Source organism: Gymnodraco acuticeps, unplaced genomic scaffold (genome assembly GCF_902827175.1).
Source record: "Gymnodraco acuticeps unplaced genomic scaffold, fGymAcu1.1, whole genome shotgun sequence".
In the NCBI taxonomy this organism is placed as follows: domain Eukaryota; kingdom Metazoa; phylum Chordata; class Actinopteri; order Perciformes; family Bathydraconidae; genus Gymnodraco; species Gymnodraco acuticeps.
Window position 1 is genome coordinate 449865 of NW_022992187.1, and position 124965 is coordinate 574829.

General features: G+C 41.8%; 3 protein-coding genes and 4 non-coding genes across 12 annotated transcripts in view; 3 read left to right on the top strand and 4 right to left on the bottom strand.

Moving 5' to 3' along the window:
• LOC117539131 (phosphatidylinositide phosphatase SAC1-A-like) overlaps positions 1–17545 on the top strand; it is a 36617-nt gene extending 19072 nt beyond the window's left edge. Inside the window, 6 exon segments of the mRNA XM_034205161.1 lie at positions 7031–7100; positions 7186–7258; positions 7356–7449; positions 12529–12621; positions 12699–12756; positions 14357–17545. Coding sequence (XP_034061052.1) covers positions 7031–7100; positions 7186–7258; positions 7356–7449; positions 12529–12621; positions 12699–12756; positions 14357–14493 — 525 coding nt within the window. The 3' untranslated portion in view covers positions 14494–17545.
• A 7636-nt stretch (positions 17546–25181) lies between these two features.
• On the top strand, positions 25182–32167 carry LOC117539126 (tRNA selenocysteine 1-associated protein 1-like). Of its 6 annotated transcripts, none has more exons than XM_034205152.1 (9): positions 25182–25465; positions 26339–26436; positions 26498–26612; positions 26704–26753; positions 26851–26982; positions 30433–30549; positions 30630–30834; positions 30915–30948; positions 31546–32167. In XM_034205152.1, exons 1-9 carry the CDS (start codon positions 25442–25444, stop codon positions 31704–31706), a joined length of 936 nt encoding a protein of 311 aa, XP_034061043.1. In that variant the 5' UTR covers positions 25182–25441; the 3' UTR covers positions 31707–32167. The 6 variants fall into 6 exon arrangements, with proteins under 6 accessions (XP_034061043.1, XP_034061044.1, XP_034061045.1 ...); XM_034205153.1 differs by having other exon boundaries at positions 30636–30834; XM_034205154.1 differs by having other exon boundaries at positions 26513–26612.
• An 11342-nt stretch (positions 32168–43509) lies between these two features.
• Positions 43510–43582, bottom strand: trnak-uuu. Its single transcript has one exon. It is a non-coding gene; the product is annotated as a tRNA-Lys (tRNA).
• A 425-nt stretch (positions 43583–44007) lies between these two features.
• On the bottom strand, positions 44008–44080 carry trnak-uuu. Its single transcript has one exon. It is a non-coding gene; the product is annotated as a tRNA-Lys (tRNA).
• A 676-nt stretch (positions 44081–44756) lies between these two features.
• Positions 44757–44828, bottom strand: trnak-uuu. The gene has a single exon. It is a non-coding gene; the product is annotated as a tRNA-Lys (tRNA).
• Positions 44829–45253: 425 nt separating this feature from the next.
• Positions 45254–45326, bottom strand: trnak-uuu. Its single transcript has one exon. It is a non-coding gene; the product is annotated as a tRNA-Lys (tRNA).
• Positions 45327–48649: 3323 nt separating this feature from the next.
• LOC117539119 (semaphorin-6C-like) lies at positions 48650–121677 on the top strand. Its single transcript, XM_034205147.1, has 7 exons — positions 48650–48854; positions 84970–85094; positions 114462–114655; positions 117209–117323; positions 118284–118341; positions 120566–120622; positions 121512–121677. Exons 3-7 carry the CDS (start codon positions 114520–114522, stop codon positions 121620–121622), a joined length of 477 nt encoding a protein of 158 aa, XP_034061038.1. The 5' UTR covers positions 48650–48854; positions 84970–85094; positions 114462–114519; the 3' UTR covers positions 121623–121677.
• The last annotated feature ends 3288 nt before the right edge of the window (positions 121678–124965 follow it).

Consider the following 124965-nt stretch of genomic DNA (forward strand, 5'->3'; position numbering starts at 1 on the left):
TATGGATACATCTCTCAACACCCAGATGAAACAGAACTGTAAACAGATTTTTCTTTATGGATATTTTACAAATCACTTAAACTGTATTCTTGTTTTGTCATATAGTATTTCATAACTGTTTTTCATTTATTCTCTCTGGCTGTCCATCTCATAATGTTCACATAGAAACTAGCTGTCAATAGGAATATCATTCAGAAGAATTATAATTTCTTGCAAAAATCTGTCACAAAAAGAGTTTGCACATTTAAATTCAGGTGTTGTTATGGCAACGTCAGTGACCAAACAGCCACATTTACTGCTGCAAATACATTCAAACATGATGTTGACACGTAAAGCAGTGGCAACTATGCCACCATTTCAGCTGACTTTTTCTCAGAAATACTGTCACATAACATCCATATATATATTTCAGTGCTAGGTTGATGCTTAGCTAAGCTAACTATGAAACACTTTAACTGACAGGACTCAGGATCAACTGTGTACTGTAAGGTAGCTTCTAGCTTCATGTCGAACAGTAAGTCAACATTTCCCAGAGAGCTGTCTTTGAAATCACCAGGTAACGCTAAAAAACATTACATTTAGATTGTATGACAAAGTGTTTATTTAATATATCTGGCTATAGCTACTTGCTAACGGTTTAGCTTACCCCCGCGATTCAAAGTAACGTCAACGTAGCTGTAATTTATGCTTTGCATACATGTTCGCATAACTTGGAAGTTTACTGACATTTACATACCTTGTTTACCTGGCTCAGGTGGTGGCTCTGGGGTTGTTGTGTGAGCCACCATTTGAGAATTGTCGTCTTTTTTAAGAAAATGTTTTCTTATGTCCATCTTCAAAAACTCTGAGTCCGACTGACAGTTTATTTTAAACATTGTCACAGCTCACAGGATAGGTACCTGTCAGCCAATAAGACAGATGTTTATTTCCATTCAACTCTCTGGTTGGTCTGGTGTCTTGCCTCTGTTGCATTCACTGAACACGGGAAATTACAATCATGCCGTCCTCTCTTGTGTCATGATGAGGTTCAGTTAAAGCACGGTTAATGTATTATTTGACTCAATAATATAATACATGACTTTGAGAGTAGGCAATCTAGGCATATTAACACAATTAATTAAACATACTTTACACGGCGACGGTGTACTGAGATCTTTTTTTATTATTATTTAAACAATTAATTAATTAATAATTTTTTTGCTAGGGGGCCCTTTAGTGGCTGCTGGGCCCTAAGCGGCCGCTTATGTCGCTTAATGGGTCGGGCCAGCTCTGCCTGGAACCATATTTAATTTAATCCTGGTGGACTGATCATATTGGGCTCTGACTCTGAGACTGCTTATTTTTTGTGACCTCAGTTCCATAGGCGGAGTTTGACATTTGCGCTTGGGGGGGCAAACCTTTTTTACTGACGTCAGTACACAGTCCCAACTATTGCGTGGGGTGCTACGGATACAGTAGCAATAAAGCCAGCGTTCACCGCACTGAGTATGACTTTTCCACATACGAACGCAACTCGTCCCGTCATGCACGCCTCATGCCCGCCGTACACACACACTCATATGGAAGGGGCGGTCTCTCCCCCCAACAACAGTGCATTACATAACTGTAAAACGTATCATAACTGTGCACAGCTTATACTTATTTGATAACTACTATATCCCTTTGTTACTTGAACACGCTACAATATTATTAACCAGTGTCCTACCTTAGTGCAGAAGTAGACGCATTTTTTTACGTTCCGCATATATATCCACTATCCCCTCAGGTGACAGCTGTGCAGTTATGTCGTCCTCAATGTGAAGAACAGCAAGTGAGGAAAATCTTGTTCCTCCCATCGTTGCCCGCAGCCAGTTCCGAATTCTCCTCATTGCAGAAAAACTTCTCTCTGAGGTGGCAGATCCGATAGGCAGAGTCAGTGCCAACTGGAGCATCTTGTATACATTTGGATGAATCAATAAAACACAAAAAACGCTCCTTGATTTCAAGCTGCTCTGCGTATCTTAAACACACTGATAATTGTTCCGTTTTGCAAGACCTGGCCTCATCTGCAATTATAGAAACAAATCCAGTATCCTGCACTTTCTCTACAATTTCTGCACAAACTAAGTTAGCGCATATGTCAATGACTTCGTTCTGGAAATCTGGGCTAGTCGCATTGAAATAGTTGGACTGCATGTTTTTAAAAGCAGAATCATACTTGGAGAAGAAGCCACAAACCTCAAGAAAATTCCCACGCTTCCCTCCCGATGCCCACGAAAAGGCAATCCGAGTTTGGACAACAGCCTCTCAATATCAAAAATGTTGCACAAATAAGATCTGTTCTTCTCAACAGAATCTTCGTGGCTTCGGGAAAGTTTAGCTGCAATAGATCCAGAAGACGCAGTCACTTTATAGTTATCCCATTTAACCATGCAGTTCAGATGGGCCTGGGAGTGTGCATGTTTCTCCAGTTTGCTGCTTAGTTTTTTTCCAGTCACTCAGGCCCTTTCTAAAGGAATCCTCCACACCGCTGTCAGTCTGGAAGTTGCAGCATGAAAAACAGAAGACGGCATCCATTCGTACTGAATATTCCAGCCAGGGATAGTTCTTGTAATAGTACGTGGAAAATTATCGTTTTGTTTTCCCAATCATTTTTGAGGGGAATTCGGATAAAGTAGGCTGCTTGGGACAGCTGTGTTTTTCCCCAAGATCATCATGACCCACTGACGGCCCCGGCACCGGTGGTCTCCCTGCTGTGGGGTTAATGACGTTAGCTGGTCCTGCTAATCCAGAGCTCTCCGCTGTGGGGCTAACGTTATCTGGTTTAGCTAATCCAGAGCTGCTTGTTTGTGTGTCTGCCACTTCACATTCTGACGGCTGCTGGTTGGTAAGGTTAGGCTCAGTCGGTGGCTCTTCTGTTGTTGAAGCTTTTACAAGACGAAATTGGACGTTTTAAAAATCGCTGAATATCCATTACTGCTAATTCTTGTAATACAATAGCTGAATCACTTGTATACAAAAAAAAGCGAGGGAACTTGTGTCCTTAACCTCACACGTCACACACACACAAACGTCACAACATGCGACTGCTCAAAAATGAAATTATTTCAAACAAAACATGATATTATTCAGATTTGTATTGTAACAATCATTTTATTACATCTATTAAAATATTGATATACGAAATATTTGTATTGGAACAGTTTTAGACTTAGTAATGCAGTAACATATTTCAGCCACCAGGGGGGGCAATGCCCCCCCCCGCAAAATACGCCTATGCTCAGTTCTGACTTGAGGGAATGTTTGGTCAAACACTTTGTGTTTTGTCTCATAGTGGCGTTTTGGCACTTTTAATGAGCGCCACAGTCTCTGAACAAATGAGACACACTGGCTCTGTGCTCCCAGAGGGCAGGATGAACATGAATGAGTCCACTCAGGGTTCAAAGCTCTGTTCTCACTGTCCACTTTCCTCTTCTTGGAGAGCGCCATGTGAAATTATTTGTCTCTCCCTGTCTGCCGCTAACACGCCTGTTCACTCTCCGCTCCGCTTCTCTCGCTATCGCTAATTATTCTCTTCACTCACTTTCCTCTCTGCCACGCTCTCCTCTCTTCTTCTGTGTTTCTCTCCCTGTATCGCTCACTCGTCTCTTCTTCTGTGTTTCTCTCCCTGTATCGCTCACTCGTCTCTTCTTCTGTGTTTCTCTCCCTGTATCGCTCACTCGTCTCTTCTTCTGTGTTTCTCTCCCTGTATCGCTCACTCGTCTCTTCTTCTGTGTTTCTCTCCCTGTATCGCTCACTCGTCTCTTCTTCTGTGTTTCTCTCCCTGTATCGCTCACTCGTCTCTTCTTCTGTGTTTCTCTCCCTGTATCGCTCACTCGTCTCTTCTTCTGTGTTTCTCTCCCTGTATCGCTCACTCGTCTCTTCTTCTGTGTTTCTCTCCCTGTATCGCTCACTCGTCTCTTCTTCTGTGTTTCTCTCCCTGTATCGCTCACTCATCTCTTCTTCTGTGTTTCTCTCCCTGTATCGCTCTCTCGTCTCTTCTTCTGTGTTTCTCTCCCTGTATCGCTCTCTCCTCTCTTCTTCTGTGTTTCTCTCCCTGTATCGCTCACTCGTCTCTTCTTCTGTGTTTCTCTCCCTGTATCGCTCACTCATCTCTTCTTCTGTGTTTCTCTCCCTGTATCGCTCTCTCGTCTCTTCTTCTGTGTTTCTCTCCCTGTATCGCTCTCTCCTCTCTTCTTCTGTGTTTCTCTCCCTGTATCGCTCACTCGTCTCTTTCGCCCCCTGTCGGCGGCGGTTAAAATAGAATCGCCCCGTCAAAATTGAATTGAAATCCCCTATTAATGTATAGGTCGGCGTCTGGGTCCGGAGCCGGACCGTGCTCCGCCTGTTGCCGACCTCTGCTATACACCAACACTGAAACACTTGAGCACATACTACAGGTTAAAAAAGCTGAAATAAAACCTGAGCTGACAGAAAATGCTCTGTTTTACTTTAACACACACAGTTAAGCTCACACACATTATTTTATGAACATTCAGGTTCACCTGCTGAATTAAAAACAGAGCAAATGAACAAAGAAAGTGAAAACCATGAAGCAGATTCAGGCAGTAGAAGTATAGACTCACACTGAAAGTATTATCCTACAGAACAGTACAGCTCTAAGAGAAGAGAGAACATCTGATCCTTTACATCAAACACTAGATGCTCTTTTTAGGACACTGTAATCCTAGTTATTAACTATATTTAGATATGTAACAGTAATCTGATTACATATTTTTTATGTAACTGTGACCCCCTGATCCCACCGGAAGCGTCTGCGCTGCGGCTGCGCCGCGCTGCGACCTCCTCCTGCATCATAACCCACCAGGCGCGTTTCAAAACGTTGCGGAAGCGGAGCGTCGTGTGTGCAGCCTCGCAGTTGTTGGATGAACGTTCCACTTCCTGCCTGCGCCGCGCTGCGCCGCGTCAAAAATAGGATTCATCCTATATTTTAGAAATTCCTTGCGGCGAGGAGCTTCTGGGACGCTTTGAGCGGCGGCGCTCAAAGCTATATATAATATAGCTATATAATATATAAGACCCGCTGGTGCTATTCCACCAGCGGGTCTGGTGGAATAGCACCCATTGACTAGAGTGGCCGCGATCGCTAAAAACGCCGCAGCCGCAATGCAGCGCAACGCAGCGCAGACGCTCCTGGTGGGATTAGGGGGTAAGGGAACACGGTTACCGTTTTTGTATCCTGATTACGATACATGTAATCCGTTACTCCCCATTTCATTTTCATTTCATGGTTTATTTGGCAGGGACAATGCACATGAACACTTAAAACATTAAAATGTGTCAAGCATAACAGTGCAAGATGTAGCTTTGTGCTCATTTCCACCCGCAGTCCCTCACATAAAACATTTAAGAAAATTACATTTGACAAACATAGCAAAAACAAAATACATGATATGCAAAAAGTGCAAAAGAGCAAGAGCAGCACACAAGTATTTATAACATGGAGGTACAATATAGCAGCTACAACATATAAAGTGCAAGAGAAGACAAAAGAGCTACCTAAAGTGCAGGAGGAGATACCCCTGTGTTAAAGTGCATTTAGCGGTGATTGCACATCTGTTTGTTTCTCATCCATTCTTTGAGTTGACCTTTAAAGCTATTGAGAGTGGGACAATCCCGTATCTCAGTTGGGAGGCTGTTCCACAAAGAGCTGCCTTTAATTAGAGGACATGGCGTCCAAAAGTGGTCCGTCTGCGGTGGACTTCAGTCTCCTCTGGTTTATGACCTAGTGCAGCGTCCAGTGTGTTTTCTGTGGATGAATTCCCCTAAGGGGGGGGGGGGCTGTCCATGTAAACATTTATTAAAAAAACACATACTTTTAAAAGACTTAAAATGGTCAAAACTCAAGACATTGTGTGCAGACAAGACGGCAGGCGAAAAACTTTTAAAATGCGTGTTCCATTCGATCAGATCAGAAACTAACCTGTATCTGCTCCGTCCAAACTCACAACAACGTCCTAAAGACAACATTAAAGCAGCGACTGTATTCGCCATTACACAGACAGTCTGTGGTTTGTACATGTTTAACTTTTGTCTAGTTTCTGAACAGATATGAAGAGCTGTGAGGAGTTGATGCACTGCTGAATGATGTATGTGCAGAGTTTGACCCTTGAAGCCTGTTTATTCTGCTCTGAAATTGAATATATTTGTTACATATTAATATAATTTTAGATTTTTTGATTTGATTTCAGATTTGTGAATGGGAGAAGTAGTAGATGGAAAAAATACCAACCACTAATCATTCAAAGTATTTCATTTTATAAACGGTAATACTAAGGAGGCATAGGCCTATATGATGATATAATGTTTGACATTATTGATATTAAAAAAGTGATTTGTTTTCCATGTCATTCGTGTGTTTTTCGTATCAGAAAGTGGGTTATTTTTAACTTATGTTATTATATAAGTTATTTATTGGTAAGCTCCAAATGTTTCCCTCAATGGCCTTTGTGCCCTGGCATGTGGCCTCTGCGCCCTGAAGAAACGTGTGACACCAAAGGCCAAATGGCCTTGCCCCTAAAATGACGAAAATCCAAGACTGGTTGTGGCACAAGCAAACGACCAGTTTGTCAAACAGTATTCAATGTGGGATAGAATCACACAGTGGAGGTATGACTTTGCAGCACTGACAGTTAAGAAGGGTCTGATTTGTTTAAAATGTTGCAAGCCTGCAGACGGTAGTCAAAATATGGTGCATTATGTCAATCAAAGATATTGAGCAAAGGTATAGATGCTATTCTTAAGGGTTATAAGAGTGAGTGATCGTTCTTTTTTTCTTCTCTTCTGCAGGGTGCCTTAATTTTTATTTAGGAATTTAGCATTGGCATATATAAGCCTATTCCGGTGTCTTTTTTTAGTCATATTCTACAGATTTCATATAAGTTTAAATTTGGGAGTACATGTAATATATTCCATATATACACTCATGTCATTTTGGTGACAACCTCCTGCTCACATCATATTGACCCGTGTGTGTTTTGTGTGTGTGCAGAGGATGGGCGTCCTGAATGTGGGTCAGCGGATTGAGGAGCAGGCTGAGTTTGAGAAGATCTACAAGAACGGTAATGTCTTGTGAGTGTGTGTGTTGTTTGATGATCTGAAGCCTGTGAGTGTGCTCACTGTTCTCTGTGTGTGCTCTCTAACCAGCATGGGCTGACAATGCCAATGCATGCGCTGTCCAGTACGCAGGGACCGGAGCTCTGAAAACAGACTTCACCAGGTACAGTAACCCTGCAGCACACGGCTCACTAACATGTGCTGGCTCTCTGGAGGCTGGTGTCATGACTGGGCCCAATCAAACTTCATGTTTCCATCAGGACGGGGAAGAGGACCAGGCTGGGGCTGCTGATGGACGGCTGGAACTCCATGATCCGCTACTACAAGAACAACTTCTCCGATGGATTCAGACAGGTGTGATGAAAGCTCCGTTGTTTAAATCATATTGTCCAAACATTTGTAGTAGACTGAACTAATACAAACGTCCTTGAATTTGCCATTGAATGAGATTAAATTAGACTCAATCCAATCCAATCCATTTGATTTCTATAGCACATTTAAAAACAACAGAGTTGAACAAAGTGCTGTACATCAACAAGTGTATAAAAACATAGCATAAATACATGAAAAACAGACAGGACATGAAACAAATGTAAAACACGAGACACTGAAACCAGATCAGAAGCCACAGACTGAGAAACTCTCCTCCATGACGTAAACACAATACATAACACTAGTAAGATAAAAACCCAAATGTAAAAGCACAAGTGTCACCTGGTCTGTAAAAGCCAGGGAAAAGAAGTGGGTTTTAAAAACAGGCAGAGTTGGAGCAAGTCTAACCTGGAGGGGCAATTTGTTCCATAACTTTGGAGCTGCAACGGCTCTGTCTCCTCGCTGCTTGAACCTCGATTTAGGGACGACCAGAAGGAGTCTGTCAGCAGACCTCAGTGACCGTGTGGGTGTGTATGGTTTTAAAAGATCTGCCAGGTACGGTGGGGCTAAACCGTTTAGGGCCTTGTATGCGTACAGTAACATTTTAAATTGTATTCTAAAACTGACTGGTAACCAGAGGCGAGTACAAGCGTAATATGTTCACGCCTGCCTGTCCTTGTAAGGAGGCGTGCAGCACCATTCTGGACCAGCTGTAGGCATGACAGGGAAGCCTTGGTTACTCCAATGTACAGAGCATTGCAGTAATCCAGTTTAGTGGATATAAAACAATGTATTACTTTCTCAAAGTCATTAAAAGAAAGGAAAGGCTTGACCTTTTCTAAAAGTCTTAGCTGAAAGAAGCTGGATTTGACCACAGAGTTAATCTGTTTGTCTAGTTTAAAATCACGATCAATCCGTACACCCATGTTTGTGACAATGGGTTTCACACATGGGACAAGAGAATCCAGCCCAGGCGGCATTGGGGCCACCACTGGGTCCAAATATTATCACCTCTGTCTGTTTTTCATTGAATTTTAAAAAGTGCAAGGCCATCCAGGCTCTGATGTCCTGCAGACAGTCAGACGGGCTTGCTGAGGGTTTGGGTCATTTATTTTCAGGGGCATGTAGATTTGAGAGTCATCTGCATACAAATGAAATGAGACACTATATTTTTTAATGATAGCGCCCAGGGGGAGCAGGTACAGGGAAAATAAAATCGGCCCAAGAATGGAGCCTTGGGGTACCCCGTATGGGAGAGGAGCAGAGGAGGAAGTACATTCATTAAGATTTACATTAAAACTTCTTTCAGACAGATACGACTTAAACCAGTCTAGAGCAGTACCACTGATTCCCACAAAATGTTGCAGGCGAGAAATGAGAATACTGTGATCTACAGTGTCAAAGGCAGCTGTCGGGTCTAAAAGTATAAGAACTGTTCCCAGAGTCAGTAGCTAAAAACAGGTCATTAAACACGTTTAAAAGAGCAGATTCAGTGCTGTGGAGGGGTTTAAACCCAGACTGGAATACCTCAAGAATGCCATGCACATTTAAGAAAGACTGCAACTGCTTCAGGACCACTTGATCTAAAATGTTGGACATAAAAGGAAGTTTAGAGATATGTCGAAAATTGTCAAAAACAGAGGTGTCTAGGTTTGGTTTTTTAATCAAAGGCTGGACCACAGCATGTTTTAGGCACTTTGGTACTATTCCTGGAGTCAGGCTGCAATTCCAACAATGTCCCAGATTTCTTTAAAAAATCGCGCAGGGACAACATCGCTTGGAGAACCCGAGGGTTTCAATTGAGCAACAATTTCTATTAGAGCAGGAAGTGACACAAGCTCAAACTGATCCATAACAGCTGAGCAAGTATCCATGACAGATGGATCATGGGAAGGAAGTGAGATGTTTGCTCTGATGGCGGCGACCTTGTCAATAAAAAAACTGTAGAAACACCTCACAGGTTTCAGTGGAGGTTACTAAGTTGATGGATTGTGGGACATTATACAGTTTATAGTGCAAAAAAGAACACAGGGTTTATGACAGTTATTACGTATAACATCTGAAAAATACTGTGTTTTTTCCGCTTTGACAACTTTCTGATATCTACACCAGGAGCCCTTTAAGATATCATAAGCCTGTCTTTTTTCCATTTGCGATCAGCCCTTCTGCACTCCTGTCTGGCAGTACGAGTGGACTCATTTAACCATGGTTCAGACTTAACTTTAGGGCGAACAGCTTTTAGTGGAGCAATAGTATCTAGGATGTCTGGACAAGAGGAGTTAAAGAAAGAAAGTAACTCCTCTGTATCACCAGTAATAGGATATGCTCTGTCATCCACAACATTTTTGAAGGCAGCAGAAAACTGAACAGCGGTGGAGGGTTTAAGCATGCGACGAAAATGAGCAGACTGTGGACACTGTTTACCAACAACACAAGGGATAGTGACGTCAAATAGAACAGGCATGTGATCGGAGAAGATTGGGTCGCATATCTCAACGTTACATATTGATAGACCATAAGACAGGACAAGATCAAGAGTATGCCCGTGTTCGTCCGTGGGGCCAGAAACCGATTGAACAAGATTAAACTCATCAATAAGATTTAAAAATTCTCGAGCCAACGGTTTGTTAGGACAGCAAACATGTATGTTTAAATCCCCCAAGATAAGAACCCGGTCGTATGCATAATGCAGGTCAGGAAATCGGACAAATCGTTGATAAAGTCCTTGTTGTTCTTTGGGGGACGGTACATCACTGCACACAGGACCGGATCAGAGCGGCCCAACTCAAATGAGTTCAGTTCAAAACTAGGGAACGAGGCCGGCAACTGTTTACAATAAAAGTTTGACTCATAAACAATCGCTATTCCTCCTCCTCGACCAGTTGTCCTCGGGGAATTCAGGTAGCTACAGCCAGACGGTAACATGTTAAATGTATTGTTTTTATAAAGCACTTTATCCAGTCTTTAGGACTCTTTTGCACAAAACAAGTCAGCATTCACCTTATCACACACATTCATCTAGAGCAGGGCTCTCTAACACAGCTTTTCAGTAGCTCGCCGCTCGATTATCGATTATAGCGTAGTAAGGTTGCTTCTTGATTTTTCGGCCGCGGCTGGACAATAACGTTTTTTTATTTTAGAATTGTTTCTGTCACACGAATATAAAATTGGTCGGTGACGCAGAGATCAAGGAACAGACGTGACAGCGGCACAGCGACTCCACACACGGAGCAGTCTGCTTTCTCCACCAACACCAGTCCAGAACCAACAGCAGAATGGCCCGCTCTGAATCAGTCCGTGTCGCTGCGGCTCAGAGACACACAGGGAGGGATTTGTGTTTTTGAAAAACACTCGTTATCATCATGTCAGGTTTTTGGTGGATTTAATTAAGTATTGGATTCCAAAGTATGAATGTCCTCTTGCTATTTTCAGTTGATAAATACTTGTGTAAAGTTTGTGAAGGCAGGAAGAAAGCTTCCGCGATCACCGTCTCCTCCGTTCCTCCAAACCCCGCCCCCTCCCTGAAAATAATGAGTGACAGGCTGATAGTGACCCGATAGAAACTTTATTATTCACTTAATCACTGATTGAGATATGATGAAGCTTAGTCTCATACATTCATGTGATTTATGTAACAGTAAGACAGAGAATGTAAGTGTGCACCCACATGCAGTATTTTTGTTTGTATATGCTATTGTAAATACTCCTGTTGTCTGCTGTGTTCAGACTCAAGTCCTGTGTGTGATGCCACATTCAGGACATTCAGTGTCCTTTCTTTAACAGAAGGCCGTTGCTAGAAGCTGAAGCTAGACTGCAGAAGCATTAGTTTTTTGTTTTTGAGGATGGAACAACTTCACACACAGATATAGGCAGGCTAGACCTATACAATTGATTTATTATGGTTTCTCATTTCATGCCAAGAAGAAGATGAAAAAGATGGCTGAACTGTTCAGTGTCAATCTTGTGGAGATGGAGATGGAGGTTATAAATCTCCAAAATCATGTTCAGCTTAAGTCTCAGCAAAACTCACAACATTTCTGGAGCCTTGTAGACCCAGAAAACTATAAGAACATCACCAAGCAGCACTGAACAAGTCTGCTTTATTTGGCTCTACAGACCTTTGTGAAGCAGCTTTTTCTGACATGAATGACATCTAAATACAGAACAAGACTGACTGATGAACATTTAAATGACTTTATTAGAGTGAACCTAAGTGGGTCCACTCCAGCATACACCTGTATGGTGGACTCCATGCAGCGCCATTCATCTCACTAACTGTAAAAAAGAGTGTATGCACTTATTTGACCATAAGTGCATACAATGCTCGTAAGGTGGTGATTAGGGACATTTATGTGAATTCTCAGTGAAGTACTCACTATGTGGGCCATAATAATATGTGAGAAATTGTCGTTTTCTTGGACCTTGATGTGAAGTTAAGATGTTTGATAAGCTTTAGGTATTGCAATTTCACACGTATACAAAAGTAGCTTAATTCAACTGATGAGGGCTATGTGAATACATGTAAGCGATGTGATGCAAGTAGCTCTTGGCCACTTTCATTTTTTCAAAGTAGCTCTCAGATGAAGAAAGGTTGGAGACCCCTGATCTAGAGGCTGTCATACAAGGTGCACCTGCTCAAGAAAACTTTTACACACACACACACACACACACACACACACACACACACACACACACACACACACACACACACACACAGTCAGATTAGATACAATTAAAGATCCCAAATTGAGAAATTAAAAATATATGTCATATAAAATCGTGTTATATAATACAAGTTAAAGATATAATAAAATATATTGTAAAACAATAAACCGCTAATATATACACAATTACACATTCACAGTATATATACAGTGTATATACCAACCTACTACTAAAACTAAATATACTGTATAAACATAGGATACTAAATGCATACGTATCCAAGCTACAATTAATGAGTTGAACTTGATTGAAATGCAATGAGGTAGACCTTTCATATTCACCATTTCAAAGAAGCCATTGTGTTGATCAGTTCCCTCGTGATGTTTTTGCTTCCAGGACTCCATTGACCTCTTTCTGGGTAACTTTGCTGTGGATGAGTCTGATGGACCCACTCCTCTCCGTGTGCAGAAGGACTGGAAGTTCCTCACGGTCAGTATATCAGCTTTTCACTCTCTTCAGCAGTGAACATGACTGGTTCTTATCCTCTAATCCCTGCTCTCTTACAGCTGCCCATCGTCATGCTGGTGGCCTTCTCCATGTGCATCGTCTGTCTGCTCATGGCGGGTAAGTTCCTCTCACTCATAGCATCTGAATCAATTCAACTATAGCTGCAGGCAGTTTGTGATTTATTGACCTAAACACTATTGACTAGTTGATGTGTACATTGATATGAACTTTATCTTTATTTAGCTATTGGATTATAAAAACTTTTAAATCGCAATAGAATATTATAATTGTTCACTTAAAGCCTTGTAAACATTTCATCACCATGACCTAAATAAAATGAAATCTGAAAAGTGAAGAAAAAACCAGCAGAACTACAGGCCTGCTTTGGACATGAATCTTACTGATTTTAGTCAGTCACAGTAACAAATCCAACAAAGTGAAGTGCAAACTGTAAACATCAATTATGTTTGCCTCACCTCTACATAAAACGACCTAGATCCATCGAGCATGGACACTCGTGTTTTCTTGAAGCTCTGGTCCAATTGGCTCCGTCACATCTGGTCTCAGCTTGTGAACTGAATGGAGAGGGATATACAGGCTTGCTTACAGGCTCACTTTCTTGGGGCTTGGGTAGTACAGCAAGAATCAGTCTGTTCCTGGAGGTGGTGAACTTTTGACAGATGCACCTGATTGGCTGCTAGAGGTTTACGTTTTTTTTACTATAACCTTGAGTTTTGTCTAAGATCTCCCCAAAGCCGCTTTCACACCAAGTACTTTGCCGTACTTAGTGCCAGCACTTAGTACCTCCATGGAACTAAGTACAGATCGCGTTCAAGTTCCCTGAGGTAAGATTGAAATGAAGCCGCTGACGTCACTTCTTCTTCTGCTTTGGGTTTACTGGCAGGCCGCAAACCACTTCACGGCGTATACTGCCACCCGAAGTCCCCGGAGTTGGGGACTGGCTTCAGTCGAAGCTGCTGGGAGTCCCAGCAGCTTCTACTGAAGCCTTCCGAGTAAATCGCCAGAACGCCGACACCTCCTCATCTCCACCGCTCCCATGTTTTATTTTGTGTTGCCATAAGTTAGTCTCTCTGCGTTGGTGCGCGGGGCTAATGCTAATGCTAATAATGCTAATGCCAGCAAATACAATGACGGCTTCACAAAACGTTTCAGAGTTTTACGGGGCGTGGTTTGCAATCCGCCCAGCCAATCGAAATTGGTACTTTTTCTCCCCAGGATAGTCCCACCTCTCTAGCAGGCACTAAAAATGGGGGTAAAAGTTCTCGGAACTAAGTACTCATTTTGGTGTGAACGCAAAATTCCAGGCACTATCGGAACTAAACGGGAAAAGTACGGGTAAAAGTACTCCGGTGTGAACGCGCCTAAAGATTAAAGCTAGAATCTGATGTTTCCTGATCAGAAAGATGACTTACAACTTAATGCCCTTGTGATTTTAAATAAGCGTTATTCAAGTGTTCAGACTGTGAAGTCAATTTACCTCATTTACAGAAGTGCCTTTCTCAATGGCAAAGTCTACAGGAAAATATATGTTTGGGCCCCATGACATCACGTGACAGACACGGAAGTTGCAATACCACAATTGGGTCTCTCAGAAAATGTGCTTTAACACCCGGCACACTTCCTGGGGTTTTCAGCTAAAGATTTTTCCCTGATTGTGTTTTTGGTAAGCAGACTAACTGAGTTATTTGTCTCCCAGGCGACACATGGACAGAGACCCTGGCCTACGTGATGTTCTGGGGGGCTGCCAGCGCCATCACAGCCACCATCATCCTGTTTAACGGCCAAGACTTTGTGGACTCCCCTAAACTGGTTCACAAGGAGAAGCTGGACTGACTGAGTGTGAGGAGTATGAGGAGTATCTGGGCTCAGCAGGTTCACATAGCTCTCAATGTCCACCGTCTCCTGATCTCCTGCCTCCTTACTGCCCTCCAGACTTTCTCCTTCAGAACCTTTCTCTGCCATTTGTCTACAACATGTTTCCCTCCTGCAGTGGGACTGACACTCTCCTTCACTCAGCCCACATCTCTTACATTCCTCATACTGGATCGTTACGTTGGTTTTGTCTGCGCTAGGTTTACAGTTTTGTCTTTCGGTCCGCTCCAAAACTAATTATTTTAACACTACTCACAATTTTCTTATTTGTTTACGTTTCTTCGGTTTAAATCTGTACAAATGTCATAAGCGTTTTCAATTCTGCATAAGGACACCCATTTGAGGTTAAAGGTGTTTTCAGTGATTCTAAATTCATGTACACTAAGGTGTTTGGAGCTTTGCTGGAACTACATGACGTCCGCAAACTCTACATACTAATGAATATGAGGTTGTCAGATGATCCCGTTTTAATATTGATTAGTGCATCTTTAAAGATACTAAAAATATCCCTCAATAATGATTTATGAATGTCAATGAACCCCAATCAGTCCCTCTCTGAGCACTTAAACATTATTGAAAAGTATATGTTTGTAACTGATGAGTCTATACAGAATGCCTGTTAGAGTTTTGAATGTAACAAGCCTTACCAACTTGCATATGAAGTATAAATGTGCGATTAATACATGTGTTACTGGGGTGAACCAATGTCTTCCTGTCACGCTAACATGGGACAGTATTTATTGTGATGTTGCACTTTGACATGTACTCCATGTGTGTTGTTGTTCCAGACCCCTGCATCTCAGCGCACATTTTCTATTTGTTCTGGGATGGAAATAGGTCTGGTTGGTCCTTGTTCAGGTTTTTTTGTTACTGTGGAAGAAACATTTGTATACCTCTCTCTGCAAGATTAACAGAGAACACCATGTGTTTATGGAAGCTACGTCAAAAGATTCACCAACCACCACCAGACATTCAGAAACGTTTAAATACAGTAGTTCTGCTGTCGATACAGTGGTGCAGTGACGACCTATTTTTGTAGACCGGACTGGAAGATAGCATCGCAAGAGCTACCTTGCATTTGATTTTGGATAATCTCCACATATTAACACCACTTTGGTTTTTAAGTGTTAATGCAATAACTGGCCATAAGAAAACTAGAGCTAGGCAATACACTAAATGACAGTCACATGACTGCACTACATCACCTCTACGCTAAAGGTTGCTAATGTCCACTGGGATAGTGTTAAGTAGAGAAATGTAGACAGGGGTATTTACTGATGTATTTTATGTCATAGAACAAAACATGAAAATCTGTTCAGCTTGCGTTAACCACAGACCTTTTTTGAGATAACAATTTGAGGTAACCAAAAAAACGTACTTTGAGACAATTGAAGTGGAAGTGCTAAAAATATTGACACATTTCCGAGTTTTAGGATTCATCCTGTACCACACCAGACCTGTTTGAGTCTCGTAACAAATGGCCGATGCTAGCAGTCAGTCACAGTTCTGGAACCAGGTTCAGTTGTTTCTAGAAACAAATGAGACTGCAGCAGTTTTTAGTGGAATATGTTTAGCTGTTTATCTCCTTGGGTATGGCTCCATGCATCGCTGTGTAACATCACATTCTTCACATTGTGGCTTTAATCTACTGTTATCTCCAGATATCAGATGTAGTGTTGTTATCGAGACTTAAATGTTTAATTATGTAGAGCTCAAATAAATTAAATTGGTATCTCAGACTTTAGGCATATACGCATCAACATGGCTCTCCAATTGTTTGTTAATGTTTACATGATTCAGTTTCCCAAATCCAGCCTTACATACCTGCCCATCAGTGGAAAGACATTTGAATTGACATTTAAAATACAATTTGGCTTCTGGTGTTACTATAAATCCCTTTACCAACCAAATGTTGGTCACATATGCAAGTGGCTAGCAGATTAGCATCACTCACCAGGCAAAAGACAATTTGAAAATAAAAATGTCTCAAGGCAGTGGACAAAAAGTACATTTTGCTTTTGGGTTGACTGTGTAGTTAGAGAATTGATCACCATGCCTTTGTAGTCTCTGTATGATTTCACATGGAAGCTGTGTGGTGTTAGTTTTTGATGATGTGTTTAGGGTCCCTCCAAACATTATGTATCAGATCATACCAATGCTTAGTACACGCCACACAGTGATATTCAGTCTATAGTCAAATGTTTAATTTACTCGTCATGCTAGCTTTTAGAGAGGTCATCTAATCTTGATCAGAAATCTGTGTAACGTGTGCAGTGTGGGTGAAACTGTCCTGGACATATCTTTGTAATTCCTGTACATTTAAAATGTATTTACAGATGTGATACGGCATCATTTGTGAGTGGTTTTATCTGGACATATAAAGTGTGTTTGGACATTGTATCATTATATTAATTAAAAGATGAATTAGTGTCCATCACAATGTTCAAGGTTTGAAGGTTCAACACGTTATTGATTTGGTTTTTTGGCTGTGAGTTTTGTTTATTTTGTAAACAATATAATGGGGCCAATGACATAAAACCTGCTTCATGCAGGTGTTTTATGTGATGACTGGCAAACATTAACAACGCGTTGTATTCATTTGGAACCAGGGGACACTAATGTCACTTTCAGTTGTTTTCTGGGATTCTTTTTTTAGCAGCTAGTTCTTCATGTAAGGAAATAATGAAATAAAATATTCAGTCTAAACTGAGCAATTTAAATATCTGTTGGGTTTAAGGTATATGTCACACAGATATATTTGTACAGTTTGCAAACCGTGTTGCAGTACAGCTGGTGTTGGTGTTTATGTCTGAAGGATGCCCATTGCTGTCATATATTAGGAACATTGGGATGGTATCATTTTAAAGCCCTCAGTCACTGATTGACTTTCTGTCAGAACAGGTCAATGATTTAGTGTTTGTGCTCTTCAGTGATCTGCTTCCAAAGCACGCTTCATCCCGTGGTTTCTGTCAATAAACTCCAGTGAAAAGACATTACCTTAATGTCACCTTTACTTTATTTGATGCTCAATTGTATTGTGTAATACTGAAAAGTGTATACATATTTGTGCATGAGTGTTTTCCATTTGACTTCTGATATAACATGAAGGATTCAGTATTTCCAAATCAGTATATATATATTTTTTGTGAACATTTACAAAAAATGTAGTTGCATGCTAAATGAAAAGAGACAGGCGCACACACAAGGCAACAATTCATTAGTCTTTAGACAGGTTTCAAATATTTGCATAATGCTGTACAAAATATATTGTCAAGGTACCATAATATCTCAGGAGTACAAGAGTGTATAATTAAAGAGGGGAGAGTTTATAGTTCTATGCTACTTCATAAATGAGTAGATGAACAGGAGCTGCATCTGCATGTTGAAAGAAGAAGCAGGAAATATCCATATGGTTATATTCTGCAACATTCTGCACCACTGGTGCTTTCTTTCTTTCTTTTTAGCATCTTTTTAGCATTTTTAGCAAAAATAAAGAATAATCACAAATAAAATACAGACAAATGTAACCTTGTAATCATTTTGGGAATAAAAATGAATATTGTGTTACAGACAAACCAAGTGAAGATGAAAAGGCATTTTCCATCAAAGATATCAGTTTTAAGTGTTTCAGTTTCCATTATTTGAATAGCATTTTAAGACATTTTGTTAAAGGTTTATATTAAGTGGATCGTTCACATTGTAAAAACAATGTGCAGTGTTGAAAGTAATTAAGAACATTTACTCCAGTAGGCCTACTGTACTTTTACTTGTGTCAAGTACATTTGACAGCTAATATCTGATTACTTTTACTCAAGTAGGATTTGAAATGCTTACTTGTAACAAAGTGTTCCTACATTCATTGTTGTATTATAGTGCAGCGGATAAGCTCTCATATTATAACAATTGTGCATTTTATGAGAAAAGTATAACATTTCTAGCATAGTTAGTGCATACCATAAGGTTTATTTTCAGATGTGGAGGGAAGTCAGATTTGACCTGTGAGGACCGTGAGAGGTCAAATCCAAGATGGCCGCCAGTCTCTTGGGTCAAATGTTCAAACACGCTTAATTTTGGAACCAAACATTGTAGACAAACATTTAAGGTGTCATATCCAACTAAATGAGGGATGCCCAATGTATTTAGGTGAAGATAAAGGTAGAAATTGACCAAAGATAAGCTGTCAATCAGTTGAAATTTGCAAAATTGCAAATTATTTAGTGTGTGTGTGTGTGTGTGTGTGTGTGTGTCAACTTATCAGCTAGATACATGACATCAAAGTAACAGTCAAATCCAAGATGGCCGCCAGTCCTCTGTGTTTAATGTCCACGTTTTTTTAAATGTTGCAACCAAACAATGTAGAAAATAATGTGTCATTTAATGTGTCATTTCCACCTAAATTGGGGATGCCCATTCATCTGATGATACTTTTGAGATCGCCAGAATTAAAGACAATTAATTTAGATCAAGGACAAGGTCAAATTACATTAAAAACTTTTGGATTCGACCTATGCAATATAGTGAAATGTGCTTCAATTTTGAAACTATAGGGATAATAATACAAAATAATAGACCCATGGTGCTAGTCTATTTTAATGATGATAATAATACAGATCTAAATCTAACAGTCTCCAGAACAGAAACATAGTGCAGTGCACTTCAGTGCAGCTTTGGCACACTTGCATCGTCCAGCGCACCCTTTCTGGCAGCGACAGTGGATCAATTCATGGCACGATTTTGATGCTTCAGGTAGAGTGGTCCAAAGTGGCTGCCACCTAGTTGTTTCCTCTGTCCAGCCCCAGTCAGACGGCTCTGGCATCTCTGGATCCAGGACCAATACCTGGTTCCAACAGTTGGCCTGGTAGCAAGTGTGCTTGATGTGCTGCTTCAGTGCTGCCTGGGTTGGAGGAATGTTCTCTAGAGATCTAGACTTCTGTGTGAAGAGCTGTTTCCTGGCATCATTCACCTCCATGCTCTCACTGGTTCGGTCGTACATCAGCACCACAAATCACTCCAGCAGTAACATTGATCCTTCACTGACCTCACTTTGCATGCATAGGAGTTCATTGAAAGCACCAGTCACCTCTGGGAAAGACTTCCACGTTTCCCAGGCAGTCTTCTTCCCTCTGCCAGCGAAGGCAGAGACGGTGTCACACCCGGTGAAAGCGTGAAGGACTGGGAGAGTCAGACACTTTGTTGGATTCATTGTGGCAACAATTTCATGAACAGCTATGTAGTGAAAGCTTGATCCAACACCAAAGGCAACCCACAGCTCATCAGGAGCTATTTTGCTGAATGAAGCCACAGCCAGTACCACCACATCGGTATCAACTGTACGTATGGTCACCTTCTTACACCCCTTTTGCACATCATCTGCCACATGCAGAAGTAGACGAGTGTCGGCCTCCTCTTGAGAACACGCGGCAAGGCAGGCTAAGTAAGACTCAGCAGGAGAGCAGAGGACTCCACTTCCATCTGTTGCATACAGTTCCTTGCCCTCTGCGAGAGGAAGATGAACAACTCTGCGAGACAGGAAAGCAAACAAATCGGTTTTGTTCTCATCGCATCGAAGAAAGTCCTTCCAGTTCTTTGGCATCACAGTAGAAGGAGCCACCCTTTTCCTGATGCCCTTTCCCCTCTTTTGTCTGGTTGAGGCTTTCAGGCTGGCAGGTACATACATATACATCCCAGACAAGGTCAATGCGGCTGCTTTTCTCAAGTTGAGCAGAGATGTATGGTGCAAACACTCTATCTCCATACTCTTGAAATGTTCTTGATGTTCCAGGATTTAACATTTGAACCACAGCTGCACTATCGAAAATGGTTGCATCAGCCACTACACTACTACTGTTACACTACTGTTTTCAAGCAGATCTGATTCTAGGCAGCGAAGTAGATCTGCTTTAACCCCAATCCGAATTTTGCCTCCAGTTGACAGAGCTGGTGGGGATCCCTGGTTTTCATGGGAGAAGAAATTGTCGATGTCTCCATCTCATGTTTGACAGGAGATGTACAGCCTCGAAAAGAGACCACAGTCACTCTTCAGTGCTGAAAGCTGTGCCTTTTGTTTCGACTTACTCTTGACCGGTGGCCTACTGAACAGTGGCAACTTGTTCTTTGGAAGTGTTTGTGTGACAGGTGTTGTACACTGTTCTAGCCTCTCTTTCACAAACGTGGTGTACTGCTCCTCACCAAGGGTCTCGATCCTTCTCACAGTTTCAGCCACTTTGATGTCCATGATGTCCCTTGTGTCCATGATTAGTAAATCTTGGCTGTGTTCTAGGAATGGATTTCCCATCTCTTCCAGCACTGTCACAAGTGCTTTAACTTCCTTCAGAAATGCTGCTTGTACGCCAGGTTGCTGGTCGTGATGACGGTGCCCAGTGTCACTAGCACTATGCTGTTGCTCAAACTCTGTAGTGATCCTGGACATTTCTGGCCCTGCTACCATCCAGCGTCTAAGTGCTCCTGGATTGCCAGTCAGTCCAATAGCCCCACCAGAACCTTTCACCATTGCATTGTTCTGCTCATGGCACTGGTCGAGTGCCATGGCAGAGAACTTGTTGCTGGTTTTGTGCACCACAAAATGTCCAGACTTGAATTCTGCTAGGACATGTGGAGGTTTTTCAGCGAGAGTCATCATGTCACGGATGTGTACAGAAAGCCATCTGGAGTAGTGTGTGTGATCTAGGGCAAACATCCAGGGCATGATCTGTGTCAGGGATTCCACGTACAGCTGGAAGTTACCTTCACGAAGTGACCTGATGTACCGCAGCAAGAGAAGCTCCAATGACAGGGTCTTTAGCCAGTAGTCAAAGTGGACACTGGCCTTTGCTCGCTGTATGCACCACTCCTCAAAAGGCGGACTATCAGGTTGCATGGCATTAGAGTCATCAGGTGTGCAGTCTTCACTGTAAGCTTGTTGGAGGAGTGTATAAAGGCTTGCAGCTGTGAGCTGGTGTGCATGGCGGGTCTTGTTGACATGGCTGGCATGTATGAAGGAATTTGCTTTTCCGGAACTTGCAATGTCAGCCTGTACCAGGGTGTTCGTCCAGCCACTGTCTTCCAGCCAGTCTCCCAGCAACTTCAACATGGCCATCTCAATGTGTAGACCATCGAACATGATCACAAAGTGGTCCTCTCCATAAGTGGCTGGCCAGGTCCACTGGACTTCCTTAGCAAGAGCATACAGTGGTTGGTCAGCTGCAAGGACAGGAATCTGACCAGGGTTCACGTGCTGAACTGCTGCCTTGACGATGTCCATGGAGTGACGTATCATTGCCACTGAGTGTGCATTGTCAAGAAACAGTGGTAATAGTGCGGTTATTGCTGCAGGTGGGATGACAGCTTGGTGCGCATCAGCGTGGTAGGCAGACCACGATATCCAGCCATCCATGGTGGACTTTTCAACAGCTGTCTTGACTTTGCTGAGCCATGCATACATATCTTCTTTGGCAGCTGCAGCAGTCAGGAGGTTGGGAGGTCTCACAGGACCTTGTACAGCCGGTGCACTGAAGACCTTTGTCTTTAGGGCTGCTGGTGGCACAATTGTGTAGGCTGATGGCAGAGGTGTTACTGACTTGGTGGAAGAGCCACCCTGACCTGAGCTTATTTTTTGTTAAATGTCTACCTTGTCCAATTCAGTTGGAAATGACACCTTAAATTATTTTCTACATTGTTTGGTTCCAAAATTAAAAAAGACGTGGACATTAAACACAGCGGACTGGCGGCCATCTTGGATTTGACTGTTACTTTGATGTCATTTATCTAGCTGATGATAAGTTGATATCATTGGTAAGGCAGGACCATAACTACATATAATTATCCAGGATTTATTTACCTGTATGGCTCAAGAAAACATAGAACTCTACAGAGAATGCATCTATACCCAGTTAGTTGAAGCTTGGATATACACAATAACTGCGCCACATCTGCCACCAGCACACACACACACACACACACACACACACACACACACACACACACACACACACACACACACACACACACACACACACACACACACACACACACACACACACACACACACACACACACACACACACACACACACACACACACACACACACACACACACACACACACACACACACACACACACACGATAAATAATTTGCAATTTTGCAAATTTCAACTGATTGACAGCTTATTTTTGGTCAATTTCTACCTTTATCTTCACGTAAAATGCATTTTCTTGAAATCTCAAAAGTATCACCAAATGATTGGGCATCCCTAATTTAGTTGGATATGACACCTTAAATGTTTTTCTACAATGTTTGGTTCCAAAATTAAGCGTGTTTGAACATTTGACCCGAGAGACTTGGATTTGACTTCTCACGGTCCTCACAGGTCAAATCTGACATCTGAAAATAAACCTTATGGTATGCACTAACTATGCTAGAAATGTCATGCTTTTCTCATAAAATGCACAATTGTTGTGCTTATCCGCTGTACTATTAGTACTTTTAGAAATTGTGTACCTTTGTACGGTGGCCCTGAAGTGCAAGACACCACAGCATTTTACAAAACACAACAGCATTTCACAAAACACAACAGCATTTCACAAAACACTACAGCATTTCAGAAAACACAACAGCATTTCACAAAACGCCGCAGCTTTTCACAAAACACAACAGCATTTCACAAAACTCTACAGCATTTCACAAAACACAACAGCATTTCAGAAAACGCCACAGCATTTCCCAAAACACCACAGCATTTCACAAAACACAACAGCATTTCACAAAACACATCACCATTTCACAAAACACAACAGCATTTCACAAAACGCCGCAGCATTTCACAAAACACTACAGCATTTCACAAAACACATCACCATTTCCCAAAACACCACAGCATTTCACAAAACACTACAGCATTTCACAAAACACATCACCATTTCCCAAAACACCACAGCATTTCACAAACACATCACCATTTCACAAAACACAACAGCATTTCACAAAACGCCGCAGCATTTCACAAAACACAACAGCATTTCACAAAACACATCACCATTTCACAAAACACAACAGCATTTCACAAAACACCACAGCATTTCACAAAACACAACAGCATTTCACAAAACACATCACCATTTCACAAAACACAACAGCATTTCACAAAACGCCGCAGCATTTCACAAAACACTACAGCATTTCACAAAACACATCACCATTTCCCAAAACACCACAGCATTTCACAAAACACTACAGCATTTCACAAAACACATCACCATTTCCCAAAACACCACAGCATTTCACAAACACATCACCATTTCACAAAACACAACAGCATTTCACAAAACGCCGCAGCATTTCACAAAACACAACAGCATTTCAGAAAACACCACAGCATTTCACATTGGACGGAAAGGGTATTCCTTTAGGGAGAACACTTCTTGTTTATGATTGGACAGAGCCAGAGAAGCACTGCTGTGATTGGTTGTTTTTGCTGCCAGTCAAGAAATGACGCTTCGTGATTGGTCAACGCCCGACAGCGCAATATGTCCCAACACATCAGCCGTTAGCACACACTCAGAGCTCACAGCTCCTCATATCTGTTCAGAAACTGGACAAAAGTTAAACATGTACAAACCACAGACTGTCTGTGTCATGGCGAATACAGTCGCTGCTTTATTTATGTCTGTATGCCGTTGTTGTGAGTGTGGACGGAGCAGCTACAGGTTAGTTTAGCCTGATGGATCCGATTCCATTCAGAAAACACGCATTTTAAAAGCTTTTCGCCTGCCGTCTTGTCTGCAGACTTGACAAAGCGTTAATTCATGGTTTTTACTAACCGTTATCAGTATGTAGTTGCTTCGGCATCACTTTGAAACATGTATCACCATTAAATCACGGTCAAATATGTTCATTTTGTTGTAGTTGGTATCTCCCATAGATTTACATGGAGATACGCCACGCCCCCTCTCCAGCGCGTCTTGTTTGAATGACAGGAGCCAACACAGCTGACAGCCGCGTGAAACTCGAGTGATTAGAGCGATGGGAATATTGAGTAGTCTACCATAGTATTTACATGGAGATAAGCCCCTTAAAAACCATGAATTAATAAAGCATTAATTCTGTGTTTACTCCTGTCATTAAAACAAGACGCTGGAGAGGGGGCGGGGCGTATCTCCATGTAAATCCTATCGGAATCGGATCGATCAGGCTAAACTAACCTGTAGCTGCTCCGTCCACACTCACAACAACGTCATACAGACATAAATAAAGCAGCGACTGTATTCACCATGACATAGATAGACAGTCTGTGTTTTGTATATGTTTAACTTTTGTCCAGTTTCTGAACAGATATGAGGAGCTGTGAGCTCTGAGTGTGTGCTAACAGCTAACAGCTGATGTGTTGGGCCAATCACGAAGCGTCATTTCTTGACTGGCAGCAAAAACAACCAATCACAGCAGTGCTTCTCTGGCTGGCTCTGTCCAATCACAAACAAGAAGTGTTCTCCCTAAGGAATACCCTTTCCGTCCAATGTGAAATGCTGCGGTGTTTTGTGAAATGCTGTGGTATTTTCTGAAATGCTGCGGTGTTTTGTGAAATGCTGCGGTGTTTTCTGAAATGCTGCGGCGTTTTGTGAAATGCTGTGGTGTTTTGTGAAATGCTGTTGTGTTTTGTGAAATGCTGTGGTGTCTTGCACTTCAGGGCCACCGTACCTTTGTTTTTTTCTCAGACCAGTAAACAGTACACACAGCGCTAACTGTTGACGCAAAAACGTAACCAGGACGTTGGAGTGACGTCAGCACGTACTGTTGTTGTACTTCCTGCTTCACTTCTCTGCTGCGTAACTTAGCATGTGCAGCCCTGACTTCTGCTGCTTTATTTAAAACTCTCAGTAATTTCACATTATAATATTAACATCTTCGGCGGCAGGATGAGCACGTTATGGATGGGGAACGTGAGTACTTTACAACTTTATACTACGGTTAATAATTTAATGTGACCACCGTGTTAGCTAAGTTACGTACGCTGTGGATGTGATACAACAAAACTCCTTCAAGAAAACCAGCAGATAATATCGCTTGTTTGTGGATTAACCCCTTGTATGAGGAGCTGGGCTAACGTTAGGGTTTAGTGTTGGTTAACCGCTCACACTAACTTAATGCAACACGTAGCTCTCAGCAGAAAGGCCCACCGGGACTAATGTCATGTTAATGGAAACTGCTATCAGCTACATGAGGGGGGGTTTGTTATTATGTTTCAAAAATAGGTTACCAGAGACACTGTTTTAAACCCTCAATCTGATATTGTGTGGATGTAGAAAAATCTATGAAAATGTATTTCTTTTTTAAACACTAATTTATGAAGCAAATATTTCAGAATAAAAGCTTTGTATTATCAAATGAAGGGAATTTCTCTGCGGACAATTTAAGAACGACTTTTATTTTTAACAGGAAGTTATTGGTACTTTTTTAATGTCTGACATATTCTACAGATATAGACAGTTAAACTGTAACAATGTTGCCGCTTTGATGTCAGTATTACAATTGCAATTATTATGACCAATTTTACAGTCACGATAATGGAGCAAATTATAGCAATTCTCATTATCAGGAAAACTAAAGTAAATAATTATGGTTTGTTTAAAAAAATAATGCATAGAATCTGTGCCTGCTTTCAAGTCCGTAGAATACATGTATATTATTTAATATCCCTGCAGCTCCACAACACATTTATTTCAACAAATAACCATGGCCACGACATGTTTCACCAGTTTAAGTGACCTTAATGGATCTCCTAACTTCTTTAATGTTTCCCTGCGGCTGTGTAGCTGGAGACCTACATGGATGAGAAGTTCATCACCAGATCTTTCTCCACCATGGGGGAGCAGGTGGTGAACGTGCGCATCATACGCAACAAGATGACTGGGTAAGAACTACATCTGTAGCAGTTGTCAGTTTTGGACGCGTTCTACTCTGACGTTAAACAGTGTGTCTTCCCCCAGGGGGGCTCTGGGGTACTGCTTTGTGGAGATGACGGATGAGGCCACGGCTGAGAGGTGTCTCCGCAAAATCAACGGGAAAGCCTTACCGGGAGCCAATCCGGTATGTAGAGTGATCACACAGTAGCGATGCTTAGACTCATGAGAAATGGCATTGTAGTCTTTAATATTTAATTCATATTTCTCTCTCACAGCCCACAAGATTCAAGCTAAACCGAGCCACCTTTGGGAAACAGGAGAGTGGGTGAGTTATAAAGCAGGAAATCAAAGATGACCTATTTTTCAAAATGATTCCTTCTCTCGTTGACAAAAACCTGACTCGGTTTTCCCTCGTGTTGCAGTCAGATGTATTCTCTGTTTGTTGGAGATCTGACTCCCGAAGTGGATGATGGGATGCTCTATGAGTACTTTTACAACCGCTACCCTTCCTGTCGGGGAGGAAAAGTGGTGCTGGATAGCATGGGCAACTCCAAGTGAGTATTAACATGTCCTCACGCTATATGGACAAGATGTGTGTTTGTCCCAGGCTTGAAACTTCTTCCAATGGAGTAAACTAGTTCTATAAAAAAGTCTAACATTTCATACACTCAAGATTCCTTCTACAAGCTAATGATAACTTGATCCGTCCTTCCAATTAAGGTAACGTGCATCTTGGGCTGTCATTATTTAAAGTGGACCTATCATGCTATATTTGAATAATATATTGTAGGGCCATACCTATATAAAACATGTCTGTGAAGTTTTTTTTCAAAATACCAAACAGATCATACATTTTAGCCATGCCTCATTTCGCTCTATTTGCTCTATTCCAGCCCTGTTTTTGCAAAGGCTGATTCTGTGAGAAGTCTTCTTTGCTGCTTTTGTGGCAGACTATATCGCCACCCACAGGCCTGGCATATGTACTACAGCGTCTCCAGTGCTTTCGAGCAGTCTCTCATTCCCCTGATAGGTGGAGAGTTGCCCATATAGGCGGAGCACCCCTTTTCTGACGTCAGAAAAATTCAAATCTGTATCAGCTCCGTTGCAGCCCCGTTTTTAGAGATTTGGGTATGGAGGAAAAGAGAGAGGATTGTGTTTTCTGACACTTGGTGAGTTCCCTGACACACCGGGGACACATATTCATGTATAAAAGACGTACAAAAGTGCATTTTGCATGATAGGTCCCCTTTTTAAGGCTAGGACTAATAGTTTCCTCTTGAGTTATTTGTGGAGCTGCTGAGAGCAACCGAGGAATAGAGAAAACGTATAAAGGCCCAACACACCAATCTGACAAAAGAACACGGCCCGACGGACCCGACTGTTGTGTCGCCTCACGTCTCCTGCGTCTTGGCCAACAGTCGCACTGGAACACACCGCAAAGACTTCAGCCGACGGCCAAGTAGCACGTATGAACTGCGCATGCGTGAGTGGCAATAACTCTCCTTACCAGCAGGCGGTGGTAGTGTGTATTCGTCATTCAAAAGAGGCAACAACCGGAAGACAGGGTGTTTCTCAATGTCGAGGACGCTTCCTTGGTAGGACATGTCTTCCGAGTCACTTCCTTCAGAAGCGAGGCAAGAATCCTTCCTAGCCTCAGAAAACGAAGAATGGTGGAACAGGCTAACAGGTGTGCAGGTGTGCGTCATATGCGAGGCCCTGCCTTAAATGGAGCGCGATTTCCGCAAAAGATTTGGAAAATTGGTCCGTGCGCAAAGTAGGGATGGGAATTTGAAAGCAAATGTATATTCGAATATTCGACCCCCCAAAAAACGGTTAACCGGTTAAAAATTGGGAAAACAATTTTTTGCGCAACTTTTTTCAGAATTTTTTTTTTTACCCAATTTTTCTTTCAATAATTTTTTAGAAATACATGTTCAAATAAGTATAGAAACCAAGTCGAATTAGTCAAATGTATTGAACTGGTGATCACAGTTTGACAGCTATAGACCTACAGCTTTCATGTGCAGAGGCGATTCACAATCAGGCCAGCTGTAGAGAAGACCCTCTCAGCTGGAACGGAGGTTGCGGGTATAGCAAGGTATAGCATGTATACGTTTAATTTGGCATAGTTTGACCTCTACACCGCACTCACTAACCTGGTCGAAATATTTCCACACATTACTCCTTTTTGACGCCATGTCTGTTGTGTAGGACTCTTCTTAGAGTGTAAATAATTACCGGACTATGACTGGTAAAATATGTTGAATACCGGCAAAACTAAATCTCTCCTGTCAAAATGTCTTTGCACTTTGCCGCCACACACAGTTGCCAAGCAGCGCTTATTGTTGTTTAGGCTGGCCACTCATGTGTCGCGAGTGTTGACAGGGGGCGGGGGAGCACGCTCATGAACTGTTAGCGCCGGAACCTCGCAACGGCTGCGGAGCGCATTTGCGCCACATTTGGGCCTAAGATGAGGTTTGAGTCTGCGTGATCTGCGTGTAGGGAGCGGCAGCAGCCATATCATTGGCTAGAACTAGCTAGATCTGATGGATTTGGACATAAACGCGAGTGATGTATAACCGGACGTGAGAGAGAGAGATCAGCACCTGCAGCTCTGCCCGCTGTGAGGGACCGGTGAGCGGAGCAAAACACACCTTTAGACGTCACCTAACACATTTAGCTATGGCACAGTCGTATATATATACATTGAATTATTCAATTTGATAATATGTAATCAACTTAGGCATCACTCCCAAAAAAAAAAAATTAATAAAAATATTCATAACTCATATTCGAATACATGAATAATTATTCGAATACCTGAATAATTTCGAATATTCGATTAATCGTTCCCATCCCTAGCGCAAAGCATTGTGGGGATTTTAAGACCGCGGAGGATACACATGTGCAGCCTCGAAAATTCCCGCAATGAAGGACGCCGGGCTCGGTTGAATTCCAAGGAGTCTGGACATTGGAACAGGCCTTCGGCGGGACTCGATGACGTAGCATCCTTGAAATAGTGGCTCTGGAGCAGCCTTCCTTGACATTGAGAAACACCCACAGAATGCGTGATAACCGAGAGAAGAAGAACAGACTGCGTGATATAAACAAACAACAAATAGCGTGTGCGTTCCATTTTCACTCTACAGCGAGAAGCTCATGGGGCTTTCCCGAACCTGAGTCGAGAGCTGGAGTTAAATGAAATCTCAGATTTGCCTTCTTAATTGTTTGTTTGGGTCCCTCACTTCCGTTTCGCTTCTAATTCACTGATTCACTAAGCTGAACAGCCAATCAGAGTGATTTCTTTAGCCGACAGCCTTTTGAATCGACGGCGGAAGGTGTCGGCACGACCGAAAAGACACGACGGGGCGGGTAGTAGGACGACAGGACGCTCATCGACGGCCAGACATCTTCCGACGGCTGAAATCGGCTTGGTGTGTCAGGACCTTAAGAGGGGATCTTAACAATTGTAAGGTTAACTATTGGTGATTTCACAAAATATTGATACATGAAATATGCGAATAATGGAAAAGTCTAATAAAGTCAGAAAAATACATGAATTTACTCTAATGCAGCCTTTAAAACCATTGAACGACACGACTACTGCTGCCAGCCCTTACTTCTACATTGGGTTTGAATTCATTATAAATGTTGTTAATATTACATTTGGACAGAAAAGGGTAAAGAAGCATACCTCATTTGTATATACTAATGATAATAATAGTGCACATTTAAAAGCCTTTAACTCTAATTCATGAAGTCAAGCAACTCGGGTCATCTGCACTGTCCTCGAAATATTTCCAAAATAAAAGCCTGGTGTAAACAAATGATTGGAATCTGTCAACAGAAAACAGCAGGAGGACTTTTGTCTTCAAACAGAAAGTTTGTACTTTTTCATGTCAGACCTTTTTTAAAGATATTTAAACTGGAGCAATGTTGCTTCTTCGATGTCAATATACTGTCAAAAGATAATTTCCCCTGTCTAACTGTGCCTGTGTGCGCAGGGGCTGTGGCTTCGTGCAGTTCCCAGACGAGCGGCTGCAGAAGCGGGCGCTGGACGAGTGTCAGGGCGCGGTGGGCCTGGGCTCCAAGCCTCTGAGACTCAGCCTGGCTGCTAACAAGTGAGTCCTCGCAGCTTTAGATCTAATCATGCCATGTCACATAACAGGTGAAGTATAACAGTGTGTCCCTCCCTCTTGAGTTTAAGGAACCGGCAGCAGCAGCAGCAGTCAGAGCCACGCTCAGGCTACAGCACAGCGTACAGGAACGGCTACGACCAGTACAGCCAGTACCAGCAGCAGGCCTACCCCGGGTACTACCCCTCCTGGGGGTACGACCCCAACGCAGCAGCAGGATATGGCTACAACTACCAGCAGTATGACTACTCACAGTACACCCCCACCCAGGTGAGCTCTCTCTCTGTTAAACAGCCGTCACATCTCACTGATCACAGACTGACTCGATCTAACATGTGTTCTCTTTTCAGGAGACCGAACCTGTTCCGGACGATGGTATTGAAGGTTGGTGTTAGGGTTTTATTATTGTGACAGTTTGATTTTTGATTTATTTATTATATTTGTTTTCATATTTATTTATCTTTGATTTATTAGTTTATTTAACAGGGACAGTGCACATTAAAAGACATTTCTGTAAATGCCCCAGAATTGGCCATTAGGCTATTTTTCATCGGTAGTCCCTGGACATATTCCAAAGTCACCCATAAAACGAATTGTCTTTTTAACATAACATAATAAAAAACATGCAACATAGAGGATCACTGTAAATGGTGATAAAAACAATATTACAGAGCATGACGATGGCTAGATGGCAGGTTAAAGCAGCACAGAACTACAAAGGACTGTTCAGTGCTTCAGTGTTCAGTAGATTGATCATTGTAAATCTAAAAATCTTTATTGCTTGAATTAGAATATTTCAAGCAGTATTTTTGACGACAGCAAATAAAAATAACACTCACAATACAAGGTCCATAAGTGATTTGGGGGCAGTCATAATAAACAAATCTTTAATTTAATTTTTTTAATGTTTTTGATATGCTTGTGTGAGCCTGTATTGTTTAGTCACTAAATCTGATGTATCCCCCCCCCTCTGTGCTGCAGACCCCAGCCCGGAGCTGGACGTGGTGGAGGCCAACAGGAAGTTCATGGAGCTGAGTGAGGAGCTGTACGATGCCCTGATCGAGTGTCACTGGCAGCCTGCTGACGTCTCCACAGACGAGGACTACACCCCCCCCACCCTGCCGGAGCCCATCTACTGCTGAACACCCCCTCCTCTCTGGACTGTACACCTGCACAGTTTTCTTTCCAGTGACTGCTGAAATGTGGATGGATCTTTGTTTCAAGGACATTCAACAACATTTGTGTGTGTATCCACAGATCACAGTGAATCCAAACTATGTTTAAGTCTTATTTCCAACATTCTCCCACGATGTTAGCACAGGAACAAGTCTGGTGACGTAACAGGCAACATCTTGGAAACTAAAAGGACATCACTATAAACCAAATGTAAATATCAGACATGAATGGCCTCCTTGATGTTGCTACACAACAGGTTGACCTCATACAGGTTTGTGTTGAAGCTGTTCTTTTGGGCCATAGGTATAATACATGTTCTCTCTAATGTACCCTTATTAAAGCTCACATTTGTAGAACTCGGTGTTCTTTTAAATTATTCTGAAGTACGCTTTTGTTTGTAGAAAAAATGAAATTATAAATTCTGAAACATGCTGTCTGTTCATTACATCCCCACTGGATCCATGTGTCTTTGCATGCTGAGTCATCAGAGGCAGAAATGTCCCACTTTAATAATAAAAACATCTCATATCAGTGAACTGCACGAGTTCAGAAGAGTTCTAATAGAACATCTATTTGCAGCTTAAGAAGAGTAAACTGGATCAGAGACTTCCCACGGCTTTATTACTCACTTTTAGATTAAAGCTCGTCCATCATGTACATAAGGAAATCTGTTATGTTCACAAAATAAGTTAATACTGTCCCAATCATTGTTAGTGCAGCCAATCAGAGGCCTCCCTGCCTGTTTCACAGCAACCCAAATGATAGGATGGCTATAGCTGTGTATGCTTCCATTTCCACTCAGCGTAGGTTTTCAAACAACTGTCCATCCAAATGGAACAAAGATGTCTCCTGTACATGCAGTCAATTATGAGCTACCAGATCAATATAAGAGGATGTTTCTGAGATGGCTAGTTATACATATGAGTGGTCACAATGCTTCTCATTTTTCAAGGATGACCATTTCTAACTTTTTCTCCATCGGCTGAGCTATACTTTGTGTCAGGGATGCAGTGGCCTATGACAGAAGGATAGGTTGTGCACACTGAGCCCTTAAGACGTCAGTACTATGCCTTAAACAAAATACATGTGGAACTGTCTAAAGCTGCGTTCAGCCTGACTCCAGCCCTCTTATCCACTTGAGAGCGGTCTGAAAGAGTTGTTACTTCAATTGGGTTTAACAGTGGATTAAAGTACATGGCAACTGGTCCCTGCTATCTGCATCACTGATGTGAAGGGTTGGGAGGGTCACTTTTATCCACAAATCAAATTGTGTTGGATGTATGTAACTAATGGTAAATGCCTGACACTGTAATAACACCTGCCTCTCACTAGGTGGAGACAAACAGCCATGACTGTCCCTTTGGACTTACTGTAGTTGTATCCATGGACAACAAGATACTATAGCTGACCTATGAGATTACACACAGTTAGTGAACATGTTGAAATGCTCAAAAGTTTAAGTTATTCACACTGAGAGTATAGCTGTTTATTAGGTTTAGTTGAATACAATTAACCCAATATAGTTATATGAAATCATGAATAAAAGGTTTACTCTCTGTGTGGACAGGACTAGAGTCAGGTGCATGAGTCACCAATATGCTGAAGGCACTTCATATGTTTTAGTTGTGTGAATGTGCAACTTGGAGAGATCTTACGAAATATGAATTTTTGAAATGCTTATTCCAGAGTATTGTATTAGCAATAAAGAAGAGAGAAACTTGACAAACATTCAAAATATGGAGAAGAAAACCGTCATACATTTTCTTTTGATCAGGCCTGTTCCTATCTAGAATCCCTGGGAACATTCACATTACTTAAAAAAGTTCTTTAGGCCCCCTCAACTGGGACACCTTCGTTTAACCTTAGCCACAGATGTCTCTGACACAAGCAGGTCTAATAATGAACTGAGTCTTCAGGATTCCACTCAGTTTGGTCAGGTAGTGATGCAGCCCTTCCCTGCTCCACCCTCTGGCCCTCAGGTGGTGATGCAGCTCTTCCCTGCTCCACCCTCTGGCCCTCAGGTGGTGATGCAGCTCTTCCCTGCTCCACCCTCTGGCCCTCAGGTAGTGTTGCAGCTCTTCCCTGCTCCACCCTCTGGCCCTCAGGTGGTGATGCAGCTCTTCCCTGCTCCACCCTCTGGCCCTCAGGTAGTGCTGCAGCTCTTCCCTGCTCCACCCTCTGGCCCTCAGGTGGTGATGCAGCTCTTCCCTGCTCCACCCTCTGGCCCTCAGGTGGTGATGTAGCTCTTCCCTGCTCCACCCTCTGGCCCTCAGGTGGTGATGCAGCTCTTCCCTGCTCCACCCTCTGGCCCTCAGGTGGTGATGCTCCACCCTCTGGACCACAGGTGGTGATGCAGGTGGTGATGCACCCTAGCTTGACTACGGTGATACCATTTATAGACTTGCCTGTCCCACTGTTTTGGCCAAACTTGACCCACTCTACCATGCTGCACTGCGTTATATATTCAGGGCGATGGTGGAGAAGTCGATAGGGACTTGGCTTGGCAACTGGACGGTCACCAGTTCAAGTCCCGGCAAGACCAAGTGCTACCGAGGTGTCCCTGAGCAAGTCCCCGTTCCCCACACTGCTCCCCGGCCGCCGTTAAAAAATGGCAGCACACTGCTCCTAACACTAGGATGGGTCAAATGCAGAGAAACAATTTCCCCACGAGGGATTAATAAAAGTCCATCTTAATATCAAATGCACCCTATAGGACTCATCATTGCAAACTGTATAGCCTAACTGAATGGTCCTCACTTACAATTGAGGGAAAATTGAAATAACTTTGAAGTGAAAGTTTGATACAGCGTATTTTTGGTATATTCATCTTAATGTCCCCTGATATATAAGAAGTGTGTTTTTATATATTCATGTGTGTACTTAATTACTTTGTATTTAATAGTGGCAGTTTATATGAACAAAAAGCTGGAGATATGAGGAGTGAAAACTTCCCTGTCATTGAGAAGTGTAGGGGACAGAGAGGAAATACCCTTATATAGACATATGCTATAGACAGAAGTCTGAAGAATGTGTGTGTGTGGAAGCTTCAGGAATACGAGCCAGATGTGTTTGTTTTGCTTCAAACTAAAAGACTGTTTCCGGATCATCTCGGCTGGCGCGCGCTGATACGCTACGAAAGCCCATCGTTTATATATGGGCCAATAGATGACCTGTATGGGGGTAGCATCCACACAGCTCCTCCCTTTGTTTTTACAATATCTCCTGTTGAGTCCTGGTGTCCGGCCTCTTTCCTCCTGCTGCCAAGACGAAGTAAGTAAGATTTCCCAGCGGGAGGAACCAGGGCCGGGGTAATCCGGATTACTTCGTGATGTTGTGTTATTGTGTCTTTTGCCATTAAATCAGCATATTTGTTATAACTAGGGCCGGGACTTTAACGCGTTAATTAAGATGAATTAATTACACAAAAATTAACGCGTTAAAAAAATTAACGCATTTTAATCGCACTTATTTTTGCACTGTGGAACGTTTCTCACTGGATGAGTTTCAGGCTTACCGATTATACTGGAGCACCAACTAACGTTCATGACTTCAGACAACAACAAACCACAGTGAACAACAGTGGGAAATGTTGTTTTAAAAAACGGACGGATGGAAGCGTCGATAAGAGCACGGTTGTGTGCAAATTATGCAAAAAGGAATTCGCATATCACCGCAGCACATCAAGCCTCAAGTATCACCTCAATGCAAAACATATAGCAGCTAGCGTGGAAGCTAGCGTGGACGTTAGCCTCTTTTATCGCGTTCACACCAAAAAGAGCCGGTACTAAAATTAGTTAATGAGAACCTTTTTACCCCCACGAAAGTCCCTGCTAGAGAGCAGAGAGCTGCTAGAGAGCAGGGACTTTCGTACGGCTCTCTTGTGAGAAAAGAGCTATATTTCTGATTGGCTGGGCGGATTGCAAACCACGCCCCGTAAAACTCCCAAAAAGTTTTGTGAAGCCGCCATTTTATTATCCTTGCATTAGCATTATTAGCATTAGCCCAGCGCAGAAACGCAGAGAGACTAACTTATGGCAACACAAAATAAAACATGGGAGCGGTGGAGATGAGGAGGTGTCGGCGTTCTGGCGATTTACTCGGAAGGCTTCAGTAGAAGCTGCTGGGACTCCCAGCAGCTTCTACTGAAGCCAGTCCCCAACTCCGGGGACTTCCGGCCGGGGACTTTGGGCGGCAGTATACGCCGTGAAGTGGTTTGCGGCCTGCTAGTAAACCCAAAGCAGAAGAAGAAGAAGTGACGTCAGCGGCTTCATTTGCCTAATCCACCCCCAGGTTCAAAGAGTTCTCATGAACTAAGTTCTCATGAACCTTTGTGGGAAAAGTACTGCGGTGTGAATGCGCCTAATGGTATACTAAAATCCATGTGAAAAAAAATTGCTTCTCACTGTTCTTAGGTCAAATATGTATATGCGATTAAAAATGCGATTAATTTCGATTAATTAATTACAAAGCCTCTAATTAATTAGATTAATTTTTTTAATCGAGTCCCGGCCCTAGTTATAACCTTACCAATGGTTGCTGTGAATTCTTCCTCTGTTAATCTGACCCATTCACAAAACGAACACGCGGAGCCGAGGTGGGTTTTAAAACCACTCGGACTCCAACACTATGCGTAGGATGCAGCATTGGTTTTTATTAATGTATAAAGCCATTTCAGGTAAGCTTCCACTGTATATATGTGCCAGATTTGTTCCAGTTTGTGACTCTTACAACCTCAGACCCAGTGCCTGGATACGGTTCCAGGTTCCTGCTGTGCGGACTGAGGCTGGGAAAAGGAGTCTTTTTCATTATGGTCCTTGGTCTTGGAATGACCTTCAATCAAGCCTAAAACTGAGAGCACTTGTCCCTATAGCCTGTTTTAAATTGAAGTTGTCTGAAGTCCTTACCACCAGCTGCTCTTGCAGTAATAAGTAGTGCACCTTTCTTACCGTCCTAATGTGTACAATGTAGTGACTGCTTTTTCGTCTTTTGTTTTCTTAGTTATGTTCTCTGTATTTTATATGTTTGTGTTATGTGTAACATTGCTGCCTTCTTGGCCAGGTCAGCATTGCAAATGAGATTGTGTCTCAATGCTTTTATCTGGTTAAATAAAGGTTAAATAACAAATAAATAAAAAAGCCCTCAGGTCCATAGGTGGTGTTGCAGCTCTTCCCTGCTCCACCTTTGGGCTCCATGATATTTACTCCAGTGAGCTCACAGGTTCCTGTCCTGGTCGCTGCTCCACAGGCTCTGAATGCCAGCCTCTCTGCTTTTCCTGCTCCTAGTCCTGCTCCTGCTCCATACAGCCAAACACTGACCCGCAAAGTACTGCCCAACACGTGGGAGTGGGAGCTTTGGGACAGCGGACATTGGACACAGCCAGTACAGGGAGTAGTGAACTACATTGTGCCAAATGAGCAGTGGTTGGAGGACATAACAAAATGTATATCCCCCCCACCAGAGGCATGGACACTGGACACTTATTTATGTATATAGTTCGGTGTATAGTTTGATATTTATTTATATATATGATATGTATATATTTTATTAAGTTTATGATAATGTCTATTTTATGTTAAAACTCATTTAGAGTGTTATTTTTTTATACTGCACCTTACTTACTTTTAAGGGTTGTTTTACATTTGATTAAGTTGAACTACTTTAAAATAAAGGTTTGGTTCTATCAAGTACGTGACTGTCCAATAATTGAGTGGAGTGCTATGTTTAGAATTTCTATAGGTTTTCTCTTTGTTTGTTAAAAGAAATACATTATAACACCAATATCTTCTTTGTTCATATTCAATGTAATGGTTACATTTAAGTATTTGTCCACAGCACACAAACCATGAGCTTCAATACAGGTCCATATTGGTTACTTCAAAACTATCCCTGATAAAGATATAATAATAATTGTATGTAATAAACTTGAAAGAAGTAGATACGTTTTACTTAATATTTATTAGAAATATATAATATTTAATAGAAATGTGTTAATAGTGTGTTAACTGCATAACACAAGTGTTATTAGTCAACAAACGCATACTTTGTTCGTCTTTATTAAAGTACTTCTGTATATAAATACTTTTACATGCTACAGAAGGGAAACAGGGAGCAACTATGTGGCTTGTATCTTGGATTATATGTTTAAGTCATGGATGTTTAAAGTTCATATTTGTCTAATATTAGTTTACTTTTCATTAATGAAGTATGACGCTGTGCTGTCAGTACACTTGTCCCTGTTTGTGATTGGTCAAATGTAGCTAACCCCGCCCCTTTCACGTGAACGCGCTCTCAGCTGGAGAGAGAAACCCTGGCTTGATTTACCGACTTGATAACCAGCGTCGTAGGACCGCTTAGCGAGATCTCGTTTGTTAGGGTTAGTTAACTAAGATAACTCAAACATATCCAGGGTCTGTTGAACTGGCTTCGTAGTACAGGGCACAGGTGGCTGCATAGCAGCGCTAATGTCAAAGACACAAACATTATACATTATATTTTTATTTTACCAGGATGCAGTGGCACAAATATTTGGGAAGGCTTAGCCTTCCCTAGCCTACAGTACCCGCCGCCCCTGGTGTCATTCCCTTTGTGTCTGTTGGGGCAGACCACGCATGCGAACATCTGAACAAGCTGATGAAGATTCGCTCTGGGATTATTGGCATCTCTAACAATGCCAATGCCAGACAGAGTTTTTTCATGGTCACACCAGAACTTTCAGGTCTGTCGAAAGAGTTCAAGAGTCAATTTGACATGGAAGCTGACAGAACCACAGAGCACCATGAGCTTGGGCCAAGTGCAGTCAAGAGGGCACATGGTACAATCGACAAGATCAAGGCAGCCATACTCAGTCATGGAAACCCCTTTAATAATAATTCCTTACATTTATTATAGCGCTTTTTCCAGATGCTCAAAGCGCTTTACAAATACACATTACACATATTTTTTATACATGCAATGGTCACTGTGGACAATACCCACAGGAGCAAGTTCAGGTGAAGTGTCTTGCCCAAGGACACAACGGCTTTACAGACGCAGCAGCAGCGGGTTTCACCCCTTGATCTGATGATCATTGCACAGCGCACAGCGCCGCACCGTCCATCTTCACGCCTCGAAGTCATCGAGGCGCTTTTACAAGTACACATTGGTATTATACATGTACTGTGGACAATACCCACAGGAGCAAATCCGGGTGAAGTGTCTTGCCCAAGGACACAACGGCCTGACGCAGTGGCGGCAGGAGCGGGTTTCGAACTGGAGTTCCCCAGCACCCCCTTGATCTGATGATCAGATGCACAGACCACTGCGCCACCCGTCCCCGTAAGGTGACAGTTTACCACTGAAGGTGACAATGTAATCACACTTGCCTACATCCCAGATGAGTATGTATCACAGATCTGGAATGCTGATGTCACTGGCCAGAAGTTGTATGAAGACTACGTGTCAGAGCAGATCAATGGAGATGTCAGCCTCTGGGCCCCTGTGAAAAAAGTGAACAATAAGATATTCCTGTCTGGGAACAAGAAGATTACAGTGAAACTCAGAGACAATACTGTGGATCTGAAGGAGACCAAGGACCTGTTTGCAAGGCTGATGGTAGAAAGAGGCCATAGGAAACTATGAGTTTACTCTAACACCAAGGGCACTGTTTGCTTCTAATGGAACAATCCTGCCATGCCATGTCAAGTCCAAGTTAATCAATCTCCTTGAGAAGCTGACAAGAGAAGATGTGCCCCATGAAGACCATCAGCTGCCTCAAGCTGGAAGTACTACCCACCAAGACGCAATGGATACAGGATTCACAGACACCACATCTACTGATCAGCCAAGTCGAAAGATAGCACTGGTGGAGGGCATGGTGCTTGTGCAGAGGCTGAGCAAAAAACCAGCCACTGTAGTGACAGTCAAGGATCTGAGTGGCTGCTTCAATGACAGACTGATGTCACTAACAAGAGATTATGATTAAATCATCCTTGTGTTCGACACATACAGGACAGATTCTCTGAAGAGTGCAACCAGAGATAAACGAAGACCAGTGGCGACCGGCCCATAGGGGCGCTAGGGGCGCCACCCCACCTCTTCCCACATACAAAACAAAATATTACAAAAAATATTAAATTAAAAAAAAATATTTAAAAAAAAAATATTAATTCTTTTTTTTTTTTTTAATGAACATGGTAAATATCATACAATTGGTATCAGTAAAATGTATAATCTACAATAAAATCTCGTTTAAAATTGTGTTACGATGTCTAAAGTTACTGATAAGTCACATGTTTCCTGCCTGGCCTTACCCGTGGCATTAGTTTATCATTACCGGGCGGAGCCCCCGAGACAAACAGCAGCAACCAGCACGTTGCAAAAGTCTCAATAGTAAACTGTGCCGCCGAAACATAATTTCAGCCAATCAGCGCCGTAAAATATTTTGGTCACGAGGGCGCTCACGTTGGCGCTCACGTTGGCGCCCACGTTGGCGCCCACGTTGGCGCCCACGTTGCTTACGTGCATTGACGTGAGTTGTTTTTTAGACTCGTGAGTGACCAAGGTGACGCAGTAGTTGGATGAGAATGGCTTCGTGTGCAGGTGGAGTCGCCGGACCTCGGTCCCCGCCCAATTCCGTTCAAGAGCTAATCTCCAATCCTTTCGAAAGGAGAAGTTTGGGAGATAAACTGTTGTTTAAACACCTTGGACCGGACCAACCCGATTTGTATATATCGCAGCAAGCTCGTGAAAAAGACAAAACGTATCAACGAGGCTTCTCACGTAGCTGGTACACCAGAAAGGCATAGCTAGCTGGATGCAAACAGGTAAATGCTGTATTTTGTTTCCCATGCTTGCTCTTCAAACAGCCGGGGACAGGCAGATCTGTTCAGAAACTAGACAAAAGTTAAACAAGTACAAACCACAGACTGTCTGTGTCATGGAGAATACAGTCGCTGGTTTATTTATGTCTGTATAGGCCGTTGTTGTGAGTGTGGACGGTCGGAGCATATATAACGTTAGCTTAGCCAAGCTCCATTCAGAAAACAAGCATTCTAAAAGGGTTTTCGCCTGCCGTCTGTCTGCAGACTTGTCAAAGCATTAATTCATGGTTTTTACTAACCGGTATCAGTATGTTGTTACTTCGGCATCATTTAGAAACGTGTATTACAATTTAATCACGGTAAAATATGTTCATTTTGTTGTAGTTGTAGCTCCCGAGCCAGCGCGTTTTGTTTGAATGATGCGAGTAAACACAGCTGGCAGCCGCGGTGAAACTCGAGGGACTAGAGCGATGCGATAGGAGCGATGCGATAGGAGCGTTTAGAGCGAAGCGAATATTTGCATCGCGTCCGGTCTGAACGCAGCATTAAAGCGAGCTCCGCGCTGCACTGGAAACGCGCCATTACATCACCAGAAGTCCTAATTTAAGGGGTCATTTCTCCCAAAAAAAATTTTTTTTTACTCACTATATCAACAGCCCCACCAAAAATATTTTCCACCAGCCGCCACTGACGAAGACCAGGAAAAGCTATCCAGTACCAATTCAGAGATGACACCAACATCAAACACATCCCACTGAGCAGGTTCCTCTCTCATGACCAGACGAAGGCCGATCTGACTGACTATCTTGCAGCCAAAATTCAAGAATACAACTGGGGATCCTCCAAGCTGATCATCACGTCAGCTTCTGGGAACACTAGGAGCAACAAAGACCTGCTCTTTGAAGAAAATAACCACGAAGAAGCAGACACGCTGCTGATCCACCAGGCTGTGCTGGCATCACACCGAAACCCAGCTGATGCACAGTTGATGTTCTTCTCACCAGATACAGATATTCTAGTGCTAGTCACAGCAAACTATGATCTCTTGCTGAAGAACACATCAATTTCGATGGCCTCTGGTGTTGTGCAGATTGAACCACTGTGGTGAGCTCTAGGTAAAGAAAGAGCAAAGGCATTGCCAGCTTTCCATGCATTCACTGGGGCCGACAACACAGGCAAGGCAACCTGGCTGCAGATCTATTTAAGCAGATGAAGATATTATCAATGCTCTGCAGATGCTTTTGGATGAAGCAGAAGTGGCGGAAGGAATGCTGTCCATTCTGGCTTCCTTTGTATGTGCAGCCTACTCACCCAAGGGTATCAACATAAAGACAATCCCTGAACTACGATGGCATCTCTTCTGCAAACACAGGGCAGAGAGTGACAAGCTCCCTCCAACACTTGGAGCTCTGAAGCAGCATATCTTGAGGGTCCATGTCCAAACCAGGGTATGGGCACAGGCAGCCATTGCTCTGCAGGATCCGCAGCTGGACCCCCTGCACAATGGGTACTTCAGAGACTCGGATGGCATGAAACCAACAACCACAGAGGTCCTCCCAGCCCCAAAGGCCATCATTGAGATGGTCCAATGCAGATGTAAATCTAACTGTTCTTCTGGATGTTCCTGCAGAGCTAATGACTTAGCCTGTACTGATATGTGTCAGTGCAGTAGCCAGTGCCAGAACGACGATGATTCCCATGCCGTGATGGATGAAAGTGTTGATGATGATAGTGATGATGATGCATAGATGTGTATACATTTAGATGTCTAATGAAGAAGGTTGCTTCTTTTCTGTGGTCACAAAAATGTGCATGTCATGATGATACTGAAGTTCACAATTTTAGACTCAGTTTAATCAGTTAATGTCAATTATCTATTAAATCCTCAATAAAAGTTATGTTAACCTGCAATTTAGTGAGTTCTACCTAATTATTGTTGGCACCATTGGATTCCTTGATCCTGAAAATGTGGGTTTAGCAGTTCAAATCAATGTTCTAGCTTATTTAGTAGTCAAGATATTACAAAACCTACATTTTACATATAAACACCTGGGCAAATGGAAACATGGATTTTCTGAATCCTTGTATAATATCCTTTCCAAAAATGTATAGTACTGCAAATCCCCACAAAAATCCCACAAAAGTATATAGTGAACTCGACTATATCCAGGCTTCGAGTAGACCACTTCCTCGAGTGGACTGAGTGGAATCCCGAAGACTCAGTTCATCATTAGACGTGTTTGTGTAAAGACATCTGTGCCCAAATTTAAACGAAGGTGTCCCAATAGAGGGGGCCTTAAGAACTTTTAAATTATGTGGATATTCCCAGGGATTTTAGTAACAAACAGGCTTTACCAAATGCCTGTCTCATTAAGGGCAGAAGGAGACTGTGGAGCTCCCTCAGACCACCGTTAGCCTTTGGTGAATGGAGGATTTCAATGAAGACTTCAATTTCTTTACACAATTGACTTTTCGCCTGAACAGGGACTTGAACCCTGGACCCTCAGATTAAAAGCCTGATGCTCTTCCATGTGACATATCCAGGCTTCAAAAAGTGCACCTCCTGGAGGAACCGTTCATGTGAGGTCCAACAGGATTGGAATCCCGAAGACCCTGATTTTCATGTAGCATTTGAGATAATGACAGATTATCATTAGACCTGTTTGTGTCAGGAACTGATCAAGTGAGTCCCAAACTGAGTGGAATCCCGAAGACTAAGTTTATCATTATACCTGTTTGTATAAGATATATCTGTGGCTACATTTAAATGAAGATATCCCAATAAAGAGGGGCCTGAGAACTTTTAAAGTAACATGGAAGTTTGAAAGGATTCTAGTTATAAACAGGCTTGACCAAATGCCTGTCTCATTAAGGGCAGTAGGAGACTGTGGAGCTCCCTCAGACCACTGTTAGCCTTTGGTGAAGGGAGGATTTCAATGAAGACTTCAGTCTCTTTACACAATAGACTTTTTGCCTGAACAGGGACTTGAACCCTGGACCCTCAAATTAAAAGTCTGATGCTCTACCGACTGAGCTATCCAGGCTTCAAAAAGACCAGCTCCTGGAGGAACCGTTCATGTGAGGTCCAACCGGATTGGAATCGCAAAGACGCTGATCTTCATGTCACATTTGAGATAATGACAGATTATCATTAGACCTGTTTGTGTCAGGAACTGATCAAGTGAGTCCCAAACTGAGTGGAATCCCGTAGACTAAGTTTATCATTATACCTGTTTGTATAACAGATATCTGTGGCTAAGTTTAAATGAAGATATCCCAATAAAGAGGGCCTTAAGAATTTTTAAAGTACATTCGAAGTTCCCAGGGATTCGAGTTACAAACAGGCTTGACCAAATGCCTGTCTCATTAAGGGCAGAAGGAGACTGTGGAGCTCCCTCAGACCACCGTTAGCCTTTGGTGCAGTGAGGATTTCAATGAAGATGTCAGTAACATTACTCAGTAGACTTTTTGCCTGAACAGGGACTTGAACCCTGGACCATCAGATTAAAAGTCTGATGCTCTAACGACTGAGCTATCCAGGCTTAGAGAAGCCCACCTCCTTGAGTGGACTGAGTTGAATCCCGAAGACTCGTGGCTGTGCCTGTTGCTGTGGTCCTGGATCATGTGTCCTGGATGGATCTCCTCGTGGATTCATCTTCTTATGATAGACACATGCATTTCCAAACATTTCGACTAGCTATGTTGTAAATGTATTATCTTTTCAATTTACACACGGCATCTATTGCACGTCTGTCCGTCCTGGGAGAGGGATCCCTCCTCTGTTGCTCTCCCTGAGGTTTCTCCCATTTTTCCCCTTTAAACTGTGGGTTTTCTCCGGAAGTTTTTCCTTGTATGATGTGAGGGTCTAAGGACAGAGGGTGTCGTATTGCCATACTGATATTCTGTACACACTGTGAAGTCCACTGAGACAAATGTAACATTTGTGATATTGGGCTATATAAATAAACATTGATTGATTGATTGATTGATTGATTGACACAGTTCATCATTAGACTGTTTGTGTAAAGACATCTGTGCCTACATTTAAATGAAGGTGTCTCAGTAGAGGGGGCCTTAAGAACTTTTAAATAATGTGGATATAGATGCCTGTCTCATTAAGGGCAGAAGGAGACTGCGGAGCTCACTCAGACGACCATTAGCCTTTGGTGAAGGGAGGATTTCAATGAAGACTTCAGTCTCTTTACACAATAGACTTTTCACCTGAACAGGGACTTGAACCCTGGACCCTCAGATTAAAAGTCTGATGCCTACCGTCTGAGCTATCCAGGCTTCGAGAAGACCACCTCCTTGAGGAACTGATCAAGTGAGGTCCAACCGGATTGGAATCCCGAAGACCCTGATTTTCATGTAGCATTTGAGATAATGACAGATTATCATTCGACCTGTTTGTGTCAGGAACTGATCAAGTGAGTCCCAAACTGAGTGGAATCCAGAAGACTAAGTTTATCATTATACCTGTTTGTATAAGAGATATCTGCGGCTAAATTTAAATGAAGATATCCCAATAAAGAGGGCCCTAAGAACTTTTAAAGTAACGTGGAAGTTTGCAGGGATTCAAGTTACAAACAGGCTTGACCAAATGCCTGTCTCATTAAGGGCAGAAGGAGACTGTGGAGCTCCCTCAGACCAACTTTAGCCTTTGGTGAAGGGAGGATTTCAATGAAGACTTCAGTCTCTTTACACAATAGACTTTTTGCCTGAACAGGGACTTGAACCCTGGACCCTCAGATTAAAAGTCTGATGCTCTACCGACTGAGCTATCCAGGCTTCGAGGAGACCACTTCCTTGAGTGGACTGAGTGGAATCCCGAAGACTCAGTTCATCATTAGACCTGTTTGTGTGAAGACATCTGTGGCTACATTTAAACGAAGGTGTCCCAATGCCTTGTGACAGATTATCATTCGACCGGTTTGTGTCAGGAACTGATCATGTGAGTGAGTCCCAAACTGAGTGGAATTCCGAAGACTACGTTTATCATTATACCTGTTTGTATAAGAGATATCTGTCGCTAAGTTTAAATGAAGATATCCCAATAAAGAGGGCCCTAAGAACTTTTAAAGTAATTAGGAAGTTCCCAGGGATTCGAGTTATAAACAGGCTTGAGCTAAACGAAGGGAAAAGTCACAGAAGAAAGTTTTTAGCCTGCAATACTAGAGCAAGGTCAAGTGCAGACACTGGAAGAATACAAAGAGGTAGTCAGAACAGGACATCGCTCCGGCCTTGAGTTGTATGGGAGCCTCGCTCCCACGCATATCTAGGAAGCAGCATTATGAAGGTTTTCCACTATATCTGTAGAAACGTTAGCGAAAACAAATTACTAGGATAGAGACAGAGTAGGGAGGGACAGAGTAGGGAGGGACTTCGCCGGCCGGCCGAATGTTGATCGGAGGATTGTGTTGCCAAGAGACGAGAACCAAGTCCAAACCACGGTTTCTCTTCATCTAGTCTTGACCAATCATAAACGTATGGGCAACGCCCTGGCCCCTGTGTAATAAAATGTATTGTTGCGCGAGGTTCGGGGCGCTTTCCGGAAATAGACTGACAGATTACAGCTCTGCTGCCTGTGATTTCTGTGACCGGACGTAGTCCTTGGCCAAGTGATTATATGTAATTTGCTCTCTTATTATAAATAGTTAATAGAAGTTGTCTGTCTTTCCTGGAATTTTGAACATAACACACGGTATGGTGTGTAGAAACCAGGCGTAGCATAGTATGTCGTTAAAAATGACAGAAAAGTCATAATACAGAATGTTGAAAATAATGACAGAAAATTCATAATATAGCATGTCGAAAAAATGCAAAAAATGCAACAAAAAAAAACATGGTATTTTATATCGAAATAAGGCACGGTATGGTGTGTAGAGGCGTAGTATAGCATGTCATTAAAAATGACAGAAAAGTCATAATATAGCATTTAAAAAAAATTACAAAAAAGTCATAGTTTAGCATGTCCAAAAAATGCAAAAAATGCCTCAACTGAGCCAAAAATGAGGCGCAATTAGTGTGGCGTGGCACGGTTTCGCCGCTGCGAGGCTCCCCCCCCGTCGACGCTCGCAAAACAGAGGGCCTCATCATATAACTTTGCGTGGGGCCTCATGTTTAGGGTTGGGTATCGTTTGAATTTCCACGATTCCGATTCCGATTCTGCTTTTCGATTCCGGTTCTTAACGGTTCTCAATTCCGATTCTTTGAGGGGCAGGGTAAAAAAATGATACATGCTTCTTCCACCAAAAAAATTACATTTATTCGAGAAACTTTGACACAGGTTAGTTTACAGTAATATTCACATTAATCAGTCTGTTTATATTCACTGCTATGTAACTGTAACCTGAGAACCACTGAAGCTACAAGAGTGCAACAGTCCAACTTTTAAAGGAAACCCATTTAAAAACAGTTCTTGTTGAGAAAAACAAGCATATCTGCCTTCTCAGGCATACCGGGAAGAAATGTTTGAACATTTTAAAGTAAAATGCTTCAATCTGGTGCACTTTAAGCAGGATTACGAGAGACTAGATCTAGAGGGTACAACTCTAAACACCCATATGAAAAAGATCGGTTTACATTTTAATAATTAAATAAGTATGTGAACATAACCAATAACCCATAGCCAATAACAAATACATGTAACGTATTTTAGTTTTGTTGTTCATTCATATCTTATTTTACTATTTTATTAATGCATATTTTTTTATCTCTCCAGTTTAAAACGATATGTCTGGTTTACTGTCCTATAGTATACATAGGAGTGCCTTGGAAATATGTGTTTACATAAATTGTGATCAAACCGTTTGAGACCCACTGAGATAACTTAGACTAAAGTGAACTATCTAAACACTCAGAGTCCTTTACCTCACTGAGCTGTAGTTATCAGACTGAGTGGCTGATAACTATACAGCTCAGTGAGGTAAAGGACTCTGAGTGTTTTTCCTCCCAGAGCTGTCAGCGCAGCGCCTCCACAGATCTGGGGCCCTAGGCGAACATCTATAACGCCAGTGCGACGGGCCGGCCCTGGTCTCAGGTTACGCTGTAGGAAGTGTAGGTACAACCATAGATATATATATAAAGTAAACACGTGTTTATATATATATCTATGGGTACAACGCTACATTTCCCACCCCTTCGCAGTCATACAGTAGCCAGTAGGCTACGGAGAGCGGCGAGAAACATTTCCTCAGGCATCGAAAAGCGGAACCGAAATTCACATTTCTAAATCATGCCGTTGGAATCGAAATGTTGGAACCGGTTCCGAACCGGAACCGGTTCTCGGTACCCAACCCTACTCATGTTGGCCAGGGACGGCCCTGTGTAAACACGTTTATTTCTGCTGTAAAGGTGGGCATTTTAACATTGGGGTCTATGGAAATTGCTCCGTTCTGCAGCCAGCCTCAAGCAGCCTCTCGATTTTCAGCAGCTTTTTGGCCCTCTGGTCTCACTGACCTGCAGGAGATTACAATTTGCTAAAATATTCTGCAGCCTCTAGACAAGCAGAGACGAGCAGAGGGATACTGAGTATCACTTATTTCTAACTCCATTTGTCATACATTTTTTTATTTAAGTGATCCATTCCCGTGAGTGAAATGCATTTCACACAACTCCCGCCCAGTAACACCGTTAAGACGTTATAATAATTAAAAAACATATGCATTACAAATCCCTTATCCCTAATGGAAACACGTGCTGATGAGAAAAAATGTCTATTCATGTCATTAAAAAAAGATATATCTATATATATATTATATAATAATAATAATAATAATAACTATAAACAGTACAATATATTAAGAAAAGGTAAATTCATATTATGATGTTTTAATAAATACAGCTTGTTGGATGAGAGACATAATCAACATGTTGAAGGAAAATATTTTCAGCAGTTTTATTTTTTTTCTGTAATATCGTCATGATACAGTGGTTTTAATTATTTAGGCACTTTGAGAGATAAAGTTACTTTTGAAAATTGAAGAGGGTGGAATCAGGGCCGGCAAACCGCCCTCTGATTGGCTGCAGATAATGAGGATTGGCTATGATAATGAGGAGGGCGTGGCGTGGGGCCGATCCGCGGTGATGCTCAGACGCCTCATTGTGTCGTCTGGAGCCTGAGCGGACACTGTTTCTGTCTGTCCGTCCAGGACTGTCTCTCTGTCTCGCTGTGGATTTATAACGGAGCGGTGCCGGAAGATGCTTTATTCCCGTTTTGTCCCGTCTTTGTGGAAATAGCCGGAGCTGTTGTGGATGCATGTGTGTTCGGGCTGCACATCCTGTCTGGTGTTCTGGAGGAGCAGCAGAGCCACAAAGGTGAGTGTGTTCTTCTGCCGTTTAATGCAGGAAACCCCAAGTGTCTGCTACTCGCAGTTTGACTGTGTGTGCTCCCGGTGTTGACTGTGTGCGCATGCAGCTCCTCCCGGTGATGACTGTGTGCGTGTGCAGCTCCTCCCGTTGATGACTTTGTGTGCGCGTGCAGCTCCTCCCGATGATGACTGTGTGTGCGCGTGCTTGCAGTTTAATGTACGCCCGTGCGTCCACGAAGTGTGTGCGTGTGAATGGGTTAAGATCATAGAGGTTAAGATGCATCGAGCATCATCTCTGTTTGATGATTGTGCTTTTTGTCATGCGTCATGGGACGCAGGTCTGTTTGACCGCTCTGATTGATGGCTGTCAATCACCCGGTCATCAGCACGCGCAGCAACAACAACAAACTGCCGAAGTGTGTGTGTGTGTGTGAGGCTTCATTAACTCCAGTCACCTTCCTCCCTTCATCCTATGCTCGAGCTTTCTGAATGGGATGACGGGGGTCTGCAGAGGGATCAGGGTCTGTAGAGGGATCAGGGTCTGCAGAGGGATCAGGGTCTGCAGAGGGATCAGGGTCTGCAGAGGGATCAGGGTCTGTAGAGGGATCAGGGTCTGCAGAGGGATCAGGGTCTGCAGAGGGATCAGGGTCTGCAGAGGGATCAGGGTCTGCAGAGGGATCAGGGTCTGCAGAGGGATCAGGGTCTGCAGAGGGATCAGGGTCTGCAGAGGGATCAGGGTCTGCAGAGGGATCAGGGTCTGCAGAGGGATCAGGGTCTGCAGACACAGAATGAGCCCTCTAAATATCCTAAGCTTCAGAAAAGAGGCATTTCCTATTTGAAATGGAAGTTGATATGGATTGTTCAACAAGTCGAGGTTTCCGGTTAGTCAATCCTGATCCTTCAAATTCAGCATTTGGGTTTATCCAGTATTTGGGTTACACAATTTGTGTTTTACTTGTTAACCTGTTTTTTTTGTTGATTTTTTTGATTTTGTCCTGTCACAGTCCTTTTTTTTATTTTATTTTGTGTTTTGTTTCATTTTTTTGTTTGTTTTGTCTTTGTTTTTTATCCTGTTGGACTCGAATCACATTGTTGTCATCCTAATTTGTTTGCCAACTGCTATTGTGCTGTCTGTCTGGCTGTTTGTTTATAAAAAACAAAAATAAAAAGTACAAAATAAATAAAAACCTGTTAAGCCCGGCAGCTGCATGCAGGCTTCTTCTTTTTTTCATGAAACTGTGTCTCAGGGCTTCTTAACATTTAACAACCTATTAATGTGTCATATCCACTTAACGGGAAGAAACTCAGCTAACTGACGATATGAAATTTTTTTACCGAAACAAAACACAAGTCTCACAAGAAGCGTCTAAATGAGCCCTGAGCGTAAAAATGCTAACGCACTTAGCACAGAACTCCCGGTAGAAATATTTTATTACTTATCGGATCTGCACAAACAAGATATCAGTGCCACCAAAACTCGCGGCAGCTCAGGCAAACGCAGACAACACACAACGTAGCTTTACGGAGCAAAAACGGTAAATAGTCTTACCTTTGCTGTTTTTCTGATCAAAAGTGGTCTTCAATGTCATTAAAACGATAAAAACGCTGCTGAAGGTTAATCCATTAATCCAATGTGTCTGTGTCACTTTCAAATGATTACTGATAATCCATCATCATATTTATGTCAATAACGGAGTTTTCATAAATAGCTGCTATGATAGCTACGAGAGTGTATCACAGCTTCGCATCACTCATTCACCAATGGGTAATGTTTAGATGGATTTGAGGAACTTCCCCTCGATTCTATTGGCTCTAATGGTTAAAAAGAGATGTCAATCATCAAAATCGACCGATGGGTTCCAGAGATATGGAAAATGCACCCAAATGACCCCAGAAGTGTTTTGTTTTTTCTAAATCTCTCTAAAAAGGTCACATTTAACTTGTTTTGCATCAATCTTGATACAGGGTACTTATAATATGTTATAGTTTGGATTCCTAAAGCTTTTAGTCTACTAACCCATCATTCAAGGGTGGTTTTCACTATAGGTAATGTTTTTATTTTAGACGGACACTATAATTGACATTGTTTTACTATGTTCAATCTGAATTTACTTTAAAATAACAAAATTCTATATTGATTCTGACTTTTCTACATCCAACTCACAGGTTTATCATTGCTTTGAGAAAAAAGATGATTAATTTAACCCTTTTAGAAGTGAAGGTAATAGTCATTTGTTCTGGGAATGTCATTTTCGAGCCTGAGACCTGAAAAACAGGCTCAGGCCTGAACAGGTTAACACAGTTGGGAGATTGTTACTGCTGGTGTACTCGTGAGTAGGGCTTTGTTCATTTTTGATTAATTTGGTATTTCTGCAGAGGTGGAAGAAGTACTCAGATCTAGTACTTAAGTAAAGTAGAAGTACCAGAGTGTAGGAATACTCTGTTACAAGTAAAAGTCCTGCATTCAAAATGTTACTCGAGTAATTTTGCAGAAAAGTATTATCATCAAAATATAGTGAAAGTAGCAAAAGTAAAAGTATTCAGTCATGTGCGCGTTTGTGTGTGTTGGAGGAGGGGCTCTGCAAGGAAGTGGCAGATTTTTCCCGGCTGTGTATTTTCAAATTCTAGCACACTCGAGCTGGTTTCTCCAAAATTACCTACCCCACCTTTAAGAGTACTTGAGTAAGTGAAATGACTTTACACCACAGTTACTTTACAACACTATTTCTGATCAGTCAACCATTCATGGTTGACTGATCAGTGTATGTATACACGGCAAAAAAGCTAAAGTTTTAAATTGCTCTTCAAAGTTCCTAAAGTCCAAATGATGCCTCCAGGTTGCTTATTTTGTATGACCTGGGGCCTCATTTATAAAGCCTTGCGTAGGATTGGCGTGGGAAGGTTGCTTACATAGGACAAAGCAAATAAATACGCACAGACATTTCGATTCATAAAAGACTGCGTACCGGCGCAGGACTTGCGTACGGCACATCCTACGCCGGTTTCCCTTTTTATAAATCACAATCGACTCGAAATGCGGCGCAGCTTTTGCGGGCTTCACGTAACGCCCACATTCATTCATTTATTCTGACTGACTGCACGAAGAAGATCGCAGGAAATGACGACAGAACAGCTAAAAAAGACATCTCACACCGTGTCAGATTTTGCTTATTTTGGGGAGGTGGAGATAAATCATATTGTTTGGTGGATGCCGTTTGAACCAGAGTAGCAGCATGGAGGTCGGATCGTCACCAAAATAAATAAATAAATGGTCCGAAAAAGGTTCATGACAAAAAGAATACACATAGCCTTCCTCAGGCAGTGTGTCAGTGTGTTTGTGCCGGGGACAGGAGACCCCCCCTTGATGAGAAACTGTAAAAAATGATCGGGGAATCCCCCCGGTGTGGAGTCATGACGACTGGATCTGAATTATTTGTTTGTATTTGGTGGTTTGTGTTCCAGCTGTCGATCAGCAACTATATATCCATAATCTACCAGTTAAAGGAAATACAACTAATGTGTTGTGTTATATCAGCTGTACAATTTACCACATATGGTGTTCTTAGTTTCCATACCTCCTGTGTTTTACGAGCGACTTATCAAGTCTTGGCAAACGGCATAAAACACGATTAAACATGATAGTATATAAAACCATGCTCGTATCTACAACCTATAGAAATGCAAAACGGCCTCAGTTTAAACGTAATCCTGTCCTCCTGCTTACCGCATCATTTGTGACCTGCTCTATCGAAATCAGTCGCATTGACCCGAAGACACATTTTGAGTTGTATACACTGTTGGAAACAGTAGCGTGGCGTGGGAAAAAAATTAGGGGAAGCCAATAATACGTCCTTTCTTTTGAGTCGGGGGTGTGGTGGTCAATATAATAACGTAACCAGATGAGTGATTACAGCACCCGGTATCATTTTACACACATTTGTATCATACAGATGCAGGACTTACACACGCCTGTTATCTAACCGACAGGTCCGCACGCACTCTCCAGCCCAAACTCTAATAAGCATTCATTCACAAACTAAATCAGGAGACCTTTAACGTTTTACGTCCGATTCGCTCCTTTTTTCCTCGCTGTACACAGCTCCAGTTTGGGCATTGGCCTGTCATCAGATTGTATTTGTTGTTGCTGCTGTAGCGGAAGTTTAGTACAATTATTTTTGATGAAATACTCCAAATCTCCACCCTCCATAATTGCACTTGCTTCAGTTGCTTGCTACTTTCTAACGGCGGTGAGAGTGGTGCAGTGGCGCTATCTATCTTCTATCGATTAGATTTATGATTCGAAAATTATAAAAGTAGGGCAGACATGTGGATATTATCCGACTGAACACAACGTGCATTTATCTAACAGGTTCGTTTTCCACTGACCTTATTTCGAGCTATTTTCCAAAATCCTATGGAGAAATCCCATTGCTTTTTTGTCGAGGGAAACCGAGAGCAGCTTACTTCCGGATTTTAGGATGCGTCACTGCAACACTAAGTTGAGACGATTTGATTGGATTGTGAGGCAAGGGAAGCCAGCCGCCTCTGGCTTCCCTTGGCATGGCCCTGACCAATCACAGGTTGGCAGGGGCATCACGTGAGCCTCATCTGATTGGTCAATCCCTCCATTTTTTTTCACCAAGGGAAGCCAGATTCGGCTGGCCTCCTCTCGCAACAGAGAGTGCCATCTACTGTTTCACCATAACATCTAGAGGGCAGGGTTTCCGTTAGCCGGTAATTACCGGTTTTTAGCTGGTAAAATGTATTAAAAACCGGTAAATTCAAAACCTCCCGGTCAAAATGTCTGGTAATAATTATGGATGCTCCGATAGATCGGCCACCGGTCATTATCGGCCGATATTCACTCTTAATAGTTTGATCGGTGCTCTCTATAAAGGCCGATCAGGAGAGCTGGATCTGATCGATATGGACATAAACGCGAGTGAAGTATAACCGGACACGAGAGAGAGAGATCAGATCAGCTGCTGAGTCTGATGGAGACACGCAGCTCTGCATGATCACCTGAAGCCCCGCCTCTGTTTAGCGAGCTGCAGGAGCTGCATGAGAAACTGACGGGCTGTCAGGAGAGGGAGGGAGGGAGAGGGGAAAAGAGAGGATCCGTTTCTCCCGTGTTATTATTCAAAGTTAATGTAAACTTTTGAATAATGTACGTTATCTACTACAAGTAGTTTGTTTGAATGTAATAATTATGTTGTTTGTGGAATCATTTATGGAAAAATGAATCTGAATTTTTTCGATCTGTTACGATTATAGACTGAAGCAATATAAAAATGAGCCCCATTAACTGAGTTTTAAACATCAGCATATCTGCTCATAGTCCGGTAATTACCTGCTAACGGAAACTCTGCTACACAACTCTTACTATTATTAGTGAAATATGACCGGTAAGTTTCAAATTTATCCGGTAAAATAAATTCTGCCCGGACATTTGACCGGCGAGAAAAAATCCTAGCGGAAACCCTGCAGAGGGGCGCTGTTTGTTTCACTCTTTGTAAAATACTCAATGAGAATGGGGGAGCGACGGGCCGGCAGCAACACACAGCAAAGGAGAATTATCGAAACAAAACAAAATGTTTTGATTTATTTATTTAAATTATAACTACAATCCGAAAAAACAGGGGAAGCCTGGCTTCCCTTGGCCTCCGGGAGAAAACGCCACTGGTTGGAAAGAGGAGAGAGACAGATGGTGGAGGTAAACGGTACTCTGTCCCCCCCCCTCCCAGTGAGCTGTGGTGTTCCACAAGGAAGCATATTAGGTCCGTTACTGTTCCTAATTTATGTAAATGACATGTCATCAGCAGGTGACTGCAACTTGTTCCTGTTCGCGGACGACTCAGCCCTGCTGGTCTCTGACAGGAACAGGTTGCAGGTTGAAAAAACCCTCAGCTCCGAGCTCGGCAAAATCTGCACCTGGCTCGCCGATAATAAATTATCATTACACCTGGGTAAAACAGAGTCCATTCTCTTCGGTTCGAAACATAATCTCAGCAAATCCGACGACTTCTCAGTTGCAGTGGGCGACATTATTGTCACAAGTAAGAAGGAAATTACATACCTAGGATCTATTCTTGAGGCAAACCTCTCCTGTGACAAAATGGCATCCAATGTAATACAAAAAGTCAATCAAAGAACTAGATTCCTATACCGGATCTCCTCTCTGGTAAACAAAAACACCCTGAAAACTCTGGCAGGAGCACTCATTCAAGGGTACTATGACTATGCTTGCACGTCATGGTACCATAGCACCTCCAAGGCGCTAAAAATAAAACTTCAAACATCGCAAAATAAACTGGTCAGACTACTGCTTGACCTTTCATCTAGAACCCACCTCACCTCTGCCCACTTTGACAACCTAGGATGGCTTAGATTAGACGACAGAGTACAGCTACTTGCAATGGGCCTGGTCTACAAGATCCACTACACCTCTATGGTACCCATGTACATGTCAAAATTATTCCCAAAGGTCAAGGAATACCATGATCATAACATCAGAGGGAGCTCCACAAATCATGTGAAACCCAGATTTGGCACAAAAAAGGGGGAATACACGTTTCGCAATTATGCCACATCAAGGTGGAACGCTCTTCCCACAACTGTAAAGGAAAGTAAAACTATACTTACCTTCAAAACCTCTCTTAAAGAGCACCTTCGGGGGAGAGCATTGCAAAACTGGCCCCGGTAATGGTACAAATCTCAACCTGTCGTTCAATGGACAGCTTCCCCCCCCATCTATGTATATACTGGCATTTTAGACTCTGTTACTAACTGTATATCTGTAGACTTGGTATGTCTTAAATGTCCGGTTAGGATGTATTAGAACGAAATCGAAAATGAAAATTGTAAATAAGCAATCTGTATGTAAAAAACCACCTGTATGTAAATTATAAATAAGCCATCTGTATGTCAAATATGTCTTATATGTCTTAAATGATATGATGAATTGGAAATGGGGGACCCTGATGTAAACAAGACGAAAGTCTTTCTCTGGTCTGCATCCCCGTAACAATTGTATGTTTTGAGCTGTACTGTACTGTACCCAATATACAAGCTGTTAATAAACTTTTCAATCAATCAATCAATCAATTCCTAGCTTTCTAATGATATCAGGATTGTTTTTGTACTCCAAATATTAAGCGAAATATGTCACATTATATAATGACTGTCACCGAGTCATCATTTTGAGAAAAAGGCCTTCAAAGTTTCCTCTTCTCTGGAATCCATCGATCTGATTGATTATTAGTGAAGCAAATGATCAAAATACTACGGAGGGAAGATATTTTCGTTTGGAGGGGAAGCGCGCGAGTGTGTGTGTATACGTGTGTGTGTGTTTGTGTAATTTTGCGTTTGTGTGTATTGTGTTTGTTTCCCGGGAAAACCCTCACGAGAAACACCGGCTGTTGTTATGCCTGCTGTGACGTTAAGTTACTCCGTTCTCCGCTTGTAATTATGCCGAAGCTTCAAAGTTGTATTTATCATCTGAATTTGCCGAAACAAGTTTAATATTCTGAAAGCCAAGACTTTGTTTATTTGAAATCAGATGAAAACAAACTGTAACGGACCCTGCCGTGTTATCTATGATTACTATACACTTACATTCATAATGTCAGCTGGAGGGAGGGGGGGCGGCGCTGCGGAAGAGCAGATTGCCTGTCTTCGTCCCTTTACAAGCTTCAAAAAGGTATTCATCGTGTGATTTTGGAAATAAAAGTTTCATATTCTGAAAGCCAAGACTTTGTTTGTTTAAAATCAAACAAAACACCCGAACCCCCGAAAAAATTGTTTTTTACGTAAATCCACGTTTATTTTGAAATGAGCTGTTGCGACTTCCGACTGATTTCGATAGAGCGGGTCACATTTATGAGAATACTTTTCTTAACAAGAGAACATAATCGAGGGGTGATCAATAACATATCCGTATTTATTTATTTCTCCAAGTTATGTGTTTGTGTGCACTGAGGAGTCTCAAACAGGCGTTTGTTTAATCATTTTAAGATTGGCTTTAATCAATGTTTGAAAATGAATTCTTCATATATGATAAATGAGAGGTAACATTTTATTTATGGTATTATTTCCACATATTTCTCTCCATTCTTCCTTCTGCCAACGGTGTCGCAGTTTCTCGTCTCTCCCGTTGTTGTGCTTAGTGCGTACGCATGGGTTAGAGTTTGCGTGGAGGACCGCACGTTTTCCCATCAAGTTTGTTTTTTATAAATCGCAAACATTGCTTAGAAACTGGCGTACGCCATCTTTTGAGCGTACGCACCGTTTATAAATGAGGCCCCTGGACTCCAATCTGTCCGATTGAGTGTCATGTACAACACAAAGGCATTAAATGTTATCGCAGCAGCGGATTTCTGGCCTCTAATCCTGATCTCACTCACTCAGGCAGAAGCTCCCAAAGAACAGGACCATTTTGGACTCCAACAGGTATAAGTTTCTTTCCCACTGATGATCTGCATTATTAGAAACGTGTACTTGTTTGTATGAAAGAACATGTCAAATGTTTGGACCCTGAATAAACCTGTGGACATTTTGTTGTTCAACTATAACCTACATACATTATCTTAAACTAAAAACAGGCTGTGCTTTGTCATGGAAAAAGCTCAAGGTGAATTGTTCAACATTTGTAAGGCATCAGGTTTGTAGTGTTTGATGTGAAAGGTTTTAATTAAATAAAAAAATGTGCGTGGTGTAGAGCCGATGAATGGGAGTCGGAGGCGGTGTGTTTAATATGGAACTCCACACTTTATTTGTAATTTAACTAAATACACAAGTACGTACTAGCTGCATGCTACTGCAAAGCTGGAATGCTAACAACAGGAAACCGGAACACCAAGTTTAGCATATCCCTCTGAAAGATGGTCGTACACTTGTGGCGCTTTTCCACTGCAGGACCTAGCACAGCTTAGCTTAGTTTGGCCTTGGTAGGCCAGGCTCACTTTAAGCTCCATTACAGTTAGTAACTGGGGTAGTAACTATAGTAACGACGCAGTGTAGGCGGGGCGATCGGCTGTTCGTCGGGCGGAGCGACGCTGCGTAAAACTGCTGTGAGTGACACACCTCACAAACACCATAACAATGGAGGATTTGGAAGCGATCGTGTACTTTTTTTCTTGATTTTTATCACAGCAAGGAGGCAAACTTTGTTTCGGAAAAAGCTGCGTATATCAAGACGAAATACAGAAGAAGATAACCGGAGAGTTTGGGCAATCATACAACGCAGCAGATACGACAAGACGACTGATCACTACAAAACGACAACGCTACTTGGTAAGCTAACGTTCGCTAACTAGCAATTTGTTTAGGGTCACGCTCACTATACGACCAGTGTTTCAAGTATTCAATACATTTTAGCTACTACTTTTACGTATTAAAAATATGTATGCGTTTTTATGTGTATTTCAGAAGTTATACCATTTGCAAAGTCGCCACCGCAGACCATGTGTTTGGACGTCCAACCGAGCTACCGAGTGGTGGGGTGGTTTTATTCCATCTTTCACACACACTCAGTGGGTGCAGAACTTCAGGACGTCTGAGGAAACATACACCTATCTGTGCAACACATTCATTGTACTGATTGTAAATTGTATTGAACATAAATACATATTTTTTACTCTTTCACATATACATGTTTGTCAAATGATTTCCATTTTTTAAATCAGAATTTACTATTTAGTAAATATTTGAATTTCAAGCACCTGTAAGTACTGCCCCATAATAAGAACATTTGAGAAAATAACAGATCATGAAAAGAAAATCTTTCTAATAAATTAAGAAAGTTGTTTTGTGGTCTGTTTTGTTTGTTTAGATCTACTATTAACAAAGGAAATCACGATAAAAATACTTGTTACAAACAAACAGTTTAATCATCAAACAAGTGCAAATAACAAAGCAAACTATAAACATAAATACAAAAGTGTAAAACACAACCAAAGTATATACATAAATGCAAGTGTAAAAGGCCACTACGGCCAGCTGCAGGTGCCGTTCCTGCTCGGCCAGATCGGCACTGTGCATCTCCCTCAGGACTGTGAGGTGCTCCTCTTGCCTGGAAGACAATAAGATAAGATAAACCTCTTTTAATCACCGTAGGGAAATTCAGGTGTTATAGCAGCAACAGCAATAAGAATGAAAAACACAGGACAGGTACAGGTCACATAAGGATATAAGAATACTGTACAATAAGTATAAACAGAACAACAGTAAGGATGAACTAAAGACAGTTCTGGCCCTAGATGTTTACAATGATTGTGAAAGTGAATTACTCTATGTCTAGCCTGTTGGTAATGAATATAAATATATGTATGAGTATGTACAAATATACAGTCATGAAGTAAATGGATAATTACAAATGAATATAAGTATGAATACATATGAGACCAGTTTAAAGTGCAAAAATCTAAACAAAGCACAGTCCAAAATAAGTGGAAAGCAGTGCAGGTCCATGTGTCTGCTGCACAACACTTAACAATGAACAATATACAAGAATATATTAGGATGTCTAACACAATTGTACTAGCTGCAACATTAATAGTGATTCTTACTACTTTTACTTTTGGTACGTTACTTTACTTGTAACAGAGCATTTCCACACAGTGGTATTGCTTATTTTACTTACTGACGATGATCTTAAGTTTAAAAAAAGTCACAATTCCAGTCGTTTTGCCATGCCTATTTCTTACCTAGAACCACACGCTGGCTGTCTGCGTTGCTGGTGCTCGAGCTGAACGGTGCTCTGGAGCACTGCCATCACTCGTTGTTCGGGCCTCGTCCTCGCTAGTCACAACGACATCTAGAACAGCATACATGACTTGTTAATTCCACAAACTACTGCAGCACAATACTAAATAGCAACAACAACTCTAGAAAACTGGATGTAAACAATGGTACATATGGTGTTAGCAAACAATAGCTCTAGCTAATGCTATCGGTGCTAACCGTAGCTCTTCGGGGCTCCATAAAAGCATGGCTTGTGGAACATAAATGTAAGGATAAAATAGGTTTGTTTGTTAGAAATGAGCTTTACAATAGATAGCGAGCGACACAGCGCTTTCAAGCAAAGAACAGACACTGTTTTCAAACACTTACCATCCTGCATGGCCGTTGCGGAGTCCAGGCGTCGTTTCGCGTTGCGCCGTCGAGCTCCCGCTGTATTCTTTTCATCCGCAACAAGATGGAGTAACGTCTGTAAGAGGTACAGACGTGTTTACGTCACTAGTTTAGCATATTCAGCTCGGTTGTTGGCTTAGTAAGAACCTCGATTTTGGAGGGCCAGAAAAAAAGTGAAAAAGTACCCGTAAGCCGGAACTACCCCTAGTGGAAAAGCAAACAAAAGCGGGCTAAGCCGTGCAGATCCTGCAGTGGAAAAGCGCCATTGGTTGATGATTTTGAATTTATTGTAAACTCCAAAAATCAATGGAAGAGCTATACAAAGACACAACACAACAAATGCATTTAAGCTTCATCCATATTAGCATGACTTTAGCATACCATTAAACAAGTGAACTGCAAATAGTTAGCAAAGTTATAAAACAGTATAAACGAATCAGGACACATTTTTATATTACAGTTAACACTAACCTTGTGCCTCTTCGGGTGGTGCTAATACTTTAATGTACATTTTATCTTTTGATATCGCCGTATTTAAATGTAGATATCTCCGTTAATGTCTTTACTTTATCTCCGTTCATCTCCGTCAAGTTTTTTTCTTTGGGAACAGTAGCTTCCTGTTAATAGCGCAAAGTCACCTTAAAAATAAAAGCATGTCTAAATAAAAAAGGCATCACTTTTATTTAACATATATGTTGTTCCAATTGTCGAGGTTACACAAAATATGCCCCATTTTGTTACTTGCTCTTTTTTCTGTTACATCCTCATTTGTTTGGGCATTCAGATGTCTTATTTTATGAAAATGTGTACGTTTTCTTATATTTACTGTGCAGAAAAAAACTTTTTCAAAGAAGATATATTTTGATATTTATTTTTATTTTCAAAACAGTAGCCTACTATTAAGATATTTTTCTTATTGTATTTGTTTATGATTTTTTGAGAAATACAGATTTCAAAATGATAATTTGTCTTTGCTCTGTCCCTGACCAAGCAAGTCCATATTACACTTTGTCGATTAAATCGCAAATCGCAATATTGTCCACAATAATCGCAATATGACTTTGTCACCAAATCGTGCAGCCCTAGTATATATCCTGGAGTCCCTCCGCCGTCCTGGAGGTCAAATCACAGTAGGGTCATGTAACCAGGTAAGACCCTCTGATCAAACCCTGACCAGGGAGAGTACAGAGAACTTTCTTGGAGCAAAAATACCCACTTTGATGTGTCGGAAACATTTCATTCACGACGGAGAAAAAATAATGCAGTCACTCTGAAGGTTGCTGCGGGAATGTGTTTTTCTTATAGAGTGAAACATACCCGTCACTTCAGGAAGGAGATTGATCTGCCAATTATTGAACAATTATGGGCAGGATATTGAGTTATTCATGTCTACGTTGATGCTTTCTCGCATCATAGGTAGAGTGAGATTGCAGGATGAGGATCAACAGGAAGTGACAGGGTGTAGTGGAGGTTAAACTCACATTTACCAGCATTCTACATAGAGAATTTTAGTCTGTTTTATCTGTTTTTAAAAGGCAGACATAAAGTATAATTTCTGTATAAATAAATCTGAGATCATAAGGTTATAAAAGTATCTGATGCACATAAATGTTTTTTACCTTAGAGCGGACAAGGTCTTTTTGTCTTTACTATGATCTTATACATATAGAGCTGAAACTATTTTCACTTCATGGATCAGCTGTTATTAAAGTGCCTTGATGAATTATTGTATCTAAAATGACTGACAGGGATATATTGAATCTAAGGGAGCAGAGGAGGATTAGATTTTTTAATTTAAATTAATAGTTGATTTTCAAATAGATGATTATTATTGTTTGTTAGTGGACTCATCACTTACTAGCACTATTTATTTCAAAAAGTAACATTGTAATGTACATAAGATACAGTAAACAGTTGTACCGCAGTAAGTCACGCTGCTCAGAGTCGCTGCTTTTGAGTGAAAGCCATTTTCAATTTAGAAACAAAATCATGACAGCCCTGGATGATTTTTCAATATTCTGTATTTCTTTAAAAATGTTTTTGAACATAAAAGACTTGTTTGTGTTTCCTTCTGTTATGTTACTATGTTTGATGTACAGCATTACACATCACCATATAGAAACATATTGCCGGGGCTCAACAGACATTGTCTACAGATTATCAGATTAATGTCCATCTGTTGTGTTGGACATTCCTTTTTAAATACATGATCCTGCCATGGAAGTCAAGGTTCACACCACTCTAAAATATAAACCAGGATTAACACCAAAACCAGAGTTTCCCATAACCCCCCCCAGTCTAGACTCTGTCCTCTATTGTTCCCTCTGACCATCTCTCCCGTCTCTGAACCTGTCAGCAGTCCTGTCTATTGTGTGTGTTAACCTTGATGCACAATAACCTGTGTAGGGCGGGCACTGAGGAGGAAGTGGAGAGAATAATGTTATCGCAGCGCAGGAAGATTAGCCGCGTGGCTGTGAAAGCCTCCAACCTGCCGCATGTCGCATTATGTTCTCCTTCAAATCCAAGCCTTTTGTTCTAATCCTGTGTGTGTGTGTGTGTGTGTGTGTGTTTGTGTGTGTGTGTGATTTGATAATTTCATTAAAAACGCCTTTTGATTATTATAGTGTTGAATGTTCAAAACAAAGTACTTTGGCAAGTTATGGTATAAGTTGTAAAAGGCTGAATAAGCACCGTAACTTTCATGATATCATTTCTCGGTCATAATCGGTTGTTTCCGTGAACGGCCGAATGTTGTGTCAAGGTAAATGTTGCGGCCGCAAGGTATTGTGGCACAGCATTTTCTTCTTTTCCTTTCGTAAAGGAAGGCCTCGTGTTCCCTAAGCTAAAAGAGGTTATTAAAGAGCCTGTGACAGCCTCCCAACAACTGTTGTGCAATGAAATATTGGGCTACTAGTCATCTCGAACCGTCAGTTTAAAAAAGAAGGTGCGATACCGTTCCGATAAATATCAATAATTTCGAACATCGCGGGGAAATTCCTTCGACTCATTTTGAAGTTTTGGGGGAAGCCGGAAGTGACGTCAATGCGGGAACGCTTCACTGTGCGACGAGAGAGCCAAACACGGACAAAGTGTGTTGTCATGCGTAGAAATGGTGAATTACTGAGTTTAGGCACGTTAATAACGTTTTAATGAAGTTGACTACAGTATATTCATATTTGTCAGTGCTTTCATGTCAATTCGGCGAACATAAACATAAATGATCGTGGTGAAGATGATGATTACATTAGGATTACAAATCGGTTGCGAGAGCTGCTGAATTTCCTCCCGTAGGATGTGATATAAAAACAAATCGATTATTTTTGTAGTTGTAAACTCAAGTGGATGAAACTACATTTATTAGTGCTTTCATGTCAATTCGGCGAACATATGATACATTAAATGATCGTGAGGATGATGATTTAAAAATCGTTTGTTTGAGCCGGTCTGCATTTCCTGATGAAAAAACAAACCGATGCTTTTTGTAGTTGTAGTACACCAACATGGATTAAACGTGTGGTTTTTTCACCACAATGTTGGGGAAATTAATGGATAAAATGCACGGATTATGATTATTATTATTATTATCATTCCCACTCCGACCGGGACACTAGGTCCACCGTTTCCCCGCAGCGAGGCTCCCCCCGTTGACAGTTTACGTGGGCTGGGCTGGGTGCAGTGGCGGACTGGCCATTGGGACGAATCCCGATGGGCCGGTACCGAAGTGGGCCGGTCGGATAAATCACTAGCACATCCCCCACTCCCCCCGTTGACAATTTACTAGCGGTACCGAAGTGGGCCGGTCGAGAGTCCCGGGATGATTTTTAGTCCCAGTACATTGACGCACCTAATTCCTAAACTTCTAACAGATACAACATAAAGCGATCCTTCAGCCTCATATGAGCTCTCAGACACGTTCAAAATTAAACTGTCATCGCTGTCTGAGCTTGCTGCTGTGTGCGCCATCGTGCGTTTACATGCAGATGCTGGGATCCTGAACAGTGCAGCTGGAGCGCTGTGCCTGCAATGACGTCACACATCATTTGGCGGGACTTGAAGAATCCCCGAGCAGATCCAGGAAATGGTCAACATTGAAGGGCAGATTAATGGTTATCAAAGTACAAATATCCAAAATCAGTTCAGTAACGATTTTCAAGGGGACAATATTTACTCAAATTCATGGGTTTGGATGATGGGGGAAACTCGTGTCACAGGCTCTTTAAGGAAGTTTCAAAGCTCCTTTCCTGTCATCTAGAGAATTCCAACAGCTCTTATCATGGCTGCCACTGAGGTACTTCTGGGTCATTTCACTCCACTAGGAAGGTTCCCAAGCTAAACTGACAATTCAAACCCAACCATGTATCCTAAGAAGGGTATATTGCAGGAATTGAACAAAAAGGCAGGAAGTGAACAGGGTTTCCTTGTCTGAGCGACAAAAGCAGCCCAACAGTAAATATAACCATCCAGAACCTGCAAAAAGCAAATACAATGCATTTAAAGGCCAAGAGCATTGATATGATTGCTTAACCCATATTTTATAATCTATAACATAGTGTAAATATTAAGTAACATCATAAATGCTGTGTGAGTGCAACTTTGAAATACATGTTACTTAAAGTGGACCTATCATGCTATATTTGAAACATATATTGTAGGGCCATACCTATATAAAAGATGTCTGTGAAGTTTCTTTTTCAAACACCAAACAGATTTTAGCCATGCCTCATTTGCTCTTTTCCAGCCCTGTTTTTGTAACAGCTGATTCTGCTTTTGTGGCAGACTACAGCGCCACTTACAGGCCTGGCATATGTACTACAGCGTCTCCAGCGCTTTCGAGCGGTCTCTCATTCCCCTGATAGGTGGAGAGTTGCCCATATAGGCGGAGCACCCCTTTTCTGACGTCAGAACAATTCAAATCTGTATCAGCTCCATTGCAGCCCCGTTTTTAGAGATTTGGGTATGGAGGAAAAGAGAGAGGGTTTTGTTTTCTGACACTTGGTGAGTTCCCTGACACACCGGGGACACATATTCATGTATAAAAGACGTACAAAAGTGCATTTTGCATGATAGGTCCCCTTTAAATGTTATCCCAAACTCAACTCCATCAGATTTCGCATTTAAGGAGTGAACACATTTATTAAATTGTTGCCTATTAATCTTTTATGGTTATAGCATATACAGATTTAATATAATAAAATAAATCGGCTCCATTGTCACAGACCCCCTTTCCAGCACCAGTCAGTTTAGCCCGATATCCCTAAGGGTCAGTTCTGTTAGATGCAGACTTTAAGCTAAGGGTTTGGAGCAGAGGAAGTTGCTTTTAGATCTTAGTGTGTGTTCAGTAGTTCACTATGTGGAGTAACATCTTGGGTAAAGTTCAAAGGGAGAATATGGGAGTTCTTTTTCTTCAAGAAACACACTTGTCAGAACCAGACCATGCTCAACTTAAAGGTGGGGTAGGTAATTCACTTCAGAAACACTTTTTGTTATATTCCATGGAATGCTCTTAACATCCTGATGAAATGAATACATTAAATGCTTTGACAATAAATACATAAAGAAATGTCATCTGTGGAAGTCGTGGCGATGTAAAAAGCACGACCAGTTATTTTAGCCGGCCCGGCTAAAGTAACTGGATGGCCTACCTGCCTGTCAGCCTTCCATCTCGTGCACAAACTTATCTCGTGCCTTCATTGGTCATGTGTTGGAGGAGGGGCTCTGTAAGGAAGTCTGAAGGAAGGGGCAGATTTTTCTCGGCTGCGTAGTTTCAAATTTTAGCGCACTCAAGCTGGTTTCTCCATTCTTACCTACCCTACCTTTAAGAGAAGGGGTTTCAATCAGGTCTTCTCAGCCTCATATCAATCTGGACGTAGAAGGGGGGTGTCAGTCATGATAGCAGATACGTTTAATTTTGAAGTCCAGTTTGAATTCAAAGACAAGGAGGGGAGGTACATTATGGTGGGGGGAAGATTGGAGGGGATCGAAGTTCTGAATGTGTACGCTCCACCTGGAGCAAACTGGTCCTTCTTTAAGCACATTTCCGATCTAATGTTAAGTAAAGCCCGGGGCCTCATGATCTGTGGAGGAGATTTGAATGTTGGATTGAACCCCAAGTTGGACTCTTCCCAGGGATCCAGTTCCCAAAGTAGCTCATTGTGCAGAAAAATCAACAGTTTAATGGAAGATGCAGGTATAATAGATGTGTGGAGAGAGTTTCACCCCTCAGTTAAAAATGTGACCTTTTTCTCGTCTCCCCACTCTGCATACTCTCGTATTGACTATTTTCTAATGTTTTACAAAGATGTGCATGTGGTTAAATCATGCAGTATAGGAGTAATGGACATGTCAGATCACTGTCCAGTTCAAATGTAAATATAATTAAATGTTAAAAGGCGAGTTACATCATGGAGATTAAACTCATCCATACTGAATGGGAAGACGAAGCAAGAGATGAAAGAGGAAATAGGAAAATATTTGGAAGATAATGATCTCTCCCACATTCCTTTGGGATGCATGCAAAGCGGTGTTACGAGGGAAAATAATATCGAAAACAGCTGCAATAAAGAAGAAAAAACAACAGGAACTAATTAATTTAGAAATAAAATTGAAAAAGCTACAAACGAAGCAACATTGGACCCAAATCTTAATAAAGAAATGCAACAGCTAAAAACTCAAATAAACAATATCCAATCACGAGACATAATAAAAAATGTGATGTTTGTAAAACAGAAATATTACAAAATGGGGGGTAAATCAACTACATTATTGGCTTATAGATTAAAAAAACAACAAGCTGAGATAACTATACAAGATTAGAGATCCCCAGGATAAAGGACTAAAATATGATTTGGATGATATCAGCAGCTGCTTTGAAGCATACTACAAAAAGTTGTACACTCAGTCAGAATTAAACAATGATGACCAAGCGGAGACTCTGCTTGCGGGACTGGACCTCCCAACGGTGACATATAGCAAAAATAAGTCTTTAAAGGCAGCAATTACAATTGAGGAATTGAGTAGGGCTATTTCTGGGCTCAAAACCAACAAAAGCCCTGGTCCAGATGGATACACATTACATTACATTGCATTTAGCTGACGCTTTTATCCGAAGCGACTTAACGCACAATAAGTGCATTCGACCAGGAAGATACAAACTTGAAGAAAACAGAATCATATAAGTACATCAGGTTTCAAAGAGCCAAAACATTTAGATAAGCCAGCCCTTTATTCATATATAAGTGCTTTGTTAGTAATTCTATGGCTCGAAGTGGAGTCGAAAGAGATGAGTTTTCAGCCTGGAAGATGTGTAAGCTTTCTGCTGTCCTGATGCCAATGGGGAGCTCATTCCACCATTTTGGAGCCAGGATAGCAAACCCACGTGTTTTTGCTGATGGGAACTTGGGTCCCCCTCGCAGTGAGGGTGCAGCGAGCTGTTTGGCTGATGCAGAGCGGAGTGCACGTGCTGGGGTGTACAGTTTAACCATGTCCTGGATGTAGGAAGGGCCAGATCCATTCACAGCATGGTACGCCAGTACCATTGTCTTGAAGTGGATTCTAGCAGTTACTGGAAGCCAGTGGAGTGAGCGGAGGAGTGGAGTGGTTTGGGAGAATTTAGGAAGGTTGAAGACCAGACGAGCCGCTGCATTCTGGATGAGCTGCAGAGGTCGGATGGCACATGCAGGTAGACCAGCCAGGAGGGAGTTGCAGTAGTCTAGGCGTGAGATGACGAGAGCCTGGACCAGAACCTGAGTCGCTTTCTGTGTCAGCTGGGGACGTATCTTCCTGATGTTGTAAAGCGTGTATCTGCAGCAGCGGGTTGTAGCAGCGATGTTTGCAGTGAAGGACAGTTTGTTATCTAGGATCTGTTATGGAAATCTAAAAACCCCAATACTGTAGAGTACAAGTCAGAGTGATCAAATCAAATAAATGATGAATCAGACAGTTATCTTTCTGGTATTTATTTGAAGCTTCAAATACATTATTAATACAATACAATAAATATAGACACAGGTCTCACAGAGTATAAAATAGTCTGCGCGAGTGTGCGCAGTTCAATAGAGTAAAAAAAGCTTATATACAAGAAGGGGGAGGAAGGTAAGAAATCTGTCTTCACACGGTCACATTGTTATTAGACACCTGGCCTTGAGCTGTAGAAGTTCTCGTGTGACTTTGTGTGAGTCTCAACCCAGTAGCCAAAACAGCTCTGTGGCCTTGAAGTAGAGTAGATAGAAGAAAACAGCACATCTAACCAAATGAGAAGCATTTGGTTTAAACATATCAGGATATAATAACATTTCCACTACAGATCACACCCAGATTCCTTGCAGTCTGAGTCGGGGAAACAACATAGTTGCCGATGTTGATTGTCAGGTCAAGAGTGGGACAATCTTTTCCCAGAAGAAAAAGCAGTTCAGTCTTGTCAAGGTTGAGCTTGAGGTGATGAGCAGACATCCACTGAGAGATGTCCGCTAGACAAGCAGAGATGCGTGCGACGACCTGGGTCTCTGAGCGGGGAAAGGACAGAATTAATTGAATGTCGTCAGCGTAGCAGTGGTATGAAAAACCATGCGGGCTAATGACTGATCCGAGCGAGTTTGTGTACAAGGAGAAGAGGAGGGGAACAAGGACAGAGCCCTGAGGGACCCCTGTAGTTAATTGACAAGGGTCAGACTCGGACCCTCTCCAAGTTACCCTGTAGGTACGGTCTTTGAGGTATGAGGTGAGGAGGGAAAGTGCAGAGCCTGAAAGTCCAAGTTTTTGGACAGTGCGAAGGAGGATCTGATGATTCAACGTGTCGAATGCAGCAGACAGGTCCAACAGGATGATGACAGAGGAGAGGGAGGCTGCTTTAGCCGTGTGCAGTTCCTCAGAGACAGCGAGGAGAGCAGTTTCTGTTGAGTGACCTGCCTTGAAACCAGACTGGTGCGGATCCAGAAGGTTGTTCTGATGGAGATAACAAGAGAGTTGTTTAAAGTAAGCGCGTTCAAGTGTTTTAGACAGGAACGGGAGGAGAGAGACAGGCCTGTAGTTTATAACATCAGACGGGTTGAGAGTGGGTTTCTTTGGGAGAGGGTTTACTCTTGCCTCCTTGAGACTGTTTGGAAAGTGGCCAGAAGTTAGAGAAGTGTTGATGAAATGGGTGAGAAACGGTAGAATATCAGGAGCGATAGTCTGAAGGAGGTTTGAGGGGATAGGGTCCAGAGGACAGGTGGTAGGACGGGCAGAGGTAACGAGGGTAAGAACCTCACTTGGAGAGAGAGGCAGGGGCGGATCTAGACAAATATTCATGGGGTGGCAAGAGGGTGGCAGGAGATTTTGAGGGGTGGCATCCCCTGGCAGAAGTATATGCTGATTTAATCGCAGTCATATCAATCAATGTTAACTTGGAAAGCCACAATATTAATATTTTAATTCAATAACATAGGTGACATTATTGTGGCACATCAGTCAAGCCTTAAATATAAATATATAAGGTGGCAGACATCATTTATCATTCATCATCTTGGATTGGGAAGTGAGGGACCGCTGGCAAGTTTCTACCGCGCCTCCTCCGTTGTCTGTCGATTGTTTCGTGCTGTTTCTGTTGAATGTTGTCTTGGGCAACTGGACTCCAAATCCGTCTGCTACAAACCCGTCTGTCCCATCTAAGATTGTGACGATTCATTTAGCCGTTTAACAGTTTGTACACGCGATAGTGCTACTGTGCTGTCACTCGGTAGCTTGAAGCTAGCCGCGCCGGTACACGGCTCACCGTACTGGACTACTTGGGCTGTGCTCTATTTCACCGGATAGCCTGATCTGGTGCGCCCTGCAAAGCACACCTGTTCGGATCTGTCCGCTGCCATTCTGCCATCTCTCCTGGGTGCAAATCTACCCCTGTGGATTGCTGCCAACACGAAGGCCGCCCCACACAGGTTAGCTACTACCGGCTAACCTGTCACTCGTCCCCAGCGCCATACGTCTGGTTTCTCCGCCTCGAGAAAAAACCTGCGGCTACAACCAACACGACTACTCGTCCGCCTCAGCAGTGCAGGTTTGTCGCTTCACTTCAACCATTTGGATCATCAAACCGCTGGATTACATTGTTTTTGTTTTTAACTCTCATCATGTGGATTTTTAAACTGCTCATATGGAGCACTCTGTGTCTCACGGTAACGAGCACGTCTCCTCTGCTGCGTTACTCTGCAACGGAGCTGCTACGTCTCCGGTCTTACTCCAGGACCCCTCCAGCTCTGCTTGCCCAACACTCTAGTATTCTCAAACGACCAAGATACATTCACCGTGGATCTGGACGAAACTTTGAGTACACAAAACACAACAACAACAAAACAATCCGCTCTTTCTGGTCCACTGAGCCACGCCCCCCTCGCACTGCCCGTGCTGTCAATCACAGTGTGTTATCCCCCTTTCTAAAGCATCCACATACGCACAACTTACCTGTCTGAAACTATGTCTGTTTAACAGATCCCTCACCAATAAGGCCCAGCTGGTTTCTGACTTCATTATGGACAAAAAGCTTGATTTGTTATGCCTCACTGAGACCTGGCAACAGTCTGATGACTTCTCCCAGCTTAATGCAGCTGTCCCTCCGGGTTATGCTTTTATTAGTAAACCCCATGCCACTGGGAGTGGGTGGGGGCTTGCTGTGTTGCACCGTGAAAACATTAAAGTCATTGCTGTCACGGTCCCCCATCACTCCTCTTGTGAATGCTTAGCTGTAAAACTCACTGGCCCCAAACCCATCATCATTATTTCCATCTACAGACCACCGAAGCCCTCTGCTGTTTTTCTCACTGAATTTTAATCACTACTAACATCTGTATGTGCAATGTCCCCTACTGTTATCCTCTTAGGCGACTTTAACATCCACATTGACGACCCATCCAATGTTTTTGCAAATGATTTCATCTCACTCCTGGACTGCCTCGATATCACACAACATGTCAACCTCCCAACACATAACAAAGGTCACATACTGGACTTACTCTGCTGCACTGGCATCACTCCCATTAACCTTGCTGTCATTGAATTCCCCATTTCTGACCATAAAGCTGTAATTTTTTATATCCATGCCCCGCTTTCCAAAGCCAAAGAACAACGGTCCATCACCTTCAGAAACATTAAACACATTAACCCCACAGATCTCACCATTAATTCCTATCCCAATCTCCCAACATCCACCCACCCTGCTGACCTGGTGAATCACTATAATAACTGTCTCTCTTCTTCCCTCACTGCCCTGGCTCCCCTGAAAACTCGCAAAGTTTCATTCACCCACTCCGCCCCCTGGTTCACCTCTGAGCTACGTCAGCTCAAAACAACTGGCCGCCGATACTATTAACAATCATATTATTCCTATCAGCTGTCAATCACTGTTATGATTCACATATTCATTTATTATTGAATAACATACATTTTTTGAAGGAGTTAATGATGAATGTTCCTCAAGATGCTTGCTCACCCTCCTTCAAATTTGAAAGACAAGTAATTATATCATGTATCAAAATTAAAAAGATTCAAACGAACAGTTCAACGCCCCACAATTTTACTGCAAACAGTTACAACCTTGACTTTACATCAGAAAGAACAAACATTAAAGAAGTGACTAACTGCATCAGTTAGGGTTAAAAAACGTGTATTCAGCTAAAACATATACATCGCTGCAGTTATTATCCAGTGGAAAGTCCATACTGGTTAAATCAAAGTGGTTACTTTTTTTTGGCTGGGCAAGACACCGTCTTATTTGACTTTCTCAGGACTTAAAACTGTTTAAGAAAAAAATATATATACACGCATACAAAGTCATCATCTTAACAGTTTTTTATGCTCATCGAGTCATCCGTGAGCAGAGCATCAAGTTGGCATGCCTATTACTGCTGAATGCGGCGATTAGATTTTGTTCAGCAAAACGCCTCACAAACTGATTAAGATCAACAGCTTTAGTGCGTTTTGATTCAATGCTGAGTACAGCCAAACTGACAGTCTCTTTTCTGTCATTGTAGACCACAAATACCTTATTCCTTCTGTGTACTTTAGTCCAAATGCTTCTCGTTTTGCGCTGTCCCCCGTTCAAGTGAAATCGCCGCCAATCATATTTCCAAGCTCACGCCAGGGCCGAGGGAGAGGTTACGAGACTTGCGTCTTGTGCTGCATTCACTTGCACTCGGACATTAGAGATTTTCTCTCATAAATGTCCTATTAGCCACAACTTTTCTTTCAAAACAAAGCTGCCAACTGGGGTGGCAGCTGGGGTGGCAAGGCTATTTTTTAGGGTGGCAGTTGCCACCCCATGCCACCCGGTAGATCTGCCCCTGGAGAGAGGGGAAAAGGAGGTTAGTGTGTGGGTGAACGGTGGGTCTGGTGACCCAGCGGTGAGTAAAGGTGAGTCGAAAAAAGAAGAGCGAATATCATCAACCTTTTTTTCAAATAGTTAACAAAGTCGCTTGACAGAAGGGAGGAGGGGGAAGGGGCTTTGGGGGGGTCCAAGAGGGTGGAGAAGATGGAAAATAGTTTTTTGGGATTGGAATAGGAAGATTGGATCTTATCTTGAAAGAAAGTGCTGAGAAAGCAGAGAAAGAGGAGAGGAGAGCCTGATAGGTTAGGAGGTTGTCACGGTGTTTGGATTTCCACCGTTTCCGCTCTGCTGCCCTAAGGACGGTTCTATTAGCGCGCAGTGCGTCATTTAGCCAGGGAGCAGGAGGGGACTGACGAGCCTGCTGAGATGTGAGAGGACAGAGAGAGTCCAGAGAGGATGAGAGAGTAGAGAGGAGAGTTTCTGCAGCAGAGTTTGGAGGCAGGAGTTGGAACGAGTCAGAGGAAGGGAGGGCTGAGAGCACCGATGAGGCAAAGGTAGAGGGGGAGAGGGAACGAAGATTACGGCGAACAGGTGCAGAATGAGAAGAGATTAGTTTGTTATGTTTGGAAAGGGGTAGAGAGAATAAAATGAAGAAGTGATCGGATGTGTGGAGCGGGTTTACAGAGAGGTTAGAAGTAGCGCAGTTCCTTGAGAATATGAGATCAAGGACATTGCCAGCTTTATGAGTTGGTGGGGAAGGAGACAGTGAGAAAGCAAAGGCGGTTAACAGAGATGTTAGTTCGTCTATCTTCCCTGTCTGGTGGTTGAAGTCTCCGAGAAGTACAGTGGGAGGGCCAGTTTCAGGGATGTGTGAGAGGAGATTATCTAATTCCTCCAAGAAGTCTCCCAAGGCGCCTGGTGGACGGTAGAGAAAAACAATGGTTAATTGTATAGGATGGGTTACTGTGACGGCATGGAATTCAAAGGTGGAAGGAGTGAAGTTAGGTAGCTTGAAGAGGGAAAAGCTCCATTTGGGAGAGAGCAGGAGACCAGTGCCACCTCCTCTGCCAGTGGGTCTGGGTGTATGGGAGAAGGAATATGCTGTGGAGAGAGCTGCTGGGGTGGATGTGTTGGATGGAGTAATCCAGGTCTCAGTGAGAGCAAAGAAATCCAGAGACTGCAGGGAGGCGTAGCCAGAGATTAAGTCAGCCTTAGGAACAGCTGACTGGCAGTTCCACAGGCCCCCTGAAACTAGATGTTGGATCTCAGTGGAGCATGTGGGATAGACGAGAGCAGGGCGGTTATATCGATTAGGAGATACACGGGGCCAGTGATAATTGCGAGAGGACACAGCTGAATGGTACAAGGTGTTCAAAGAGCCTTTAACCCTTTCATGCATAGAGTTCACTACAGTGGACAGCTATTCAAAAGGTGTTTTCTTGTATATGCATTTTTTTTTTTTGCATAGTTGCACCATCAGCCACTACATAGGACCCTATAGAGAGGCGAAGTCACGCCCATCTACTTCCGGTCCATGGGACCCCGGAAGCGGAAAATTATACATTAAATTCAATGGAGAGAGAAAAGTTATCTTTTGATCCCGTTTGAATTGTGCCATGAATGACACATATGATGTTTGTCAATCTTAAACAATCATTTCCATGTAAAAAAAGTCACAGTTTGTCGTGAAACTGTTGAGATATAAGACTGAAAAATACGCAACTAGAAAGACTACAAATCCCATTCTGGGTTGCGTAAGTGATGTCATAGGCGATAATGCTCCAAGACTGGTTGCGAGTCTGTGACTCGCAATTAAAGCAAAGAAGAAGAAGAAGATCTCATAACTGATTTATTCTCTCCAATAAATATAAGAGATTGCTCCAATAAATTCACTTTTATAAGATGCCTGTGTGCTTTGTACCAGGTTGGAATCACAAAAGTGATCATACCACTTGCTTGTTCTATCGCTTCCCATCTGATGAAAGGACCAGGAGTCGTTGGACCAAACATATCAGGTAATATACATGTTTTGCATGGAACATAGTCAAGTTAGCTACCTAGCTAGTAGCGAGCATGTTAGTTAGCATCACATTACTTAGCCTTGTCATTTGTATTAGCCTTAACATGAAGTAAACCAAAATGTTAAACAGTAAGAGTAGTCATGATGGTAAGTATTTTGTGAAACATTTGAAGAGTAGCCTATCGCCCCCTCCACCAGGTGCTAAGGGGGCGGGAGGTAGGCTAATGGTACATTAGCATCGGCGATGTTTTCTACTTAATGCTATCTGCACAAATGGTTAACATTGAACATTAAAAGATCAGGCAGTTCAGGGAGAGTCGAAGGAAGGCAGGCAGGCAGCTTTGCATGACATTCTTCTGGACGTGTTTCATTGTGATGATAGTGAGGGTGAGTCAATCTGTTTGTTGGAAAGACAGTAGTTGAGTGATTACTGAGAGAAAATTATTAAAAGAGATAATTATTCAAAGTGTTGTTACTTTAAAGTGTTGTTACGGACCTTTTTCTCTTTTATTTTCTTTACCTCACCTGTAACTGCTGAGACCCTGAGGAACATGCACACTGGACTGACCTGCTCTGGCAACCTGATTTCCACTGTACGTATTTGGTTATGGTATATTATTTATATACATCAAAGGCACAATGCACCCCCCAGAGACACACATGTATTGAGTGTGATATTTTGCATAGGTCATGTGAAATCATCTTTACATACTAGAAAACTGTAGGAGCGGCAACTTGTTTTGAAATTGAATTTTTAATATCCGATAATAAAGTTGATCTGTTTTCTTTATTCTTTTCTCTTCTCAGCTCCATTCTCTGTTCCTGCAGGTCCTGCTTGCTAATCAATGCTCATATGTTTTTACACAATTACAAATAAAGTCAATGTATGACATGAAGTTGTGCTTCATTCTGAGTCAATAATAAATTCATTCTGCCTTCATTCATTCTGCCTTCAACTGCACAATGATTGTGGACTGCACCGACATCCATGAAGCTGCCCCCCAGTAAGATGAACCAAGCAAAGAGGGTCACCATCATGCCCAAGGACATCCAGCATCCGCGGAGAGAGGGCTTAGACTGACCTGAGACCAGCACACCCAAACACAACAGCTCTTTTAAGAGCCACCTACAGTTTCAAAGAGTTGCAATCCTACGTTATTATAATGATTAAACAGGTTCATGTATCACTTAGTTTACTGAACCGTGATGAATGAAATAAATTAGTGAGGTAGTGGTTTACTGAAGTTACAAAGACATTAATATATGAGTAACAGGTCAGTGTAAACACAAGCTTCTGTCAATTATGGATCATTCAAACTATTTATATAAAAATATTAGGGCTGTCAAGTTAACGCGTTAATAACGCGTTAACGCAAAAAAAAATTAACGCCACTAATTATTTTAACGCGATTAACGCATGTGTATTTTTTTTCCTCGGCCGCCCCGTAGTTTCAGAGCGCATCGAGTTTAAAATACCATCTACAAGCTGATGCTGACAGCCCCGCTCCTGCTGCCCGCTTGTGGCAGACCACACTTCCACGCTCACCGGCAGGCACCGACTGGCTGTTGGGAGGACCGGGAGGGTGTGTGTATGTGTGGCCCGAGTGAGCGAGAGAGAGACCTTACGTGCATTGTTGTTGTTAGCATCTGGTGCTAGCTAGCTGCGCTAACGGATATGGAGCTGTTTAAATGAACACAGAGGAGCGACATTTCGCCACAACTGCGCCGAGCACTTGACTTTATGCAGGAAGCCAGACAGTGGGACATTGTACGAAAAGTCAGCACACTCAGCACGGATAGTGCGCAACATGATTGCAGCGTCCAGGCAGCTCCCGTTCGAGCATATGCCTTGAGTTGCACATAGCTCCAACGATCCATCACACACACACACACACACACACACACACACACACACACACACACACACACACACACACACACACACACACACACACACACACACACACACACACACACACACACACACACACACACCATTTGTATTGTATTATTGTATGAGAAAGGTTCCAGGTTGAATTGAGGTGAATATTTGTAATGGGTTGTTGTTGTGTTTATTATTCATGAGAATATTTGTCATTGTTCAAATGATAATAAACATTAGCATAAAGCATATTTGTCCACTCATATGTTGATAAGAGTATTAAAAACTTCCTCTAAGTATTCCTCTAAGGTACATTTAGAACAGATCAAAAATGTGCGATTAATTTGCGATTAATCGCGATTAACTATGGACAATCATGCGATTAATCGCGATTAAATATTTTAATCGACTGACAGCCCTAAAAAATATGTAATAAAGTTCTAAAACAAGTATTCGGTATATTCCTTGATAGCTTTTGGAGAAGTTTGTTTTTAAGGGTTAGGGTTAGGGTAACATACAGATCCATGTTACAGCAAAAGATGGAATAACTAAGAAGCACGCAGTATAATAATAATTACATGCAACAATTAAATAACTGCTCAGCATCTCCACCACAATCCCAATCTGCTGTGTCCTGTTTTCCTCCCCTCTGCATAACACCCCATCACACATACGAAACACAACGCAGAGTCAGAGGGTGTTAAGAGTATGTTTATTTAAATGTCCTCCTCTCTACTGGCCAACACAGGGAGCATATGCTGGGTGTAGAATTTTTCCAGGAGGAGGAGATTTCCATGCCATGCAGGGTCTTTGGGGATGGGGATGATGATCGCCTCCTTCGTGGTCCACACAACAAAGTAGCAGAGACTCCGGTCTGTGATGTGCAGCTGCCCTTGGACCTGGTGCCAGTATGGGTGATTCTCCTTGAGAATGTATGACCCACCCTCCTCACGGAGACAGAAGGATGGTAACTGGACTGCCTCCGCGATGGTCATGTTCCTCTGGCTGTGTGGACACTTCACCTCCAGCAGGGCAGATGGCTGTACAAGTCCATCGGGTGATGCTCCCAAAACACCCGACTCACTCACAAAGAGACCAGACTCGAACACTGTCACTTGATAGGCCTCCACAAAAGCCTTCACCCCTTCGGCCTCGTTTACAACCCCCCAGTTGACAGCCATGACTCCGTCCAAGTTGTACCCCCCAAGCACCCTCTTCATGGAGTGGATGAAAGTCCCGACCGCAGCACAGCACCAAAATTGCTGGCTGTCAACCTGCCCTGTCTGTGTAACTTACTAACTGCCACTGAGGATTTGTCCGCTGTCCTACAGTGGCTGTCTGGATGGCAGCTTGCTGGTCTCTGCTCAGTCGCATTGAGGCAAGAATTGCATTTGTACATCCCTCGTGCACAATCACAGACAGCGCTCTGCATCGCGCCATCGTCTCCCATGCAGATCTGTAAAAATAAAGTAAGTACCATTTGTTAGCATGCTATAATAGATTGAATGAGCAATAATACAAGGATGGTCCGGATCTGGGGTGGGAGGGTTTATTTTTCCATAGTTTTGTCCTCTTGTTGTTGTTGTTTGTTTTTTCTGTATTTTTTGTAATTGGTGTTGTATTGGTTGTGATTGTACATTGTATTTTTCTAAATGTGTATGAATACATTTTTGAAAAACATTTGATCAACAATAAAAAAGGATTTGGTCAGGATCTAGACTCAGTGTGTAGTTTATTAACTAATCAATGCCCTCTACATTAGGAAAACACATACCAGTGTACCAGGGAGTCACACACAGCTGTGCCTAGATAACCAAAATCCTTGAATCTACACACAGCAAATAAACTCAAATGACGAGATGTAAAAGGAGATCACACATACAGTATAGTCGATATAAAACTGGCCTTTTCAATCTGAAGAGCAACTAAAACAAAACACGGGAGTGTACCTTGTTCTTGTGAACACTAATGTTATCCACAGCATACACAGAGACCACAAAGTTCTTAAGGAGAAAACTAGTTGCTAAAACAAAACACGTTAGTGTACCTTGTTAGCTAGCTGACATTAACATTACACATTGCACTCATATTATTCACCGAAACCTTGTAAAGCCGGTCCCGCATGCTGGCTCTTACAGAACCGACTAACTCCCCTTTCGTGTATGTGCAGCTCTCAACATGCCCAGACTTGTAGTGATGTTCACCTCGTTTTATACTTTTCGCTTCATTCTGAAAGAATGAGGTGAAATTTGCTAACGTGACGGCCGTCTTTGTGATGGTGACACGTATTGTGCGAGACCAGAGACCTGTAGTTCACTGAGCGGTTTCACACAAACAAATGTGTAACTTCACAGTTTTACGACACATTTTAATTTTTTTGACTTGCAAAATATTCTTTTAAATTGACAAACATCATATGTGTCATTCGTGGCACAATTCAAACGGGATCGAAAGATAACTTTTCTCTCTCCATTGACTTCAATGTATAATTTTCCGCTTCCGGGGTCCCAGGCTCCCGGAAGGGGAGGGACTTCGCCTCTCTATTGCATCATCCCATACACTGCCACTCAGTGCCAAGTCAGTGTAAGTGCATGATACATGTCTCTAAACCAAGATGGACGACAGAAAGCCACATGGACCAAGTCACCCATCTATATCTTGCCAATCCTTTTATGGAAAGCGTCCCCTGCAGGTATAAAAAAGGTGGTGACATCAAGTAACAACTAAGGAATCATATAATTCATAAATTATCAAAGTATTGATTTTATGTTTGCAGGGAATCATTATTAACCACCTGTCCACTACAGTGGACGTCATGCATCACTGGCTATATTTCAACTACAATTCATACTGGTACTGCTGCCAGGGCCGTCCCTCCCTACAGGCAGATCATGCAGACTGTGTGGGCCCTCACCTTGTGGGCCACACCTTGCGGAGGGGGGACTCATCTGAGGCGCACCTATGCGCTTATGTGGCGCAATTAGGGTGGTCCAGCACGGTTTCGCCGCTGCGAGGCTCCACTAGCACTCCAATAATAACTGTGCGTGGGGCCTCAAATTGGCCCCTGGCCCTGGTTATTCTTGAAAATACTTCATCTGCAATATCTTTTTGGGCCGTAAATCAACATACTTATGTTATTATAATGTAATTTTAAGTTTCCACATCTTTATTTAACATTTTTTCAAAATGTACATCTCTTCAATTCAAACCCTGAACGCATACTGTCCACCTGAGTGGACATATACAAATCTCTTTGATCTCTTAGGTCTTCAGGGACTGGTCAGCTTTCTGTCCCCAGAGTCAGAACTAAACATGGTAAAGCAGCGTTCAGTTATTATGCTCCAAATATCTGGAACAAACTCCCAGAAACCTGCAGGTCCGCTGCAACTTTGACTACTTTTAAATCCAGGCTGAAGACTTTTCTTTTTGCCGCTGCTTTTAATTGAACTATTCACATCTTAGACTGCACTGTAACTTTTATCCATGTATTTTTTCTTTTAATGTTTATTTTATTATCTTTTCTTTTTAATGACTGATTTTAAATGCCATTTTCTTAATGTCTTTCGTTTTTTGTAAAGCACTTTGAATTGCCTTGTGTTGAAAGGTGCTATATAAATAAACTTGCCTTTGAAAAAACTAGATTAAAAAAATGCCCCAAGAGCAATAATAACACATGGTAAAAAAAATCCTGACTGAGGCTTTCATAATTCATGCATGAAAGGGTTAACTCCACTACTGCTTAGGGCCTTTAATTGGTTGCTCCAGACAGGGGAGACCCCCCCCCCCCCTCCTGGAGAGAAGCAGTAATAACTGTTATCCCCAAGCAGGGAGGAGATGGGCTAGATTGTTAAAATTACCGACCTGTGAGCCTCTTGAACCAAGATTACAAGATTTTTGCATCAATGTTACATTACATGTCATTCGTTAGACCCTTTTATCCAAAGCGACTTACATACATTCAGTACTGTGGACAATCCCCACAGGAGCAATTTGGGGTGAAGTGTCTTGCCCAGGGACACAACGACATGCTGACTGCAGTGGGACTCGAACTTGCAATCCCCTGATTCAAACTCCAGCACTCTCCCCACTGAGCCACAGCCGCCGGCAGAACTCCTGCTGGAGACCTTCAGTCCCCGACTTCTTGCATCAGTCTACATACTTTGTTGTCTGTGTGCACCTGACAAGACATTTTGGCATAAATACATGTAACGTTTCTGAAGGACACACAAGCTGCTGCTTCAGACATCTGAGTGACACATTCATGGACACATATTGTCACATGTTCCTACTCACAAGCAGTCCACATGATGCTATGAGTAGAAATGTGTAATGTAAACTGAAGGTAACCAGTCGGAATTAAAGCTAGCCGGTGTGTATGCAGAGTGTGTGCATGTGTGCAGAGTGTATGAAGAGTGTGAGGATGTCACACTGCTTCAGATAATCTGCATGAGGTGATGGCTGTGACGGTATCCCTGCAGGAAGCAGAAGCACAGTGACACTTCTGAACCCGGAGAGGCTGCAGAGTGGAACTCAGGATCAGACTCGGTCTGCATCACACTGCATTGGATGTGTTTTATTTCCATATGTCAGATATTTTAAGGAAATGCATGCTGTATGAGCAGTAGGCTGTGCATTTATAACTACCATGTTGATATGTGAAACATTCAAGTGTTCATTTCACTCGCCTTGAATAACTGGAAGATAAGATAACCTTCAAACTTCAGCAATACTTAACCTGTTAAGCCCCATGCCACCCTATGCCCACAGGTTGATGGTGAGCTACCCCTGTCTGGAGCAGATAGGTCTTAACCAGTTATGCCCTATGCCCCTGGTACCGGGGGCAAAACGCAACATCTTGCAAGAAATAGCGTCTGAGGGCTTCTTCCCATTTAACAAACTATGAATGTGTCATATCCACTTAATGGGAAGAAACTCAGCTAACTGACGATATGAACCATTTTTAGCCAAACTAAACACAAATCTAACGCCGAGCCTCTGAATTAGCCCTGAGCGGAAAAAATGCAAATGCACTTAGCACAGAACTCACGGTAGAAACATTGCACCACTTATCGGATCTGCACAAACAAGACACCAGCTACGTAGCGAGCTGAGATTCCACAGATTCCAGAAATATAAGTATCATCACTGAGCGACCAGAACTCGCGGCATGGGAAGCAAACCCAGACATCACACAACGTAGCTTTACGGAGCAAACACGCGAATAGTCTTACCTTTGCTGTTGTTCTGATCAAAAGTTGTGTTCAATGGCATCAAAACCATAAAAAGGCTGCTGAAGGTTAATCCAATGGTTAATGCAATGTGTCACTTTGATATGATTACTGATAATCCATCTTCATATTTACTAGTTTGAGCCTAGGTTTCAGTTTTCAGAGCGTAACATAGCTTTCGACTGCGTAAATAACGTATCTATGCCACAATTTTAAATACGGATTTTGTTAAACGTTTGCGCTGTGGACCAACACTATACATTGACGGGGAAGGGGGTAGCAATAAAGATTACACCATTAAACTGTTACACAACATAACAGAAATAATATCGATAGCAGCGTCCCTAGCAACCACCTTGGTAACAATGAAAACGTTGTATCGACACAATTTCCTGAATTAATCTTCGTAATAACTAGCAAACTAAAGATCATGTGCATCCACTGCACACATCATCTGAAATAACAACTCATATTTCTCGCATCAAATGACATCAAAACGCATTTTAATGGCCAAACTAACTTTAAATAGGCATTTTACACCGAGAATAAAACGAAATTCGGCCATGTTTTTTTTTTCTGCAGGGAGAAATGTGAAGATCACGTGACATAGACGCCAGCCATTGGAATGAATGGTGAAAAAAAACGTAGGGATCTTACAATTTCAGAGGCGTTTTTGTAGAAATACTACATCCTATGTTGTGGACCAACGTAGTTATTACACGTTTTTTTATGAGACTGGGTTGGCCCAACCTGACTTGAGACTTGACTCGGACTTGAGCGCAAAGACTTGAGACTTGACTCAGACTTGCAAAACAATGACTTGGTCCCACCTCTGCATATTACTTTGTTGATATTATATAATAATATAATACTCTACCTGCGCATGCACAAGATGAATAACATCCAGTCTTAAGTGTTAACTTATGTGTTAAGTGTTAACTCTGGCTTGAAAAAAAATCACATTTTATTCAAAACTAACATTGTGCAACATGCATCTCAGCACATAGTTACTATGCTTCGGATCCAACCTGATATCAATGCGTGACTCCACCACGACTCCTTAACACCGCAGTGTGTGGTGGAGTCACGAACTTTGCTACATTTACGTGCAGAGTAACGCGTTATTGTAATAATATTACTTTTGTCGGTAACGGATTTGTGTAACGCCACTACTTTTATAATTCAGTAATCACACTACAGTTACTAACATTGCCCCGACCCGCGTTAATTCGTTACTTACTAAAATCAGTCATAATCACACCTCAACAAACACCTGCAAAGAACACATGCTAAGGTGAAGCTAACGCACACGCTATTTGTTGTTTGTTTATATCACGTAGTCTGTTCTTCTTCTCTGTTTTCCGGTTGTTGCCTGTTTTGAATGACAAATACACACTACCGCCGCCTGCTGGTAAGGAGAGTTATTGCCACTCACGCATGCGCAGTTTGTACGTGCTCGGCTGAAGTCTTTGCGGTGTCTGGTTCAAGTGCAACACATGGCCAACAGCAGGAGAACACGCCGATGCAACAGCGTGAGCAGAGATAGACTGTGCAAAATATACAGATAGCAGGAGACAGAGGACAGCCACGGTCAGATAGGAAAACATTCAGGATCTGGATCAGTCTTATGCGACAATGGAAACTGAACTAAAGAGAACATTTGAAACTTTAGCAGTCTGCGTGTTCTGCCTGCAGGGAGGGGCGGGCCGGCCCTGCGAGTAAAGTAGCGAGTAAAGTAGCGAGTAAAGTAACGAGTAAAGTAACGAGTTACTTTATGTAGAGAGTAACGAAGTAGTGTAATATATTACTTTTTTAAAAAGTAATATGTAATATGTATATATTACTTTTTTTTAGTAACGACCCCATCTCTGTTTACGTGTCTGCACCACGTAAACAACCCCGATGTAAAGGGAATGAGGCTCCTTTGTCGTGGTGCACACACGCATTTCTACAACGTCCAGCAGTGAGCTTTTATTCTATAAAATCTACTTTATAGCTTGTAGTAACTCACGGGAGGCTTCTTTTATTTTATTTGTATTCATAATAATTTGTATTTTTCGTCAGAATGTATTATGGCAACCCTGTCTCCTAAAAATTACGTTCCCACAGAACTAAACTGCATTCTCAATTTTGTTTAGCTAGAAACGTATTTTCTTCCACGTTACATTCGTTATGAACGTATCTTAAATACGTTTATTTTCTACATATCTTTGCCATTCATTGTCTTTCTTATAATAATGATAATAGTCATTTATAAATATCATTTTAGAGCACACATTTGAAATCAGTAGGCGAGGCAGTCATTTCGCCAGCTGTTACTCTCATGAGCGAGGCAGAAAATAATAGTTTTAACATGCCAAAAAGCTGCTGTGTCGTTTATTGCACCTCAAACATTGAAACAAATCCAGAGTTACGTGTTTCTGTACTTCCTCTAAGAACAAAGGACAGTAACAGAAGATCTATGTGGCTTCAGGCTTGATCGCCGTTCAATTGACAGCATTGGTTTCCCCAAAAGTGGGCGGGGCTGTAAAGTGACGTAGATTTTACTCTCATATATTATTCAAAACCATTCAGATCACAGAAAGTAACGTAGCATCTGAAGTTTTCTTTCACTGCTGCTGCAGTTGTTGCACAGGTTCATTAACCAGTTAAGCCCCCAGGCCTCAGGCTCGAAAATGACATTCCCAGAACAAATGACCATATCTTCACTTCTAAAAGGGGTAAATTAATCATCTTTTTTCTCAAAGCAATGATAAACCTGTGAGTTGGATGTAGAAAAGTCAGAATCAATATAAAATTGTTTTTATTTTAAAGTAAATTCAGATTGAACATAGTAAAACAAATGTAAATTATAGTGTCCGTCCAAAAAAAACCCATTACTTATAGTGAAAACCACCCTTGAATGATGGGATGGTAGACTGAAAGCTTTAGGAATCCAAACTATAACTATAATAAATACCCTGTATCAAGATTGATGCAAAACAAGTGACATTTGACCTTTTTAGAGAGATTTAGAAAAAACAAAACACTTCTGGGGTCATTTGGGTGGATTTTCCATATCTCTGGACCCCCTCGGTCGATTTTGATGATTGACACCTCTTTTTTTACCGTTAGAGCCAATATAATCGAGAGGAAGTTCCTAAAAATCCATCTAAACATTACCCATTGGTGAATGAGTGATGCATACCCAGAATGCCCAAAACCGGAAGCTGTCATACACTCTCGTAGCTATCATAGCAGCTATATATGAAAACTCCGTTATTGACATAAATATGATGATGGATTATCAGTAATCATTTGAAAGTGACACAGACAGCAGCGTTTTTCTCGTTTTAATGCCATTGAACACAACTTTTGATCAGAAACAGCAAAAGGTAAGACATATTTGACGTTTTTGCTCCGTAAAGCTACGTCGTGTGTTGTCTGGGTTTGCTTCCCCTGCCGCGAGTCCGCTGTAGCCTGTAGTCCTCGTTCTCTGTGAAGCCTGTGCCCATCCCACAATGCATTTGGATAAAGATGAAATAAGTGCTCCTGGCTACACTGCTGACTCCATCTCTTCTCTGCCTTTAGATTAATGTACGGATGAGTGACTCAGGACCGGGATCAAATTATATCTCTTCCTGGATTGGAGATATCTTTGTCACTGATTGGCCCTCCTGTGAAGCTACTTGTGATTGGACAATCTTGGGTTCAAGGTAAGATGCCAATTTATTTTACACACACACACAATATTGTCACTGCTCTGCATTCAGGACATTATGAAACCACTGTGTTGTTGTACAAAAGAAAATCAATGTAATAACCACTTAAAACCATCAAGACGCACAGTTGGTATGATCCACGATGACTGAGTGTCCTGTTTCCATGGCAACATTTTGTAATCAGCATATTAATTAACGAGCTGATCAGCATAACATATTGTGTGTGATCATCTAGTGCGTCTGCTTTCTGCACTGAATTGGGATAAAGAGACACTTCACAGGTGTGATTCACATGAAGAGTGTGTGCTCCTGTTTTCCAGTTTGAATGGATAAAGAGTGAGTATGTCAGGAGAACTCAACAAACCTCTGACTGGATGGAGGCTTCAAAGCTTTTTAGGAAATGATGATCTGTTGGTTGCTGTTGTTGGATATGTGGGTCACTTCCTGCTAACCGTCAAAACACCCTGAGAGCAGCTGAGAGGAATCAGAAGTCTGAGGCTTCATCTTCTTCTTCTCTTGATGTGTTAGCTCTCTGTCTGTCACTGAGGTCACATTCACACCTTTTTTTCAGGACGGCGAATATGAATATAAAATCAGACAACGTGCGTTAAAAAAAATTATTACACATAATGAAAGACGTTCTGCATTCAGGAGGAGGTTTCACCGACGACAGGTGGCTCTGACTTTTATGCATAGTTGACGGAGCATTTTTACTTTACACGACACTGTTCAACACTTCATTCTGCTTCACTCTTTCGCTAAAGATTTTTTAAGATCTCCACGTTCTTGTGACGCGTAAATCCTACGCTTCCTGTGTTTTGGTGCGGACTGCGTTCACACCAGCGATGAACCGCTCCAGAGTTCACTAGCAAGCGGTCCGAGACCACCTATTTTAGCGGGCCAGAGTCCGGTTGTTTAGTTCACTTCAGAGGTCTCGGACTGCGTTCACACCGACCCAAACGAACCGCACCAAGGGGGTAAACGCTACCTGAGATTATTATTATTCTTATTCTTCTTCTTCTTCTTCTTCTTCTTCTGAGGAGGAGGAGGAGGAGGAGGAGGAGGAGGCGGAGGAGGAGGCAGGAGGAGGAGGAGGAGGAGGAGGAGGAGGAGGAGGAGGAGGAGGAGGCGGAGGAGAGGAGGAGGAGGAGGAGGAGGAGGAGGGGGGAGGGGAGGGAGGAGGAGGAGAGGAGGAGGAGGAGGGGAGGAGGAGGCAGGAGGGAGGAGGAGGAGGAGGAGGAGGAGGAGGAGGAGGAGGAGGAGAGGAGGGAGGGAGGCGGAGGAGGAGGAGGGAGGAGAGGAGGAGGATGTTATTAGAGTCTTATTTTCTGCTTCTTCTTCTTCTTCTTCTTCTTCTTCTTCTTCTTCTTCTTCTTCTTCTTCTTCTTCTTCTTCTTCTTCTTCTTCTGTCTCAAACACAGAGGAGCCTCCTCTTTTTATTTAGTTTGCCCTCTGCTACAGACTTTTTATAGGATTATATATTATATAATACTGTATGTGTTAATTGGATTTACACTTTAAAGACTGAATGAAAGTCTGCAGGGTCATTGATAAAGCGATATCATTCCCACATGATTTTACAGAATGAAAATCATAGGTTTTAACTAAGCAAATGTGTTCTTGTTTTGCTGTGATTTATATTCCAGGACCATTAATGTTAACATGAATGGATATGAAGAAGTGCCTCCTAGTCCTACAGCATGGTGGGAGTAGGTGTGAAGGAGAACTCATGAGTGCTGGATGGTGTGTGCTGCATGGAGGAGGACAGGACATGAAGAAGAGAGTGTAGCCGGAGCATGTGACGTTTTTTGATTGCAGAAGAGTCTTTTTATTTGGCTGAATGGAAAGTGAAAGTTAAAGCTGTCATTCAAAACAAATCTGGCATTTGTTATAAATTGTTTGAAGGATACTCCGTATGGGGCTATAAATGTAAGCTTTGTCTTAAAGTGAGTGTGACAGAAAGATTCAGGTTCCCCTCACTGCATCTCCAACATTGAGCGGATAGGAGGGTGGTGTGGATGGTGCCCCCCCTCCCTGCTCAGGATTAGGGTAGCAGGGATTATCTGATCCCGCTGAGGGTGCAGGCCCTGCAGCAGCAAAATCACATCGTGACCCCCCCACCAGTCACTGTCTGATCTGGTAGTGAACCAAGTGAAGACGTTATTGCTGACCATCATCACATGTTGATTTACCCCCCCCCCCCCTGTCTGCTCGTGTTTACTCCTTGACTCTCAGTGAATAACTGAAATGATCCAGCAGTTATTAACTTCTCTCTACTGATTTAAATCAGTTGCATTTAAGTGGATGTTGGATTTGGTTTCTAGCTGTAACTGTCAGGGCGTGAGAGCAGAGTACAAAGGATCCAAATGCAGAAGACTGTTCCTTCGAATACAATACCTTTATTGGCAACTGAGCAGGGAGGTAGTGACGAGAGCAGATGGCCCGGGGGCAAGGCAGAGGCTAAACATGGGCAGACACCACGGCAGGGGATCTCTGGGGGCCGTGGGGGGGGGGAGCATCATGTGAATCTGAAATAAAACAAACAAATGCTGCAGGTGGCCTGCATTCAGTCTGACTGAAAGGGTTCATCTCCCTGTGTGTGTGTGTGTGTGTGTGTGTGTGTGTGTGTGTGTGTGTGTGTGTGTGTGTGTGTGTGTGTGTGTGTGTGTGTGTGTGTGTGTGTGTGTGTGTGTGTGTGTGTGTGTGTGTGTGTGTGTGTGTGTGTGTGTGTGTGTGTGTGTGTGTGTGTGTGGTTAGCAGTACCACCTACTGCTAGTGTAGGGGGGGTGTCTGTCTGTTTTTGGATTAAAACTAATAAGATTCAACCTCCTCCCTGTTTCCTCCAGTCTTTAATCCCCCTGGCTGTAAAATGCCCTAAACCCCCCTCCCCTCATCCCCACAATTATGTGTGTGTGTGTGTGTGTGTGATAAGTGTTCTGATATCTGAAGCTATTTTGCCCATGCTCAGAAATGTTCTCATTATGCAGAATAGCCTGTTTTAGATATTGAATTATAATTAATGGTGTGTTAATGTATTTTCACTATTTTTTTCTTCCAGTAGGTAAAGGTTAAGCTTATTTGATTTATTTTATATTATGTGGGGTGTTTTACTCAGGAGTTATACATGAAAAACATCACGATTGACAACCAGAGGTGTGGACTCGAGTCACATGACTTGACTTGACAAAATCACAAAACACTTGCGACTCGACTTGGACTTGAACACCAATGACTCAGGACTTGACTTGGACTTGAGCCTTCTGACTTGAGGTGACTTGATACTTTAATTCAGGGGTCTCCAACACGTCGTGAGTTGCCGCTAGAAGAGCAGACTCCCGTCAGGGAGAGCAGAATCTTCTCTACCGCATGGTGGCCCTACCACCATGTGGTTAATCGTATTTTAATCTCTGTAGGAGCCATTTCTTGGGTGTTGTTGGTGTCTCAGTTGACTTTATTTATATGTATAGTGCAATAATATTTTTGAACACTTGGTGGTGGGGTTTAGCCACACCGGGTGTATAAAAGAGGTCATAGGTGACAGGAAAGGACACAGGAGGAAAGAGCATACCGATTCCACCAGCCCGGCAGATGCTCATACCACAACCTTTGACACAGCATAATTAAACCTTGGTATGTAAAGCTAAATAAACATAATTATAAACTGCAGCAAAAGACTGGAAATCCTCTGTTTGTGTCTGCGTCTGGATCACTCTAAACCCTTCTGTGAAGTAATGGCAAAGGATATAGGACATTGGAACATTTAAATTGCCATTGCATTAAGTGGAATCGCACTCTACGAGTGAAACTGGACAGTAAGAATCATATCACAATGGATTAACCTCTTAAGCCCTGAGCCTGTTTTTCAGGTTTCAGGCTCGAAAATGCCACTAACACAACAAAGACTATATCTTCACTTCTAAAAGGGGTAAATTCATAATCTTTTCTCTCAAAGCAAGGTTACATCTGTGAGTTGGATGTAGACGTGTCAGAATCAATATAGATGTTTTTATTTTAAAGTAAATTCAGATGGAACATAGTGAAAACATGTAAATTCTAATGTCCGCTTAAAAAAAACCCCATTACTTATAGTGAAAACCACCCTTGAATGATGGGTTAGTAGACTAAAAGCTTTAGGAATCCAAACTATAACATATAATAAGTACCCTGTATCAAGATTGATGCAAAACAACTGAAATTTGACCTTTTTAGAGAGGTTTAGACTCACCTCAGGGTAATTTCGTTCCATTTGAACTTTTTCACTGTAAAAATCATTGTATTACTTTGAATTATCACTATAGGTATTCATTCCATCCAAATACAACTGTTGTGAAAAAAAAACAAATAAAAAAAAAAACATACTCTGTTATCCTCTTAGGCCCCACGGACCCGAAATCGCGTCATTTGCAGGAAACAACGTCTAAGGAACCTTAATATTTAATGAACTATGAATATTTTATATCCATATAACGGGAAAAAACTAATTTAACTGATCTTTTTCATTTATTTTTTCAAAAAAAACACACAATGCTAACAGTGAGCCTCTGAATTAGCCCCGAGCGAAAAATGCTAACCTATTACTGCACCGAAAATCACTCCTAGCTCCCTTATTACTTATCCTAGCTGCACATCCAACACATCGTTTATGATCGTAAAGACACAGAATCTAACGGTGCTCACCTCAACACTGAAAGATACAAACTTGCGACGTTATCAACAAAAACGTACATCAAAACAAGTGGCGCTAGGTACTAACATGCGCTAGGTACTAACATGCGCTAGGCTAACATGGCTTACCTTCGTCTTTGCCTAGTCTAAACTGGTCTTTAATGGCATTAAAACGATAAAAACGATGATGTAGTTAATCCATAGGTTAATATCCAATGGGGCTGTGTCCCCTTTGAAATGTTCTGATAATCTATAAGCAATAAAACTGCAATTCCGTTATCTGCTGTCCGCTCTCTGCTCTGTGCGCTCTGGGTCCTGCAATTCCTGCTTCCTTCCGTAGTAAACAATAAGTAAAGTCTGCTGCGTAATGTACTTACGCTGGCTGGCATTCTTTATACTTTACGCAGGACCATATCTCTGGAACCCATTGGTCAATTTGGGTGATTTACACCTTTTTCTTAACCATTACATCCAATAGAATCGATGGGCAGTTCCCAAATCCACGTAAACATTACCATTGCGGACGTAATAGAGAAGCAAACAAAGCATATCTGAAAGTACAAGCCTGGACGGCAAAACGTTATACCCAGTATATTGCCATAAATATGATGATGGATTATCAGTAAAAATGTCTACGTGACACAGAGACATTGGATTAACCTTGAGCGGCGTTTTTATTCTGTTGAACACAACTTTTTATCACAAATCAAAAAAGGTAAGACGTAATTATTGTAATATTTTTGAAACCGGATGTTGTTTACTTTCTCTTTTCTGGCTGATAGCTCCATGAATTCGGGGTCGTACAGTGATGACATTACATGTGTGGAATCATGTGAGGCATGTGGTGCAGTGGTTTGTGAGTTGGTATTCGGATCAGGAGGTCACAGGTTCTAACCCCACTGCAGTCAGCATGTCGTTGTGTCCCTGAGACACTTCACCCCAAATTGCTCCTGTGGGGATTGCCCACAGTATTGAGTATGTAAGTCGCTTTGGATAAAAGCGTCTAACAAGTGACATGTAATGTAATCTGTGGAGTCTCAGCTTTAATCGGATATCTTGTTTGTGCAGTTACGATAAGTAATAAGGGCATTTCTACCGTGAGTGCTGTGCAAAAGTCCGTTAGCATTAGTTAGCATTTTTTTGCTCCATGCTAATTCAAAGGCTTGGTATTACTCTTGTGTTTCTTTTAGCTAAAAATGGTTCACATTGTCAGTTAGCTGAGTTTCTTACCGTTAAAAGGGTATTGAACATTAATAGTTTCATAAATGTTAAGAAGCCCTGAGACATAGTCTCGCAAAAAAACGGTGGGAGGGGTTCACTGGGGGGACCCTCGGGCTTAAGAGGTTAAGGATAGTTTTCACCGGACAAACAATTGGATTATTGCACAACCGACACCATCATCCCAGATCAGCTGGACAACACGCCACAATCAGCTGGAGACAGGGGCGGACTGGGACTAAAATTCAGCCCTGGAAACTGACCCAAATCCGACCACATGAAATGTCAAATGTTAGAAATCCGCTGTTTATTATTTCAAGTTTTATGTCCGATTCGCTCCTTTTTTCCTCTCTGTACACAGCTCCAGTTTGGGCATTGACCTGTCATCAGATTTCATTTTTAGTTGCGGCTGTAGCGGAAGTTTACTAAAATTATGTTTGATGAAATACTTCAAATCTCCACCCTCCGACTTCCGGTGGGGCAAGATGGAGTAGGCAGTGTCAAATCTAGCTCCCGTAACTTTTATTCATTGACTATTTTAAATCCCCATAGTTTTGCCTTTGGCCATCTCCAGGTGGATAAGTATTCCTCTCTGATCACTCTGGTGCTGGATTATGGCTTCCAAGCAGCAGAGATCGGTCAAGAAGGAGCAGTCTACCGTGCCGGCGGCAAATGGCGGTGACTTCAACATGGCGGCCTTGGCTAACCAACTGGAACAACACCGGAATGCTATCTCTGCGGATTTCAAGGCTACTATATCTACGCTCGAAGCCAAGCTAGACTGCATTCAAAGTCTCCGATCATACCCACTCAATTAATTTGCTTGAATCCAACGCTAACGAACAAGACGGACGCATACAAAGTTTGGAATCAATGTGTGCTAAGCTAGCTGAGAATAATACCAAGCTACAAGCTAAGTTGACGGATCTCGAGTCTCGCAGCCGCCGTAACAATATCAGGATCATTGGTCTACCTGAGTCCATCGAAGGGCCTCACCCCTCCATCTTCTTTTCTGATCTTCTGGCTGAGGTCCTTGGTGACAGCGTTTTTGAGTCTCCACTGGAGTGTGACAGAGCGCACTGTACACTCTCCAACAAGCCAGGACCGGGTCAGAGACCGAGACCAGTGGTCATCAGGCTCCACAGATTCCAGCAGAAAGATAAGATCATCCATGAGGCCAGAGCTAAGAGAGGCAAGCTGCAGTACCGTGGGACCCCCATTGCAATCTACGAGGATTATCCTTCTGAGATAGTGGAGCAGCGCAGGGAATACCAAGAGGTGATGTCTGAACTTTACCAACGGGGCTTCAAGCCCGCACTACTTTTCCCTGCCAGGCTTAACATCACACTGAAGGATGGGGCTAGGAAGAGACTTTCCTCCGTTTCTGAGGCCAAGGACTTTATTGCAGCTAACCGATCTGGTATCGTCTCTCATGCCTCCTCCTCCGCCTGACTGCTGTGGTTTGGTAACGTTAGCCCAGTTTACTAGCCTTACTGGCTACCTAAGTAACCCGCAGACAGACATGTGTGTTTTTCCACGGCTAGACTTCTTATATTTTCCTTTTTTTTTTGTTCCTTGCCGTTATGAATGCCTGTTGATAGGTCACACGACATGTTATCCGCAGAGTATCACTTTTGCCTCTAGAGGGAGCCACAGCTCCATTGATGTGGAGCTGTTGCACTAGCTTATTTTCTTGTCCACCTGTGCCTTTACCATTCAGAGATTTCTTTTGCACTTTATTTTATTTCCTATTATGTCTCATCTATGGTATCTGTATGGATACAATACATTGTATTTACTTGTTGGACTTGTTGTTCATGCTGATTTTTACTGCACTAAATTGTATGTATGTTCTCTTCTCTGTTCTCTGTGGTTTGGTATTGGCATAGATTTATCTGCATAAACGACAATTTCCTATTCACTTACCCATCCACTTGTTCTGTGTGGGATAATATGGGGATGGTTTACTGTTTAGATAGGGACTAGGTCCCCGGAAGACTATTGTTAGTGTAATTACAAGCGTTAGTGTAATTACATAGATCTAAGCCAGAGTGCTTGATTATGCTGTGCATTTTGGGTTTAGCTATAGGTATGGCCACATGTTTTTGTTGTTGTTTTTGTTGTTGTTGTTGTTATTATCATTACTATTATTATTTTTCGTCGTCCTCTCTTCTCTTTCTCCTGTGTATGCAAGACAGTGTTTGTCCAGGTCAACTTGTCTTTGAGGAACTTCCTAGATGGTGTCTGCCATGACAACGACAGGTAGAGGAGTGCGCCTGATTTCCTGGAATACTAAGGGAATGAACAACGCTATTAAGATTGGTAAGGTAATGACACGGTTGCAACATGTGAATGGAGATATCATATTCCTGCAGGAAACTCATTGTAAATCTTCTGATACCTTTCGTATTAAAAGGGCATGGATGAGTCACTTGTTCCACTCAAAATTCTCCCACAAAGCCAGAGGGGCAGCAATTATTATTCTCAAGAATGTCAGATTTGAATTGACAAATTCGATATCAGATCCTAATGGTCGTTATGTCATAGTTTCGGGCATGCAACAGAACACACCAGTGATACTAGCTTCTATCTACGCTCCCAATTGGGATGATGGTAATTTTTTTGTGAACCTCTTTGCTCAAATTCCCAACGCCGACAACCATCGTATTATTATATTCTGGGCTCCCTCAATAAAAATATCCTCCCCTCTGTCATGAACCTTGGAGTGATCTTCAACAGCGCCTTTAAATTTGATAAGCAGGTTAGCACTGTAGTCAAGACCTGCTTTTTCAAAATACGACTATTGGCTAAGACCAAGTTGTTTTTATCTTTTAAAGACCTATAAAGGGTTATTAACGCCTTTGTTACCTCGAGACTGGATTACTGCAATGCTCTGTATGTGGGTATGGACCAGGCCTCAATTAGATGCCTGCAGCTAGTACAGAACGCAGCTGCACGTCTTCTCACTGGCCATAAAAAGAATTACCATATCATCCCAATTCTGGCTTCATTGCACTGGCTTCCAGTTCGGTTCAGAATAGATTTTAAACTCCTTTTATTTGTTTTTAAAGCCCTAAATGGGCTGGCTCCTGCCTATATAGCCGAACTCCTCCATCGCAACACCCCAGGCACAGCCTTAAGGTCGGCTGATCAGCTGCTGTTGATAGTGCCTAAGACCAGGCTTAAAACCCGAGGGCATCGAGCCTTCGCAGCGGCTGGCCCTAGGCTCTGGAATACTTTGCCCCTCCATGTGAGGTCGGTGCAGACCCTGGGATTTTTTAAATCAACACTTAAAACTCACTTTTTCTCTCTGGCTTTGTTTAATTATTTATTTATTCATTTATTTAGTTATTTATTTATTCATTTAGTTCTTTATTTTAATATTTATAACATAACATAGGATTTCATAAAGTATTTTTAAAATAGTTTATACATTATTCGAATATAGGAATAGTAGATAGGATTACTTAAAATATAGTACCTTATATTTCATATTTTTTCCCTTTAGACCCTTGCGGTTTATTCTTAAAAATCCTTACCCTTACCCACCCCCCATTTTCCCTCTGCTGGTCTATGGCCTTGTAGAGGGTAACGGAGTACAGAGTCGCTTAGATAAGCGGGGGAGTGCATCTGACGAAGAGATAGGTTGTTGTGCTCCCTATCTCTGTTTCTTATCCTATATCTAATATAACTGTTCGGGTCTTGATAGATTGAGTGGGGAAGTTCATGAGATCTTTCTAGAGGGTTATCAAGAATAACTTTTATCCAATGACCTTTTCCCTCTCTGTCTGTGTCTGTGTATTCTCTTGTTCCGATTAACCCAGCCAAATCTTTTTTCTTGTTTTGTATCTATATCTACGCCGGGATCCGGAGTCGAGGCTGATCCTCTTGCTGTAGTCCTGTGTCTTGGATCCTCTATCCTGAGTTCTGGATTAATTCGTGGACTTCGGGTCGTGGCTGAACCTGTCTCTGCGGTCCTGCCTTGGGTCTCGTCATGCTGCTTCCCTGATGGCTTCCACAGGATTGTAGCTGACATCCTCGTGGATTCATCTTCTTATTACAGACACATGCATTTCATTCGGTCTATATGCTGTAAAATGTATTATCTCTTCGATTTACACACGGCATCTATTGCACGTCTGTCCGTCCTGGGAGAGGGATCCCTCCTCTGTTGCTCTCTCCCTGAGGTTTCTCCCATGTTTTCCCTTTAAACTGTGGGTTTTCTCTGGAAGTTTTTCCTTGTACGATGTGAGGGTCTAAGGATAGAGGGTGTCGTTTTTTTTTATTATACTAATAAAGGACTGGCTTACCTAAAGCCAGTTGAGTAGCACTTGAAATGTTTGGCTCTATGAAACCTGATGTACTTATATGATTCTGTTTTCTTCAAGGTTGTGTCTTCCTGGTCGAATGTACTTATTGTAAGTCGCTTTGGATAAAAGCGTCAGCTAAATGCAATGTAATGTAATGTAATGTAATGTTTTTCTCATACTGATATTCTGAACAATCTGTGCTGTTGTATTTTCTGTAAAGTGTCTCTACTGTAGGCTATTTTTATTATATGTACAGCACATTGGCTCGACCAAAAATCGTTTATAAATGTGCTATATAAATAAAACTTGATTTGATTTGATTATGGCTGGTGACTGGAAGTTGGTCCAGGACGTGAGTCTCGACAGGTCATCGCTCACACAAGCCACTCTCTCCAATTCGGCCAAGGTAGTACTGCACAATGTATCACGATTAGGACTCTCAGACCCCTGGAGATTTATTAACCCGCAAAGTAGAGCATTTTCCTTCTTCTCGCACAGGCACAACACTTTTTCACGAATTGATTTCTTTTTACTTGATAACAATTTGATTCATCTAGTCAATTCATGCGAATACCATCCGATAGCCATCTCAGATCATTCTCCCACCTCGGTTGACATTAATTTCCCTCTTGGTATGTCCCCCCCTCCATTATGGAAATTCAATTCTCCCCTGCTGTCAGACAGTGAATTTAGAGACTATCTTTCCACTCAGATTTCTTCCTACATTGAAATTAATGACACTTCCGACGTTAGTAGCGGTATTCTTTGGGAGGCTCTTAAGGCCACTGTGCGGGGACAGGTCATTTTGTATACTTCATGTAAGAGAAAAGATGAAAAGGCTTTCAGAAATCTGTGTTGAGCTTCGCTTACCCGATGAAACATACTCCTCCTCTCCCTCTCCTTCTCTCTATAAAAAATGCCTCCTGCTACATTCAGAACACGACCTTCTGATGACAGGCATTGTTGAGAGACAACTGAGACAGTTTAGGCAGCGTTACTTTGAGCAGGGCGACAAAGCTGGTAGACTCCTAGCTCAACAAGCTCGTGCAGTCAGTGCGTCCAGATTGATTCCCCAAATCAGATTGTCCGATGGCAACCTTACTTCTAACCCAGCTGATATTAACAGGTCTTTCTCGGAATTTTACACCAATCTCTACACTTCGGATTGTCCCCCGATCCCTGCCACGACCCCCAATCCTCTTGACTCCTTAATTTACCCCAAAATTAACGAGAACATTGCTAGCGAATTGGGCGGCCCCATCTCCACCCTTGAGATACATAATGCAATAAAATCTATGCAAAGTGGGAAGTCTCCTGGGCACGACGGCTATACAGTTGAATTCTATAAGGCATATTCTTCCAAGTTAGCCCCGATTTTGGCTAGGATGTACAATGACTCTCTCCAGACAGGCCGATTGCCAGAAACGTTGTCCATTGCGTCTATCTCCTTGCTTCTGAAGAATGACAAAGATCCTACTTCGTGTGGCAGTTACAGACCAATCTCACTGTTAAATGTGGACTGTTATCCGCCTCCAACGTGTATTGCCGGATATCATTTCGCTGGACCAAACAGGCTTTATGGTGGGGAGACACTCTTTTTTTAACACAAGGAGGTTGCTCAATATAATTTTCTCTCCTTCCTCTAACACCCCCGAAGTCATAGTGACACTTGACGCAGATAAGGCCTTCGATAGGGTTGAGTGGGGTTTCCTATTTTCTAGTCTTGATACATTTGGTTTCGATTCCCAATTTATTTCCTGGATTAAACTCCTATATGCCTCTCCATCTGCCTCTCTACACACTAATGGCATTCAATCTCCCCCTTTCTCTCTCCAACGTGGTACTCGCCAGGGGTGTCCTCTTTCGCCGCTGTTGTTCAATATAGCCATTGAACCTCTCGCTATCTGGCTCAGAAGCCATGATAGGTTTGAGGGCATTACGCGTCATGGCATGGTTCATAAACTGTCTCTATATGCTGATGACCTTCTTCTTATGATCCTGAACCCCTTATCCTCTCTCCCCCCCCATACTGTCGATCTTAGATCAATTTGGCCGTGTATCAGGTTACAAACGAAACATTCAAAAGAGCGAAGTATTTTTTGTAAATAAAATGGCAGAGGCACTTCCCCAATCCCTATTCCCCTTTAAAAGGATGGAGCATTCAGATGGAGAAGTTAAGATTCTCATTAAAAGGATCTCTGAAATCCTTCCATACTACCTGGGAACCACTATTAGGCCTTATCAAAGAACTCCCTATCACTTCTGATGCTGAGTCGCAGGTAGCTCTCTGAAAGGAAATAAATAAAATAAAAGTGACCATTCATATTACTGCTCTTCCGCCATGACCCTTTGTCTTTTGCCCTAGACTACTCATCTATATTTCCTTTTCCCTCTTAATGAAACCCTTTTTTCCTCACCAAGACGACAATGTTTACTATTATTTTCTTCCCTTATACCGGATTCTTACAGACTGTTTTCGCTCTCGACTTTCTTTTTATTTATTTGTATTTGTATTAGTATGATTATTATTATTATTATTATTATTATTATTTATGTTTCACTTATTCAGTTATTTTACTATTTGTGGCCATCCATACCTGTGGTTGGGGGGGTTAAATGAAAAAAACTAAAACAAACTGTAAACAAGGACTCTCTACGAACCTTGAAGTGAATATGGAGCAATACATTACTTTATTTTATTTTCAAGGAGGTCCTTTGTAAAGCAAGGCAAGGCAAGGCAAGTTTATTTATATAGCACTTTTCAACACAAGGCAATTCAAAGTGCTTTACAAAAAATGAAAGAGATTAAGAAAATGGCATTTAAAATCAGTCATTAAAAAGAAAAGCTAATAAAATAAACATTAAAAGAAAAAATACATGGATAAAAGTTACAGTGCAGTCAATTAAACATTAAAAGAAAAAAGTACATGGATCAAAGTTACAGTGCAGTCTAAGATATGAATAGTTCAATTAAAAGCAGCGACAAAAAGAAAAGTCTTCAGCCTGGATTTAAAAGTAGTCAGAGTTGCAGCGGACCTGCAGGTTTCTGGGAGTTTGTTCCAGATATTTGGAGCATAATAACTGAACGCTGCTTTACCATGTTTAGTTCTGACTGGGGACAGAAAGCTGACCAGTCCCTGAAGACCTGAGAGATCTGGATGGTTCATAATTTAGCAGGAGGTCAGAAATGTATTTTGGGCCTAAACCATTCAGTGCTTTATAAACCAGCAGCAGTATTTTGAAATCTATTCTTTGACACACAGGAAGCCAGTGTAAAGACTTCAGAACAGGAGTGATGTGATCCACTTTCTTAGTGTTAGTGAGGACTCGAGCAGCAGCGTTCTGAATCAGCTGCAGCTTCCTAATAGATTTCTTAGTGAGACCTGTGAAGACACCATTGCAGTAGTCGAGTCTACTGAAGATAAAAGCATGGACAAGTTTTTCCAAATCCTGCTGTGACATTAGTCTTTTAATCCTAGATATATTCTTTAGGTGATAGTAGGCTGATTTAGTAACAGTTTTAATGTGACTGTTGAAACTCAGGTCAGAGTCCATGACTACACCTAGATTTCTGGCTTTATCTGTTGTTTTGAACATTGCAGACTGAAGCTCAGCGCTAACTTTTATACTTTCTGACTTGGCTCCAAAAACCATTACCTCAGTTTTATCTTTGTTTAATTGGAGAAAGTTCTGACACATCTAGTCATTGATTTGTTCAATGCACGTACTCAGTGTTTGAATTGGAGCATAGTCTCCTGGAGAAATTGTTACGTAAATTTGTGTGTCATCCGCATAGCTATGATAACTTATTTTGTTGTTTTTCATTATCTGAGCCAGTGGTAGCATGTAGATGTTAAAGAGAAGAGGCCCCAAGATGGAGCCTTGAGGAACCCCACATGTCATATTTGGCAACTCAGATGTGTATTTACCTATAGAAACAAAGTTGTTTCTGTCCTTTAAGTAGGATTCAAACCAATTTAGAACTGTTTCCGAAAGTCCCACCCAGTTTTCCAGTCGGTCTAGTAATATGCTGTGGTCAACAGTGTCAAACGCAGCACTGAGATCTAATAATACTAACACTGAACTTCTGCCACTGTCTGTGTTTAAGTGGATGTCATTAAAGACCTTTACAAGAGCAGTCTCAGTGCTGTGGTTTGGACGAAAGCCTGACTGGAACACATCAAAACAGTTATTTAAATGCAAGAAATTACTCAACTGTTGAAAAACAACTTTTTCAATGATTTTACCTAGAAATGGCAGGTTTGATATGGGCCTGTAATTGTTCATTACTGAAGCATCTAGATTATTCTTTTTTAAGAGCGGTTTAATGACTGCAGTTTTCAGGGCCTGTGGAAAAATACCTCAGTGAAGAGATTTGTTTACTATATGAAGTAGATCTGAGGCCATGCAAGGCAAAACATCTTTGAAAAATCCTGTTGGAATAATATCAAGGCAGCAGGAGGAGGACTTCAGAAGTTATATAATGTCCTCTAGGTTTTTATCATTAATCTGATGGAATTGTGTCATGATGTCTGAATTGATGTTAAGTGGAGATAGGGACAACACATTTGCTGTTCCTGATGCAGAGGCACTGACTGCTTGTCTGATTTTCTGAATTTTGTCAGTGAAAAAGGAGGCAAAATCATTGCACGCCCTGGTGGATAGAAATTCAGAGGCTACTGACACTGTTAGTTAGTCTGTCGACGGTAGCAAACAAGGCACGTGCGTTGTTTTTGGTAATGATGTCAGAGAAGAACGATTGCCATGCGTTTTTCAATTCCAAATTATAAAGGCCAAGTCTCTCTTTATAGATTTCAAAGTGAACCTGGAGATTTGTTTTTCGCCACCTGCGTTCAGCTTTTTGACATTCTCTTTTTTCTGTTTTCACGCTCATGGCCTTTCTCCATGGAGATATTTTCTTGCCAGACACTTCCTTTACCTTAGTTGGAGCAATGGCATCTATAACATTTTTAATTTTTGAATTAAAATGATCTACTAGCTCATTTACTGAGATGTTGGCAGGGGCAAGTGTGGAAGAAAAATTCTGAGTAAACATTTCCCTAGTATTTTCAGTTAAATATCGCTTTGTGGTTACCTCTTTTTGAACATTTTTGTGAACAGAAATAGAGCTCTCAAAGAAAACACAGGAATCGTCAGAGAGTGCAACATCAGTCACCACAACCTTAGAGATATTCAGACCCTTTGAGATAATTAAGTCCAGAGTGTGCCCCTTATTGTGCGTGGGCTCCGTCACATGCTGAGTCAGTCCATAGTTATCAAGAACACAAAATAGTTCTTTAGCCCCTCTGTCCTGGGGGTTGTCAACATGGATGTTAAAATCACCAACAATGACTAGACGGTCAAAGTCAATACACACTATAGACAGCAGTTCAGTAAAGTCATCAAAAAAGCTTGTAATGATCCCCATTGTGTACATTTGCTAACTGTAACATCTGTACTGTTTTGTATTGATTACTACTGTTCTTACTTCTTATCATTTGCAGGATTATGACTTGTTTGCAATAAAAAGATTTGTTAAAAAAAAAAAAATCTCCACCCTCCATAATTGCACTTGCTTCAGTTGCTTGCTACTTTCTAAGGGTGGTGATGACTTACAGTACGAACTGAAGTTGATGCGATTTGATTGTGAGGCAAGGAAAGACAGGCGCCTCTGGATTGGTTTTGGCATGGCCCTGACCAATCACAGGTTGGCAGGGGCATGACGTGAGCCTCATCTGATTGGTCAATCCCTCCTTTTTTTCACCAAGGGAAGCCAATTTCGGCTAGCCTCCTCTACAACAGAGAGTGCAATCTACTATTTCACCATAACATCTAGAGGGGCGCTGTTTCACTCTGTAAAATACTCAATGAGAATGGGGGAGAGATGGGCCGGCAGCAACACACAGCAAATAATAATTACCGAAACTAAACAAAGTGTTTTTATTTATTTATTAAAATGATAACTACAGTCCATAAAAACAGGGGAAGCCTGGTTTCCCTTGGCCTCCAGGAGAAAACGCCACAGAGTTCAGGGGATAATTCTCACCCACCTCTTGCTCTTGCCCTGCACTTGTATGTGCAACTCTGTCCCTCATCATGAACGCAGGAGGCTGGCTGTATATCTGAACTCGCGCCCTCATCATTCTCTTCATCATTTTGCACTTGTTCTAAGCTGCTGCTGATAGTGCTTGTAGCAGCGCTGCTGCCAAAAAGGTCTGTCAATTTGCGACATTTATATGCTTCACCTGCGAGTGACTTCACCTTTTTTTCTCTTGCCTTCTCGGCCAACCTTTTTCTTTTCGTTTTCTTTGATTTTTATCCATGTTTTTTCATTCTCCCTGTCTGTCGCGGCGTCTAATCCCTTCTCTTCGTGTGGCCGGTCTTTTTTCTTCTTCGTGTGTGATTATTTGACAAATAAGAACCACACAACTGCATTAGCGGCCGCTGTCACCCTCTGTCGGCCGTCAGCGCATCTTAAATGATGACGTTAAACAATTTTTTTTCAAAGGGCCGGCCGGCCGGCAACTGCCCTTGACGACCATTCTGTGGTTCTCCAGATTCTACAGATGGCCAGTCCGCCCCTGGCTGGAGATTTTTCCCACCTGCACTCATCAAGACGGCGAATGGAGACACCGAGAGTCAAAGCTTGGAAAGCGGCAGGGTATGTGCAGCATTGAAAACTGGATTGTATTGGAGACATTAAGCTGTATAGAGTGGCGAAGTCCCTCCCCTTCCGGTGGACCTCCATGGGACCTTATTTTGGAAAAATCATGTATTGAAGTCAATGGAGAGAGAAAGATTATCTTTCGATCCCGTTTGAATTGTGCCACGAATTAAACATATGATGTTTGTCAATTTAAAAGATAATTTTGCAAGTAAAAAAAATAAAAATGTGTCGTAAAACTGTGAAGTAACACATTTTGTTGTGTGACGCGCTCAATGAACTACATCTCTGGTCTCGCATACGTCACCAACACCAAGATGGCTGTCACGTTAGCACATTTCACCTCTTTCTTTCAGAATGAGGCGAAAAGTATTACAATAGGTGAAAATCACTACAAGTCTGGGCATGTTAAGAACTGTACATACACAAAAGGGGAGTTAGTCGGTTCCGTGAGAGCCAGCATGCGGGACCGGCTTTACAAGGTTTCGGTGAGTAACACGAGTGTAATGTGTAACGTTAATGTACGCGACTCTGGGATTTGTAGTCTTTCTAGTTGCGTATTTTTCAGTCTTATATTTCAACAGTTTTACGACAAACTGTGATTTTTTTTGACAGGGAAATTATTTTTTAAGATTGACAATCATATCTGTAATTCATGGCAAAATTCAAACGGGATCGAAAGATAAGTTTTCTCTCTCCATTGACTTCAATACATAATTTTTCAGAAATAAGGTCCCATGGGCGGAAGTAGATGGGCGTGACTTTCCCACTCTCTTGGACAATGGCTTGGATTTAATGCTGCAATAATAGCCACAGCTGTTTGAAACAGCACGCTGTCGGCAAACGGACCAAACTACAAAACGAAACTTAAAGGAACAGTGAACATTAATCATGTCTGTGAAATCTGACAAGATGGCGCTGTTGGACTGCAATCTGTGAGAGAAAAAAGGTGCTAGGTGCTAGTGACTTATCCGACCGGCCCACATCGTCCGACCGGCCACTTCAGTACCGGCCCACCGATGGCCAGTCCGCCACTGGCAGCAGCCAATGCCAGGATAAATGTGCTCAGCATGGGATCAAGAAACACCTCTGGAGCATCAGATGGGATGAACTCTTACTTCAGAAAAACTACGGCAATATTCAATCCACATGCAACTGAATTCTCACCTCATCAAGCCCAAACCTCTATTCCCGGATAAAATATTCCAGACACATGTGCAGGGACATGTTGACATCACACCACCTGTAATCAACAATGGTAATCAAGGTGACATCTATATCCTAATCCAGAGGCAAAATGACATCACTGCTATGCTGGCTCAACAACATCTTACTTCCACTTTACAACCAAGAGACATTCCTGTTTATGATGGTGACCCATTGGAGTTTGAAGTCTTCATCCGTGCATTTGAAAGAGGAGTAGAAAGGAAAACTGATGATGAAAGTGACTGCCTGCATTACCTAGAGCAGGGGTAGCACTTAGTCGCCCGCGGGGCATGTTCTAAAAATTGCTCACCAAGCAAATCCAAAATGTTAAAAATACACAAAATAAAAAAGGAAATGTAATTAAAATAATCTACCCTATGCATAAACGAAACCTCAATCATAGCAAACTCTATCTACTTACTACAACTCTATATCTATCTAACACCCCTCCTCCCCCCACAATGAATATCGACCAATCACGTTCTTGCTTGATTTGTGGGACCAGCGTTGAAGTCGGGAAGAAAAGCAATGTGGAGTGGCACCTCACCACTTCATAAGGAGTTTGACCTTTCCTTCTGGCAGAATCTACACAACACATCAGGCTTTCTCCTTTCTTGAAGGTGATTGTCGCTCCTCCATTTGTCGCTCTTGCCACAGAGAAGATGTCATGTGGGTATGAAGCAAGCGGCAAACTCTGGGGAATAGCCGGGACGCCAATACGGAAGTGCCACACACTGCAGTTCATACATGGGCCGCTAGGGACTGACTGCAGAAAGGAGCAATTTCCATAGACCCCCATGTTAAAATGCCCAACTTTACAGCAGAAAAAAACATGTTTCTACCCATGGATGCAATAAATATTATTATCGATATAGTTAGATTCCACCTTCATGATTATGAATCTGTGAGTGAATTGTTTTCTAACACTACCCTTTTATTTATATTAGGTCTTAAAGTGTTAGCATAAATTAGGGCGTGGTCACTTTGATGGACATGTACATGCCTCACTGTCAGCTAACAGCAACTTGTCCACTCTGCTAGGCTACAACCATAGAGGCTACAACGTTAGTTAGTCATAGTACTGTACTTGACCCTTTAGCTTTAGCCGTGTTCGTGGTGATTGTGCCTTTTAGGGAATATTGTTACAAATAATTAAAATGTCCTGCTGTGCGCTTGAATGTACTAACAGAACTTCCAAGAAGTCTAAAATGATAATATTATACATGTTAACCCCGTTCGCAGGTGTTTGTGTGCTTGGTAGCTTAGCTTGTTACTTATTAGCCAGCTAAGGACGTAACCCTTTATACATACATATATATTTTAGTTTATGATTCAGCCTTGGGTAAGACTTTTATAGTCTATGGCTATGACGCCCATAATGCTAAACGGGAGCAAATGTTAATAGGGGACCCAATTATCCCAGTGGTGGCCGCCGGAGCTAACGACGCCGCAGGTTGCTAGCTCCAGCCGGCGTCCCGGAGCTAGCCCACTGCAGCTCCGTTAGGTCCGGGCGGTGGAGTCCGTCGTTATAACTGGAGATCAAGGAATGCAGCGAAACGCAGACTTCAGTGGCGGCCGGCCAATAGGGGTGCTAGGGGCGACGCCCAACCTCTTCCCACATACAAAAAAAAAGATTAAAAAAAAGATTAAATAAAAAAAAAAAAAATATATATATATATATATTTTATATTTTTATTTTTAATGAACAAGGTAAATATCATACAATTGGTATCAGTAAAATGTATAATCTACAATAAAATCTCGTTTAAAATTGTGTTACGATGTCTAAAGTTACTGATAAGTCACATGTTTCCTGCCTGGCCTTGCCCGTGGCATTAGTTTATCATTACCGGGCGCCGTGCAAGGAGCCCCCGAGCCAAACAGCAGCAACCAGCACGTTGCAAAAGTCTCAATAGTAAACTGTGCCGCCGAAACCTAATTTCAGCCAATCAGCGCCGTCAAATATTTTGGTCACGAGGGCACTCACGTTGGCGCCCACGTTGGCGCCCACGTTGGCGCCCACGTTGGCGCCCACCTTGGCGCCCACGTTGCTTACGTGCGTTGGCGTGAGTTGTTTTTTAGACTCGTGAGTGACCAAGGTGTTGGATGAGTTGGATGAGAATGGCTTCGTGTGCAGGTGGAGTCGCCGGACCTCAGGGGTCTGTGTTGGGTCCAAAGCTGTTCATAATATACATCAACGACATTTGCAGAGTATCAAATATATTGAAATGTATTTTTTTTGCAGATGACACTAATATTTTTTTTGTTCCGGTGACAATTTGAAAGAGCTAATGGAAGTGATAACAGCAGAAATGATTAAAGTAAAAACATTGGTTTGACACAAACAAAAAATATAAGCAAAACAAAGATTACGTGATTTGGAAAACATAAAACAATTCCACAGGTGGAATTAATACTAGATAACATAAACATAGAAAGAGTATATGCAATTAAGTTCCTTGGTGTGGTTTTAGAACACAAAATCAGCTGGAAACCTCATATCAATCATGTAAAAGCAAAACTGGCTAAGACTCGCAATATTGGGAAAAGCCAGACACATTCTGGACCACAACTCATTGTATACTCTATATCAGTGGTTCCCAAACTTTTTGTGCCCAAGGCACACCAAAGGACAAGTAAAAATCTCAAGGCACACCTATTTTGAAAAATAGCCCTTATAACACGTGTTATCACTCATATCATGTAGAATATCTGTAAATGTGCATAATTATTTACTAATGCCAAATTAAATGTGACAAAGACAACTATATTACTCATGAAATATTTATTAACGAAATATTTCAGAAATTAATTTGAAACTTTATCAAATTAGGCTTCATCAAAGCAGCAACACACTCATTTAAACCAGACAGGTCACACAATTAAAAATGAGGCAAAGGACACTCAGCAGAAATTCAGCACAGAGAACTGTCAATGCAAGGAAGCTGCATTGTCCATGGTCCTGAACTACAAATTATAAATGTAACATTTCAGCAATCAGCATTGAAACATGTGTTATTGTAAATATTTTGCCGACTTACAAATTAGTGAGATACATGTGCCTGTCGGGGCGCGCAGATTTTTTTTATCCTTGGTGGGACTGAGGAGAGGGCCACTCACAAGTCCTGTTCAACAGAGAGCCGTGACCTCCTGTTGTTCTTCATGTACATCATAGTAGAGAACGCCAACTCCAGAGATGGGGTCGTTACTAAAAAAATGTAATATATTACACTACTTCGTTACTATCTACATAAAGTAACTCGTTACTTTACTCGTTACTTTACGAGCACGTACGAACTGCGCATGCGTGAGTAGCAATAACTTTCCTTACCAGCAGGCGGTGGTAGTGTGTATTTGTCATTCAAAACAGGCAACAACCGGAAGACAGAGAAGAAGAACAGACTACGTGATATAAACAAACAACAAATAGCGTGTGCGTTAGCTTCACCTTAGCATGTGTTCTTTGCAGGTGTTTGTTGAGATTTGACGTGGTGTTTCCAGCAGTGGATAACAGCTTCTGGCCTGGACACAGTTTGCACCTCACCGTCACATTCCTGTCTATTCTTCGGATGAACTCAAAGTAATGGGCAGACCTCCAATCCTCGAGAGTTATCGCTGACTCAGCCATGTTTATGCAGCACTGCACGTGGAGATGTGGACGCGCAAGTCGCGCAGATTACGTACATATAAACCTACAAAGTACTGATATAGTAAATTAAAAAATAATTATTTTTGTTGTAGTTGTATATTGCAATAATAACGTATGGTTGTCACAAAATCCCACGGCACACCCGGACTTGCCTCACGGCACACCACTGTGCCGCGGCACACCGTTTGGGAACCACTGCTCTATCTAACACACTAATATTGCCATATCTGATTTACTGTGTGGAGATTTGGGGAAACACGTACAAAACCAACCTACAGCCGTTATCCACATTACAAAAAAGGGCTATAAGAGTTATCAATAATGTTGGATATCTTGAACACACTAATGTATTATTTTTGAAGTTACACATATTGAAGTTCACTAATCTGGTTAAATTTTAAACGGCACAAATCATGTAGGCCTACAGAGCAAGACATAATCTACTTCCTAGGAAATTAAAAACACCGTTCATAGACAGAGAGGGTGGGTATCATTTGAGAGGAAATCTACATTTTAAACAACTCAAGGTCAGAACAACTCTGAGAAGTATGAGTATGACAATCTGTGGGGTGATTTTATGGAATGGCTTGGAGCAGGAGTTAAAACCATAGACTATATAAATGGACGTAGGGTCCGTGACGTCACCCATAGGATTCTGCAGAGTTGCCGAGAAGCCCTTAGTAGGCGGAGTCGGCCACTAACGGCTCGACAGTGACGTCAGAGTTCAAATCCCGCCTGCTCCAAATAAGGGCAAAGAGGCGGAGCCAAGGCGGGACCTGCTGCCTCCGAACTGGAAGTAAACAGAGCTAGCTGAAGCTAGCTGAAGCTAAGCTAACATGCTCCCCATCTGCACACTGCCGTGGCATTTTATGTTTCTAAGGTAAGCGGACATGAAACTATTCAGCAAAACTATCAATAATAATCTAAGTTATTGAGTTTTTAACATAATACTTCAGAATCTTAAAACCCCTTAACGTTTGTATGCAATTGTGCTAAATTCACCACTGGAATCAAGCAAATATTAATATGTTTGCATGACATTAGTAATTTATATTTTGATATTACTTAATTATACGTTTAATACATTAATGTCAAGCTAAGGTACATGTGATGGTAGCTAGTTAGTGCTCTTATCTGTGAGGCCTCCTCCAAAAAGCATAATAACCAGACTGTATCATTAAAACTAAGTACCAGTTCTAGATCCTTGACTTTAGACAAACAATTCAAAAGACAAAATGTATTTAACGACCAATCTTTATTTGAAGGTGCCTCTTAACCTGATATATTAGTTATACAGTAATAGTATTGACAATCTAAAAACACTGAGCAACTCAACAGTCAACTTTATATTTCTTATTGTCTAAAGCATTTATTATTTTCATTTCCCCCCTCTCATATTCAGTGAGAGAAATTCGAGTACTTTATTTAATACATAAATAAAGTACTCGAATTTCACTTGCCGCATTCATGCACCGTCTGTTTCAACCGCAGAGCGAGTCACAATAGTCCGATATATAAGCATGAAGAACAAACAACCACGGCCGGGGTCAAGTTGTGTTCCCTGGATGAGCTGAGCAGGCAGAGTCCCTGTAGCTTCACGGAGCTGCTAGCAGAGAGACAAGAAGCTAACAGCAGCAGTCACTTGACAGAGCTGTCACTCAATGTGACCACACCCTAATATATGCACAAACTTTAAGACCTAATATAAATAAAAGGGTCGTGTTAGAAAACAATTCACTCACAGATCCATAATCATGAAGGTGGAATCTAACTATATCCATAATAATATTTATTGCATCCAGGGGTAGAAACATGTTTTTTTCTGCTGTAAAGTTGGACATTTTAACATGGGGGTCTATGGAAATCGGTCCTTTCTGCAGTCATCGCCTATCGGCCAATATATGAACTGCAGTGTGTGGCACTTCCGTATTGGCGTCCCGGCTCTTCCTCAGAGTTTGCCGCTTGGTTAAAACAAAGCACAAGCATAATTCAGTTTAAAAGGATGTACAGAAACACTTTTTGGGAAAACTATGAGAATGAAGAGAGGTGATTGAAGATGAGAAATTATTGTATATGTATAAATGTAAATGTAAGTAGGAATAACTTGCATAATGATTTAAAGGACAATCATTGATCAAGTAAGGGGTGGAAATTAATAAGCATTTGCTTCCTCCTGCTCCCTTTCCGACACATATGATTTATTATTATTATTAATATGCAGACTTTTTTTGTTGAATATATAAATATTATCATGAATGTGGATAAATACTGTATTTTAACAATACGGTATTCTGTTTTTTACATTTGTTATTTTTTATTTGTTATTTTTGTAATCTGTTCGAAATAAAGATTGAAATGAATGAACAAACTATGAATGTGTCATACCCACTTAATGGGTAAAAACTCAGCTATCTGACAATATTAACAATTTTTAGCAAAACGAAACACAAATGTAATACCAAGCCTCTGAATTAGCCCTGAGCGAAAAAATGCTAATGAACTTAGCACAGAATTCACGGTATACATACTTTATTTTTTATCGGATCTGCAAAAACAAGATATCAGATTAAAGCTAAGATTCCACAGATTCTATAAATATAAGTAGTGGAAGCAAACCCAGACAACACACAACGTAGCTTTACGGAGCAAAAACGGCATATATGGCTTTGGATAAAAGCGTCTAACAAGTGACATGTAATGTGTATGACAGCTTCTGGTTTTGGGCATTCTGGCTACGCATCACTCATTCACCAATGGGTAATGTTTAGATGGATTTTAGGAACTTTCCTCTCGATTCTATTGGCTCTAACGGTTAAAAAGAGGTGTCAATCATCAAAATCGACAGACGGGGGCCAGAGATATGGAAAATGCACCCAAATGACCCCAGAAGTGTGTTTTCTTTTCTAAATCTCTCTAAAAAGGTCAAATTTAGTGGGAATGCTTTCCAACTATCTGTTATGCTACGCACAAAATTCTTTATTATTCCGCCGGGTTATTTTGCACCTCTTCTCCTCCCACATTGAACATCGCAGAAACTCCGTTCAAACATCAAAATGTTCAGCTCGGTCGTGAATCGATGGCTATTACTTGTATTATTCATAACTTTCATGATTCCAGAGATACATCCCATAATTCATCACATTGTTAACATGGAAGTCAATGGAGAAACTCTTCAGACTTTAACAATCTTCATGCAACTTCAACTGCTAACTGCTCCTTCATACTTTCACTCAGAAACCTCATTCCAACTTTAAAATGTTACACATCTCTCTGACATTATGTAACACAACTTTTAAATCTGATTTGTATTTTTAGAGATATTAAACATTGTTCAGACCTTGGTAAAGAGACTTTCTTCCGATTTTAGAGTGCGTGATGTCACAGAGTGGAGGACAGATTTAATTTTGCCTTCATATTGTCTTTTAAACCTGCCATAATTCCCAAACCCAACATTCCTGAGACATAATTTTTCATGAGAAACGTAGGAAAACATCCTGTAGCTTGGAAAATAAAAATAAATTAAGTAAAAATAATTAAACAAAATGCCTCTGGAGGGTATGAAGCAGAGGTGGGACCAAGTCATTGTTTTGCAAGTCCGAGTCAAGTCTCAAGTCTTTGCGCTCAAGTCCGAGTCAAGTCTCAAGTCATTGTTTTGCAAGTCCAAGTCAAGTCTCAAGTCAGGATGGGCAAGTTCAAGTCAAGTCAAGTCCTAAACTTTGACAAAACGAGTCATAAACAAGTCATTATGTGTTTTTCACCAAATGTAATGACATCGATCAACAGAATAATACTTAATAATCAAACTGCTCTTTATTAGTCACATTAATAATTTAATAATCAATTTTCTCTCTGCTGGTAAAGTAACGTGTGTTTTTCTAATTTAAGAGGGATCAGTAAGGTAAGGCTACCGTGACGGTTTGATTCAGAAGGAGTTTAATGTATAAGATCCCTGATGTTGAGGTAACCAGAATGTTTATTTCCACTGTGTACAACATGTTATGAGGGACCCACAATCTATCTTTATGCAAGGGATAATGTGCAGCGAGGTGGTCTCTATGGGGGAAAGAACACCTGCATCTAGATCCCTCTGCAGGTGGTACTTTAAGTATATTTTGATGCTAATACTTTTGTACTTTTACTTGTAACATTTTGAATGCAGGACTTTTTATTGTACAAGGTTCCTGCAGGTTTCGCCAACTCAAATAACACCTTTTTAAGACCACTTTGAATAGAATTTAAGACCTATTTCACGGCAATAAAGTATGAAGGAAAATGTATATAAAGAAGAAATACGTCCCATAATCACTTACAAAGTAAATGTATTCATGTTCAACATAAGAACAGTGACTGAACATAACAGCATAACAGTACAGAACTGTGTTAGCGTGTTAGACAAAAAGTGTGTATGTGTGTGCGCTTGAGTGTGTGTGTGTGTGTGTGTGTGTGTGTGTGTTAGGGCTGTGCAATTAATCATATTTTAATCGCAATTACGATTTTGGCCTGCCACAATTACGAAAACAACATAATCGGAAAAAACGATTATTTTGCTTTGCTAGGTTGTGACAGTGCACCACAACATATTTGATCTAATTAATCTTTTAGTAATGTATCATTTATTTAATTAATTTTTGTATTGGTTTTTCAGTTGAATTATACGTTCAGGGTAATCAACAGTTAAAAAGATACTGTTCAAATTATTATTTGTTTTAAAGTTCAATAAATGGATGTTTTCAAAGTCAATGAATAATCATATTTAATAATCGTGATATTAATTATTGACCAACATAATCTTGATTATTGCCATAATCGAGCAGCCCTAGTGTGTAGCGTCTACAGCACCTCCGCTTTTAGGGTTGACGTAGACCCAAACTTCGCCCGGAGGTCCCCCGGTGTTGTTGCGGGAGCTGCTGCATTAGCTGCTGCTGCACTAGCTAACGCTACATTAGCTGCTGCTGCACTAGCTAACGCTACATTAGCAAAACAAACACTAATTTCTTTTGCAAAAGGTGCAGCGGGCTTCAAACACGTTCCCCTCCACTGGTTTCAACCAAGCACTAAATTAGATGTTTTCCAACCAAATACGGTTGAACTTACACTTCCCCATATTTATTTGTAAGTAGATTCGAAGATAGGCTACATGAGCTGAAGCTTGGTTGCTAGGTTACTAGCTGGGTGTTCTCCAATAAGGGGCCGGGGGAAACAAAGTTAGTGATTACTGGTTCCATGTTGATTTAATTCAATACAAATTGTTGGGGGGAACTGAAAGGCTATTACCGTACTGGTTACTTTGCAGCCCGGACATTTCCCCCAAAACACATTTAGACGCTATCGCAACATAGAAGTACCTTTCAAATCCGATAATTTTTAAGACCTTCTGAATCATATTTAAGACCTTTTTAAGGCCTTCAATTCTGATTATCAAATGTAAGACTTTTTAAGACCCCGCGGGAACCCTGATTGTAACTTTTTTTAATTGTCTGAACTTCTCCCACCTCTGACAATAAATCCTGAGTGGTTACCAAAAAAACCCCTGCTCTGAAGGTTATTTTCATTTTTACAAATCCTGCACTCAGCTTTGCTTTCTCCAATATCATTGAAAAGCAGCCAGATGCTGCTTCTTTTTTCGGTTTTCGCTCATTTCTTGACTTTTTCCGACGCGCTTGCATTTCAATCCGGCTCCCCGTCTCCCCGTCGCTCTGTGCAGCTGGCCTGTACCACTACACATGCTGTGCCCCCCACCCTTCTTTCACATAATGGTATGATCCTAGTGTGTCCTCGCATATGATTGGCCGCATGGTGGCCCAGCTAAATAAAGACCCGCCCCTGCCTGCAAGGATTCTCAGCAAGAGTAGGAGCGGCTGAAGATTCTGCTTTCCCCGACGGGAGTCTGCTCTTCTAGCGGCAGCTCGCGATCGGCGTGTTGGAGACCTCTGAATTAAAGTAGCAAGTCACCTCAAGTCAGAAGGCTCAAGTCCAAGTCAAGTCCCGAGTCATTGGTGTTCAAGTCCAAGTCGAGTCGCAAGTCTTTTGTGATGTTGTCAAGTCGAGTCTCAAGTCATCAAATGTGTGACTCGAGTCTGACTCGAGTCCAAGTCATGTGACTCGAGTCCACACCTCTGGTATGAAGTGACACAAACTTTCAACATGTCTCCATTAAAGCCCATTGTAAGTTCAGCCTCATCTTTCCCCACCACAGCAGCCGCACACCTTTAGTTAATCTGCCAAAAAGGCTACATTATTAACCCGAAAGTACACAAAAGGTACACTTCAGATGCTCAAGTTCCTTGACATGCTTCACGCTTTGAAATTTCACCGATATCTGTTACGGTTCTTCCACAAAATTTTCACAAGTAAGAAGTTTATCTCATTCAGAACAATGAAAATGCTCTCCTCTCACTGATTACTGCACATCACCATGAAAACCTTTGATCTCTGGACACCTCGTTAGCTCAAATATAAACACCTGTGTAATGGAACACGATGATGTCATCACTCCAACTGACATGCTCAGAGCAGCAGACTTCAGATAATGGTTAACGGTCCTGCCCTCAACAGCTCTATGTCAATTATGGGGTGTCATCATATGCCGTTTCCATGGCGAGGGATGCGTATCCCTCGCCATAAAAGACGATGTGGCTATAACTCCTATGAAAATATTCAAAAAGTGCTCAAACTTCACATGTGTGATAACAGTCCAACCGTGAAGACATCTACGGGACAGTTTTGAGATTTCTTCAAATGCTGTTGCCATGGCAACAATGCTCACCATGAAACACGGTTTTCTCATAACTTCAGTGAAAATGCTCCAAACGGCCCAAAACTTCACAGGTTTGGTAAAGATGCAGCCATCAACGCATCTAAGCGTATTATGGAATGTCATCAAATGCCGTTGGCATGGCGACAGATCATTCGCCATCAAGTTAGTTCAAAAGTTTGCAGTTCAAAGATTCTGCTGCTTTTCCAAGCCTTTTTACTTTATTTTCTTTTTCCAGTGTTCATTTATCATTTCAATCTAAATTATTCACTTTCTTCTTACACATTACATTTCAGCATAGCAGTTTAGCGTCAGCTTTTCAGCATAAAGCATTCCCACTAGCAATTTCTTCAGGAATTGCATTCTCTAGTTTCACTTGTTTTGCATCAATCTTGAAACAGGGTACTTAATATATGTTATAGTTTGGATTCCTAAAGCTTTTAGTCTACTATCCCATCATTCAAGGGTGATTTTCACAATAAGTAATGTTTTATTTTTGGACGGACAGTAACATTTACATTTTTTTACTATGTTCAATCTGAATTTACTTTAAAATAAGAAAATTCTATATTGATTCTGACTTTTCTACATCCAACTCACAGGTTTATCATTGCTTTGAGAAAAAAGATTATTAATTTACCCCTTTTAGAAGTGAAGGTATAGTCAAAAAATGTACACCGCTTACAGCATTCGTACGTATTTTCAACAGGAAATGCATTTTCTCTAACACACACACACACACACACACACACACACACACACACACACAACACACCACACACACACACACACACACACACACACACACACACACACACACACACACACACACACACACACACACACACACTGGCTTTTTCTTGTCTCTAACACTTATCTTTCTGTTTCCTCTCAGACGACACACACCATGACCTGCTGACATCATCACACATCCCCTTTTACTCTCCTAAAAAATGGCTTCGCCCAGCTGGTTTTCACCGTGGCGACGGTCGCTGCTGCTTATCCTTGCTACCTGTTTCCTGTCTGAGTTCGCCTCCAGCACGCACTTCCCCAGAGACCTGGAGCCAATAAGTGTGGTCGGCTCGGCACGTGAGTGGACTGTTTGAGGGTTAAAGAGATGTTAATGCTGTAATGGTCAGAAACGTTGCTATTAGAAACAATGCACAATGTGTTCTGGAAGTAATATGGTCTGTGTTTACATTAGCAAGCATTGCTAACACTCAGAGCTAAGCTGTACTGGAGAGAGTATGTGTAAAAAAGCAGAAAAGAAAAAAACTCACCTTGTCGTAAACTCGTGAGAGAAAAAGCATTTGAGCTCCATACTGTTTCAGAAATAATCCTTGAAGTGGTTTGGAGCATAATATGGTGGGGGCATAAAAAACGTAGATGTCTATATATAAGCTTCTGCAGTGAGGTTCATGGCTGGTGAGGCACTGGCACTGACTCTTCAGGTTTACAAATATTATATTTTGACCTAAATCAAAATATAATATTATTTTCAAAAGCCTCTTTAGTCTGATGCTTCAATTAATTTTAAACAGACAGTTCAACAGAAGGATACCCAAAAAATGTAATTTTATCATTTAAATATTGAATTGTTCTCTCTTAGTAAGATCCCATTTTCAATAAAATGATGGTCTTACCTTGACTTGAAGATGAAGTCCATTTGCCTATCCTTCTGGACAAAAATCTCTATTACTTTTTTGTAAAAGTCCTCCTTATGTTCTTGTAGTTTCAAAAGTCTATCATAAATCTAAATGATGGATTTATGATTCGAAAATGATAAAAGTAGGGTAGACATGTGGATATTATCCGGCTGAACAAAACCTGCATTTATCTAACAGGTTTGTTTCCCACAGACCTTATTTGGAGCTATTTTCTAAAATCCTATGGAGAAATCTCATTGCTTTTTTGTGGAGGAAGCCATGCGCAGCTTACTTCCTGGTTTTAGGATGCGTCTCTCTCCTCCTCTTCACCTGCTCTTCACACACCACACTTTTCGCGGCACACGTACTTACAGCCAATCAGCTCTGAATGATGTGAGATGACGTATGGTGGGGATGGCAGCTCTATGCCCCTATGCTCATTATTTTTTGCCACACACATTAAATAGGAAAATACTCTGAGCATGCGCAGTGTAGTTTTTACAGTCACCGTTCACTTAGACTGTGAGAGGGAGGGGCATGATCGGGTTTTGTCCCACATGGCTCTAAACAGCTCAATAGGCACACACTGTAGACACTAATTAGAAGAACACAGACTAAAACAGCAATGTACAGACGAATCAGATGATTAAACATGATCTTAAAATATATTTTATATATATTTTAATTTATTTTTTGCATTTTGTTGTAATCATTATTTTAATACTTTCTGCTGACACTAGGTGGGGCTGTGCCCCACCTGCCCCTAATGACCAGTCGCCACTGGTGAGGAGACACAGAATCGATCGGTACCTACATTATCACTCCATGATAAGAACTCACGACTTTATAAACAAAAACAGACATCAAAACACGTGGCGCTAGGTAGTTAAAACGGCAAAATGGCTTACCTTTGTCGTTGTCTGGTCAAAAGTGGTCTTCAATGGCATTAAAACGATAACAACGCTGCTGAAGGTTAATCCATAGGTTAATCCAATGTGTCTGTGTCCCTTTGAAATGATTTCTGATAATCCATAAGCAATAAACCGACTGTTCCGTTTTCAAATGTCAGAGCGAGAGATAGGTTCGCTCTGGCCAAAACTGCATGTACGAAGCCCCCACTTTTTTTTGTTAACGTTGGTGTGTATGTGGAAATTCGCTGTTGATTCTATTGGCTCTAACGGTTAAAAAGAGATGTCAATCACCAAAATCGACCAATGGGTTCCAGAGAAACGGCAACAACGCCCATTTCCACCCAAATCACCCCCAGAGGTGGAGTTATTTTTGCTAAACCTCTCTAAAAAGGTCAAATGTCACTTGTCTTGATACAGGGTACTTATTATATGTTGTACTTTGGATTCCTAAAGCTTTTAGTCTACCATCCCATCATTCAAGGGTGGTTTTCACTTTAAGTAAAAAAGATTTTTTGGACGGACACCATCATTTACAGTTTTTTACTATGTTCAATCTGAATTTTCTTTAAAATAAAAAACATCTATATTGATTCTGACTTTTCTACATCCAACTCACAGGTTTATCATTACTTTGAGAAAAAAGATTATTAATTTAAACCCTTTTAGAAGGGAAGATATGGTCATTTGTTCTGGGAATGTCATTTTCGAGCCTGAGACCTGAAAAACAGGGATGGGGTTCAACAGGTTAAGAACACGTCATAACGTCCAGTCCTTCACGAATATTCTCTTTCAGCAGTTTTATGCTTCATATTTTTAAATAATGATTTATACATTATGCAGAAAAAACAGTAGCAAAAATAATTTTGATACATTTCAGCTTGGCGAGAAATTCTCAAACGATTCTACCGGATAGCTCGTAGCTTCCTGTTTTAGCAGCCCTGATGGAAGCTGTAGTACTAAACATCAGAACATAGTCCTACAATTCTCTGACATTACTAAGGCTCAGATTGTACCAGCAACATGGTTCTCCTGTCCTCAAAGACCTATTCTGTCTGTTGGGGATTCACTCTGCTCTCTGTCTGCAGAGGCGTACCAGTTTCCAGGCTTCCAGGGTCTGCTTCAGGACAACGACACCCTGCGTCTGGGTCTGGACTTTCAGAGGCTGCTGCGCATCAACCACATGCTGTACATCGCTGCCAGGTCACACACACACACACACACACACACACACACACACACACACCACACACACACACACACACACACACACAACACACCACACACACACACACACACACACACACACACACACCACACACACACAACACACACACACACACACACACACACACACACACACCACACACACACACACACACACACACACACACACACATTGACATGCAAACACACACACACACACCCCACACACCACACACACACACAAGGTCAACCTTAAGGCCCATGGCCCAGCACCTCACCCAACAGCTTGCAAAGATAATAACTAGCTTTCACACTATTCTATGCCGCTTTACAGAAGTACACTTTCAATAACAAAGGGACCTGTGGACTGAAGCGTCTTAATATTGTCCGTTTCCAGCAGCGGCACTCACAGCAGGGATTTGGTTGTAAGAATATTAACAGTACCAAAATGTTCAATCCAAAAAAAGCTGATGCAGAGGGAAGGTTAAAGATTAAATGAGGGCTCAAAGTGAGAGCCTGCATGCCAACTTACTGCGGCACATCGGCACCATCACGGAGCTGTGACACAGCCTGCATTCACACACTGCGACCAGCCCTATCCAAACCCTTTCTACGTCTCTGAAATAATGAGTGACAAGCTGAGATAAGCCTAACCCTCTGAGGGTAACCATAATGCTGTGGCTGAAATTGAGTTTGCGCCACTCTAGATCAACAATTCCCAGTGTTTTGTTCCTTTGAATGTTAAAAATGCATTCTGGAAATTGAGAAAATTACTTGCTTCATTAGAAGTAGATCAAATCTGGATCCTAAACCTATAAAAGACACAGTATGATACTTGGGTTAAATTCTGGATTTGACAAAAACAAGCTCTCAGGAAACACAGGCAGTCGCACACTGAGCACAACATGTATTCTACCAGATCTTCTGATGAGTGCACCTGTGCTCTGACCTCTGTAGGGATCACGTGTTTGCAGTGAACCTGACGACAGCTTCAGAAGAGTTTTTCCCTCAGCTGGTGAGTATATTCAATTCAAAACCTTTATTTATCCAGGTAAAATCCCATTGAGATCAATGATCTATTTTTCAAGGGAGACCTGCAGGTTTATAAAATAAAACGATTATTCTGTGTTTTTCGCTTCTTGAAAACAGATTTGTGAGAGACGCGTTTCACCTCTGGGTTTGAACATACGCTGGAGCTTTGAATTTCTAAACCACAGAAAAAAACGTTTTCCTAGATGATTGTTTCTATTTAAGCAATGCATTTATGAAACTCCACAGTAATTACAATTCTAAACTAAACACTTGATATCATTTTTCATATTTTGTTTTAAAACAGAGGTTAAAGAAGCTTCCTATTTTAATCTGTGCCAGTGGAGTTAGCTGCTCAAAGGTTAACGGATGCACACAGACCCGAGACATACTAAGGATTCTGAATATGAATTGCATGGCTATAAATGTTATATCATGCTAACTCACCATGACCTGTGCTGTAAGGGTCAGTGTGTTCATGACAAACTAACATGGTTCCTCATGCAGAATACACAGTATGTAGATTGATGCATGCATGATCTGCCCTCACCATTCAGGGTCAACACCTTCATCCTTTTGGCATATCGAGGAATACCATTTAGTTGATGAACTATCCTAACAAAAATATATATATATTCTGTATAGTTAAGTTCATGACAACTGTGAGGGGGGGAATTTTTTCACAACTAGTCTTTTTAACTTATGTTAAAGGTGGGATAGGTAAGTTTGAGAAACTGGCTCGCGATACACTTGTTGTTATATTCCATGGAATGCTCTTAACATCCCGATAGCAATGAATATCTGAAGTGCTTTGACAACAAATCCATAATAAAATGTCATCTGTGGAAGCCGTAGTACTGTAAAAAAGCCGGCCCGGCTAAAATAACTGGATGGCCTACCTGCCTGTCAGCCTTCCATCTGTGCACAAACTTATCTCGTGCCCTCATTGGTCATGTGCGCGTTCGCTCAAGCTGGTTTCTCCAAAATTACCTACCCCACCTTTAAGGCTATATTACAGCCTTATTTCATATAAGCCTTTTTCTCATCTGAACCTCTGTCTGGCGACTTAGGTCTGCTAATTGTCTGAGTTCCTAAGTGTCAGACGCTTTCTCAGACTGGAAATACTTTCTTTAGTTGAGCCGAGGTTAAAGTGTGGGAGGAAGCTGGTATTACACCACCGTAATGTAGCCACTTGTAATTTGGTAATTGAAGCCTGGTATCTTCTTAGTCAGAAGTTTCAACCTTTTAGCCTCTGGTAAGAAATGTTTTCTGGCGGACAAAAAGACTAACAAAGCTTAACCACAGTGGCTAAAATCTACCAACATCCCAGATGTATCTGTGCTGCTCCTCTGATTTTGACTCACATACTGTAAGCATCTCTCCCTAAGAGTGGCGAGAGCAGCATCAAAGCTGGCGGCTGACAAACTGCAGAATATCTTTTGCAGAAAAAGCAGTAACTACCAGAGCAGCAGAACAAACCAGAGCATCTTGTGAAGTGGGAAGCAGCACAGAGTGCCTTTCATCTGCAAACCTCTTCCTCATCACAGACAGTGAAGTTTACAGGGTGGCACCTGAGGTCATGGGCCTCTCTGTCTATTGTGTCTCCAGCAGCTCTTTGAAGTGAGATGTGACTTTATTTATCAGTGATCAGACATCAGCAGCGCAGCTGAAGTCCACCTTCTGCATTTCATTCTCCCTCTCTGTGTGAGAAATGTTTTGAATGTTTCAGGTATAACAGGTCCAACTGAGACAGGATCAGGTTACTCACAGAATAAGTCATTTTCTGCCACTATGTGTCTCCAAACCAATCAATGCCAATTTACGTCATAAAGTGGGAGTTGTTGCTTCACCATCATTGTGGTCTTTACAGTCAGAGAGCAGTTATCCACATAGCTCTCCCCCGACACAAACAAATTCTACATTTTCTTTTGAATAATTAATGTCTTTAAAAGTGTATTTTACCACTGGATGAAAAGCTTTTAAACAACACAGCTGACGCTTACTAAAAGGAGATGCAATGCCACTTCAGGCGACCAAATGTTGACCTTGATTGAAACTCAAACATCTCATCATGATTCATTTTTATTTGTGATCAAAAATCACAATCACAAGTAGAATTATACTCTCTTATTGTCTGTCTGTCTGCTCACGGTGAATGAATAAGTTCATATCCTGTCAGATTCAGATCTGTGCTGTACTCTGTGTTTCAGAAGCTGACATGGCGATCTGAAGACGTCAGCAAGTGTACGGTCAGAGGAAAGAATAGCGTGAGTTTCTTCTGCTTTTCCCTTCTTTTCTTTCCACCCCCTTTTGGCTTTTTTACCTCATAACTTCCTGTTCCTCTACCATGTCCGGTTTTCTTATACTGCAGTTTAATTTGAGTATTTATGGACGAATGGTTTAAAAAAATGCTAAATATGAAGATGAAATCATCTTACACATTTGTTATTTGTGAACAGCAGAGACTCTGTAAACTAGTGTTTCATCTCAAGCCGCACGATTTGGAAAAAAAACCTAATTCTGATTAAATGTAATGATATTCAATTGCAATATGATATGATACGCAGCTGGTATTACACCACGTCATGTAGCCGCTCGCAATTTGGTAATTGAAGCCGGGTCTCTTCTTAGTCAGAAGTTTCAAACTTCTTAGCCTCTCTGGTAAGACATTTTTCATCCCATCCCAGATGTCATACATCCCAGATGTATCTGTGCCGCTCCTCTGGTTTTGACTCACATAAGCATCGTTCCCTAAAAATGGCGAGAGCAGCATCAAAGCTGACGGCTGACAAACTGCAGAATATCTGAGCAGCAGAACAAACTAGAGCATCTCGTGATGTGAGAGGCAGCACGGAGTCCCTTTCATCTGCAAATCATCCTTCTCACTAGCTTTGAAAAATATATTAAATTGATCATAGTGCAATTTTGTTCCTTACCAAACAAAATAAGGTAAGTCTGTAGCAATACGATGTTTAGGCCAGCATATCTGTGCAGTTCTACAAAATTAATTCTAAACGATATTAAACGCATATTTACCATATTGCAATTACAACAAGATGTGGAATAATTGTGCAGCCCTAGTTTCAACCCTGACAGTCGTGATCAATAAGTGTTTATAGAGAGTAGAAGACACTTTTTTGGTTTGTTGGGTTTTAGGACGAGTGCTACAACTACGTCAAAGTGCTGGTGCCGCGAGATGACGAGACGCTGTTCGCCTGCGGTACCAACGCCTTCAACCCCACCTGCAGGAACTACAAGGTGAAGTAACTGTCAGTGCTGCGGTAGGCTGCACACTGAATATATACCCCACATCTGTTCTAACACATCATCTTCCACCAGGGGTGTCCATTTTTATTTGGCCCTCAGCAAATTCAGAAAGTATGGCCCTGTCTTAGACTCTTTCCCCCAGCTCCATACACATCTATTCTCTTGTAATGGTTTGTCTTAATATCTGAACAGAGAAGAACAGGAAATACACTGCAGACTATCCTTTTCCCGAGAAAAAAAAACTAAACCAAAATAAATTCAGGATAAATTACATACGCAAACCAACATACTAAAATGTTTCCTCTTCTATTTAAATAATTCTTTTTTCATGGTACAATTTTACTTTGAAATAGTAAGTACATACTGTTCTTATTACTTTATGTTGCTGTTTCTTGCAACAATAAACAAAGTAGATGTAGCTTATATATTTACTTTACAGAATGTAATAACAACAAGAGTGTATAGGTGTGTTCATGGGCGTAATTTTCACTGGGGACAGGGGGGGGACATGTCCCCCCACTTTTCAAAATCCCGTTTGTCCCCCACCCCACTTTTCAAATGTGTTTATTATCATTTCTTACGTAAGGCGGTCATCGTCTGTGTGTGTAGAAAGAGAGAGAGAGAGAGAGCAGAGAGAGTAGAGAGAGGAGAGAGTAGAGAGAGCAGAGAGAGCAGAGAGAGCGAGAGGAGATGATTACGAAGAGAGAGAGCGCGAGAGCATAGACATCGAGAGAGAGAGAAAGAGAGGAGAGACGGGGTTTGTTGGTTGTTGTTAGCATCTGGTGCTAGCTCGGAGCTAACGGAGATTAGAAGCTGCTTCAACAATAAGGAGAGGGAGAGTCCTCTCCTGTGACTGAGAGCGATAATGTCAAACGGTTTGGTCATCTATGTAAACAAATATTTCCATCTATCTAATATAGTTGTTCAAAATAGTTAATAAATCATTCCACTGTGTGCTATAGGTCAGTAAAAAATAAAAAAACACAGTTTAAAAGGGGAGTGATTAGTCAAATATGCATAAATAAAAAGAAAGAATGCAGACTAGGTAAGAAAGATAGGAGTATATCAGTTATATTTATTGCTTGTGAGCCTATTCTAATGGTTTTTCGAGTATTGAAATATATACAGTTCTGTTTCATATGAGTGTTGAGAGCTGTATCCATACATCTCTTAATTTGTGCACCAGATTGATGCCTTTAACTTCAATTTAAAGAAACAATCTTCCTGGGGGTGCATGCCCCCAGATCCCCCTAAAGCAGTGGTTCCAACCTGGGGGACCCCCTTGGGGGGGGGGCGCCAAACATCGCAGGTGTGCGCCAGGCCTCAGATGATTTGAGGCCTAATATCATATTTAGACTTTTTGTTTTTACATATAATTGTTACACAATACATGATTGTCGCTAAAAGCCTTGTCTCTACATTACAATAAACTATAACAAAATTGATTAATTAATTAAAATAAAAATTCAAGTTAGTAGCTAATAAACGGGCGGTGGCTTGGCAACTGGAAGGTCACCAGTTCAAGTACCGGAAGGACCAAGTGCTACCGAGGTGTCCCGAGCAAGGCACCGTTCCCTAAAAACTGCTCCCCAACTAGTGGGCAAATAGCAGGGGCAGATGGGGCTCATAGCCATGGAAGGCAACCCATCTAGGAGAAGAACATTCTGAACTAAAACCAGGACTGAGAGGAGTTGCGCCCCCTAGTCCTTAAATCAGCATAGTAAAGCCAACCATGAAGAACAGAGTCATCCCAAATCCTATACTTCCAGCGGCGGGATACTTCAGATTCATCCAGTTTGTGACAGTAGTTGTAGCATTTTTGAGACTTTTAAACTTAATTACAGCTGTTGCCTTGATGTTCCCCCCCCCCCCCCCCCTGTTTGTGTGTGTGTGGTGGGGGGGGGGGCGCACTTCCAACAACAGGAGTCATTTGGGGGGGCTCTCGGGGAAAAAGGTTGGGAATCCCTGCCCTAGAGGGTGTGAGGTCATCACAAATAAAACAGGTTCACATGGATAGGATACTAGATAAGTTTGCACGCTCATTATATACACTACACATTTTTCTTGGATTAGTTAACACCATAGTCCCTAATATATTTGTAGAAAGGCAGGAAATGGGATTAAATCGAGAAAATGTTTCATTGCGGAGAAACCCCTGTTTTGTCCCCCCCCCCACTCTCAAACCAAAGTTACACCCTTGGGTGTGTTTTTATGTTGGTGTGTGTGTGTGTGTGTTTTCACATTTGTGTGTTTCTGTTCTAATGCTATCCTTCTGATTATCCAATAACTTAATCACTAGCGTTAGTTATCCCGCAGAGAGGCATGTCTCAGGGACGAGGGACACTTTTATTCTGCCAGCGTTCCTTTCACCTCGTTCAGTTTCTAATTGAAAAGTGTTAGACAGCTCGATACCTCTTCAGAACCATACACATGCCTTGACAAAAACAGTATTTCAGGTGTCAATCCAGTCGTGGTCCCTTTTTATGCTGCTTGCAGCGCTGAGGGTTAGAGTGACAGAAGCTAACCCTGTTTAGCTTCCTAGCTCTTTGAAACATGCGCCCGTATATGAGAAGCTTTTATCCTTTTGCTTAAGAGTTTGGATCCAAAACGAGATAAAAAGCACTGTAAAGACGCTGTTGTATTGCTTGCTTGATAAATAAAATCAGCTTGTACTGAGCAGGAAATCATTAAAGAGCTATTTCGAACACTCAAGATGCTGCAGTTTCAAGATCCTCAGTGAGGAAGCATTAGCCATTCAGCTAACGTAGCTTCTGAACAAAGTGTTATAATCAAAAACAGCTGCAGGCTGACAAATAATTATGCATCAGAGAGCTATCAGCTTAGCTAACACAACAATGACATTATTGTGGTGTTATTGTGCTGTGTGTGTGTGTTAGCCAATAGTAGTGAAGCCTTACGGGCATGGTTCAGTGACGTCATAGGGAGACGACATGTGATGGTAACGGAGCATGTAAGCTAGGGGTGTTCTAGCATGTGAGCGACCAATAAAGAGACACGTAATTGTGACAGTTGACTCCACATGTATTATTGAATAACACAACAATTATCACCGGCATTTAACCCTTTCATGCATGAATTATGAAAGCCTCAGTCAGGATTTTTTTACCAAGTGTTTTTATTGCTCTTGGTGCATGAAAAACAAGATTTGAACTTTTTTTTTTTAATCTAGTTTTTTCAAAGAGATTTTTATATGTCCACTCAGGTGGACATATGCGTTCAGGGTTTGAACTGAAGGATGTACATTTTGAAAAAATGATAAATAAAGATGTGCAAACTTAAAATTACATTATAATAACATAAGTATGTTGATTTACGGCCCAAA

Bases quoted from the DNA above. Each gene is read 5' to 3' on its own strand.
- LOC117539126 (XM_034205152.1), top strand. From the start codon at position 25,442: ATGAGCACGTTATGGATGGGGAAC. The intron at 26,613-26,703 runs GTATGTAGAGTG...TCTCTCTCACAG, and splicing joins CCTTACCGGGAGCCAATCCG to CCCACAAGATTCAAGCTAAA. The intron at 26,983-30,432 runs GTGAGTATTAAC...CTGTGTGCGCAG, and splicing joins GATAGCATGGGCAACTCCAA to GGGCTGTGGCTTCGTGCAGT.
- LOC117539119 (XM_034205147.1), top strand. From the start codon at position 114,520: ATGGCTTCGCCCAGCTGGTTTTCACCGTGGCGACGGTCGCTGCTGCTT. The intron at 117,324-118,283 runs GTCACACACACA...TGACCTCTGTAG, and splicing joins ATGCTGTACATCGCTGCCAG to GGATCACGTGTTTGCAGTGA. The intron at 120,623-121,511 runs GTGAGTTTCTTC...GTTGGGTTTTAG, and splicing joins CGGTCAGAGGAAAGAATAGC to GACGAGTGCTACAACTACGT.